Genomic DNA, 144,179 nt, shown 5'->3' on the forward strand with positions numbered 1-144,179 from the left:
CGTAAATAAGGAGAATTGGATTTTACTGTAAAATAATATCATTATATTATTGTTGAAAATTATTTTTAAAATTGAAATTGTACATATTGTGATATAAATGGTAGCCAAGTGATATTTGACTAGAGTGCCAAGTCCACTTAATGGGGAAATAATGGTCTCTTCTACAAATAGTGCTGGGGAAACTGGATATCCAGTTTGTGGAAAAAGGAAAGTGCATGCCTACCTCACACAATGTAGTAGTTTGATATTATTGATGAATTCCAAACAAAAATATTGAATTATGTTTGTAAACTGGTCTTTTCCTCTGGGCATATGAGATTATATTGGATTCAGAGGTTTACTTGTTCAAGTAATCAGTAGGGTGTTGAGTACCCGCCCCTTGGTGGGTGGGGACTCACAGATAAAAGGCATGGCAAAGAACAGAGTTGGGGTTTTTGATTTTGGAGTTTTGATCTTGGAGTTTGATGCTGAAGCCTGAAGCTGGAGCCCTGGGGAGAGAGACAGAGCCATTCACCTGATAGTCCACAGCTGACCTTGTGGAGCTAGGCAAAGCCTAGAAAGCCTCATAGTCTACAGCTGACCTTGTGGAGAAAACAGAGGAGTTGAGTCCAGAGGAACCCAAAAGCCTGAATCCTCATAGAAGTTGACAGCCATCTTGCTCAACACGTGAAAATAGACTTTGGTGAGGGAAGTAACTTATGCTTAATGGCCTGGTATCTGTAAGCTCCTACCCCAAATAAATCCCCTTTATAAAAAACAATAAATTTCAGGTATTTTGCATCAGAACCCCTTTGGCTGACTAATACACACCGTACACATAATTAACTCAAAATGGACCAAAGACCTAAATACAAGAGCGAAAATCTATAAACTATAAATCTCCGAGAAGAAAACACAGTGAAGAATCTTCAGGAACGTATGTTAAGCAATAGTTCCTTAGACTTTACCATCAAAGCACAAGCAACAACAGAAAAAACTAGATACATGGGACATTATCAAAGTTAAAATCTTTTGTTCATCAAAGGACTTCATCAAAAAAGTAAAAGACAACCTAGAGAATGGCAGAAAATATTTAGAAACGCATAACTTATAAGAGTTTAATATCCTGAAAATATACAGAGTTCCTACAAACCAACAACAAGAAGACAAACAACCCATTTTAAAAATGGACAAAAATCTGATTAGACTTTTTTAAAGAAGACAAGCAAATGGCAAGCAAGAACATGAAAAAGATGCCCAACATCCTTAGCCATTAAGGAAACACAAATCAGAATCTCAAGATACCATTTCACACCCATGAAAATGGTTATTATTTTAAAAAGTGGAAAATAGGTGTGGGAGAGGTTTGGAGAAATAAGAAAGCTCTTTTTTTTTTTTGGTAGTAGAAATGTAAAATGGTGCAGATGCTGTGGAAAAATGTGGTGGTTCTGTAGAAAGTTAAATACAGAATTAGTATATGACCTGGCAATCCCACTTCTAGGTATCTACCCAAAAGAATTGAAAGCATATAGGTTATCAAGGGTTAGGGCAGGATCAGGGAATATGAGTTAATGTTTAAAATGTACAGCGTTTCTATTTGGAATGAAGAGAAAATTTTGGTAATTGATGTCAGTGATGGCAGCACAACATTGTGAATATAATTAACACCAGTAAATTACATATTTCAATAGGAAATTTGGGGGTATATATGTTACTAGAATACATGTTTTTAAAAATCCATAGGACTGTATGGTGCAAACAGTGAACTATGTACTATATACTGTAATTAATCATACAATTATAATAATTTTGTTTTGTAAATTGTAAAAAATTTACCACACTAATGCACATGTTAATAATAGAGAAAACTGTGTGTGTGAAGGCAGGTATATGGGAACTATATTTCTTGTTGACTTCTGTAAATCTACAACTTCTTTAATAAAAATTAATTAAAATAAAAAGAACAAAATATGTAAACTCAGCCTTCAGGTAGTTGAATAACCCTTTCAGTGGAGTCCTCCAAACCCAAGTAAATGATCATTTGTCAGGGATATTGAGGAAGGTTCTTATGTACATACCTAGAAACCATTCCACACCTTTGATTTTATGGTCTTAAGAACTTAACCAAGATGATAAAATAACTGTGCCTAAACCAGTCATCCCTGGGCAGCAAGGAAAGGAGAAATATCTGCAAAAATAGAGTGAAAACTCCTTGCTGGCCACATCTGAACATACCTCTTGGTGCAATCCTAGCCTTCCTTCCCTCCAGTAGGTGACCTGAAGCCCTCCCTCACCTCTGCAATAGTATCAGCAGGCTTACAGACTAAAACATGCCCAATTTGTAATCTCCTAATTCCAATTTTGTCCTAAAATATAAAATATATGTCCTAAAATATAACACATCATTTAACCATATCTAATATACAATAAATAAATTAAACAGTAAAAAAATAGGGATTGACCATTTTTATTATGCCATCCATCTGTTCTTTTTCTTTGCCGTGGTGCCATGTCTCCCTAGTTTGTAAATCAGATTTAGTTTTCCTACAAGTTTTTAGAGCAAAGTAAAAATATTTTTCTTTGCCGAAATCACTATACTGTTGTTCATTTTTCTAACACGTGAGACCAGCACTTAAATCATAGACATGCCTAGTCTATGATCTAATTCTCCAGTTATATAGCAGGGCTTGGAGAATTATGTTTTTATGGGATGTATCAAAAAAGTCTTCCCACCAGCTTGACCTCTGCCACCCCCATTCCCATTCAAAAAGTTTTTGACATGGTTTCTTTTCCAATAGCACTTTAGTATAAATATAGAGCACTTGGCAATCTTATTTTGTCAAATAGGAAAATGCTGAATAGATTTTATCAGAAGAGAGAGTTAAAAATATCATAAAACACCTAATTGCACCTTGCTTTTTAGACACAATTGTGTACTTGTGGGTATGCTATGGATGGGGGGCAGGATATAGTGTCTGGGTGGTAGTCATTTCTGCTACCTGAATATTTCTCCCAAGGTCAATGAGATATAAGAAATTTGGTACAAGTGTTCAGTTCTCTATACTTGTTCTGGTCTCTACCTATCACTTAGACATGTAAATTTGCTAATCAGATTGGTTAAATATAAGTGATTGAAAAACTAATGGGAGGGCTTACTGTATTATAAAAAGTCAGAAAATAAAGCCTTGCTTATTCTGCCCCTTCTTGAACTATTGCACTGAAAATGACTTTTAAGCTTCTGACAAGCCTTCAACCTTAAATTTCCAGTTCTTTCACAGTGATGAGATTAATAAATCAGACAGTGCAGTCATCTGCACATCAAAAGGACGTGGGTGTTGGAAGTTCTGTTGCCCTTCCAGTCCTAAGTCAGGTTCTCTAATTCAGTTTATTTTATTTTTTTCTTCCCCTTCCTCCCCCTGCCCTGCTATTTTTACTGTCTGTGTCCATTTGCTGTGTGATCTTCTGTATCTATTTCTCTTTTTGTCTTCTCTTCTCATCTTTATCCTCTAGGATTCACCAGGATTTGATCCTGGAGACACCTGATGTGGAGAGAGGTTCCCTGTCAAATGTGCCACCTCAGTTCCTGGTCTCTGCTGTGCTTCACCTTGACTCTCCCCTTCCTCTCTTTAGTTGCGTCATCATATTTCTGCATGACTCACTTGTATGGTCACTGACTCACAGTGCAGGCTCTTGGCTTGCTACATGGGCATTCAGCTCACCACATGGGCATTGGCTCATCAGATGGGCACTCACTTGGGCACTTGGCTCACTATATGGAAGCTCATGCAGGTAATTGGCTCACCATGTCAGCACTTCGCTTGCCACGTGGGCAGCCACATGGGCATTCAGCTTGCCACGCAGGCACTGGCTTGCCACACAGGCACTTTCTCTTGTTCACCACCCCAGGGTTCGAACCCAGGTCCTCCTATATGGTAGGCAGATGCCTTACCACTTGAACCACATCTGCTCCCCTCTAATTCAGTTTTATCTGAGAAGCCCTCAACCTGAAGAGCAGAGGGGGTTGGTGGTGGACAATGTAAGAGATGCTGGTCCAAATATTAATAAGAAATAATTCATTTACTGTTTGAGTTAGGATCAAGTGCATGAAGCCTATCATTACATCTTCTGTAGGGTTTTCTGCTCAGAGAGATCAATACATGAAAAGAAAGGCCAAATCTCTACTATTATTTGATGTTGTAATTCCAACATATGCAGTTGCTTTCTTTTTCCTTCCCCAGTTGCACCCAAAGTCAATCAATTTAAGTCCATTGCGTATCCTATTGAGGCTAAATATTCTTTTCTGGCACACTTAATTATTTCCACCTTTGAATCAAGCTTACATTTTTTAAAACCTTTATTTCTTATGCCTAGTATCTGTACTATTTTTATGTTTCCCTATCCAAAACCTTCTGCAATAAAATATGTGTGTACTTGTACATACTTCATTTTATATGTAAAAATATATACTGTCTAGTGATGGCAATTGGTTAACGACAACAGCAACAAAAAGCTGAAAATTACCTGTACTGGCAGTCAGCACCACCATAAGTTAACCCAAAATATTTATTCATCAGCAAATAAATTGGGTGTGCAAAAAGCAATAGTAAAATAGGAAAGTATAAAGAATGAGCAGCACTTGTTTTATTTTGAAGTCAAATGGCTGAAAAATCAATAACTTAAAATGCAAAAAATCTATTCCTGCCTTCTGTAGACCTCAGTTGTATTGCCATAGATTCATGAACCATATGCACATATATATTTCCTCAATCAACAAATGCTAATATTACTATGATTAGTCTTTTAAATGGTTTATAAATGGTTTAAGGTTTCCAGCATTTAGCATTATATATCACAGTGTTTTTCACAGTGTGCCTGGGACCAATAGCACCCTGGAAACTTTTTATAATGCAAATTCTCTTGTCTCATTATAGATCTATATTTTAAATTCAGAGACTCTGTGGGAGAGGCCCAGCAGTTTGTGCTTTAACAAGGCCACGAAATGATTCTAATGGACACTAATGTTCAAGAACCATGGATATATCAAATATTTAAATGAAGCATTCCTTTTCCATCAAGGCTAATTTTAGAAACTTATTCTAATGGCACAATTATGGATTATAGAAATTTCTAAAGATTTATACAATAGGATATTCATCATAGAACTGTTAGTAATTGCATTAAATTGGAAAACAATGACTGTTCTATATAAAGTATAACGAATGGGGAATATTAATGATTTGTTATTTTAAAAAGGAGTTCTTAAATAGTAATCCTAAATTTATCCAGTTTTTCTTCAAACATAAAGATGTAAAACAAAGGTCAAGTCTATTAATCAAAATAAACTATGTTTAGAGCTTACCTATTCATGGGATTATGAAGGTCGACAATTTTCTTCTCTATAAGGCTTTTTTGTTAAGAGTTCTATAAATTACATACATATATGTCTGTATACGCTTATATAAACATATGTTATGTACATATATACAGGCATACACACATACAGATATTTATACATGTTTGTTTTCCATTGCAAGGTTTGGGAAAACCTTCTTAAATAATTTTCCTTGGCTTTGATTGAATAGGTACCTCCAAAAGCCTTTTTCCTAGTTCTAAAAGAGTGACGATATTTTCACTTAATATGAACATAAAATTAAAGTGCACTACTTTTTCGGGTACTAAATGTGCCATTATTTTATATTTGACCCTATATTTACTAGAGAAAAATTTTATTAGCATACATACAATCAAGTACATATAGAATATAGGAATTCTGTCAGTATTGCTCCTTATGAAACATAAAATTATGCTTTATAAATAAAATGTGCATCCAAGAAAGCAGATGTTAAATACAATAAGTACCTGAATTTTATTATTTATTTATTTTTGTCTAGTAAGCCTGTTTTCATGAAAATAATGCTAATTTGACAACTAAAATTCCTGTGGTCCCCTCCTGCAGAGTTTCTTTGGTTTCCTTTCATTTAAGCACTTTATGAGAGAAAAATAGATTTGTTAGTATATGGTAATTAGGCTTTGAGGTTGTCACTTCACATTTATGAACATAATTTAATTGTCATATTTTTGGATACTTTCAACTATAAATCTATCAGTCTGCTTTTAGTACAATGGAAGAATTTTTGGAATATGGAATGCCCTTTTGAATGCCATTTTGTTTCTTTTCTTTTTTTTTTTTTTTTTGAGGTACTGGGGGCCAGGGATTGATTGAATACAGGACCTTGTATGTGGGAAGCAGGTACTCAACCACTGAGCCAAATCAGCTTCCCTGAGTTGTCTTTTGTTGTTGTTGTTGTTTTCCAGGAGGCACCAGGAACTGCACCTAGGATCTCCCATGTTGGAGGTGGGCACTCAACTGCTTGAGCCACATCCACTCCCCTAGTTCACTTTCATGAAAAATTACAGCCCAGGATTTTGGGTTTTACAATTGTTGAATGCATTATAAGACAGGAAAATATGGTCCATATATGTGACTTTAAATCAATGGGTGTCTTGCAGGTTCCTTACAACCAGCAAATTTTGTTTCTAGGTGCCAGGTATATAGATCTGTGCTTTTAGAACAAAGAAAAGCAAGATGCTATTTCCATAATGTTAAGTAAAAATGGCTTCCCAGAGGGATAATAATGCTTAATGCTTCCAAAACAAAGAAAATAGTTAACATTCAGATGATTATTTGACATATTTTACCTCTACACTTAATCATCAGATTAGATATTCTCCAGCCATTACAAGAACAAGGTCAAAATGTTCTTTTCTTTTTCTTTTTTTTTTTTTAGGAGGAACCAGGTGCAAAGCAGGCATTCAATCACTGAGTTACACCCTCTCTGATCAAATATTCTTTTGATATCCAAAATTACTTGACAGATTTCATACATGATCATTGGAAAACCAGTCATTAGTTTCTGGCATTTTGGTTTATTTTGAAACAAGAAAGTGTTTCCTTATATTAGATATCTAAAAGACTGTTCAAAATAAATAAAGACAGAAGAAATATGGTCTATTATAATCATTTAATTGATGTCCAGCACTCTAAGAAGACTAAAATAACAGTGTGGAGTTATGTTTAGTGGAGCAATTATTTCATTTTACAATAAATTATGATTTGAGAGAGCATTCAGATTAGCCCCTTTACCAAGGGATATAGGATACTAGAAATTGTTTAGAGTGACCAACCATTTTGGTCTTCCTGGAAATGAGGGATTTCCCCGGATGTGGGCCTTTCCGTGCTAAAGCTCTTACATTCCTTAAAAAAGCAAGATTATGGTCACCCTGACATAGATGGAGATGGGGCTTAGTATTAAGATTATACCACAAATTCCAACCCTCAGGAACATGACTACTCCAAAACTTAAGGAGAATGAGAAATCCGGTTTTAGGAATGTTGGCCAGAAATACCAAGAAGAGAATGTAGAACTAGCAAATGTGGTGAGTGAGAGGGGAGGCTTTATTGAACAGTGTTAAGAGTTCAGTCAAGATGCAACTGGGAGGAGGGAGAAAGATTTATTGGGAATAAGTGTTAGGAGGTCCTGAGTATCAGCAGCCCTTGGTAATGTTCCTCTATGTTCTTACTGATGGGTAGAAACAACAGGTGTTCCCAAAGGGCTGCAGGGTTAAAGTTTTTTATTCAGTTTTATAATGTAAAGGATATGAATCCTGTTTCCATTCCTTAACTTTGTTGTCTTAAATCACCCATACCTGAAAATGTAATTGTTACCTTCTGTAATATGCTGATAAGTAGAGCCTACTTCAAGGGGGAAAAAAATATTCACACATTCCAATTATTATGATATTTAAGGGAACATTTTAACCTATTTTCAAAGGTTTACTTGCTGCAAATATGAGGCTGATTTTAATTCCCCTCATTATTATAGTCTAGTGTTCATATACTAATCCTTAATATATTACCATGAAATTATAAAAAGAATATCATAACAATTTTGTGTTTATTCTAAATATGATAGTTAAGCCGTTGGCATTAATGCAGCTGAAGTTTTATTATTTTTCTTCCCAGGAAGAATGGAAATGAGTTTACTTAATGCAAGATGATGGTTTCATATAACTGTTAGGATTAGGCCATGTTGAAAATAAGAAATCTTAATCGAAAAAATATTGTTAAATTTTTATTCTGATGAAATATATAGACTTCAATAATAAGATTGGAACAGCTGGTCTGATTTAGTCTTTTGTGAAAATTAATTGATAGAATGCTACATTCAGTAATCATCCTCTCCAGACCCCACTCAAATTTGTAATGTGCACGCTCTCTGACTATTCCATCTGGAATCTCATATAGAGACTTTCTGTAATTAAACTTGTTTAGCCTTTTTATTGGAGAATCTTAAAGTATATTATGAATAATTTGCCTACAAATGTCTACTTAGAGAGCCATTCAAATATACAGACAAACCGAAACTTATCACATGCTATCACATCTCAGAAAATAACTTTTCTTTATTCATTGGTAAAATAAAAAAGACCACTTGACTTTAAGTGATTCATAGACTTTGAAATTGGAAATATCTGGGTTTGAATCCTGCCTCCACCCTTAATGATGAGACCTTAGATGGCTCTTTGATTCTTCCTCTGGTAAATAAGGAAGAATCAAAGATATTTACCATGTAGCTGGGCATTTGGCAAAATATTCTAACAAAGTCCAAGACCCTTCCATCAAGTGCATTCTTTCAAATTGAATTGTGTAAAGATGCCTAATAACATTTTTTCAACTGACAAAAATACTGTCTTGCAGTTTCTACCTTGTAGTCTTTCTAAAATACAGAATACCTACAGCTAAGATAGTTTTAGAACAGATGGTGATAAGATGGGGTGGGGTTATTAAATACCTTATATTTCAATGTCAAAACTGAAATTTAGAATGAGACAGGAGACTTCTGGGACTATGGAAGATTACTGACGTACAGGGCTCAGTTTTCTCCCAGAAAAATAGCGAGAGAATAGGCAGAAAACTATCCAGAACAACAGTTCCAGGGTTCAGGAGACCAGGGGAAGACTGAGACTCAAAAGAGAGGGGCAAAGAAAAGGAGACTCAACAGGGAGTATCTGTGAGTAACTTGGGCTGCTGCAGTTGCAACACCCAAGCCAAATCTCAGAGCAGACAGTGTCAGGTTCTCTTCCCCTGCCAGCAGCTATGTACTGAAAGGGCCATAAGAGTCCACTTCCTCAGGAAAGGGGAGAGAGAAGGCTACTGACTACAGCTGATCCAGCTTTTGATGAGTGAATTTGGTCTGCTGTACCCTACTGTTCCCACCATTACCAGCTGGTCATGGCAACATCATTGTCTTTACCTGGGAGCCAGTCCAGAGCTAAAGATAGCCTACCTTCTCAAACACCCTCTTTACTGATTGGCTGCTGCACAGAGGGAAGTGGAAATCTCTTTCCTCCATGGGGAAAGGGAGGGTGTGGCAAAAGGAAGAGAGTGACTTCTAATCAGTAAGTTTGAATTGGAAGGCTTGGCTCTAAATAGCTCACCCTAAGGGGGAAGTCATTTGTTCTGTACCACCTGCCCAGGTGGGGTTCCAGTGAACACATTCTCCCCTAGGGTTTGAGCAGAAAGGTTTGTTAAAGAGCACCATCTTCTGGCAGCCAAGGAAAGTACACCTCAAGGGGGAAATAAATGAAAGAGGCTTTCTGGTGCTTTCACTGTCCCCCTCCCCAAGATCTTTGGAAACTAATATGTATCCCATTAGTGGATCCCTGGCCCTGTTTTGAGAAGTTAAACAGGGACAATCCTAAAGACCTAGAAAAAGTTGAATGAAAACTCAATAGTCATAACACAAAATCACTCAACACTATGTCCCTAGCCGAGAGAGAAACTTGTCATGAGCATAAACTCACCATCATACACAGATGCCTAGACATTACCAAAAAATTATAAGACATACCAAGGAAAAGGAAGATATGGCCCAGAGAAAGGAATAAACCAAAATGTCAGACAAGATGCAAGATTTGTAGCAACTAATCAATGATATTCATACAAATCTCCCAAATCAATTCAAGGAGCTGAAGCAAAATATGGCTAAAAAGATAAAGGACACTAAGAAGACATTGGCTGAGCACAAAGAAGAATTTGAGCACTTAAATAGAAAAATAACAGAGCTGATGGGAATGAAAGACACAATGGATGAGATTAAAAATACTTTAGAGGCCTACAACAACAGATTTAAAATGGCAGAAGAAAGAATCAGTGAATTAGAAGACAGAACAGATGAAACTAAAAACAGAAGAACAGATAGAGAAAAGAATGGAAAAACTACATATCTGATAATGGATTAATATCTATGATATGGAAAGAAATCCTAAAACTCAATGAAAAAAAGCCAAGTGACCCAATTTAAAAAATGTGCAAAGGCTTGAATAGACATTTTTCTAAAGAGTAAATACAAATGTAAAAAACAAACAAACACACACATGAAGATGTTCAGCATCACTAGTTATTAGGAAAATGCAAATCAAAACTACAATGAGATAAAACTACAATATCATTTCACACCTATTGGAATGGCCACTATTTAAAAAAAAAAAACAGAAAAAATATAAATGTTGGAGAGGATGTGGGGAATAGGAATGCTTATTCACTGTTGGTGGGAATGTAGATGACTGGCTGCTCCTAAGGAAGTTAAAAATAGGTTTGGCATGTGACCCAGCAAACCACTACTAGGTGTACACCTCGAAAAACTGAGAGCTGTGACAAGAACAGACATCTGCACACAAATATTCATGGTGACATTATTACTAATTGCCAAAAAAGGGAAACAGCCTAGCTGTCCATCAACAAATGAATGGATAAACAAATTGTGATATATACATACAATGCAATATTATTCAGGTATAAGAAGATATGAAGCCATGAAGCATATAACAATATGGATGAACCTGGAGAACATGACATTATGTTAAGTGAAGCAAGCCAGACACAAAAAGACAAATACATATGATTTAACTATTATAAACTAAATATAATGAGCAAACTCATGGAGTGAAGAGCTAGAATATAGGTCACTGTAAGATAAAATGAGGATAGAAAATGGAAAACTGAGGCCTAATCTGTGCAGAATTGATAAAAAGTTTGTAAATATTTGGAAATGGATAGAAATGTCAAAAGCACATTATAGTGTTTTTAATTAGCAGCACTAGTATTTGCCTATGATAATGGTAGAAAGAGAAAGCCTAAGATTGTGTATTTCAGAAGAAGGAAAGCTAAAAACTCAAACATGAGATTGCATAGCAGAGAAGATCCGCATGTATAAAAATAGTATGGTTCCTAGTGCATGTATAAGAACGACGTTTTCTGAAAGAGAACAACTATACAGTAATGTTACAAGATGTTAGTGATAGGGTGATATCTGGGTAAAAATATAACCAAAGCAAATTAAGAACTGTAGGGTAATATATTAATATTCTTCCATCAATGGTAAAAAAGGAGGTATGCTAAGTGAGAGAAACTGGACAAAAGTACTGCATTTTATTTGACTTCACCTATTAAAAAATGTAAATCCATTCAATCCTATAAAAATGTAATTCCAAATAAATTTATAAAGATGGAAATAAATTAACAGTTATTTCTTGCAGGGGAAGGATAGAGGATTGAGAGGAGACTACTAAGGGGTAGGAGACTTCTTTTGGAGTAACGAAAATGCTCTAACATTGCTTACAGTGATGAACGCATGACTGTGTGATTATACCAAATGCAATTGATTGTATACTTTAGATAGATTATAAGGTTTATAAATATATTTCAGTAAAATTGATTAACAAGTGAGTGAGGTGGGCTGTATGTTTAACTTTAGAAAAATATTCATTGATATATTCTTTTTTTTTCGAAGTCAATGTTTTGTCATCCCCTATAGAATTCTTCTAAATTCTCTCATATGTAAGTTTAAGTTATAAAACCATAACCTTTTAAAACTTTTTATTTTAAAAAGATGTATAGTCCATGTTTATAATGTGATTAATCATGTCTGTGTCATTGTAAAGCTAAAACAAAAGAAAAACAGTTGTCAAGGTTATTTGAGAGCTGAGGCCTTTATAAACTAGCAGAAGGAATCCTAAAGTGAGTTTAATGGATTAAGGAATACAATGGTGCTTTTTAGGCACACGAGGCTGATGCTTCCAGGTTCACTGTGTGTTATAGACGGCTCCAGCCTAGCCACAATGAGTATGGTCGATGTTAACTCAGTTATGAATAATTCTGAAACCTCCATGTAAGCCTTTTTAAGTCCAATAGACAAATTTGAGAATCAGATAAACCTTCTTTCCCCACAAAATTGTGCATTTTTGCACTTCTCAAAGGAAATAGTTCCCATAATTTTAGGCTGTTTGGGTACATCCATTCCATTCACTTCATAACATTCTTAATCACACACGAGAAAGCTCTAATTTACTAGCTCTATTCTTTGTCCTGCTGTCAGATTTGTCTTTCAGAATTAAAAATCTGACCATGCCACTCAGCTGTTAAAACCTTACATTGCCTAGGTCTGCAAATCCCAAGTCCAAACATGTTTCCACTCTTTTTGATGCTCTGACTCCCTACCTCCCTTGCATTATCCCACCTTTCCCTCTGAGACAAAGACTGCTATGTGCTCATCAAGCACATGTTTCTGTACACACAGTTGATGAAAGTGTCCATTCTCCCCTGAAGTGGTGCATGCCCTTTACCCCTTCCATGTGAGTGTTGAGAAGGACTCCAAGTTCTAGGGGATAGCAGAGCCACACAATGGTAAGACACACAGAAAAGTATGCTGACAAGGCAGATTCATTGGGCCTTGACACGAATGACAAATATAGCCCACTGTTCAAGTCACTGGAATTTTCGTTTGTTTTGACTGTAGCTTTCTCCAGTATACTTTCTCTTTCACTGTAAGACCTTGTGGCAGTTTGAAGCTATGTGTACCCCAGAAAATCCTGTTCTTAAAGCTAATTCATTCCTGTGCATATATGTCTATTATGGGTGGGATCTTATGATTCCATTACTTCAGTTAAGGGCATTTGATTAGATTGTATTACCCAGGGTGGGTCTTAATCCTCTTAGTGGAGTCTTATTTAAAAGGAGAAACACAAAGCTGCACAGACAGAAAGAATCCTCCAGAAGTTGAAAACAATGAACCCAGTAGAGAGAAAAGCCATAGACAGAGTAGCCCGAAGCTGAAAGCAATGAGGCCTGAAGGAGAAGACAGAGACTGAGACCAGCAATTTCCATTGTGCCCTGGCATGTGAGAGGAATCCAGGACCACCAGGAGCTCATCCTCAAGAGAAAGAGTTTCCTGATGAGGACTTGGGTAAAATACTTTCACAGCCTCAGAACTGAAGCTTTTGCCCTAATAAATCCCCACTGATTTATTAATTTATTAATAATTTATTAATTAAAAGCCAACCCATTTCTTGTATATTGCTGCCAGCAGCTTTTAGCAAACTAAACCAGACCTATTTATTCTAAACCATTGTAGGTTCCCTGAAGTCTTACAAGGTTACATATCTTTATGTTGTTCCTTTTCCTGGTGTGTCTTTTATACCTTAATTGACTTTTAGTCACTTATTTATCTTATTCTTCATGATGTAGATTAAGCATTTCCTCCTGGATAAAGACATCCCTTATTACTGGCAACTTTACCTTCTTTCTTTTTTACTCAACCGGAACTACAGGTGGCTGTGTTTGTGACTTTTAAACCTGGAGTCTGACAAACATAAGTTTAAATTCTGGCTCTCAAATTTATAGTTGTGTGACTGGAGCAAATTTCTTGTCAACCTTGCTTGATCTGTTTCTTTATCTATTAAATGGGTATGATAGTAGATCTGGCTTAAAACAGAGTCATACTCATAGTTAATTAATTGACTATTTATTTTATTAATTCAGTTATTAATTGCCACTACCACCCAGTATTATATATACCTCTATCTTAGTTTCAACACATTATATTGCAAACTCACAGCTTAGAAGAATTGGTGTTGTCAAGAGCCTTGGTATCTGTTAGGTTGTTGTATCCATCCATTAGCTGTGAGATATTTGAAAGTCACTTGAACTCTCATAGTCTTCATCTGGAAATGAAGAAACAGAAACTCAAAATCCAATATTTATGTAATTGTGTGTGGGGGGGATCTCTTAGTTTCCTATTGCTCTTGTAAAAAATTACCATAAGCAGTGGCTTAAAACAATACAGATTTATTATCTTACAGTTCTGGAGGTCAAAAGTCTGAAATGGATCTATTGGACTAACATAAAGATATGAGCATGGCTGTGTTCCTTTTATAGGCTCTAGGGAAGAACCATCCCCTGACGTTTCCTGCTTCTAGAGCTGCCTACATTCCTTGGTTGATGGCCCCCTTCCATGATCAAAGCCAGCAATCCCATCACAAATCTCCTTACATATGAAAGGGAAAGGAACTTGGTGTGAACATCAGGCCCACTTGAATAATCCAAAATAATCTTCCTGTCTTAGAATCCTTAATTTCAGCACTTTTGCACAGTCAATTTTTGTCCTGAAAGGTAACATAGCCACAGGTTCTTGGGATACAGGCATTGACTTATTTGTGAGAGCTTTATTTTACCTATCCTGAGCTGGGGGCAGGAGTGAAATATTAGCCGCTGTATCCAGCATCATCAAGATGTAATTAATTTTATATTAGTAATTTCTATTAATGAAGGTCAGTGAAAAGTCTCACTTACCTTTGCTTCATCCTGCCTGGCATGATATTGGCACTTAAGCACTCCATGAATACTTGCTGAAAGAATGGATGAATGATTGATTTGGAAGTGTGAGCTTATTTCTTGTCCCTTGCACATATGCCTACCCAGATTAAACTAGAATCCTCAGTTAAGATCCAGTTCAGATTTAGAAATAATTATCAAATAGCAAAAGGTTATTTTGTTATCCAAGGCAGATCATTTGTTTCGAAATTTTATATGAAATTCTAGATTTCTAAATACATAGCATAACATTTCTAAATTACAAATATCACATATTTTAATTTTAATATCTGTCAAATGAGAAGTTAAAACATTCAGACTTATTAAATGTAGATGTTAAATTTCCAAAGATTTATCCATTCAACAATAAACTATAAATCAGGGTCAAAAATAATTCAAAAATTAAAAAGGAAAATTATTTAATATTCACCTGAACAGCTTTGAAAAACTTGAATTAATAAATAACTTGAAAATAGTATTTATCTTGCCTGATCTATGTGGTACAGCTGGAGTAGAATAGGTTTCTGAAGCAATTGTGGAGCCAAAATGTGTCATTATAATGACTAGTTAGTTGGATGCAAGCTTTAAAAAATCTCTTAGTCAATGCCAATATGCTGCATAATGAAAATATTTTTAAAGTAAAAGGCTAAATTTTGCTCTAGTGATGTTTCTAATATTGCCCATGAAAAGAAAGGATTTTATGTATTCTAATTTTCAAGATGAAAAAAAATGAAAAATAAAATGTATATTAAAATTTCCATTGCTAGAAACTCTTTCAAGATGACTAACATGGTCTATGAAGAATTAGTTTCTCACCTTTTTATCTTTTTCACTGAGCACTTACTGAGAATTTACTCTAAACTCTGTAGAGTGGTAGATGGAGAAGAAAAGAAAGAGAAAGAGAGAAAGAGGGGAAGAATAAAGGAAAGAAGGAGAGAGGGAAGAAGGGAGGGAGGGAGGGAGGGAGGGAAGGAAGGAAGGAAGGATGGAAGGAAGGAAGGAAGGAAGGAAATGGTGAAAAAGAAAGACAAAGAACCAGCACCAGCTCTATCCTCAGGTTATTACTGTATGTAATTGGGGAACTAGTAAGTGGCCAGAGACCATTTTCAAGCTCCATGTATTGGCATGGTTGGAGCTGGGGTAGAAAGTGATGTATGTCACAGGTAAAATGTGTATACTGCCATGCACATTATCTATAACTATATATACATCCTCATATAAAGAACAAAATTATGTAAATACATATAAATATAATGAACAACATTAAAAAAAAACAAAAAGCATCTTTTAGTTATCCAGCGTTTTTCTGGGCATGAGAGGTAAACATTCCAATCCTTGCCCTCAATTTTTTATTTCTAATTATTTCCTAATGAAGTAAAATTCACAAACATTTTATCTACAAAATTTACGAGTTTGATAAATACCAATACTCAAGTAACCAGCACTCCAATTGATTTATGGAACCTTTCCATTATACCATTGTTTCCTTTTGCCCACTTTCAGTCAGTTGCCACGTCCTTCTCCACTATACAAACAAAAGAAACCAGTTTTGACTTAAGTCACCACAGATTAGTTTTGCCTGTTCTTAAATTTCATATATAAAATAATATATAATCTTTTGTGTCTGGCTTGTTCACATTAAAATAATGTTTTAGAGATTCATCCAGGTTACTTCCCATATGAATAGTTCTTTCTTTTTTTTTTTTAATGCCAAGTAATATTCCACTGAATGGATAAAGTACATTTTGTTTATCCATTCACCTATAGGCGGACAGTTAAGTCACCCCTTTTCACTGTTATATACTTTCTTCCATAAATATTTTTGTTGACGTATGTTCTCATTTCTTTGGAACAAATGCTGAGGAGTTGGGTCATAGGCTGCATGCATGTTTAACTTTATAAAAGACTGCCAACCACTTTGAGTAAAAGAGCACTAACACTTTTTGAGCACTTCCTATGTGCTAGGCACAAACTTAGTCATTTTACATAAACTATTTCATTCAAACTCTTAACTAGATTTTATTTTTACCGCTGTTTTATAAATGTATAAATTGAAATTTAGATAGGTTAAGATGCAAGCCCAAGATTACCCTGTTAATGATTGCTGTAGGTATTTGAAGCCATGTTGTCTCACATAGGGATTGGAGAATGGGCCGTACAAAAACAAAACAGAACAAAAACAAGCTGTCCTTGTCCCAGAAACGTTTATGAAACTCAAGAGTTTCATTTAGGACTGATTTGTCCTAATTGTGCTAAGTTGTTCTTAGTAAAGAACCTCTGTGGGTCAGAGCAAGGTTTATCTTTATATCTAGAGAAGTTTCCATTTCTTCCACATTACCCTTGACAAGTAGCATGCTGAAGCTAAACGAGTAGATGCCACAGCGTTATTTTATTCCAGAGCCAATATGCAGTTCATCAGTCTCTCTTCTGTTTATTTTTCACAGCCCAGCACACAGAACCACTACCCCACAATTAACCTGTCTGGAGTAGGCTTCTAATTAATATCTACAGAAGTTGAAGGTAACCTTTGAGTATTCTCCATCAGGGGTTGAGTTAAGCATACATTTACATGTAAACGGTCTACTTTTATTCTTCTCCACTTCCTAATGCAATATTCTGTACTGCATGGCTGTGTTCCATACATATTTTGAATCTGAAAATGCTTGTAATGAATGGTAAAAACTAAAGGACATACACACTTTAAAAAAAATAGCTCTTGGATGAGGTTCTGCTTCATATAACATATATAAACTTTGAAGACATCATGTTGAGGGAAATAAATCAGACACAAAAGGACATATATTTTATGCTCTCACTGCTATGAAATTATTAGAATAAATAAACTCATAGAGTCAGAATTTAGAATATAGGTTTCTAGGAGATAGAATGGAGATAGGGAATAGGGAGTGAAGGCTAAAAATGTACAGAGTTACTATTTGGGATGATGGTAAAGTTTTGGTAACGGATGGTGGTGATGGTAGCACACCATTGTAAACATAATTAACAGTGCTATGTTATGTATTTCAATGTGATTAAAAAGGGATTTTTTAGGCTATACACTTTTATACTTTTAAATAGAATTTTTAAAATCCATGGAACTATACAACACAAACAGTGAACCCTGTGTTAAAGCATGGACTATAGTCAATAGTCCAATTATAAAAATGTACTTTCTTCAATTGTAACAAATGTACCACACCAATGCAACGTGTTAATAATAGGGTGGTATATGGGAACCCATAACTTCTATAACAAAATAAAGATAGAGACTTAAGAGACATAAAATGATGATGATGATGGTAATAATAATAATAATAAGATGGTGCATGTATTGGGAAAAAATTACATTTCTACTTCTCCAGTATTCCAAACAATGCCTAGCAAAGTCTTATGCTCATATTATAGAATAATACAATTTTGATTAAATTAATGAAATACCCAAGAAGCCCATCTAGTGTGTCCCCTTGATCACCCATTTACCAACCAATATTTTAATGACTAAATTTCTTTTCTTGTTACTTTGATCCTGGAAATGAGTTGTCCTAAGTGTCTGAAACATGTTTAGTTGGCTTAGTTGCAAAGCATTGCAAATTCACATAATTACTTTCTTACCCAGATCAGTTTCTTGAGAATTTGAATAGGGCGAGATTTCCAGAGATTTGGTATGAAGGTCACCATGCTCCTTCAATCAGTTTTTCCTTTCTTTTTTTCAGCTGACATATTTTTAAACCTCTCTTTATTCCCCCTTGGTGCTTACATTTCTTTCCTCTCCACACCTTTCTCACATTTCCCTCTTCATTGCTTTCTGAGATTACCTTTTGATCTCCAGGAATTGTACAGCAACACAATTTTACACGGCAATTCCCCCCACTTCAAATGTTCTGAACCATTGTCCATACAAATACCCTCACACCCGTCAGACCACACATCCTGTGTTGCACGCAGAGAATAGGTCTATAGCAGCTCAAGCTGACATCTCTTTGGAGGCAGTCGGCTTTCACAGCCAGTCTCTAGGGAGGTTTTGAAAAATGCAGATAACACTGCTGGGGCTTTGGTATTCTGCCTCCGGTTCCTCACACATCTTTCCTGTTTTTCTACAAAATATAATTTCAACACCAAGGACTTCTCTTAAGTTTCTCTTTTGCTTGGCCTCACATCACATCACCATCTAATCTAGTCCAGAGATTTTTCATTAAGTTTCATTACAGGACGTTAGAACTCTGGTTGCATTACTGTGCTCTCCACGGAGACTTCACTGACAAGATTTTCAAGAAATTAAATGATCTGAAGTGCAGCATTGATGACACCCTTTACAATGTCAGTTTTTTAAGCCAAATAAAACTGCAGAAGTCATGTTTGGAAATGTAAGCCTGTTAACAGATCCAAAGACCTATTAAAATAACAATATGATAATTACAATAGTAACAAGAACAAAATATACATATTTGTATTCATTCCTTCAGTAAGTATTTTTATATACTTGTCATACACCAGAACTTGTACAAGACACTGTTATAAATGGAAAGTAAAATAAAATAAAATTTTTGTACATCTTTGATCACTAGATCTACAATGATGAACAGATAGTTGATGATATTTGTTAAAATTCTCTATAAAAATTTATGTATTTTACTTCACAAAGATAGGTAGATGTTTTTGTCTCAGGAATGGTGCATTATTAACATGAGTAGAATTTCAGTAACTGTATCCCCTTCACCAACACCATCTCTCCCCCATGTCTTCTTTCAGACAAGTCTGAGAATATTTTCATATCCAAAGACCATTTATCCAATTCTAAAAGAAATGCTGACTAATGGAAAATTGTAGTAAAGTTTTCCTGAGTGAAAGAGGAGTGATATTACACATCATACATAAAGCAAACTCCCTAAACAATCTACCATTTTATTATCTGTTTTATTACCTTAAACTGCCTATGCTTTGCTCTCTTTGTCTCTCCTGCTTTGTCTATCTCCTCAATCCCTAAACCTCTGCCTCCAAGTCATTCTTTTCCTGCCCCTTTTCTCCTGCCTTATTCAACATTTTTTAGAGATCCACCACTGGGTCATGGGAATTTCCTTCCTGTTTAAGGTAGCATGTTCCTAGCCCCATATGGTCCTTCCCACTCAGCACAACAGAGCACCTTCCTTGTGCTCCAGCATTCTCAGAAGTAAATCAAGAGAATGGATTCCTTTACCTTTTTTTTTCTCTCATAATAATTCCTTTCATCATTTCCATTATATTTAATGAAATTGTATCTGCAAGTCCACAGAATCCTCTGAATAACTTTTGGTGGCAGCATAGTTTTTAAAATCATAGTAAAATGGGATAGTAAATGAGAAATCTCTGTGCCCATTTGTCCAGGTTTAGCTAATAATTTCCTGGTGAGACCATCTCTTTAGGAATATGATAGTAGATAAACAAAAATTTCTAGATTGGAATTATTTAGTGTTTTCAGTCATGAATGCTAATAAAGTACTTTAAAATGCATTCCTGATAAATAAGAAATTGACGTTTTAGATAATAAAATATCACCCCAGGAAGTGAACAGTGATGACAAAAAATACATTTTTGTGAATTTCAATGTTTGAAAATACCTTTTTCCCACTATTTCAAAAGCAAGAGTCCAGATTTTTTTTCTATTTATTCTAAAGTAATCTTCACAATTCCTGAGGTAGTTAAAAAACTTTACTATATTCTGCTGCTAAGATAACTTGTACTAAATTGAACATTGTAATCTAATATAACAAAGTTATTTTTATTTCCCTAAAGACATGCCTTTCTCATTTCTTAAGACATGTTTTGGGATTTAAGAAACTTCGTGTATGGATATAAACAAGATGGTTCCGTTGGACTGTAAAGTGAAAAATAAAAAATTAAAATAAAAAAATAAAAATAAATCCCTGTAAATAACTCTAACCCAAGCTGTGTGGTATTCTTTTTTCACAGCTGGAATACTAGCTTTTATTATAGCTCAACTGGCATTGCAAATTAAAATTCATCTCTGTTTGTTAAACTGCTACTTAAAATGGCTTCCACCAACTGTTACAGTTGAATATTATGTTGTCATTTATGCATTTACTGGGAATGGTTCAATAGCATGAATGTTTAAAAACAAGTACACAGAAAGTACTTTTTTTCCCCTATTGGTTTTCAATAGTTTACTAACTGAATTATGTTTTGAGTTCTTGGTCAAACTTGGCTTAATTTTCACTGGTGATAAGGCAGCTGTTGCCTGAATTAATTAAATGGTCTTTATAGGTACATTATAGCTGTAGCTCCTGATTACAGCCAAACAGCTCTGCTCTGTTATTACTTCACTGTTACATTACCCTGCAGACTTGCCACTTACAGAAACCAAGGGGTTCTTCAAGTGACAATTCAACCCCTACACGCAATAATGAGACATAATTGACATTAAAAAATGGACACTTTCCTTTTTCTTTGTGTGTTTAATATTATTTTTGTTGAGCACAAAAGCTGCAGATTATTTTGAATGAATTACATGTCTGGCATTTGATAGTTCACTAGGCTTCAACCATTTATATTTTATGTATTAATGGAATAAAATAAAGAAATTCACTCTCAGTGCCATACTACGTCTGCAAAGCAAATCAGCATATCATTCCTTTCTTTAATACTGATAATCCTAATAACCTCCTTTAGGAAACATTTACTGGTAAACTAACTTATACCCTCATCTGGTACCTACTCTATATCCTATGAATTGTCCTGTTGTTATTCTTACTTTTTTGTCCATATATCCGCCACAGAGGTAAGATCATGGAAAACATCCAACTTTCCATTATACCCAAAATGTCTAAAATAACTTCCCCTATTCAATAATGGAACTGGTAGTTGAAATATCAAAGCAAAGCAAAATCTTTATGGCTTGTGTATACCACAGAGAAAAACAGTGGGAAAAAAATGCCATTGAATTCCTCTAATACTCCCTGTTCTAACCCAAATCTTGAAGTCATAGTCCAAGTTTTTTTTATCATAATTCCCTCTTAAATTGTCTGCTTTTCCTAAAAGAATAGAATTGTCTAGAAGATAATTTATTTAAAAACAGAGGTAACTTCATGCTCATTTTTTCTTGTATTGTACATTAACATCAAATTAAAAACAATAGCCTATTATTATTCCTAGATTGAGTGAAAGGGTTTAGGTTCAAAGACATAAGGTCACATTTTGCTTCAAAAAATAAAACTGTGGTTACAATTAACCATTAGTTTTGCAGGGTCATCAAAATTACAATTCATCTACTATTTTATAGACCAAAGAAAATCTGCTTTATTATGTAAATTGTTTCTTAAAGGATCATATTCTTCATAAACACTTAACACTGTGAAGGATACATGTCTGATGTCTAACTCATTCTCAAGTGTTTTATCCTAGAATACAATAAAAAAGATGACAATAAAAAAGGAGAAACATTTGTGATGATTTTATAGCCACTGGTAAGAAAAATGTTAAACTTTTTTCCTTTAATATCCCACTAGACAACTTACTTTTATAGGCATTCATCCATTTAGTTATCTTAATCATATCATATATCATGAATTCCAAGTAAAATGTGCATTTCATGTCCTTAGTAAAGTGCCATCTGGCTGACAACTTGCTTGATACTTAGTGCTCAGACACTGAATAATTTTGATGTGTTGTATTTGTCATATTGCTAAAACTTAGGGAAACTGAGGAATATGAGTGTTACAACAAACAGAACTTTATGAACAAATAGCTACTATGAAGAATTTTTCGTGACTTGGGAACCAGGATATTTGATAAATTCTAGAATGGGCCTTGCAATAATTGCCAAAGAGTGCTTATATAAATAAAACTATTACTTAGAAAAGAACAGTTCACATTGATTGTATTTCAGTTTTAAAAGAGTAGCAGGTATTTTTCCTAAGCTTTGGACAAATGAATTTTTCAGCATTAATACTTTTCTACTGGTAGGTAAATACTTTTCCATCCATCATAGCTCATTTAATAAAAACAAAAAAGTGGCAGTTTTACTGCTTACCAACTGGGAAATAGTGCATACAATATGGAAGATTTTTTTTAAAAAAACAAATAAAGCATTTTGAAGAGTTTGCTGCAACTTTGTAACTTCATAATGTCAGATAATCATGTCATATTTGAAGGTTAAAAAGAAAGAACATTCTGTAGTTGGGACAAAGGGAAAATTATTGCTTTATTAAGGAATATAATAAATGTAGTTTGAATTCTAGGTGGAATTTCTATACAATTATCTTTGGGGTATATTAGATAAGCACCTTCAAGTGTCTCCTTTGAAGTATCATCTCTAATCTTGGTATGAATTCCTAACAAGATTTTCACATCATTTTTTTTTTTAACTGAAGGAAACTGTGTGTCTACATGGAGATATCCATGTGTAACACAAAAATATCTTTCTCTAGGAAACTGTCAAATATGATGGTAAGATGGCATGATTCTAGAGTGGACATGCCACAGTTATTAGTTGTGGGGTCAGCGGCAATAAGCTGGATTGGGAGAATAAACAGTTTTACTTTAAAATAAAAGTGTGACACTGCATTCCTGTTTAAGATTCTTCCATGATCCCCACACCTTTTCTGATATTTTGATATTTTTCCCCTGACTGTATCATATACCATCCCACCCATTCACTAACACAAAAAATACTTATTGAGTTGTTTGCTGTGGTAGTACTATCCTTAATGGAGTTTAGAGTGGTGATTTGATTACTAATACAAATCAATGGATCTTTAAAAATTACAGTGAGATTTTGAAGGAAAGTAAGATAGGCCTGATGAAAGTGGAGTGTTGCTCTATCTGAATTAAGATCAGGAATAGGTCAGGTTTGGCTTACGTATGGAAGAGCGGTAAAAATTGGTTTCTACAGCTTATGCTCTATATAAATGATAGCCACTTATGTAGTTAGCATAAGTGAGCAATGGGTTTTTTAATTTTATTTAAATTTAATTAATTTAAACTGTAATTTAAACAGGCATATGTGGACCATGCAATTTTAGAAACACTGAATGCGTATCTTGTCCCTTACTTACGGTGCTCTTCTACTTCTTGGCATTGCACATACCATCCCTTTTCCCCCAAATATAAATTTGTTTGGCTAAAAATATCTAAGAAACTATTGATACAAAGGAAGGGAAGTAAGTCACAAATCCTGGTTTAAGACCATGTGAGACTTTCCATCTTACCATTTAAATAGATATCTTAATTGCAATCTTGAAAGAGAGACAGAGACTGAGAGAGAGAAAGGAAGTAACTGAGGAAGGGAGGGGGACAAAAGAAGCTCTGACTCTTTCAAATTATCTCCTGACAGTTTATAAAACTTTACTTCCCACTCTGGGTAGAGAACTGGGATATAGACAGTTTATCTAATTTATCTCTTCTCTAAACGTTAAAAATTTAACATAGAAATGAAGTCAGAGGGTACAAAGGCAATGGCACTGATAAATGATGAATTTCAAGCATCTCTCCAGTAAAAGCCTTGCTAATACAGAGTTCTTCTAATGCCACCTTGAACAGGGAGGGGGATTTCACTGCAAATGTTTTAGATTACCGTAACTCTTATCTAAATGCACAGTGATTTTAAGAGTCATACTTCTTCACTTTCTGAGGTGTGACTTATTGTCTAAATCAAAGCCAGACTAGTGGCTGCATCATAACAGCAAACAAATATTTCTACAAACTATAAACACGTAAAATGAGAAAACCATTATTATTACTCAGCAATAAGACATCAAAGGATAAAGATAAAAGTTAGCTCAGAGATAATCTTTAATGCACATTAAGTTGGTTGTAACACTAGCATCTGCTCTTTCTGTTTTTCAAATAAGCAAATATCAGAGGCCCAGGGTTGTTTCAAAATGTGTTAAATAAGTGGTATAAGGGGCCAGTAATATTGTTTTGTTCTGAAAGGAGATGGGGATAACAAGGCTAATAAAGTCACAATCCATCCTTGCCTGGGAAGACCCATAATATTAGTTTATATACCTATTTATTAAGTATCAATTATATTAACTATTATAAATTATGTATGTAATAAACTATTAATTGATGTATTAAGGTCGGTGGTGAATACAGAGTGTGCAGGGCTAAGTATAACATTCCCTTTCCTGATGAAACTCAGAATCTGGCATAGAAGAAAGACTCACACATGTGAAGTGTCAAATGACAGCCTTAGACATGGGAACATTTAGAGGTACAGAGGACAGTCTCTTGCAATAAACCATGTAGCAGAGATGCTACTAACAAAGGGCGTACCTGAAAAGGGATAATGTACTGCATAATTATGCAAAGGCAGGGAGGAAATACATGTATTGTTTGATTTAGACCCCAGTGAACTGTTTGTTATGGCTGTAGAAAATGGAGATAGAAGGAGAAAGAGAGGAACTTGGATATCTTGGCAAGAAGTAGATAATGAAAATCCCGCTAAGTGACATTAAGGAGTGCAATGATTATCCTGAAGGCCTTAGGTAGTGGAAGTATGTATTTTTGACAGCATAGCAGCTTTTCTTTTGGGACACTATTTGTCTTCCATTCCAAGGGATGTTGGTTAACACCATCAGTCATGAGCCATGAGAATTTTAAACATTTACATTTGGTGATAATATGGAACCTGTCAGTAGAAGCCAACAGTTAGCTTGCTATACGAGCTTGTTTTAAATATTTGACTACTACCAAGATATTTAGTAACTCCGGGAAATATAATTGTCAGATTTGCAAACAAAAGGTATGCAAATGCAAACAATGAAATACTTCTTGGTAGTGCTTTAGGAGATAGAAATAAAGCACTTCTCGAAATTGCTGGGGATGAAGCAAATAGCTTTGCTTCCAAGGAAGTCACAGTTTCACTGACAAGTTGACATTTAGTGTGATTTTGATGGAGGGCTGATCTATATATATATATTCAAAGTTGAGGGGAAGATATTCCAAAGAAGCATCACACACAAAGGCATCTAAGTCATAACAGAGACTGGCATTTAGAGAACAATTCATTCTGCCAGAACTTTGATTTTGTAAAGAAATGTTGAAGATGAGAAGAGTACCGCTAGGTTGTACAGAACTTTGTATTTCCATCACAACAGCCCATATGTTATTCTATAAGAAGGGGGAGACTACAGAAATGTTTATAAAAAGGAATGACATATATATTAATAGATTCGTGTTTTCCAAAAGTAACTGTTGTCAAATTATGGGAATTGATTGCAGTAAAAAGTAATAGTCAATGGGGATATAATTTTGATACTAAAAATGAAATATAATGAGGAACTGATCTACTAGTTATTTAAACTTTTTTTTCCTTTGTCTCATAAAAATCACTTGGACTAACATTTAGCAATACTAACATTTAGACCTCACACAGAAATTCTAAATAAGTTCAATGCCATAGATTAATTCTCAGTCACTGAAGAACTCCTTGGTTTCTATAAGCAGCAAATATTCAGTGTAATCTAAGAAAGAATTAATAGAGAATAGTTGTTTGGTTATAAACATGAGATTTTTTTTATTTTTAAAAAAGGAAAAAAAATACATAAACTAAGAAAAATTCATATTCCAAAGTCAGCAGAGAAAAGAAAACAAACACAGGCAAGGAAAAGAAGCAAAGAAAGCATTTTAAAAATTATATAACGTAAGATGTAAGGAGTTGTACTGTCCCAAGCAGTTGTCAGATTAAGAGGCCCACGTCCTGTTCCCTCCTCCTCATTGCCTTCATTAGCTATCATGATTTCTTCTGCAGGTTTTATTCGACCTTCAACACCTCCAAACCTCATACTCTCTCAGGTCCATGGTCCCTCTTAGAAGAGCTGCTCTTTCCCAGTAATCTTAAACGGGTTCTGGCCCTGTCCCTTGTTGTTCTGTGTCTCATGTTCATACATTAATAAATCACTAAGGAGCAGGGGGTGAAAGGTGATTAGCTAAAGTTACTCAGGGCTCACAACAGGGGCAGAGGGTAGGGTAAACCCCCATCACTACTTCTACCACCATCGCTACCAACAACAACTGCCAGTCTGCTATGACAAATACCACAATGGGTTGGCTTAATAATACAAATTTATTGGCTCCCAATTTTGGAGGCTAGAAGGCTTGCTTTCTCCCTGGGTCAGTAGCATTGTGGTTAGCTGGCAATCTTTGGATTCCTTGGCTTCCCAGACACATGGCAAAGTCCTCTCTTTCTCCTGGGGGTTCCTTCTGACTTGCTACTACCAGCTCCTCCTTGTGGCTTTCTCTGGAATTTCTCCTGCTTATAAAGGACTCCAGTAATCAGATGAAGGCCCACCCTCATTCAGCTGGGCCACATTCTAACTAATTCAATAGATCCCATTTACAATTGGCTCACACTCACAGGAATGCAGGGTAAGACCAAGAACAAGTGCTTTTTAGGGGTACATAATTCAACCTACTATGGAGATTAAGCAGCTAGATATAACAAAAACATCAACTTCATTGGGTAGTAATATCATGCTCACATCTCATTGTTTAGAGAATATAACTTCCCTGCCTTTTTTAAAATCAGGATATTGCTTTCCAGTCTCCAGTTGCCCTGTTAGGCTCCCATTCTCTATTATTCTTCAAAGATCAGTGGTTTGGCAATATAATTTCCTACTTATTTCAGTACCCTGGGAAGTCATAAATCTTGGCTGGGGTCCTTGAACTCATTTAAGACCTCTATTTTGGTGTCATTATTATGTATACACACATCTGACTGTGAGATGCATTAAATATAACTACTCATTTCCATAATCATTCAAAGTTTTCCATTGTAGTAAAAAAGACTCAGTGATTTTTTTTCAAACTTCTCTTGGTGCTTTGTCCATGGAAGAATGGTGTTTAAAGGGCAGCCTTAGATAATTCACATAGCTAAAGGTCATTAAGTGGAAAAGGAAGAATGATAGAGTTGCTCATAATAGAAGGCAAATGATATTGTTGGGCTATTTTACTTTAAAGAAATTGAATAAGGAATAGGAATAAAGAAGATCTAATTGAAAAAAGTATATGTATACAGTGTGTGTGAATATATATATATACACTGTAAATATTGGCATATTGTAGAGTTATTAAAAAGTAAAAAACATTATAAAGAAGAATATATACATATACATATAGTCGTGGACAAATATTGACTAGCAATGTACTAAAATTGCAATGAAATTATATGGCACATATATTTTCTCTTTATCCTTTCCTTTATTTTCCAAATTTACAATTTTTCTATGCTAAACCCATATTGCCACAATGTCAAAGGAAGTTAAATATCTCTTTGGTTATTTACTCTCCTCCATCCCCCCACCAAAATTTTTTAACATTTTATTGTCTACCTATAGGCTTTACTTTTAAAAAATTCACAAGATTTTGAAGGTATATCTGAAGTCAGGGTTAACCCAGAAAAAAAGTAAAGAGTATACAATAGTATCCTCTGGTTTACAAAGTCCTGTGGTCCAGGAACCTCAACTATATGGGACAGATCTGTGGAGCAAGGGGTAAATTACAAGGCAAAAACATGAAGTATGATGTTATACATAAATAATGCATTTCAAAATTTTATTTGCTTTTGAAAAATTGTCATATGATTTATTTTCCTTGCACTAGCCTTAATAATGTTGTCTTATTTTTAAGTTACCAACCAAAAAATCATCCAAATGTAGCAGACAAACCAATTCTAAACAAGAGGAACAGTCTTTTCATTTAATTCTATAATAAGCCTGATGTTTTGTGTGGTTGACTTTGTCAATGTCAGCTTTTCTTAAACAGAAAGACGGAAAAGCTGGAAATGATTCTCTCTCTCTCTCTTTCCCCCTCCCTCTCCCTCTCTCGCTCTCTTGCCCTCTCACTTGCCCAATTCCTCCTCTTATGCAGTTCAACGCATTCACCACTTTTTTATCTACCAATGTTTCTCAACCTTTTCTTCACATTATCAGTTCCCTAACATATGTTCTATAGATTTTTTCCTAATTTCCCCCCAATGAAATTTTAGTTCCACAAATATACTATTTTCTGTTAATTTACTGTATACATGTGTGTATCTTTGCTTTATAAATAACAAGAGTGAAATGTTTACTCCCCTGAGAGTCAGCTTTCACAATTTTGGAGGTAACACAACCCCTGTTGAGAATGCATGTATTAGACTGCTTTGTCAAAGGAGGCCACTGGTGTTGGGCAACATGCAATTCTTCATTGCATAGGAGTAGCTTATAAATTTAAGAACTTTTATCTTATTTGGCTCCCATCTATTATATAGGGCTAGCATGTCTAGTCATTGTGATAACAAAAATTGCTTCCTAAGAGAAAATACAAAATTTCCTTAGAGAAGAATTAAAATAAATATGTAGAAACTGCCCATCCATGAGGGAGGCAGGGTTTAATCAACCACATCCCACTCACACAGAAACACACACTTCAGGGTGGACTGAATTTATGACTGACTTACAAAGAACAGTATAGGGAAGGAGAAAATAGTGGAGAAACAACAGCTAGTACAGTAGAGAAACCTGGCAAACATTACCTTAACCTGGTGATGAAGTTTAACATCCCACTCATTCCATGATATGATGTGATGAGAAGGGCACTTCACCTCTGAGATTATTTCCAAAAACGAATAAGCACAGTGTAATCATGAGAAAATTATTAGACATACTCAAACTGAGGGACATTCTGCAAAACACATAATCAGTAGTACCAAAACTATCAAGGATTAAAATAAAAAAGGAAAAACTGAGTAACTTCACAGACGAGAAAACACTCAAGATGGATGACAGTTTAATGCAATTGGTGTTGTAATTTAGATCCTGGACATAAAGAAGTAATCGATGGAAAAACTGATGACATATAAATAAAATCTGGAATTTTGTTAATAGTCATATACCAATAGTAAGGTAATTAGTATGCTAACAATAACAAAGTGTGTGAGGAGTAAATGGAACTCTCTGAACTAAATTTGCAAATTTTTTGTAAATCTAAAATCATTCCAAAATAAAAAAGTACATTTAAAAATGCCCCCCAGACACACAACACACTTCACACACAGACACACACACACACTTCACACACAGACACACTCACACTTCCAGCCTGCCGTACTTTGAGAAATAGTGTTCTTGATTGAGAAGATGGTTGCACTGATTTTTTTTTTTTTGGAGAAATTGTGGGTTTACAGAACAGTCATACAAAAAATACAGGATTCCCATATACTGCCCCACCACCAACTTCTGGAATTGGTATGGAACATTTCTTACAATTGTTAATAGCATGTTTTTATAATTATACTGTTTTTAAACAGTAGTTATCTTTCTTACAACTGATGAAAAATTATTAAAATAGTACTATTAGCTATCCATAGTTTACATTAGGTGTATTTTTCCAATATATCACCCTGTTATTAACACTTTGTATTAGTGTTGTACATTTGTTACAATCCATGAAAGAACATTCATATACTTACACTATTAACAGTAGTCCATAATCTCTAATAAGGTTCAGTGTTAGAAAGTCCAGTGCTTCATCTTTTAATTTTTATTCCAGTAACAGAAATGACCTCAAGTTTCTGCTTTTAACTGCATTCACCCATATAATTCAGTGTTGTTAATTATACTCAAAATATTGTGCTGCCACTATCACCATCCATTTCCAAACCTTTCAATCAAGCTAAATAAAAATTCTGCAAAAACTAAGCATCAACTCCTCATTCCCTAAACCCTGGTAAACCATAATGTGAATCTATGAAATGCTTATGATAATTAGTTCATATCAGGTGAAATCATACAATATTTGTCCTTTGGGTCTGGCTTATTTTCCTCGGCATAATGTCCTCAAGGTTCATCTATGCTGCTGCATGCATCAAGACTTCATTCCTTTTTGCAGCTGAATAATATTCCAGCATATGTATACACCATGTTCTGTTTATCCATTCATCAACTATTGGACATTTGGATTGCTTCCATCTTTTGGCAATTGTGAATAATGTCACTATGAACATGAAGGTGCAGATAGATACCTGTTTGAGTCTTTCCTTTCCATTCTTCTGATTATATACCTAGCAGTAGGCTTCCTCAGTCATATAGTAATTCTGTACTTAGCTTTCTGAGGAGCCACCAAACAGTATTCCACAGAGGTTGCACCATTTTACATTCCCACCAGCAATGAATGAACGTTCTTATTTCTCCACATCCTTTCCACCTCTCCTTTTTTTAAAGATTTATTTATTTATTTATTTCTCTCCCCTTCCCCTCCCACCCGCCCCAGTTGTCTGTTCTCTGTGTCTATTTGCTGCGTCTTCTTCTTTGTCCGCTTCTGTTGTTGTCAGCAGCACAGGAATCTGTGTTTCTTTTTGTTGCATCATCTTGTTGTGTCACTCTCCGTGTGTGTAGTGCCATTCCTGGGCAGGCTGCACTTTCTTTCACACTGGGTGGCTCTCCTTAGGGAGCGCACTCCTTGCATGTGAGGCTCCCCTACACGGGGGACACTCTTGTGCGCATGGGCTAGCTCCACACGGGTCAAGGAGGCCCGGGGTTTGAACTGCAGACCTCCCATGTGGTAGATGAATGCCCTAACCACTGGGCCAAGTCCACTTCCTTCCTTTCCACCTCTTATACTTTTTCTATTTTTATTTTTTTAAGTAACCATTCTAATGGATATGAAGTGATACCTTATTGTGGTTTTGATTTACATTTCCCTAACAGCTAGTGATGTTGAGCACATTTTCATATGGTTTCTAGTCATTTGTATAACGTCTTTGGAGAAATGTCTATTTAAGTCTCTTGCCAATTTTTTAATTGGGTTGTTGGTCTTTTTATTGTCAAGTTGTAGGATTTCTTTATATATTCTGGACATTAAACTCTTATTATCAGATATATGGTTCCAAATGCTTTCTCCCATTGAGTAGGGTTTATTGTTGTTTGACTTTGTGTTAAGGCTCTTCTTTGATGCTTGTTCCAACTTACTACACACTTTAGAATAGCCTGAGTTTAACATCAGATTTTCTCATCTCTTCTTCACTTGGTTTTTGTCCTGGATATGTGGTTCAATTTTTAAGACTGTACTTTTTGTTTAATTCTTTCACTGCCAAGAGAAAACTTCCTTTCCTCTATTCCTTCTCCAAGAATCTTGGTCTGTTCTGTTTGGGTTTTGTTTTTTTTTTTAATTCCCCCCTCCACCCAGAGATGGCTCATTCATCTATTTGCTCATTGTTTTTGCTTGTTTTTTATGCTTGTTGTCTGCTCATTGATTTTGCTTGTTGTCTGCTCATTGTCGACTCATTGTCTTGCTCATTGTTTTTCCTCGTTGTCTGCTTGTTGTCTTTGTTCATTGTCTGCCTGTTCTTTTTGCTCAATGCCTGCTTATTGTCTGCTTGTTGCTTGTTTGTCTTCTTTAGGATGCACCAGGATCTGAAACCCGGGCCTCCCATGTGGGAGGTATGCTCCCAACCACTTGAGTTACATCCACTCCTGTTCTGTTTGCTTTTGTGCAGAATTTTCTTCTCAATTCCCATGATTTGTTTAAATTCTCTCTCTCACTCAGTGCTTCATTTTCCTTACACTTTTCAGTTTTAGGACACTTCAGTCTTTATGACAGTTCAGTTTAACTCCCTTTTAATTTTAATTTATTTTCTCTTAGTTTGACTTTTCTTCCTCTGGTTTCTTCCCCCAGTAGGTTATCTTGCCCTAAAGAGCCAGACAGGGTCAAACTAGAAAGATGGGTCACTTCTGAAAAGTCTGTTTTTCATTTTAGAAATCCAGAGCACAGCAACCGGCTTGAATGAGTGTAGCTCTCAGCTGCCATTCTACTGCAGTTTCACTCTCTCCCCTCCCCTCCAGTGTATGCACCACTCTTCACTGGCTAATATTACATTAAACTTCTAAAACATGTCACTTTCCTGCCAAAAATCATTAAATTACTATCTCCCTGGAACATTTATCACATAAAACCTTCATTACATGGCTTTAGAGGATCTTTTCAAACTCATCTCCCTCTACTTCACCTCGGGTGCCCTTCACTTCCTTCACTGCTTCTGCATTTCCCAAGTGCCTCTGTTGTTTCATGCTTCTGTACCTTCACACCAGCTAATATCATGATAGTACACATGATTTAGAAATGGATTACAATGAAGATTTGTCTGAGTTTAAGAAAGATTAAATGGACCAAGGAGAATGGCTGTTTGCATTCATTTTTGTTATTCTCTACTATCTGCAATAGTCATCCTTTCCGACAGAATCTTTTGATCAAAGATCTAGTCACGTATATTATTGCCTGCTTGAAAAATGGTCTGTGGTGCCCCAGGAATGAACTAGAGATGAAGAGGCCCATAGTACATGCAGTATCAGACTTTACAATTCTATAGCTCACTGTATTTGTAGAAAAATTTGACAGATGGCTCTCAGAAGCAAGACATTTATTTTAAGCATTTGATTGTTATGATAATGATAGCAGGATAATGATGAGTATGTGTTTAACCTCTGAGTAGATTGAAGCTAAAATATAACTTGCATGAGAAAAACCAGAAGGGTTTTGTTTGTTTAATGGGTATTATTTAGCAAGATGTATAAGTTTATTACCATGCATCTTCTTTGATCCATAAAGAATCTGAATCTTTATACTCAATGAAAGATTCACAATAAAAGAGTAGCAAAACAGGATTATTGGCTGGTCATAATTTATTTAAGTAGAATTTCAGTATAGGTCCTACAACTTCAATAAACAAAGCTCTTATACTCTCATCCTATAATTCCCCCAAATAATCTTATTTAAATAAATACCTAGGTATAGAATAATAAATGTTCATAGAATGGGAATTGTGATTTGCAAAAGCTATGATAAATTTTTATGAAATATTGAAACAAATTATGAAATACCTATATAATTATCCTTCTCAAAAGTCAATTGTGTACAATTATTGAGTATAGACATTTAGCTATGGAGAACTCCTTTTCCAGGATACTGAAAAACAAAAGGCAAAGAAGACAATAAAGGGTGAGTGTAAGCTGACTTGAAACAAAGATGTGGTATCATTAAGTAAAGAGTTTGGTTTCAGAGGCACTGGAAGTCCAATAATTTTAACTTTTAGGTAAAATATTAGGATTTGTTTATAACTTTTTTTCTTGGGTGGTTATTCAAATTACAAGTTTAAAAACAGACAAACAAGTAAACAATTAAGTAACTAAAAACAGTAAAGCTCCAGCTGTCTACAAAAACAGTAAAATTCATATCTCCCAGTATAAATAAATTCATCCTTCCTGTTATAGATAAGAATCAACTCTGCACAGGCAGTATCACCCAAATCTTAGAACCCTATCAGAGACCAATGAATAAGAAAAGCCATTAAGAATATACTGTAACTATTATTTCTCTATGTATCTTCCTTGCATCTATTAAGATTCTATATCCTTGGCTGAAGTAGCCAGGAACTTTCAGCTCTGCCCGTCTGTAATAAGAAATGCCACAATAGCAGAGAAATGGGGAAAAAGGAAACTAATGGCAGAATTATCTCAGCAGGAATTGCTTTAATTGGAAAAATAAGAACTAAAATTGTATTAACAGAAAGAGTTCCTCTTTTAGTAACGTCAGAGCATCTTGTATTAGGACTCATCATCTGATAGATAATAACTATAAAATCTAACCAACAAAAAATTATTTGACTGCACTGGAGAAAGAGGAAAAGTGAGTAGAAACTGGAAGAAAGAAGAGAATTACACTGAGTTACTTTTTTTTGTATAGGGCCTGAGTGCATGCTTAGTAAACCCAGGACTGTGTGCATAGAAATCAAGAAGAAATCCATAGCCTGTCTTGAGGAATGAAAGTTTGAGTATAGAACTACCAGAGTGACTGGGAGATGAGTGGGGAAATCCCGAATGGAGGGACTGGCAGAAGGAGGATAATCAAAATCTGCTTAATGACTCCATCAAACTAAGCCCTAGAATACATACTTATCATGGATGATGCCATGTTTTCCAGTTAGGACAGCACCTGGGAGGCTGGGAGAAAAATACTCAGCAAAAATTTCACTTCAGGGAAAAGTGAAGAGTTTGAATTTGCGTCCAACCATGTTAATTGACTGTGAGAAAAAAAAGCCAAGATTTTTTCAGAAAGAGAGAATAGAATCTGAAGTCGCTCTAGCACATGTCACCTACAAAGTCCAAAAAAAAAAAAAAATACAAAACTTGCACAGAAACAGAAAAAATGTAAATAAACAGATGGGGAATAACAGGAAAAAAAAGAAATAATTAAAAATGTGCTAAATGGCCATACTAGAACTATAAAATATATCTGAATATATATTAAAATCTCTGCATGGCCTTAAGAGCAGATTTAAGATAATACAATAAAGGGTAAATTAACCTTAAGATAGATCAAAACAAATGCAAATTGTCCTATCTACAGAACAAGAGAAAATCTATCTTATTAAAAAATCAGCAAAGTCTCAGGAACCATAAGAACATATGAATTAATCTAAAATACACATAACTGAAGTTGGAAAAGGAAAGGAGAGAAAGAATGGGGTTGAAAAATATTTAAAGAGATATTATTTTAAAATTTCTCAAATTAGGTGAAGAACATTAACTTAAAAAAACCTCATCAAACATTAAGTAAGATAAAAACAAATACAATTATTGATCCAGAATTATTTTTAAAAATCTAAAACATGTTTGGAGAAATTTGAATGGGGAGAATTATTAAATAATATAGGCAAATTATTAATAATTTTCTTACCTGCGATTTTGGCACTGTGCTTGTATAATATGTATAATATTTATCTCCTAAGAATATCTTTGTTCTTAGGAGATATATACTAAACTTTTCAGGAGTGAGAGACCTTTATATAGGAGACAGAAACATACCCAACAAATTTTCCACAGATTTCAAAAATTATTGAAAATTTATTCATAAATTAAGGTGTTTCCTTTTTGTAAATATGAAATACTGTGCGATTTTTACACTAAAGAGCTCATACACCAAAAGGACAAAAGGCAATTTAAAAACCTTTCACATTTAAAAAAGCCCAGCATAAATGAATTGTGAAATAGTTGAATAATTGTTTTTGGCATCAACTGGGAGCCAAAATTTTGAAATTTCTGTAACTTTTGTTTCCATGGGGTTGCAGGCAACTTTTGTAGAGGAAAATAGGAGGAATTAGGCCAAACTTTGAAATGAATTATAGAAGAAAAGAACGATATAAGTATATGTCTAAAAATTCTTGCAAGAAATTCCCTTTGCTATGAAGTTCACAGCCTCAGTGTTCATAAAGCATAGATGTAATTAATAATAACTGCCAGTAAATTTGCTGCTTAAAGCAAAATGAGCAAGTTTGTTTCTAGAGAAGAATTTTAGGAGACATCAAATGAAAACAAAAAAGTCAGGTGCCCCTACTATAAACCTTGAGGACTTTGAAAAGAAAGAGAAAGTTTGCATTATCAAGCCCTGGGGTGGATACACCACACAGCAACCCCCAGTGAGTCATGCCCTTGTATATTGTACTTCCCTTGAGTGTGGACTGAACCTGTGGCTTGCTTCTAACCAATAGTAGGTGACCAATATGATGGGATGTCCCTTGATTCAGTTACATTATTTAAGATTCTATTTTAGCAGACTGGAGAGAGGCAGTACCCTGGTGGCCTTGAAAATCACACAGCCAGGTTGTGAACAGCCTAAGGAGGGAGCCAGATGGCAGGAAAATGCAATGGTTGCTTGCAGCAGCCCCTGGCCAACAGCCAGCTGTCATACAGCTGCAAGGATATGAATTCTGTCAAAGGAAAGCCAAGTGAGCTTGGAAATGAATCTTTCCCCGGCGAGCCTTGAGATGAGAATACAGTCCAACTCACATCTTAGTTGCCTCCTTGCGAGACACTGAGCAGAAAACCCCATCAAGCCCTGCCCAGAGCTCTGACCCTTGGAAACATTTTGATAGCAGACATGTTTTGTTAAGCTGCTAAATTTTGAGTAATTTGTTACTTAGCACTAAAAGTCCAATAAAATTTCTAAGTGGATGGGAATTCTTGGATTTCAAGCTATATGTAAGAAATGCTGAAGAGGTAGGCGATTGTTGAGTGACTGCCTGTATTAACCAGGATTTTCTCCCTGAAGGAGGTAAGCCTCCTATACTGGGTAAAACAGATCCAAGAGAAGTCAGAGAGATTGAAGGTAGATCTCTCCAATTTGTTTTTTCAGAAATGGGATGTAAGAGATCTAAAATATTGTCTTGTTAGCAGAACTTTCTTTGGGGGAACTGATCTGATGCTCTATTTTAGTCAAGGTACTTGGGAGGAGCTGATGGTGGCCAGTTGGGTTTACTACAGCTAGAATGCCCTACGAGGTCTTATTTTACTTGTTATTATTGTTGTTGTTGTTAATTTTCTGTTAGAAATATAAAGAAAATAATTTTGTCTGTCTTTGAGATCCAGTGCTAGGATGTGGTTTGCTAAAGGTTACCAGAAGCTGCCATGTAAATATTCTGAGAATATAGCTAAGCACCCAAGATCCAGGGGCTAAGTTCTGGGGACATATGTTGCCCTAGCTGTCTGCATGACTGCAACCACGTAAATCCCAGTTTTGTAATTCCATTTGTACTTGGCTAGTTTTAGTTGATCTTTTGGTTTTCATCCCTAACTAAGATGACCATATAATTCATCATTCAATACAGAACACCTTTGAAAGTGTGAAAAAGTAGAAGTTATAAATTGGGAAAACTGGAACATATTGTCTCTCTATGACTAGGCTATATTCCAGGTAAGAATGGATAGAATATAAATAAAAGAAACTAAGAAGCATATAATTTTAATGAATTAAAAGGCAATGTATTCTCACCTGAGTATAAAGCTTGATAGAAGGCTCCAAAAGATAATTAGAAGAGGAGAAACAGGGGAATAAGTGGTGCATCTTTGAAAACACTCTAGGATACTCTCAATTAATAAAAACACAATAAAAAATTACTATTATAATAAAAAATGCTGATATGTAACCAGTTACTATGAAGTAGATAAAGTGAAGAAAGAAACCAAATGTTGAGGAAGTGGAAGAATGAATGTAAGTGAGAAGCCCAAGAGAGATGGAGGAAGCTCAGTCTGCTCTAGGCCCATCAGTATTAGGACCATCCCACACAGGGCTTTCAAAGACCATTCATGAAATAAGAGAGAGAAGCCCCTTTGTTAAAGTGGAGAATCAGAGAAAGACATAAGATATTCAGGAGAACATTGCTCTATTTCTGAAAGAGGTACTCAGGATGATTTGGAAAGTCCATCAACATTAATTACATCCAAAGATTCCTCCAGTAGTTAATAAAACCAACAAAAGAGACTACAGTGCCATTATTTATGCCTGAAAAGGAAATTGACGAGATGAAGACCATCACTTATTTTTGCCCATAGAGGGGAATCTAGAAGAAAAAAAATCCCTGGGGAAATGAAAGGGTAGTCATGCAAAGGTCAATCAATATAATTAGCATGGGGAAGCAGATTTGGGTCAATGGATAGAGCATCTGCTTACCACATGGGAGGTCCAGGGTTCAAACCCAGGGCTCCCTGACCCACATGCAGTGCTGATGCGCGCAAGGAGTGCTGTGCCACTCAGGGGTGTCCCCCGCATAGGGGAGCCACACACGCAGCCCCATAAGGAGAGCTGCCCAGTGCGAAAAAAGTGCAGCCTGCCCAGGAGTGGCACCGCACACACAGAGAGCTGATGTAGCAAGATGATGCAACAAAAAGAGACACAGGTTCCCAGTGCTGTTGACAAGAATATAAGGGGACACAGAAGAACACAGTGAATGGACACAGAGAGCAGACAACTGGAGAGGGGTGGGAAGGGAAGGGGAGAGAAATAAATAAAAAAGAAATCTTTAAAAAAAAAATATATATATATATATAATTAGGATGTTTGGGCATGGGCTCAGATTTTTGGCATAAAGACTTTGGGAGAGAGTGTGGTAAATCTTATTTCAGAGCCTGAGCACAGCCTCACTAATATGATGTAAGGTTTATGAAATAAATATAAAGCTACATACCATGGGATGACATGATCAAAATTATAGTGCAGAATATAGATGGCAATTTACATAATAAAACATGAAAGGGAAAACATTAGGAAGACAGGCAAAAACAAGTCATAACCTGAATAGTAAATACAAATATAAAATATTTATTAGTACAAACCTGATATTTTAATATAAGCTGGTAATTGAATTTACCTCCTTTTCCCTCCCTCTCTCTCATTTCTAGCTGTGACTTTGAAGAAGTAACCTTCCCTGTGCTTCAATTTACTTATCAATTTTTTGATAAAGATTGTTTTAAAAATTAACAAAGAAATTCATGTTGAACAACTTAGTACAGGGCATAGAAGATCACATCAACTAATTAAAGGATTATTTTTGGTAATGTTATTTTTTTCATTTTTACAAAATTTATTGAAGTATATCATTCATACATAAACATACATAAACAATAAATGTATAGTAACAGCTGTGAACTTACAAAACAAACATATCTAACATCATATAGGACTCTTTGTTCCTTATCCTACCACTAATCCCTTACATTGATATTAAAGATTTTTAACTAGTGATTAACAAGCATTGTCAAAATATTGCTACTAATCAAAGTATTTTCTCCAACCCACCCTATTATTATTATTATCTTTATATCATTTATATATGAGCATACATAAACAATAGATGTATAGTAAAAGTTGTGAACTTACAAAGCAAACATACATAACATCATACAGGGGTGTCATATATCAAGATCCCTCCACCACTACCTTACATTGTCGTGAGACATTTGTTATGAATTATGAAAGAATATTGTCAAAATCTTACTATTAATTAGTCCTTATTTTACATTTGATGTATTTTACCCCCTACCAACCCTATTATTATTTTTTAAATATACTTTTTATGACAGAAGTTGTATAATTATAAAAGAATCATACAAATGTGCAGAATTCACAAACAACACCCCTCTCTCAACACACCACACCATATCTATGTCCTTCAATAGGGTTGGGAAATTTTCTACCATTATTTCTTCAAATATACTTTTTGCTGCTTTTCCCTACTCTTCTCATTCTGGAACAACCATGACACATAAATTTGCACATCTTTTGCTGTCATTTATATCCCTGAGACCTTGTTCAATTTTTTTTCCATTCTTTTCTTCATCTGTCCTTTTGTATATTCACTTTCAGAGGCCATTTCTTCAAGCTTATCAATCCTTTCTTCTGCCTCCTCAATTCTGCTATTGCATGATTCCATTTGTTTTTTTTTTATTTCATTTATTGCACCTTTCAGTTCCATAAGATCTGCAATTTTTCTATGTAAGCTTTCAAATTCTTTGTGCTCATCCAATGTCTTCTTGATATCCTTAATCTCTTTAGTTATGTAATTTAAACTTATTAAGGAGATTTGTTTGAACATTTATGATTAGTTGTCTCAACCCCTTTATGTCATCTGGAAGCTTATCTTGTTCCTTTAACTGGGCCATATCTTCCTGCTTCTTGGTATGGATTGTAATTTTTAGTTGGTGTCTTAGCATCTGACTTAATAGAGTATTTATTCTGGGTGCAGGTTTTCTCTCTAGTTTTGGGGTTGCTGCCCTTTCTCCCTTGGTGGTTGTGTAGTAGGAGCCAAGGAAAGAGTTGGTGCTATAAGCTGTGGAGCTTCAAGCTGCCCTTATTGCCTCAGGGACTAATGAAGCTTCTCTCAACTTTCTCCTTTGCCAGGGGTAGGGACAGAGTCACCGCTCTGTGAATAATCCAAGTTGTGCAGGGCTAGACTGTCATTGCCCAGAGAGACTAATGAAGCTTCCTGCCCCTTTCTCCCCTGCCTGAGGCAGGGATGGATCTGCAGGTGTGGGCAGCAATCTATACAATGTGAGTTCAAGATTGACTGCAGTTGCCCCGATAGACTTCCAATTATTTGGTCTGTGCCAGTCAAATGTACCTGTAGTTACCTGAATAGGCTGGTGCAGGACCTGTCAGCCTCCTGCCTGCCAGAGGTGGGGCTGAAGCCTCGACTAGGGCTGCAGGCCAATCTGGGTGAAAGAAGCCAGTTCCTACTGTCATTGCCATCACTGTGATTTTCAGTAAACTGGGCTTCTTCTCATGCTGGAGGCAGAGTCAAAATGGTGGCTACCAGCCTCTTTCTAACCTGGGCAGGTTCACACTTTAGCTTTTCTTAGGGTTATACCTTAGCCAGCCGACTCTACTAATCAGTAGCTGAAATCAGTGGCCAACTATCTCTTCCTCCCTTGTTTTTTGGAAATAGAGTTTCAAATTCGAGCCACAGAATAGCTCCTGGGGTGGCTTATGCTGTCAAAGTAGGGCAATCACCAGCCTCTGCAGCTTGACTGGTAATTTCCTGCAGAGGCTGGCACAGGTCCTCCAGCTTCCTCCCTGCTGGAGGTGGGGCGGGGCTCTAGGATAGTGCTCCAATCTGATCTGGATGGAAAGAAGCCAGTCTCTACCAGCATTGTGATTTTCAGTCTGTCCCACTTCCCCCCATGCCAGGCTCAGAGTTAAAATGGCAACTACCAGCTTCATTCTGACTTAGATAGGCTCAGATTTTAGTTGTTCTCAGGATTATACTTTAGCCCATTGAATTTACTCATCAGTAGCTGAATTTGGTGCCCTACCATCTCTTCCTCCCCCATTATTGGGAAGTGGAACTTTCAATTCCATTCATGGAACAGCTCCTGAGGTGGCTTGTGTCCCCAGTGGAGGATGGGCACTGGACTCGGTGGCATGGAGTGCTCTACTTACAGATTTTCTCTGTAGATGGGCAGTCTCCTCCTTCCATTCCTTCAAGGATGTTGCAGGATGATCCCCTGGTCTCCTGGAACCCCCGAATTGGTATTTCAGCTAGCTCCAGATAGCCTTGGGTGTTTACTAACTGTCCTGTAGCAGGAGCCAACTCTAGGATCTCATTACTCTGCTGCCATCTTGCTAGTTGTGGTTATGTTATTTTTGGTAGCATCATCATCATTGTCATCATCAGAATCATCATAGTCATGGTCAGCAACATTAGCAGCAGCATTGTTTACAAAGGAGAGAACATACCCAACTAGCTTACTGTAAAAACAAGAATGTCTTTATGAATTTATCACCAGTATTTACTAAAGGTCTACTACATACAATACATTTCCTGTGTGCAAAACACAGAAGCAAGCATGGTTGGGGTAAAGAGGATGATTAATGTTTTAGTTTCTCAGCTGCTAAAACCAATACCGTATAATGCGTTGGCTTAACAACAGGAATTTATTGGCTGGAAGTCTTCCTTTTGGGTGTTGGAGCTCCTTAGTTTTTCCATAATATGATAATGCACATGACTATGTCTTCTCCTTTCTCTTCCAGGTTCCATTGACTTAGAGCTTATTGCTTCACCAGTGGCTTCTTTCTCCATGACTGTCACTCTGTTTATAAATGACTTCAGTAATCTTGATTAAGCTCTAACTTGATTCAGTTGGGCCATACCTTAACCAAAGTAACCATTTTGAAGAGATCTCATTCAAAATGAATCCACACCCACTGGAATGCAGACCAAGACCAAGAACTTGTCCATCCTAGGGTACTGTATTAGTTTACCAAAGGGATGCTGATACAAAGTACCAGAAATCTGTTGGCTTTTATAATGAGGTTTTATTTGGGGTAAAATCTTACAGTTCCAAAGCCATAAAAAGTCCAACTGAAGGCACCATAAGAGGTTCTTTCTCACCAAAGTCATTTACCACCTTTTGAAACAAGATGGCCACCAATCTTTGGCTGGTGTCTGTCTTTCTCTCCAGGCTCACCCTTTCCTTATGAGATCCATGGGTCCAGCCTTTTGCAGCTTCACGCTTAAGCAATCTTGTAGTCCTCTTTCTCCTGGCACAGGACTTGTTTCTTTCCAGGCCTCCTATATCAGTCTCAGCTGGTCTGTGCTCTTCCCAATTTCAGATGCTAGTTGTCAGGATAATGGCTTATCTCTCCCTGGGACCTCAGCAGTTTGAACCTTCTCCTTTCTGTCATGTAGCAGGATCAGAAATGACAAAACTCTTTCTTCCCATGTGTGTCTCAGTGAATGTCTGCTTATATCAGGGTATGGAGACTCAACCTGAGTCAAGCCCACTGATGTAGTTGAATCAAAATCCTTAAATCAGTCTTAACAAGTAATCTAATCAAAGGTCCCTCAACTGAATTTAATGCAATCAAAGGGTATCACACCCAGAGGAATAGAGGAGTTCACAAACATAATATTTTTCTTTTTGGGATTCATAAAATAATCTCAAACTGCCACAGGTACACAGTTCAATCTATCACAATCCACCCCCTGGATGCCAAAAAAAGACATTCTGTTCTTCCCACATGAAAAATACATTCAGTCCAACACAACACCTCAAAGCCTTAAGTCATGTAGTAACAATGCTAAATACAAGGTCTCATTAAAATCAGGTATGAGTTTGGTCCAACCTAGGGCAAAATTCCTCTGTATGAAAGACCTGTGAAACCTAGAAAACAAAATATCTGCTTTGAATATACAATGGAGGGGAAAGCTTATGATAAACATTCCCATTACAGAAGGGAAATGCAAGGAGGAAAACAGGGGTGACAGGTCCCAAACAAGTCTAAAACCCAGCAGGGCTAACTCCATTAGATTTCAAAATCTGAGAGTCATCTATGGTTTGTTGTGCTTTGTTTTTGTTTTGATTTAATATATATCACATATATATACACACACATTTTAAGTGATACTTAGATTACACAAAATATTACCCAAAAAATATATAAGGGATTCCTCTCTTCCGACCCTCCCCCACATTAACTTCTTTCATTAGTGTGGCATATTCATTGCAATTGATGAACACATTTGGAACATTGCCACTAAGCATGGATTATAGTTTGCATTGTAGTTTACACTCTCTCCCATTCAATTCTGTAGGTCATGGCAGAATATCTGTCATTGCAATGACATTCAGGAAAATTCCATTTCCTGAAAATGCCCCCATATTACACCTCTTTTTCCCTCTCCCTGTCCTCAGCATTTAACTGACCACTGTCTCCACATCAGTGATGTAATTTCTTCCATTGCTAGAATCACATTAAGTCTATAGGAGACTACCAGTAAGTCTACTCCAGTTCATATCTTATTCTCCCATCCTGAGGATTCTGGGATGGTGATACCCACTCCACCTCTAATTGATAGGGGGCCTTGATACCATATGGCTGATGGACGGGACTCTCTTGCTTGCAGTTGTAGACTCTTTCAGGTCCTTGGTATTGTGGTTGTCCATCCTCACTTCCTTTTTAGCTATCTTTGGTGAGCCAAATGAACTGGAGGGTAGGTGTTGCAACTCTGCTGAGGCTCAGCGCCCAGCTGGCACATGGATAGCCCAAAGATTCAAGTCTTTTGCACACACACCTACCAACTCCTGTTCCAGCTATAGATTCAATTAGAAGGGACAGAAGAGGCACATATAGAGCTGTCACAACTGAGTCCAACTCTGTCATACTGGGGACCACATACTCCAAAGTAGGGCCCACTGGAAAGGCACCAGACTCCAGAGCTATCTACCATGACTGAAGGACCTTGGAGTCTCCAGAGACCTCCAGAGCCCCACTTGGGGTAGTATCTACTTTGGCAGTCTATGAGATTCTGTGGAGACATGCGTAAGTGTTACCTCTGGGATGATCTCCTGACTCACTTTGAAGTCTCTTAGCCATATAAACTAATTTGTCTTTACCTTTTTTCAGTTGCATTGTTATTTGGTGCTTGGTAGTTAACCCTCAGTGCTAGGGAGGCTCATCCCAGGAGTCATGTCCCATGCTAGGGGTAGGTAATACATTTATATGCCGAGTTTGGCTTAGAGAGAGGCCACATTTGAACAACAAGGAGGCTCTCAAGAGGTAACTCTTAGGCACCCTACAGCATGAGGCTAACTTTTGCAATTTCAAGAGCTACCCAGGATAGGAATTCAATATTCTTTTAGTTGTGTGAATCTCTATCCACTGTGACAATGCCCCTTGAACATTTGAACACTTTTATATACCTTATATGTATGCCCAGGTGAACTTCCTCCCATGTATCCCCCATCATTTTCACCCCACACCAATGATCCTACCCTGCCACAATTGTAACCCTTCTGGGGTCCAAAATTTCTTTAAAAATGAAGCCAAACTATCACTAAATACAATTAATAGGAAAATGAAATAATAATGATAGGTTCAAACATAAGAAATAAAATGTATAATTTAGAAAAACTAAACTAAACTAAAATTTAAAAATTGAGATATTAAAAAAATAATGAAAAATATTTAAAAAAATTTTTTCACCTTTTGTCTTTTATCACCATAAGATCGGTTGTCCTTTATGTACAGTGATATTTTATTCCATATATTCCTTCAGTGTCTTACTTTTTTTTCATTTTGTCTTCAAAGACATTTTAGGTCACAGTAAAATCATATCTAGAACACAGGGGTAAGAGTCATCTATGGTTTGATGTTTTGTTCTCCAGGCCTGATGGAGTAGCAGCTCCACTGCTCAAGCACCTGTGTGGTGCCCATGATTTCCCTGAACACTAGGGTGTAAGTCTCATACTCTCCGATGATGGCCAAGCTTTCCATGACTGCCAGGATACAGGACACATCATCTTTGAGAACTGGGGTGGTGGCACTCTCCCTGAAAAATGAGGTTCAAGAACTGTCCCTCCAAGAGCTGAGGCAAATGATCTGTGCCCTCTATACACAGAAACAGACCTGACTTTTCCTGACCCACACTTTATACTCACATGGGTGGGCCTGCTGTCTTGACCCAAGGAGACCTTTTCATTTTAGACCTTCACAACCATGGTTCTGCCCTTAGAAACATTCTCCCTTCAATTGGTCCCTTCTGTATCCCTTTCAGTCCAATAAGAGAGTGGTTATGTGCACACAAATTTTGCAAATATCTTGTTGGCTTTGTGTGTAGTTCAAGTGGGTCTGAACCTTTAGACAATAGAACTTTCCCTGGATCCTTCATAGATAACTGCATTTCCAATCCTGACTTCCACTGAAATGACTGACTTAACCTATGTTCAGCCACACCCTTTTGTGAAAACAGTTGCTCAGATGAATCTTCACATGCAACCCTGTCCTCTGGTGACTCACATCGTGAAAGCACAGAGAGGTCACTGATCTCCCTAGAGTCACTCTGGCCCTAGTCTCAGAGCATGCAACTTGGATAGGCTGAGAAATTTCCAAATTGTTAATTGCAGGTTCTTTTGTGCTTAAGAGTTTAAGTCTCAGCTCATTCCTTTCCTCTTGCATTTTACTGTAAGCTACAAGGAGAAATCAGGCTGCAACTTCTACGCTTGCTAGAAAATCTCCTCAGCTAAATATCCAAGTTAATCAATTTCAATTTAAGACTTCCATCCAACATCAGAACATAATTTTGCCACCTTATATCTTCCAATAACAAATTCATCATTTCCTTCTAAGGTCTCATCAGTAGTACATTTAATATCCTTATTTCTACCAATAGTCTCTACTGCAATGTAAGCTTTTTCTATCCAGCAGCTCATAATTATTCTAGCCTCTATTACCCAATTCCAAAATTGTTTCCATATTTTAAGTATTGGTCATAGCAACACCCCATTTCTGTAACCAAAAATTATTGTAGTTTTTTAGCTGCTAAAACAAATACAAGGAAATGGGTTGGTGATTTGGCTTAGCAACAGGAATGTATTGGCTCACCGTTTTAGAGGCTAGATGACTTGCTTCCTCCAGTAATCATTATCCTCAGTCTGGCAGCCATCTTTAAGGCTCCTTGGCTTTTCTATCACATTGCAATGCACATGGCCATATCTTTCCCTTCCCCTTAAGGTTCCATTGACTTCTAGTTTCTTCTTTTCCAATGGCTTCTTTCTCCATATGACTCTTATGCTGTTTATAAAGGATTTCAATAACCTGGATTAAAGCCCAATCTGATCTAGTTGGGCCATAACTTAACTGAAGTAACCTTCTTGAAGAAATCTTATTTGCAATGTGTCCACACCCACCAAAATGAGACCAAGACCAAGAACATGCCCATACACAATTCAATCCACCACAATCAGTTACACCCAACTAATGAATGATGACAAGGGCCCAAATACAGAGGGTCTCTTAACTATGGTTGCTGAAGTTCTCAACAACTCTTTAAGGAATAAACATTAGTAACATAGCAGCATTTGGACTTTGTTATTTCCATATAACATGGTCAAAACTATGTAGAGTATTTGCCCATTCTCAATTAATCAGCAAACTACCCTTCTTTCCAAATGCTGATATCTGCCTAAGGCATAGTTCTTCATCTGAAAGACACACAGTAGTCACTCAAAAATTTCTTGATCATTCAACCCTATTTAGAGTGGAATGGAATTGAGGGTAAGAACAGGAGTTATAATTACTGAACTTCTAATAAGTTTCAGATATTTATAATGTGATTAATGTTTATCATTTTATTCAATCATTACAGTACTTGGAAGTGGAAATTAGTATCCCTCTTTTACAGATGAGGAAACCAGAAATCAGAGTGGTTCAGGAACTTGTCCAAGAACATATCTTGTAAGCAAAAGAATGAGAGGAAATCCTGGTCTGTAGGACTCATAGTATGTCTCTTTTTCTGTCTAGCACAATGCCTCCCTAACATTTAGGGGATGCCATGATTTTGAACCATTATGCAGAATTACTGAGCCATGTTGGTTCACTTGATGCAACATAATTAGCAATAGAGATTAACTAATCAAAGGACTAATGATAACCTAATTGGTGCAGTATTTTATTGCTTACAAAGCACTTTCAGATAATTATATAATTTGATTCTTATAGTGATTTGATTCTTACTTTACAGGTGAAGAAATGTGGCTCAAAGAAATTGATTGACTTGCACCCAAATCATAAAACCTCTAAAGAGGTAAAATAAGAGAGTGAATGAAATCTGCCTCAAAATGTTATGCTTTCCAAATACAACAGGCCACATCTTCCAAAACAGTAAGATGATCAAGGGCAAAGTTCTGTTGTTTCCCTTTTCAGAAACAACATGTGATATATAGCTTTAGTGGATAATTGCCCTTTCATCTGTAATCTTATATCCTAGTTGTGATTCTGGTGTCTTCTCCATGGAAAATATTTTTGAAATGCTATTGCATTGCTCTGGGAATACAAATTTAGGTCTGACTTGTTTCATGTCTTATACATCTGGGAAAATATTTGTGATCTCAAAGAAAACACTGAAAGTATTTTCTGCTCTCAAAATTTTCTGTCCTCAACTCCTATCCATATGTCCTACAACATGCCATAAAAGAAAACTTTTTGTTTTTATTAAAATGGCTTTCATTTTAGCTTATCAAGGAATTTTTCTTTATATATTCTCCACATGTTATAGTAGCTCCTTCTGTTCATTAGCACAGTCCAAACAAAATCTGCAAAAAACTAAGTGATTTTATACAAGTTTGATTTCCAAGACTTGTTTAAAATATTTGACATAATGTTAAAGTAATAGTTAAGAACTGCTAAGAGAGTCTGTGAGAGTATTAAATAATTTTTAAAAAATAAAGCACCAGGCATAAGTGAGACCACATCTGCTCAATACCTACTTCCTAGTCTTATTTACCCATCAAAATAAAATTTTCAAGTTGTGAACTTGAATTATGATAGCAGATAAGTTATAGCTGAGCAAAATAAGATTTCTTATCCTCATTTTTAAATAACAATAATATAAAAACAAATCAAAAACTATCATTTACCCTAAATTTATCTCTAAATTTTATTTTAGAGCTCTAATACGTTTGTTACTTGTTTGTAATTCAAACCATTTGCAAGAAGACATGTCCTAGTACTTTGCTCTCCCTAAGAGTAACAGATATCAGAATAGTTGAAATAGGATGGTTTTTAGATTTGGGATTTAGACTCTGATATATCAAACAAACTAGGGGTACTTGGCAAACATTTCCGAACCTCAGTTACTTATATAAAAGTGGAGATAACTGCACCTTCCTTATACCATTGTTGTAAAGATTAGATGTAATAAGTGGTAGCTATGGTAGTTACGGTTATCCACTAGCATACTCTTTCATTATGTGGGGTTGTCAAAGAGCATCTCTTTGGCAGCATATATAATAACAAAGGATTAGTACTACAATTTACAAAGAATAGCTACAGATATATATTATTAAAAAGACAACTGATTTTTTTATATGTACAATATATATGGCTAGGCATTTAACAGAAGAGAAAAAATGTGTATACATATATTCACTCAAAGTATTGATAATCAACGAAATGCAAATTAAAATCATGATGAGGGAATTTTTGTTTGAAGTTAGCTAATTTGATACATGCTTGAAGTTCTTTTCTTCCTCAAAGACTTCTACAGTATCAATAAAGGGACAAAAAAAAACAACAACAACAAAGAAGGCATAAACTCACAGGGACAAAGAAAACAGGTGAAGACACCAAATGGTTTACTACAAATGGAGAGGGGTGGTGATTGGTAAAAGCTTGCTTTTTAAATAAGAGCTCTCCCCAACCCTTTCTCTAATAGCTCTCAGGTTTCATTGCCAAGCTGGTGATTTTAAGTGCCTTCTCTGGAATCTGCCCGGCACAAGTGAAAAAGCTAAAACTACATACAACAGACATTTCCCAATGAAATGGACCAATTACAACATCCACAGTGTGTCCTACCTTAAATAAGCCCCTCCCAGAGTATCCCATCAACTTTTTTAATGCCCTACTCTTAATATGAGAAAAAGCCAATAATAACCAGACAATAGTGAATATTCTCTACCATGTGAGACACAAAACAAAACAAGTAAAGCAGATAAAGATAGATAAGATAGAGGGCAAAACAGGAAAAGCAACTAGGAAGAAAAAAAATAGAAGAAAATTTAGATATGACTATCATCTGTATCTTCAGAGAGAGAAAAATAGAGACTGAATTTCACATTTACTAAATTGGCAAAATATACAAAATATGCAATGATGATCAAATGTTGAGGATTTAGGAAAAGAGCAGCTTTGCACACTGCTAGGAGGAGCATAAATTAGCATAATTTCATTGGAAAACAATTTAACATTACCTGGTAAAGATACATTTCAGGTCTATAGGCCAGCAATTCTATCCCTGTGTATACACACTAGAGAAACACTTGTTCATATACACAATGTATGTAGACAAATGTTATGGTAGTATTCTTTGCAACAGTAAATGACTGAGAACCACTCAAATGTACATTGACAATAAAACATAATTAAATGCAGTATATTTATACAACAGTACTCTAAACAGCAGCAAAAATTAATAACCCTACAGGTTTCAACATGTATGAATTTCAAAAGCATAATGTTAAGCAAATACATGCAGAAAGATACATAAAATATAGTCAAAACTAATCAACACAGAGTTGAGTTATCTATATATAAATGGTAAAAGTATAAAGGAAAGCAAGTAAATGGCTAAGCACAAACTAAAGATCATGGTTCCCTCTGCTGTGGAGGGAGGAAAAAGTAAAGATATCAAAGGAATTGGCTTCAATTTCTGAAGCTAGAGGTGATTCTTCCCACCATAATAGGTTGAAAGTGTCCTGACAGCTCACTACTTGACCAACATATGTCAATATTGGTAGAGAAAGCAAATAAATGAAGAGCAATTTCAAAGTTGTGCTTAGAGCCAGGCGTGCGTGCACACACACACACACACACACACACATTTCTCTAGAGTCCATGTGCAGAGAAAATTAAAAAATGAAGTGGAGGCAGAAGACATGCTATACCCATTTTTCTTTATGTTACTGATAACAGGAGTAAAGACTTTGAGGTCAGAAAAATCTGTAATCAAACCCTGGGTCTGCCACATAACAACTCTGTCAATTTGGGCAAACTCAAATTTACAAACTTCTCTAAGCCTTAGTTTCTTCATCTATGGGATGGAATCATAAAATGCATTCTAAGGGATTACTGTGAATATTCAAGGTAATGGGTAAAAAAAATTTGTAGCAAGGTACTTCATCTAAAACAGAGCTTAAATCAGGATGGGTTATTATTAGAATAAAATGTATGGCGCTCTCATCCAACAGTGGCAGTTCAGCCATTCTTATCAAATATTTTTCTTGTCTTTTTAATCTCTCCAGATCATTTCGTCTGCATGGAACCCACTTAACTGTGAAAGTCAAGCTTCTGTTACCCATAAAGAAAATTAATAGGCAGAGAGCACCCCTAACAGAGCTATGGCTTTATAAGTCTCGATTCTAATTCTGAATATTAATATTTTACAGTGAGTTTAAAGGCTTTTCCTTTTACTATTTGCTAAATGGCCCTCAATTCTGTATATCTATTTTAGGATGACTAGATGTTCAAAGTGTGATTTGAAGGTCTAATAACTGATTACTTAGAAAGGAAGCACATCAAAAAGAAAGAGAAAGATGAACTGGATTGTACAAACAAAAGCACTCCAAGAGCAAAGATCGCTCTGCTGTACCAGATCAAAATATGTCTTGCAAGCATTCAGTTCTACTTGAAATTGTCAGGGTAAAATGTGCCTGCATTTTATAGCCTTTAAACTGTATCCAGATGACATTTTGAGAAATCAGAATCATCTGTGGTAACAAGTCATTTGGTTTCTGGTGGGTGTTGGGTCTTCTTTTCCGCATTCAGCAGTCAGATATCTGCAGATGGTGGCAAAGTTATACACCACAAAACAGAATGGAAAAACATTTGGGCTATAATTCAATCCACATTTAATGGTTCCTGGAGCAATTAGGCCAGGTGACAACCAATTTATCAAAGGATAAAATTTGGTCCCATTCTTTCTTAGCCCAAGAGTTCTAGACAAACTTGAATTTGAGCTTAAGCAAGAGATCAACAAAGTCTCTCTTTAAGCATTAGACATCAGGGATCTTTTTTTTTTTTTTTTTTTTGCTGTTGTTGTTGTTTTATTGGAAGTCTTTTGAAACACTGACTTTCTTTGAATCTTTGCTGATGAAAGCCCTGTATTCACCCAGACATCATTAGCTTCATTCACTAAAGGTGTTTCTGGCTCCTGTAGAAAGGATAATATAAATAGTGAAAGCAAACATTTATTGAATACTTACATTTTGTGAGGAAAAGTGTGAAAGCTTTACATTGATTACTACATCCAATGCCTACAACCCCATGGAGAAAGTATTAAACACTTCATCATAGGACAATTGAGGCAGAGAGCAACAATGAAAAGACTTGCTCAATCCCACAAAGCCAGTGTGACTGAATCACTATGAGTCCATCAAAATCCAGTTTCTTTTTTTGGTGTTGAGTACAAGACTATTTTCAACTTTCCTGCAATTAACTTCTGGCCAATGGAATGCGAGCAGAATTGGCATGAGATCTTTCAGGTCAACAAGTGAAGAAGTCAGTGCTCTTCCATATGAGCCCTTTCTTGATCAGTGGCTGAATAGAGAAACCACCAAAACCATCAGGGACTTGTAGGGCCACAAAATGTTAAGAGCCTGGGTCATGGATTGATTGAGGAAGGCACCATTTCCACCCTACAAACTCCCTTAGCCACTCATCAAACTTAAAGTAAGAAATCAATTTTTAAAATGTCAATTGCTTAGCAGAATCTCATTTGTCAGTTACTAGCTATAACGTTTATGTAAATGCTTGCTGTTGCCATGGACATAACCAAGTGTTGAACTCAAATTGGGTGATTCTGAAGACCAAGAGGTGAACCACTATACTGCACTATACTTCTATGTCTGATAAATAAATTCCCTTACTAGAATTCTGAATACCTGCCTCCATTCCACCTTATTTCACAATTTTTAGTTATGATGGTGATTGGAAGATCAATTACTAATTTACCCTGACCATATCTACAATAAGGGAAACAGGAACTTAACTATTTGTGGCATTTGCTTTGAGACTTGGTACTTTGAGATCAATGGCTTAGACAACCTGACAAATCTTTTAAGGTTTATGCACATTCCCCAAAAAAATGCATATAAATATAATATTTTGCATAAATTTACAAGGTCCATAAAAACAGCCTTAGGATTCCTGACAAGGTGATTTCATATAATTCACACAGAAAGTTTGCCTGGTAGCTGTTTCATTATTCTCATTTTACAGATAATAAAACATAAGACATAAGTGTTAGGCTTAGACATTTGGTCAGTGGCAAATTCAGGATCTAAATTCAAGACAATATTACTCAACGGTTCATGTCCTTTCAACTACTTTACGCTGCCTCAACGCTGTGGGATATAGAAACATTGCTCAGTTTATCACAACAACTAACACAAAATCATTTTAAACAAAATTTTGATAAATATGCCATCCTTTACTATTCAAAGTATCAATTATTCATGCAATTGTGCAAAGTCAGTGGGTATGTGTATGAGAAAGACTAATAGAAATATTGTGTTTGAGAGGCCGAAATAGAATTAAAAAGAAAAACTGGAAAAGCTAATATAAAATAGTGTCATGTGCATATTCTTAAAGCTCAGCCATCCTCAAGCAATTTGGAATTACTGAAAGGTGCCCTGACTCTGATGCCTTGTTGCATTTATCAAGAAGTTTCTTTTGCCTGGAATTCTGTTCTCTCTTTACCTTTCTATATACCACCATCTTGCTTAATACTTTCTCTGACTAATTACTACTCTCTCCCCCCCAAAACAGAATAAAATGAATAAACAAACCAAAAGAACCCACAGTTATCTTCATTTGTGTGGGAATGAGGACAGTAGGAAGAGACCAAAGTATTTGTGTGATGGTTGCACAACCTTGTGAGTAATCTAAAAGCTTCTGAACTGTACACTTTAAAAGGGTGAATTTTATGGTATGTGAATTATATCTCCATAAGCAAACCAACAAACATAGGTTTAGTATCAGGCAGAACTGAATTCAATTCCTTTCCCACCAAGTGCCATCTGGGTGAGCTTGAGGAACTTACTTAAATTTGGTAAACTGCAATTAAGTAATCTGTGATATGGGAATAATTATACCTGCCTTTTAAAGTTTTAAAGATTAAATAAGATGATCTGGGTAACATTAATATAGCCTGTGCCTACTAATGAGAGAATAAGCATAGCCCAACAAAAATAAAATTTAGAAAACCTTTATACATATGCTAAAAGTCAAAATATTAAATTACAAAAATATTCTGAATGCTTATACCCTTAACATCATATCCCTTTGATCTTCTGAAGGAATCCTGTTTCTCTCTTTCCTTTCTAATCTGTATCTGATACTCTTTTCTAGAGGTATATTTTATAATATTTATATTCATTTTCACTCCCCTTGCTGTCAAAATGTTTACTAAGATTGCTTTTCAAATTGGTAGTGTAAACTGTTCACTTGTGATTACAAGGACTTTCCTCCCATTTGAATTTCAGAAGAATTTTGAAAAATTAGAGGAGAGGTATTTGGGCTTACCTTCCTACATAAAAGAGAACTTAGAAAATTAACATATTAAGAACTGGGATTGTAATGGTCCCTGGCCGATGATATAGCCCTCTCACTTCTTATTGCTGGTAGACATTTTAGTAAATGGCACAAGACATATTAAAAATACATGTCTTGGGAAATGGATTTGGCCCAATGGATAGGGCATCTGCCTACCACACGGGAGGTCCAAGTTTCAAACCCAGGCCTCCTGACCTGTGTGATGAGCTGGCTCACGGGCAGTGCTGATGCACGTAAGGAGTGCCCATGCCACTCAGGGGTGTCCCCCGTGTAGGGGAGCCCCACGCACAAGGAGTGCACCCCATAAGGAGAGCCACCCAGTGCAAAAAAAGTGCACCTGCCCAGGAATGGCACCGCACACACAGAGAGATGACACAGCAAGATGACGCAACAAAACGAGACAAAGATTCCGGATGCCACTGACAAGAATACAAGTGGACACAGAAGAACACACAGCAAATGGACACAGAAAGCAGGCAACTGGGGGGGGTGGGGGGGTGAGGAGAGGAGAGAAATAAATAAAAAAAATAAATCTTAAAAAAAAAAAAATATATATATATATATATATATATATATATATATATATATATATATATCTTATTTCAAGGGTCCTACAATAAGGGCTTACACAATTAACACGCTTCCCGAGCTCAAGTCAGCCTCTGTCCGGCTTCCCAAATTGACCATCCACCCTCTGGATGTCCCTCTTCAAAGTTAACTGCACACCACAGAATGGCATTTTCTCAGTTCCTGGAGATGGTACCTTCTTTCCCACCTTGGAGTCCTTCCCTCTGCTTCCTTTTCTTTTGCTTGGAATCTCTTCTCCCAGTTCTTCACATGAATGGATTTTCTCATTTTTTAAAGATCTCAGTTAAAATACTGCTTTCTCAAAGAAGCCTTTCTTGTCCTTCCTATCAAAAAGTATGAAATCTACATATGCCACCAAATTATTCCCTATCACAGTATCTTGTTTCTGATCATCACACATCCTTCTATAGCAGTTATTTATTTTTTTAATTATTGCACTGATTGTCACTCCCCTACAATAGATTATTACCTCAAGGAGTCCCTTATTCACTTTTGAATACCCACCCCAAGAACAGCTCGAAACAAAGAATAGGTACACAATATTTCCTGAATGCCTAAAAAGTGATACCTCTTCCCCAATCCAGGGATTTGGGGAAATCTCTAATGATGATAGACAGAGCAGACCCTCTCATTTGCATCTTTCCTGAATGGCTTCAACACACCTCATATGGATGCTTCTAAGAATTGGGATAATGAAATGAGCCTGGTGGGTTTCAGACTAATAAGAACACTGCACCAAACTAGGAGGAATAGACCTCACCAACATTCTAAATTGCTTTTCCTCCCTCCTCAGGAGCAGCCGAGCCGGGAACTTGCAGAAGGGCAGATGGCATCACTCTGCCATACTCTGGAGGTGCCTGCCTCAGTTCTTTGTGAAGAACATCTGCTTCTCTCCTCTCCTCACCACAGCAATCCTTCCCCTGCTGAGAGAAGGGCACCAAGAGCTCTGACCTCCACTGGAGCATGAGGTTCTTTCTGCTAATTCAGAGAGATGTCACAGAGAGCTGTCAGACAACAGATTAGTTAGAACCCAGTTGGTACACACACCCTGTGGCAAAGCACCAATGACAAGCTGTTGCTGGACCAGCAACTCATCTCTATTTCTATATCTATTTTTTTTCAAAAAAGCAAAAAGAACAGCCTGTGTCTTTGTCTCTGTGTCTTAATTAACTATGTCAGAGACACATAGTGGGGAGAGCAGAATCTTTGAATTGTGAAGACATGGCTTTGAATTCAGACTTCTCCATTTATTGACACTCAGCTAAGATTTTCTCAATTGTCTCTGTCTCATAGGCAGTTTCCTTCCAATGTAATATGAATAATTAGGTCTGTATCATAGGCTGCTATGAGAATTCATCTTTCTCTTTTGACATCTCTCATTATTCTACTAGGAGAATATTTATTCTGGCTGTACACCACTTCTCTTAAAATACCCGTAGACCACCTGTGTCAGAATCACTCAGGGATTCTAATATGTACCAAAGCTTGTTCTAAACTTTTCAATGACATCAAAATCCAGATTGTACCAGCTTGGCCACAGGTGAGAGATACTTCTTCCCAAATCTTAAGAGTTATGTTCTTTAAATCCTCATGTAGATTAATTTATGGTAAAAAAATTTCAGGTTGTTGCATATTTTCTTAAAATATGCCTGGTGATATGTGTGGCGAGTAACCTATACGTTTTTACAGGTATTTGGTATGAACATAAAATTATTTCATATGGATCACACATATGAAATATAATGATGGGTATAGTATTGTACACTTCTTGAGACAACATAAATGTGGTATTCTTATTATCTATTTATCATTAATTGTCTTTCATGTACTCAGAAATCTCGCTTTCCTACATTTTTCTAAATAACATGGGTAAGTCCATCTGACTTTGTAGCAAATTATCAGCACATTATGAGGTTTCTCTGTCCATGTTTAAATATGATTCTTATTTTACAACTAGGAGCATTTAATCAATGTTAATTAGCAATTACATGTATTCAAACTAATATTTATGTGCTTGCAGAAAGGGTACAGCACAGAATTTATGGTTCCCTTTCATAGGTGCCCAGGGAGCTTATAGCTGGGAGAAATCACCATTCATTCCAGCATCTGGTCTAATCCAATATCTATATATACAGGATTAGTTGACAGGCAGGTTGTTGGTAACCAATAGATTTATAGCAGGTCAGTAGGACTGTAAAACTGAAGTCTTGGGTTTGAAGCTAGGTCTAGAGCAGGGGAGCAATGCTGGAGGAGGAGGAGGAAGGGAGAGGTAAAAGATAAAAAGCAGAAGCAGCTACTATCCTGTACTGAGAGAGTCTACAACTGCAAGCAGGAGAATCCCATTCATCAGCCATGAGGAATCTAAGCCCCCTCTTGATTTAGAGGTGGGGTGGGCATCACCATCCCAGGGCCCTCAGGATGGAAGAATAAAATATGGATTAAAGTGGGCTTACTGGTATTCTATAGAATCATTGCGATTCTAGCAATGGGAGAAACTGTATCATTGATGTGGAGACAGTGGTCATGGGAGTTGCCAAGGGCAGGGAGAGGGAAGGAAGAAGAGGTGTAATATGGGGACATTTTCAGGAATTGGAGTTGTCCTGAATGATATTGCAGGGACAGACGCAGGACATCATATATCCTGCTATAACCCACTAAATGGACTAGGAAAGAGTATAAACTACAATGTAAACTATAATCCATGCTGTGTAGCAGTGCTCCAAAATGTATTCACCAAATGCAATGAATGTGCCACACTGATGAAAGAGGTTGATGTGGGAGGAGTTGAGAGGGGGAGTGGGTATATTGGGAACTCTTATATTTTTTTATGTAACATTTTGTGTCATCTATGTATCTTGAAAAAAAAAGATAATAAAAAATTTAAAAAAATAAGCACATGGGAGATGTACTATTAGCAAGTCTTTTTTATACAGAAGAGGAATGTGGGTCTTAGGTTACATGGCTCATTAACTGAATTAGGGAGAAGAGCAAGGAGAAAATGTTTTTTTTGTTTGTTTGTTTTCTTTTTGTTTTCACCTACAAAGCAAACCCATCTTACTGTAATAAACCCAAATGCATCTCAACTTTAACAAAGGGAGGGGGAAAATATCTCTGCAGGGACTGAGATCTAAGTTGACTATTCTTATAAAACCAAACTTAATATCTCAGCAAAGGGCAAATGTTTCAGAGTCAACAGCTAAGAGTGACTTTACAAATGTCCCCCAAGGAGGAAAATAGCTGTGTAACTTAAAAACACTATTCAGATAGCTGTACAATAAAAAAGATAAACCAGAATTTCTTTAGAGGACACTGCTGCTTTAAGACAAAAACAAGAGACAAAAGCAAACAAACAAACACCGCTTTGTTTTAAAGTAACAAGTGTTAGAAGCTGAACAAAAATAAAGGAAAGAGGAAAGAATGTGATTTGCAGATAGGATATGTACTATATTTCATCAATTCACACTTTAATATTTCTGAAATCAGAATGAGTCACATGGTTTCTCAGTAAGACCCCAACTGTCTGATTCCAATGTTAAGAATATTTTCCCCACTTTATCTGTAGTTGCCATTACCTGCATATGTGCTTTCTCGGTAGTTACTACTGGAGGCAAAACTGTATAAAAGTAACCCCTAGGAACATTTTCAGGACTGGGAGTCGTCCTGAATGATGTTGCAGGGACAGATGTAGGACATTATATTTCCCGCCATAACCGACTGAATGGACTGGGAGAGAGTGTAAAGTATAATTTAAACTATAATCCATGCTATGTAGCAGTGCTCCGAAATGTATTCATCAATTGAAATTAGTGTACCACACTAATGAAAGAAGTTGTTGATGTGGGAAAAGTGGGGCGTGTGGGGACTTGTGGCATATGGGAACATTTTGTGTGATCTATGTATCTTTTAAAAATAAATAAAAAATATATTTTTAAAAGAGCAACCCCTAATATTTAAGGCAACAAACCATTTAATAGCCATTTGAGAGAAGAATATGAATCTGAGTTGTCTGAAAACATCCCAATGTTATTTTCTAGTAAGATCAAGAAAGTGCTAGAGAAAAAAGAAAAGCAAAATTGGTGTCAGCAGCTTAGAAGCAAATCTCAGAGTTAACAGTAGAACCCGCATTTAGAAAATGCAACATTATCAGCACTTTTGATGGCACAGAGGATGATACTGAGTGATAAAACATGAGCATCAATAACCCTGAATAAATTTTTTAAAAAGCTTCTGCAGTGTTGGACTCTGAATGTTAAAAACACTTTAGAAGTACTTTAATTCTAGTGCATTTCACACACACACAAACACACAGGTACAGAGAAAGAGATGATAAAAAAATTTAAGTCTACAAAAGTTTAAAAGACCTTTTAAAAATAAGTTTTAAAATTTACTTTAAGTATTAAGAAAGCATTCTGTGAGAGTATAAGTAGCAGGATATTTCTTTATATTGGCACATAAAATAGTGGTGCATCTTGCAATTGATATCTTAAATTTAGTGAAAAATAGTAGTTAAAAACTGAGAATATCGTTATACTCTCAAAGTATTCTTTATATGACAATGGTGACTCATTCATTCACATACGCAACTTCATTATCAAGATATTTGAATGTGCTGTATCCTGGGATATAAGTGATTGAAATTACTATTTCACAATTCAAAGAATATTCCATTACAAAGGAATGTGTTAGAGTTAACTTAAAGAAATAATGAAAAAATTTCAAAAGCCCACCATTAACAGGAGACACAGGCAGTTAGGAGCGTCACTTGAAACTAAGGGCTATTGCGGAGGCAGTTATAAGGCACAAACCATAGTTGTCTTTTCCTAGAGATTTATGGGACACTTTGTGGAAGCAATAGTGTCTGAGTAGTGTCTTAAAAGATAGATAGGAGTTTCAAGTTCATCTCAAATAGAATAAGATAGGGAAGGCCATTCCAGGCAGAGAAAACTACATGGACCAAGGAAAAAGGGTACAACGCAGCTTCTGAAAAGAGTGCAAAAGGGAAGGGGACAGAAAAATGGAGGTGGAGCAGGATTCCAGGAGTCAAATCAACTCTCAATTCTCAACTTTTCTGATTAAAAATAAAAAAGCTTATGTTTTTATATTATAATGAAATATAGAAAGTAAAAGAAATAAAGATGAAAGAAAATAAAGTGAAATTACCACAAAAATTTTAAAAAGAATAATCTTTTAAAACCCTGGGTTTCTAGGTATCACTTTAATAAGCATTTCCTTATCGCGCCTTCTTAATAGAAAGTTAAATGCTTTAAGCCATGTCATTAACCTTTAGTGATCCCTTCGATAAACCAAATTTGATATAACACTAAGACCAAAGGAAGGTCTAATACTTTGGCCTGTATCCCTGGCACAGTATCTTTATAATCTCTAATTTCTCCATGTTATAAAAAAAAAAGTCAAAATATTAACCCCACATAATAGCTCCCAATTACAAAGCATCTATTTTGTCCCAGGAATAGCCAAGTATTTTTAAAATATAAATACATACAAGGAGCTTTAAAGAAACATATTCACACGTCCATTTAAATGATTATGAAATGTAGCTCCAGAGGGGTTTGACCAAATTTACCTCACTACAAAGCAGCAAAGCTACTTCAGTCAACATCTCAGTTTTCACCATTCATTCTTTTCTTCATTCATTTAAATATGTGTTGAGTAATTGGTCTGTACTAACCTTTTATATATATATATATATATAGAGAGAGAGAGAGAGAGAGAGACATATATATCAGTATTACAAGTTATACCTTTAACACAAGATAACTGCAAGAACAAAAAATCTGTTTTGGTCTGTAATTATACTCCCTCATTTTTTTTTACTAATTACTTTTGATAAATTATTTAAAACATTTTTAATGTATCTGGGATAATATAAATGATTTTTCCCTAATTTCCTTGATTAATGCAAGATTTGCCATTTCCCCATGATCACAACCCTGAATTCCCTTGGTTAGTTTTCTGTATGTGTGCGTTGTACATGAGCATTTGATCTAGAGAAGTGGGGAGGGGGGCGAGTTGAAGACAAATATTATTTATTTTATAATCCGTCTTCAGTAATGACAAAAAATATACTCCAGGGAGTGTTGACTTATATCAAAGTTAGAAACAATGTCATATTTGTCATAACCAGGTGATACTCCTCTTTGATTGAGAGCTCAGAAAACAATGAACAATTGCACCTATAACTTCTTTGGAAATAAATTGTTGATCCTTGCAAGGGGGTACCTTTACTGTAAAATAGAGACTCATTGAAAGCTGTGGTTAAATTTAAAAGAAAAAGAAATTATCTGTGACATATGCGTTCTTGTCCTTGATATTGTTATTGACTTTTGTCCAAACATATTTAACTTACCTTGGAGTCAATACAGTTATTTATTTTATCATCTGTTCTACAAATTTGGAGGCCTGCACATTTCAATTTATTTCTCCACTTATTTCCTTTCCTTTATATCCTAACTTACTTGAAGGCAAGGACCATTTCTGATTAACTCTTTGTTTCCCTATACCCTAACATTCTGCCAAGCATGTACAAGCCTATTGATAATTGTTTGAATTGGTGAAAAAGAAAAAAAGAAGAAAGAAATGAGTGAGTGAGGAAATAAGTAAAGCAGTGAATGACTGGATGGATAAATGTCCTTGACAACCTGAAAGGATCATAGTATTATTATTGCCCATTTTACAAACAAAGAGTTTGTATGTTAGAAAAGCTGTGATAAAATATTACACACAATCATTATTATTACTGAGTAATTATGGAGAGGCATTATGTTAAGTTTTCATATATGAGAGTCTCAAGAGAGCACCTATCAACCTCTTGAAAGCCACATAAGATGGGCTTACATTTTGGTCCATAAACTTTATTGTACAAACTGGGACACATACAAAAATGAAAGAGGACACAGTCAGTAATTTGTCAGGACTACAGAAGTTAGCCATGATTGTCCCAGGAAAACCAGGACATACGGCATCTTTTTTAAGTTTCTATTTCATGTATAGAAATTGCCAAAGGCCTTTCTATGATTCATTGGAACACCCATGTTTATGTCTGCCTCTGTGCTCCAGCCTTCTCCTTCTATATGAGGAAGGAGTTAAGTATAAATTCTGGGCAAATGTAGCAAGAAATAAAGTCTGCACAAATCATCAGCAAATCAGACTGAGTAGTGATTTGGTGATATATTTGAAAAAGGAATTTCAGCAAAGCACAACTAAGAAGCTTTGGATTGAACATGAAGCATTGAAGACTTAAAAAAGCAAATTTATGCTTTCCCATACAGATCGAACCTCACAGAAACTTTTACCTTCTGTTCTTCTCTCTCCCCTTCCCCATTCCCTTTCATCCCTACAGAAGTAAAAGCAACCACCACCTTTTTTTTTTTCCCTGCTGCTTTCAGTTTTACAGTCCTTCCATTACCTATATTCATGAAACATCTTCATGATCTCACCTTCTATTCCAAAGATAATAACAAATAGTTCTTGCCTCTAAAATCCAATTCTTCCCCTTCTGGAAATAAAGTAGGGTCAGTATTACATATCAGCAGGACTGAATGTATTTGTGACAGTACCTTGTAAGTACCTGCCTCTTCTAACCTAATACATAGGTTGCCTGCATGCCCCAGCTTAGTCCTTGCTTAGGATTCTAGTAGCATACCTGAGGGTCTATTTCTTCAATTCCTTATATTTTCATATTTTAGGAATGGGTCTTTTATCTCCAGTGTGCATTCTGGAGAAACATGCTCTCCATGACATTTACCTTCACTCTGATCCTACAGTTCAATTGTGAAACTGTGCTTTAGATCATCTCTTGGAACTTGTCTGGAACTGTTCTTGATTTGCTAGTGTCTTGTGGGATTTGCACATTAATTGTTGCTACCCCTTTCTGAATTATTAATTTCTTTCTTGCAAGTGATAGTAAATCAAACCTAACCTGTCTTTAAAGAAAAAAAAAAAGGCAAAACAAAAACATACTGGTAAATGCCTTTTTTTTCCTTAAGTTTTAGGGTTTAAAAGTTCAAGGTTAGGCTGGGTTCTGGTACCTGAGTGATAGCATTAAGGACTGATCTATATCCATATTTGGTTCATTCTCCTCTCTTGCTTGTGTTAACTTCATTCCTGGGCTCCAAATGATGTTAAGATGGTGTGACACTTTGAAATATCGATGAATTCCAAAAAGAAATACTGATTATGTTTTTAAGCTGTTCTGTTCCTCTGGGTTAGTGATACCCTTAGATTGTATTGATTTCAGTGGTTTCACTTTTTACTTGATTATATTATGACTAGGGCTTTGATTGGGCCATGTCAGTAGGAGGTTGAGCCCTGGCCCTCTTGGTGGGTGGGGACTCACAGAGAAAACTACATGGTAGAGGAGTTAGTTGGAGTTTTTTGATATTGGAGCCCTGGGAAATAAACACACAGAGAAGCATATATGTGAGGAAGGAGAAAAGGCTCCATTAGACACTGCAGAGGCCTCAGGAAGAAAGACGAGTATTTTAGACTGATGGTCTACAGCTGGCCTTGTGGAGAGAGCAGAGCAGCTGAGCCCAGAGAGAACAAGCCCCAGGAGAGAGACGACACTTGTCTTAGACTGTGGCTGAGATTGGAAGAAGCAGGGACCACAGAGCCTTAAGAGGAAAAGGAAGCCTGAACCCTTGCAACCATCAGCAGCCATCAGTTGCCATTTTGCTCCAACACATGACTTTGGTGAAGGAAGTAACTTACACTTTATGACCTGGTAACTGTAAGCTTCTACCCCAAATATATACCCTTTATAAGAGCCAACATATTTCTGGTATTTTGCATTAACACTCCTTTGACTGACTAATGCAGATTACAGCAGCATGATTTTTGAATTCTCACAAATACAAGTTCCACTAAGAAAGAAATCCTCTCTTTATAAAATATACTTTAAAAAAAAATTTAAGGTACTTAGATTATGTAAATGTTGCATAAAGAATATAGGGATTCTCATATGCTCCACTCACTCCCACTCCCACACATTCCCACATTAACAACATCCTGCAGTAGTGTGGTACATTTGTTACAATTGATGAACACATATTAGAGCATTGCCACTAAGTGTGGATTATAGTTCACATTATAGTTTAAACTTTCTTCCACAAAAATTTTCTAAATTATGACAAGATATATAATGACCTCTATCTGTCATTGCAACATTATTCTGGGCAATTCCAATGACCCAAAAATGACCTCATATTACACCTATTTTTCCTTCTCCCTCACATCATAACCTCCAGTGGCCACTGCCTCCACATTAATAATTAAAGTTCTTCTATTTGAATTTCAATAAGTCTACAGTGGAAAAACAGTAAGTCTTCCCTACTCCATTGTACATTCCTCAATCCTGAGGTTTCTGGAATGATGATACCCACTCCAACTTTAATTGAAAGGGGGCTTAGGTCCCATGGGGTAGATGGATGGGACTTTCTTACTTGCAGTTATAGACTTTCTCTCTTCCTTGGGGTGGTTGTTGTCATCATCAACTCCTTGTTAGTTGTCCTGGGTGAGTCCAATGACCTGGAGAGTAGGTGATACAACTCTTTTAAGATTCAGGGCCCAAGTTGCACATTGAAAGCCCAAAGATTTAAGTCTCTTGTACATAAACCTATCAACTCTAGTACTAACTCTAGGTTCAAATAGAAGGACACAAGAGCTATTTGTAGGGAAACCATAACTGAATCCAACTCTGTCACACTGGGAAGCATAAATTCCAAAGTAGGGTCCAATGACAGGGCCCCAAACTCTAAGCTGTTAGCCCTGCCTATAGTGTCTAGACTTCTCCAGAGTCCTTAGGAGTCCTGCTATTTGAGGCAATATTTACTTTGGCAGTCAATGAGATCCTGCTGAGAAGTGTATAAGCGTAACCTCTGGAGTGACCTCCCTACTCACTTTGAAGCCTCTTATCCATATAAACTCATTTGTCTTTACCTGTTCCCCCTTTTGGTCAAGGTCTTTTTCCAGTAGCATTGCTAATTGGTGCTTGGTAGTAATCCCTCGGTGCCAGGGAAGGCTTACCCCCAGGAGTCATGTCCCAAACAGGGGGTGGGGGGGATTAATACATTTATATGCTGAGTTTGGTTTAGAGAGAGGCCACATTTGAGCAACAAGGAGACTCTTAGGTAACTCTTAGGTAGGCAACCTATGATACTAGACTAAGTTTCAATTTCAAAAGAAAAGGTTCATAATAACAGTTGTCAATATTAAGGGCCCATCAATGGTCCAGCCTCCACATTTTTGAAATAATAAAAAAAAAATTTTTTTAATTGGCATTATATCTTTCATCACTGTAATATCTGTTGTCTTGTGTATATGGTGACATTTTCTTCCATTTATTCCCCCAGTGTCTATACTGGGAATGTTCTTTGGCAAATATGGCAGTGGAGGAATACTTGTTTAGGGTGTTGGATATGGGGGGGGGGGGAGGCATGTAGAAAAGAGCACACTTGGGGCAGGCTCTTAGGGAGAATGTGAGTGCATTGTATCAGTGGTGGAGACCCACACAATGAACAGAAAGGTGTTGGACTCCCATCTTGGGAAGTCCTGCTATGTTTTCAAATAGAGGGGCAGGAGTCTCTCAAGAGCACAGGCAGTGCCTAATAGGGGAGGACAGGTCAATATGTCAAGCCCTCAATGTTGCAAGGAACTATGAACCTTGTTCTTCAAGGAGTGAAGCTTAGTGGTTGCCATGGGTCCTGACAGGAGGGGGAGGGCAGAATAGAATAAATAGAACATAGGGCATTTTGGGGGCATTGGAATTGTCCTACATGGACTGGAAATGGTGGATACAGGCCATGATAAATTTCATCAAAATTTATAAAAGTGTATGATCCAAAATGTAAACTATAATTTAAATCATTGATCATGGTTAGTAGCAATGCTTCAATATTTGTACATCAGTTGTAACAAATGTACCATCCACATATAAAATGTTATTAATAAGGGAAAGGGGAAAGGGGAAAGGGGGGAAGGATGTTGGGTATATGGGAATCCCCTATATTCTGTAAGCAACTCTTCTGTAACCTAAAGCTTCTTTAAAATAAAAGAAATCTTCTTTTATATTAATGTCTTCAAATGCCATGGGTTTCTGTCTGATTTTATTGGCTTAGGTTATTTGTATACTGACCCAAATTTCTGTGATCAGCAGGATTTGAGTCTCTGCTATACCTGACCTGGGTCACATGTTCCAAGCCTGTGCTCCACCCAACTGACATAGAAGGGGTATGGGAAATTGTGGGTCTTTATATGATAATCAGTGACTCATCAGAATAAGGAAAGAGAAGGTGGAAGACACATAGCAAATGTCTTTTACACACTCATTTTGAAATTACTTTATTCAATTCCCATTTTTTCACATCCCTAGTAATATCTTTTCCCTCTAGATTGCAACTCCTCTTTCCTTCCACCAAGCCATAAGGCCATGGCTCCAAAGTCATTCATCCCAACTCCTGTGGAAAAGCTGTGGCTAGAATACAAAACAGATGACTCAGTTTAGCCTCTCCCACCACCCCTTCCCATAACATGCACAAACAATGCAGCAGCACATGAAGAATTTTGCAAGATGTTCACCAACAATACGTTATAAAGTAGGCACTCAATAAATATTTGTTGATAGATTTTAAGTCCCATTAAACTGCTTTCTCAAGTGGCCCCTTTGGCCCAGTTAATAAGTTTGGAAGAAGAGAAAAATCCACAGAGCAATGCTGGAAAAAATAAACTGATTTTGTAAATAGCTTAATCTATAATCTTAAAGATATATATTATTTGAACAGGTACTCGAGATGGTTTATCATTCCCATCTTGTCTCTTTAGCATCAATAAGGGATGTGGTGGGAAAAAGAACAGAATCTGCCACTAAATAGTCTAGCGACAAAACACTAAGACTTACTAAAAAAGCTAAGAATGTCAATTGTTTCCTGTTTTTTAAGATCTTTTGGCTGAGCAATTTGTTTTTGTAAAGAATGAGAGGTAGTTTTCTAAATTTTTGGTGAATAGAGGCACATGTAAATAAAAACATAGGTGCTGGCAATCAGGATTGGGATGCAACACAATGAAGTTACATTTGAGTTCAGATAGAAGTGTGTTTATTTGATTACTATTGACGGTATGACCTCAGGAGTTTATTTTCCCTCTGTGAGCCTCAGATTCATCATTAATAAAAGGGGGTAAATCATAGCTTCTTGCCACTATTATTATGAGGATTACATGCAGTTATAATGACTCCTTATGTTTTTCTTTTTTAATTTATGTAGGTTAACATTGTTAAAAACACAGACTTGGCTCTTGGTTTCCTGGCTATAAGTCTCAGCTTCACCTCTTACAAGCTGTGTGACCTTTGGGAAGTCATTTAAGACATGCATACAATTTATTTCTATTTGTGTAAAAAAATGTATATATACACATAAGTACATGCTTAATACATATTTAAAAGGAGGCACAAGGACCTGTAAAATGTTACAGCCTTTAGAGAGGGTAAAATTTTTGAAAAGCTGACATGTAAAATATTTAAAGAAATCAATTTAACACTATCAATAAAATAACAACAAAAAGTCAATAGACTGAAAACTTGATAATGAATCCTTGGGAGATTTAAAAGTCTATTTTCCTATGTTTTTTTGTTCATAGAAGTGAAAGACAGAATTGGGTTATTTGCTATAACCTTGGATAAGGTACATATCTCTTATTTCTCAGTTTCTTTATCTGGAAAATGAGACTAACAATAATATCTGTACCTTGAAGTTATTTTAAAGAGGTAATGAGAAAATCCATTTAATATCTTAGTACAATGACCAATAAGCATCAAAATTACTATTTTATTGACATCTATCCTTATAGTCAAGAGGCCAAGATCATAAATGGGTCTTGGTCTTTCTAAGAATGCCAGCTATCTCTTCTCCCACTCTGCCTTGCAATTTACTCAAGAAGGTATAAGTAGAATTGTTCTTAATGAACATTTGTGGCCAGTCATCTCCTCAAAGTCTAACTGACGTTTCTGTCTCAGGCTAGAATTTTCTGCCCCATCAGCATTTAGACCTTCCTAACTCTCAGTGACTATTTAGAGGAGAAATAGTAACAGGCTTATTTTGAAGTGTTCCTTTCAAAAGGACTCCTGCAGGAAAGCAATTTTTCTTTGGCCATGGATACTGTCAAAACCTTCCAGAAGCTCATGTGACAGAACCTCTGCAAAGCACTCATGCCTGCTGAGTGTATGTTACTGTGAAATATTGTAGAACATGTACTTTCTTTCCCTCTAGAATAGTGTCCCTTGCCTTTCTATGATTGCTCCTTTTTTCCTCTCATTTCCTATCGTGACAGCTAGGAGGAAGAGTGGTAAAATAGTGTCATCTCTAGTCACCCCTTGTTAAACACTGCTTACTCCTGCCACATGTCAGAATAACCCGAGGCACAGGTAGCAAATGTGGTTATCAAAACCACAAAGCAAATGTTCCTCTGTTTTTAAAACACTGTAACCACAAGAATAGTTATTATCATCACTCTCCTTGGTGAATATCTTCCCAGGTAAGTAAATAATTTTGAAAATACTACTTGGAGGAGAAAGCATGATAAAGTAAAAAAGCTATTTACTGAAGACAGAAGTTATTGCTCACAGTGAAGTTTACAATATGAAATCTGAATTAGACTTTGGACTCAGTTCTTATGACCTTGCTATAATTAATAATCACAAGTGGTCCTTTGTTTTATAGCCATCTAAAATCAACAAGTTTCTTGCCCAGACAGAGATTTTATTTTCCATAAAGGAATATCTCTTAATCCACTCAGTTTAATACATCCTTTTCCATATTTCATATCAACCTTTGATTTGGTAGAAAATATGTACAGGCTTGGGAATCAGAAAAACTGGCTTGAGGGTTAATGTTGAAGATTGTGGTTTATATCAGCTCAGATCAATTCCCCAAATCCTAAAAGGGTTTTATACCCAAGCAAATTTTGTACAAATGCTTATTAAAGGAGGAGGTTTAGCAGGGTACTGAAGCAACGACAATTAAAGGCAGGTCTGACTTGTCCCCAGTCCCTTCCAAAGAAATCTTAGGAAGGTCTCTGAGAAAAACAGTCTGAAAGCACTGACCCCATTAATTTCAATACCCCTTGTGGTGAATGGAAAATGGCTTCCCCATAAAAACATCCATGTCCTGAGGCGGAGGACTTGGCCCAGTGGTTAGGGCGTCCACCTACCACATGGAAGATCCACAGTTCAAACCCCAGGCCTCCTTGACCCATGTGGAGCTGGCCAGTGCCCAGTGCCGATGCGCGCACAAGGAGTGCCCTGCCACACAGGGGTGTCCCCTGTGTAGGGGAGCCGCACGCGCAAGGAGTGAGCCCCATAAGGAGAGCTGCCCAGTGCGAAAGAAAGTGCAGCCTGCCCAGGAATGGCGCACCGCCCACACGGAGAGCTGACACAACATGATGACACAACCAAAAGAAACACAGATTCCCGTGCCGCTGACAACAACAGAAGCGGACAAAGAAGATGCAGCAAATAGACACAGAGAACAGAGAACAGACAACCGGGGTGGGGGAGAAGGGGAGAGAAATAAATAAATCTTAAAAAAAAAAAAAAGCATCCATGTCCTAATCCTAGATGCTGTAAATATTACTTTATTTGGGAAACTGGGCTTTGCAGAAAGGAAAAGGTAAGAATTTTGAGATGAGCAGATAAACCAAGATTATCAGGGAGAACCTAAAATGTCATCAAAAGTATCTTTATAAGAGAGAGCCAGGGTGTTCACATAGAGGAGGCGAAGACTCACACACAGAGGAAAAGGCCATGTGAAGATGGAGACAGAGTGATGTGGGGCCAAGGGCCAAGGAATGCCAGCAGCCACTAGAATCTAGAAGAGGCAAAAAACACATTCTCCCCTAGAGCCTCCAGGGTCAGTGTGGCCCTGCTGACTCCTTGATTTTGGACAACTGCCCTTAAGCACTGTGAGAAAATTAATTTCCTGTTGTGTTCAGCACCAAGTTTGTGGTGATCTATTTTAGCAACCACAAGAAACTAATGCACCTTTATTTTGCATTTTGGAACTGGAAGCCATTAGAGGAATGGAATACCTCCTGGGGTCATTTAGTGAAGAAGTTACACATCTGGGAATGGATTCTCAGTCCAGTGCACTTTCCACTTCACTACACTGAGGTATATAATCTTTCTAGTGCATTGCCATCACCCCAACTCCCTTCACCCTAACCTTCCCTTTGACTTGGCCCCCAAAGCCTGTTCCATTTTGATTCAGCACCCTCCTTACCTCCTTAAAAGCTAGTTGTTCTCTTTTCAATATTATAGGTACTACAAGTTACTTTTTATATGTTAAAAACTATTCAAATACTAGATGAATACAGGAGCTAAATAACTTAAGTGGGAAAATGAACTGGAGAAAGCATTTTCTCTCTAAAATAGTAGATTTTTAACCTTGGGTGTATATTAAAATCACCAGGATATCTTTCAATGGACCAGAACCCAGACCAATGAAGTAAAATCTCTGGGGTGTGGCTCAGGGATCAATATTTTTCAAACCTCTGTGGGTGATTCCAATGCACAACATAGAATAAGAATGCTACTCCACAGCCTGCCATCATGAATAAATACAGGTCAAACCTAATTTTTCCAGATCTTCTAAAAGTTCAATGAAACAGAAATACATATACTTTTATGTTAAGTCTCCATATTTTAAAATGTCAACAAAATTCACATGTTAAAAATAGTTGCTGGTGAAAGAAACATTTCTGCATGCCAGATTCAGTCTATAAGCATCATTTTTTTTTTTAAGATTTATTTTTATTTATTTAATTCCGCTCCCCTCCACTGGTTGTCTGTTTTCTGTGTCTTTTTGCTGCGTCTTGTTTTTTGTCCGCTTCTGTAGTCGTCAGCGGCACGGGAAGTGTGGGCGGCACCATTCCTCAGCAGGCTGCTCCCTCCTTCGCGCTGGGCGGCTCTCCTTATGGGTGCACTCCTTGCGCGTGGGGCTCCCCGACGCGGGGGACACCCCTGTGTGGCACAGCACTCCTTGCGTGCATCAGCACTGCGCATGGGCCAGCTCCACGCGGGTCAAGGAGGCCCGGGGCTTAAGCATCATTTTATAACCACTCAGATGCATTTACTTGGGTTTGTCTATTAAATTTCTTCTTTCTACTAACACGTTGTGTACAATGCTTCTTTCTGAGATGAACTTAGACAAAAAATCAACATTTAAGTAAGAACCAGTTTCCATAAGTATAGAAACCAGTTTCTTCTCTTTCCAAAAAGGAATCCATGAGTTAAGGCTCTAAGCTATTTGGTGATTACATTCTAGATTAATCTTACCATAATGAAAAATTTAAATAATTGTACTTTTTGAGGAAATTTTTTTGAATCCTCAGTCTATGAAACAGAATTCATAAGATTGTCACTCTCTTTATCTGTCCCAATGTTTGAAAATTAATGGCATTACTGGAAGATGCCATGCCAGAAAACAGATTAAGTATTTTTAAAATAGTTAATCCTTTTGGCATCAATTCTTTTTTGGGACAGTCTTGATTGAAATCTTTACCCTGCTTTATTACAAGTTGCTAAATCATGAGAGTCAAAAAATATAAAAGTTGAGCTATATCATATTTAAAAGCTAGAAGACCATGGCAAAGATTTATGGGTGGAATTATATATATTTAGTCAATATGCAAAATTTTACTCATTTGTAAATTTTGCTTCCAAATGATTTTAGCAAATGAAATGAGCCAAAGGGAAGACTTTCCCCCAAAATAATACAGAGAAAATTCTATAAAAATCAAACTCCAATATTTGAACTCAAGACAGGTGACATACTGATTGAAAGGATTTTTTATTATCTACATTGATATCAATAATTCAAGTATGGGTTTAACTAGATTTGTTAATATGTAATTCTAAAAGTCACCAGAGAGACTCAAATCATACTATTACTAAATATATTAAAATGAATGACACAGTCTGATATTAAAAGTTTCTCAGCATTTTTTATTATTTTAAGGCATAGCAGTTTGATATAATTGGTGAATTCCAAAAAGAAATATTGGATTATGCTTGTAATCTGATATGCACCTGGACATGATTGAGTTATGATTAGGGCATTGAGTTCTCATCCCTTGGTGGGTGGGGACTCACAGATAAAAGGCATGGCGAAGAACAGAGTTTAGGGCTTTTAATGTTGGGGTTTTGATTTTGGAGTTTGATGCTGAAGATTTGAATTGGAGCCCTAGGAAGTCAGCATGCAGAGGAAAGAGAAGCCAGCTCCAGAAAGGAAGGAACCTTGAAGCCAGAGTAAAAGTAAGCCCAGGAACGTAGGAACCCAGGAAGCCTGAACCCTCACAGACGTCGGCAGCCATCTTGCTCCAAATAGACTTTGTGAGAGAAGGAACTTATGCTTTACGGCCTGGTACCACAAATAAATACCCTTTATAAAAACCTACCAATTTCTGGTATTTTGCATCAGCACCCCTTTAGCTGACTAATGCATAAGGATACTTAAATTATTCTTGAAATAATTTTTATAGAACAATTTCTCTATTAGAGAATCATTACAGCATATACGCTCTACCCATATTAACCACTCAAGAAATATTTGTTGAATAAATAATTGGCAAAGTGGAAGGCTTGAGTTTACCAAACATAACTGAGTCATTCCCATATTTTGCACTAGATTTTCCTCTTAGAATTGTATTGTGGTTCTTTCCTGAAAATAGTTTTGTCTTCAACCCTCATTGAGCATTTGAACAATAACAAAATCTGAATTATTATTGTCTTACTATTACTTTTCTCAGAGAACAGAGAACAAATTACATTATAACTATTAAGAAAAGAATTTGTCACATTGAAAAAAAAAACTGGTTTAAAAATTGTTGGGGGAAGCAGATTTGGCCTAGTGGTTAGGTCATCCGTCTACCACATGGGAGGTCTGTGGTTCAAACCCGGGGCTTCCTTGACCCATGTGGAGCTGGCCCATGTGCAGTGCTGATGCGTGCAAGGAGTGCCCTGCCAGGCGGTGGTGTCCCAGCGTAGGGGAGCCCCACACCCAAGGAGTGCTCCCCGTGAGAAGAGCCGCCCAGCTCAAAAGAAAGTGCAGCCTGACCAGGAATGGTGACGCATACACGGAGAACTGATGCAGCAAGATGACACAACAAAAAGAAACACAGATTCCCATGCCACTGACAACAACAGAAGCGGGCAAAGAAGAACACACAGCAAATAGACACAGAGAACAGACAACTCGGGGGGGGGGGGGGAGAAATAAATAAAATAAAATAAAATAAAAAATAAAATATTGTTGGGATGGCTGAAGATATGGATTCATAGCTGAGCTTCCAGTAATGACTCCCAAAGCAGTGATGCAGATTGAGGCTGCAAAAAGAGCTGCGACCCCTGACAAAAACAAGTAGCTGCAGAATCAGGAAGTTACCTGCTGAATTGCTGACGTGGCTACTGGCGCCAAAACACACTGCCTCCTAGACCACAATCTGTAACAGAAAATAATGAATATCCTGTTTCAGCCCATCGGATTTAGTTCCACACCCAAATTCAATTCCAGTTTATTTGACTGGCAGAACTTCAATCACTGTCTTCCAGGGATTCTGGGAAATGTAGTTTTTAACTTTTGATCCTCTGCATGCTTGAAGAAGGATGGAATGCAATTTGAACAAGAAAATTCTCAGCCTCCATAATGCTATCTGAAGGAGAAAAAAATTAACTGTGCTTGTACAGCCTTTTCCGTACTAGCCTGGAAGAGAGCCGCAAGAATTGTAATTGAATTTGGAGGTTAAATTCTCATCATAAAAACTCTTTGGGATAAACAGAAAATGGATTTTAACTGGACTGAGACTGGTATACACAATGGGAAAAACAAAAGAGCATGAATGAGCATTGAGGGTCTGTAATATATAAGCTTTACATAACAGTCTTATTTAATTTGTATAATATCTATATGAGATGAGAATAGCTCATTCTCCCCATTAGAGAGATGGGAAAGCTGAGGCTTGGTCAAGTGACACAATCTCTCAACATTCAAAACACTGTTTGATTTCTAAGTCCCTGCTTATTCCACTTTACTATATCTCAGTCTCTTGATACTGTGGGACCTTAGCTCATCTATTTTGGTGAAGTTATAAACAGTCTGGGTGTGACACACTGACATTTATTTCATTCTTGCCTGGCTCAGTAGCAGAAGCTAAGGTTGTGTGCAGTACAATCTGCCCTTTTGCAAAACCACTGAACACAACCAATGAAAATAGAAATATATATGTACTCCCAAATTCTCACAAGGGACTCTTCAGAAAGATAAATTTCTCATGAAATAATTTCACTTTTTCTGGAAATATTAATAGTTGAAAAGCAAAGCTGAAAATGACAAAAGTTAAAGTGGAGATACCTGAAAACCCAAGTGAGAAGAGGTTTGCCCAAGGACTTGGAAAATAGGAAGTATATTAGAAGAAACGATGTGAAAAACTGTCAAGAAATATCCAACACCTGAGTAACAATTTCAGGCATATAGCTGTGTGCACCTGGATTTGTAAATGTAGGTTAGGGATAATAACAAGAGACTTTACTCCAAGAAGACCCTTTTAGGACCTGAGCATTACCAAGGAGGAAGAATCTTTGGGGATTAAAGAAAAATGTAACCTTCAACATTAAAGCTGAGAGAGTCTCTTTGAAAAATGGTTTCATTGTGTCAAATTAGTTAAGAAAATGATGCTTACTTCTTGAAGAGTTGCTATACACACCCCCCACCCCCCAGGACTTCCTGGATCTTTTAAAATGGAAATGCTTACATATATTTAACAAATTCCTCCCCAAATCTATAGACCAGAGATCTATGAATATGTGTTAATATATGAATCTATACCTATATTTGCATAATACTTATTTATATTCCGCAAAGATGATGAAGGCCCTGCAAAGATAAATTTGGATCTGACCCAAATCCCAACTCCACCATTTAACAGAAGATTTTAGATACAGTGGATAAGACTGCTTTACAGAGGAAGAATTGCAGAAAGCACACAGAAGTAAAAATCTCAGTCCCAGCTAAGGCCAGGTAGAAAGCAATCATAAATACCTAGCAGGAAAGTATAATTTTCGGTATCCTTTGAAAGAAATACAATAGTTTGATACTTATTCTCCAGACTTAAACCCTCAATAAAAGCACTTAGAAAAGCACTCAGACCTATTGAAATTTCAAAATGCATGATAACCATCTGCCAGTCATAAAATGTCTGTTCTTCCTTCCCCATAAGATTGGCAAGGTAAATTGATGAAAAATTAATATCAACATTTTAAAAAAAAATCTATGCATGGGACTTAGGGATCCAAAAAATAATATTTTTGAATTCATGAAATTATGCATGTGTTGAGGTTTCACTTAATTGTGGTAAATGTATGTGGAAATAATAATGTTATTTTAAAATGCAACATACAAATAGAACCAAATAAAAGGTTTAGTGTCTAAAATACAAGTTCACTATATTTTTACCATTAAAATCACCCAACTTTTAAGAAACCATTGTCAGAAGATGAAATTTTTCAAAGCACCTCTTTCCAAAATATTAATTTATGTTTTGTTTGTCAAAATCTACAGTCCATACTTATTTCAAGTCCTTATATATATATTAGTTTTTGTAACTGCTATTAATATTTCCTTTCACATGTGCTCTCAGTATTTTCCCCTCCCATTGCACAAAATAGCTGGACTTATCTCTCTGCCTCAAGTCCTCAGTTCATCTCAGTGTTCTGGGAGATAAGATTAGAGGCCTTGATCCTCCTGCTGTTAGAACAAGACCTCAATCTCTCACTGTCTCTATTTAATCAGGTCCCTATTTTAGCTGCCACAAAGCTGTCAACAAAAGAAAATAAGCTATCCCACATCAAGGGGTTAAATTGGATTTCACAGTGTGCAAAGGCTCTTCTGAGCAAAATTCAACCTGCACTCTCCATCAGGCAAATTACTTCTGACTTTTAATTTATTTCTCTAGGAAATGGAAAGGCATGGCATAACCAAAGTCAACAAGGAATAAAGTACAAGGTGTAATCAGATGCTCACCAATCACAGGCCTCCTTCCTTGTCAGCTTTAATAGGTTCTCAGAGCATACAATCTATAGAATGCATGAAATATCCTCTGTTCTGAGTTTTATTTTGGACTTGTCTAGGTAATGGCCTCTATAAGTGACAACTGATGTTTTCTTGATTCAACAGTACCTGGAAGATGTGTATGTTGGTGTTTGAGAGTTTGCAAAATAAGACCTGTAACTGAACTGGACTCTTGGCTTCCTAGTTTATAATCCTCAATTGGGAAAGAAATCTGATTCTGATGACAACAAAATCTGCATGGTAAGATTATAGGTGTCAAGTATAGGGGTACATGTTGAAAACAAAGGAAAACATATATTTTTAGTTGAAGCTATGGTTTTTGACCAAACCAATTTAACAGCAAATCATTAAATAAGTTTAATAATACATTTAATACATCTTTTCTTCCAAAATTTAGTTGAATATGAAATTTTCTATGAATTATTTTCACAAAATCTATTTTAAGGGATGGGTAAATTATATGAAATTCATAGCTTCAGGTACACTTTATTATGGGGAAAATGGAAGACATTTTTGTCTAAAAGATTAAAAGTAAAAAATTGTTTTTAAGACACAAATTAAGGAATGCCTCTTCAATGACAGAGAAAGATGATGGAAATTTTCATTTTCATGATAAATTAAGAGTCAGTGATCTGCTGGTAGATTTTTCAGTTCTAATATCATTTAACCTTTAATTCAAACTACCTTCAAAACAATGCTATATGTCCCCCAAAGAATTCAGCTTCTCTTCCACTATAAAAGATTGTTGATTAATTTCATATTTATATTAAGAAATTTTTGACTAGTGAATAGAAAGGCATTCATTAGGTATTAGATGAGGAGAGGATGATTGGGCAGGAATAATCTTTTTCAGCTGTATATAAATAAAATATTTTGACCTGACATCTTATAAATGACTTGAAAATATTTTTTTATTTCTCAATCCCTGTAATGCTTTCACTCTAATGGTCATTTAAATCAACTTTGTCAAACCAATTGTAAAGTATGGATTTCTGAAGAACATGTATTTAGAGTAAGAGTCTGAAAGTATAATAAGGGGGAAGCAGACTTGGCCCAGTGGCTAGGGCATCCGTCTACCACATGGGAGGTCTGCAGTTCAAACCCCGGGCCTCCTTGACCCCTGTGGAGCTGGCCCATGTTCAGTGCTGATGCCCGGAAGGAGTGCCTTGCCACTCAGGGGTGTCCCCACGTAGGGGAGTCCCATGTGCAAGGAGTGCACCCCATAAGGAGAGCTGCCCAGCACAAAAGAAAGTGCAGCCTGCCCAAGAATGGCACCACACACATGGAGAGCTGACACAACAAGATGATGCAACAAAAAGAAACATATATTCCTGTGCTGCTGACAACAACAGAAGCAGACAAAGAACACACAGCAAAATGGACACAGAGAACAGACAACTGGGGCTGGGGGAGAAAGGGGAGAGAAATGAATAAATAAATCTTTAAAGAGAAAAAGTATAATAAGGAAGGAAATATTCATTGTTATACATAAGTACTTGCTAGGATCATTGAGCCCCAAATCATTGTGCCATATAATTGTTAGTAACTTGTATTTTAAGCAGTGGGCTCTTTTAAAATGGAAATGTATAATAGTTCCTAAAAGGACTTTCAAAGATAGAGCAAAAATAATTTTCTCATGGAAGAAAGGAATACATGGCCCTCTTACCTCACTAGCTCCCTGGGGATGAAAAGTGAGAGATCAAGGAACACAATCCAAAACAAAAATTATACTAAGAATGAGCAGGGCACCCATGGATAAAAAAAAAAATTTGTAAATCTCACTTTCTCCCCATGAAATTTAGGTCCACTAGTATGTTTCCCCTATTACCAACCCTCCTCCAACCTAACATCCCATGACCCAGACTCATATCAATGTTGCTGACCTATCTAGAATAGTTCTCTACCCCAGATAGGAATCAAGGGTAAGGCTGAAAGAATGTGGGAGTTGTGACATGGATTTTAAGTCCCTTGGATGGCTGTGATCACTGAAATACAGTATTAAATGAGAAAAAAAAAATAGATGAAGAATTGAAGCTTGATGATGCCAACATTTGGAAGTGTGGAAGATGGAGTCCAAAGAATAACAGTCAGAAAGGAAGAAGTCAGAAAAATATGGTGTAAAAAATTAGAAGGAAATACAGTATTTTTCAAAGAAAGGGTAGGTCAACTTTGGAATGTAGGGTTGTTAAAAAGATGAAATCAAGTATTTAGCACTTAGCATAGTATGTAACACATAAAAGCACTAAAACATGATATACACTACTATTTTAAAATTCTAAAACACGTGTTGTACCAAAGTAAACCAGGGAGGACCTCAGACAAATAAAATAGCAAAATTAAGTAAACAAACCTTGAGGAGTAGACCAGGTATCTGGTCATGTAGAATTCATGAATCACTGTAAGCATGATCCTAAAAGAACACTCAACTTCCACTGTAGGGCAACAGATCAAACCAGATTGATTTACAAAGATGTGAGGTTTATTTATGGAACAGTGTCCCTCTTTTAAAATATAAACAAATCAGCATGCCCCATCTATTTTGTTACATTTGTTTATGAATAATTTCCTGTCCAAGTATATAGTAAGAAGCATCTATCTGTACAGATACCATTTTGCATAAACAAATGTATGGCATTATATCAAGAAATTTTGAAAGATACAATTGAAGAGGGAAAAACAAAATTGAAAAGATCTCAGAAGTACAACCAAAAATGGAAAAATGTCAATACTTAAAGAAAGGCCTCTGTAGGATGAATTAAAGTATAGATTACAATTATATCATGATAATCATTTGTTTCATTCCCTTTCCATTTTTACAGTTCTTGTCAGTCAATTGAATATCAGAAAATATGTTTGCCTGTCGAAAATGAAAACTATAAAGTTTAATATGTACCCCATCATACAGATTCTCTTTTAGCCAAACAATTTGTTTTTGTGAAAATCAATGACCATGGGGGATATATATTGATAAGAGACTAACTTTTCATTTTATGTGGTACTAATTATTAATACTCATAACAAAAAAAAAATCAGCACTGTAGAATCTGAAAAACTGTATTTCTAATGGAGACAATTCAACCCACCAGAAGTATATCAAGTTAGAAAAGTCAGAATTCTATGAACAAGATTCTCTCTCTCTCTCTCTCTCTGTCTCATTATTTCATGGAAGTAATTCTCTCACATACTGGAATAGGGTTTTTTGGATTATTAAAAGGCAATGGAACATAATGATTCACAATAAAATATCAGAGCCAGACTGTCTGCCATTACTATTTTCAGTAGTGTGAACATCAATAAAATCCTTAACCTCTTGTGTGTCAGGTTACTTAATTTGAAAATGGGAAATATTTCTTTATCTTATTTTTGTGAGAATTAAATTAGTTCATACATGTAAAGTACTGTCCTAGTTTAAGTCTTTTGTGGACCCCAGAAAATTATGTTCTTAAGTTAACATATTCCTGTGTGTGTACGCCTATTGTATATTCAATTAAGGGGCCTTTTGATTAGATCAGTTTTGATTAGATTGCTTCCGTTAAGAGCCTTTGATTAGATTGCAGGATCTAGATGGGTTCTAATCCTTTTACTGGAATACTATATAAGCAAAGGAGAGGTCAGAGAGAGAGAGAACTGCCATTTTTTCCCTGCCATATGAGAGAGGACTCTTGGATCTCCTACAGCTGCAGAAAGACAAAGAAACCCTAAGAGACTGGGAGGCCAGAGGCTGGAATCAGCAGAGCCATCAAAGCTGAAGAGATGAGCCATATGCCTGATCACCCACAGCTGAGCTGGGGGAGGAAGTGAACCTGGAGGAGAGGGCAGAGCTGGCCATCATTTTGCCTTGCAAGTGGCTGGAGTCCAGGATCACCAGCAGCTGACCTTAGACAGCATCTCTGATGCCTTGATTTGGACATTTTCACAGTCTCAGAACTGTGAGGTTTTAACCTAATAAATTCCAGTTACAAAAGCCAACCCTTTTCTGGTATTTTGCTTGGACAGCATTTAGCAAACTAAAACAAGTACTTACAGCAGTGTTTGGTGTATTGGAGGTCTCAGTAGATGGTAGTTGTTACACCTGTGCATGTTGCTGTTACTGTTGGTGCTGTGTTTTTGTTGTTGCTCCTACTAGGCTTCCAAAATCCACTCGCATTCTATTTCCTGACAACCATTGGTCCACACCTCTACCACACTCAGTCCATGATGTTTGGTGGCTCCCTGCCACCCTAACTAACTTCTTCACCTAGGAATGAATCACAGCTCAGATGATAGACAGTCAGTGAATTTCTTCATCTAGGAGTGACTTCTGTAACTCAGGTGTCAGGCAATCCATATATTCAATCCTTTTACTACAGTGATTGATTCAGAGAAGAGTATGCGTGACAAATCAAGATAATTGGACATGGTCAGAGCTAACTTAGGGTGCTTTTCCTTTTTTTTACAAAAAAGAGAAAGAAAATTTTTATTTCAGTTGCAAAAACATAGTCTACTAAATAGAGGGTTAGAGAGAAATTAGAAAGATATAGGGCTGCCCCATAAATGCATAAAAAATAGAACATTAAAAATAATACCAACAAGATTTCAGAACAAATCATCACAATTAGTTTTTTCTTCATCAATTCATTCAGTTGTACATAATTAATTCCTGTTTTGCTGGATCTTTGTGATCACTAGATACATTAAAAAGTTCAGGGCCTTTGAACTCATCTTGAAAAGACTACAATTTCCAAAATACATTTATATTAATAACCTCTTATTTAAACAAAATTTGTTGAGGGGAGGATGAGCTTTACTGTTTTTTTAGAGATGTTCTAGGTTAACAGGAAAGCATGCAAAAAATTGCAGTGTTCCCATATACACCTCCTATAACATTATTAATATATTGAATTAGTGTGGTACTGTTTTTGTCTGCTATGCTACCAAAATGCAATATACCAGAAATGGGTTGACTTTTATAATGAAGATTTGTTAGTTTACAAGCTTATAGCTTCTTCCTGAAGAACAGCTGATGGCGATTTTGGACTTCTCTTTCACATGGCAAGGCACATGGCAGCACCTGCTAGTCTTGTCCTTTTCTTCTGTGTTTTGTTTCTTTGGCAGCTTGAGATTATTGTAGGAATCCCAAAAAGAGAAAGATTATATTTATAAGCTAATCTGTTCTTCTGGGCATGATAACCTTCGATTGCATTAAATTCAGCTGAGGTGTCTTTGATTAAATTACTTATTAATATTAGGGCTTTTTTGATTCGACCATATTAGTAAGATGTGACTCAGGTAGAGTCCCTGCCTCCTTGGTGGGTCTGATATAAACAGATACTTCACATGGACAAACAGACACAAGAAAACACACGAGAGGAGAGAACTTTGCCATATTGATGCTTCCCTGTGACAGAAAGAAGGCTCAAACTGCTAAAGCCCAGGGAAGAGAAAGATCATTTGCCTAATAGCTTACAGCTAACCTTGTGAGCCAAGACTAATATAGCTATGCCAGCCTGAAACTGAGACTGGGAAGAAGCTGGGCCTTCCTCAAAAGGAAGAGGAAACCCAACAGGCTGAAACCTGGCAGAGATCACCTGTCATCTTGTTTCATAATTTGTTTATCCTAATTATTTTGGTGCAAAAGAACTTCTTATGGTACCTTGAGTTGGAATTTCCATGGCCTTGGAACTGTAAGCTTTTACCCCAAATAAATACCCTTTATAAAAGCCAACAGATTTCTGGTGCTTGCTTCAGCACCCCTTTAGCAGACTGACACAGAAACTGGTACCAAGAGAGTGGGGTCATGCAACTGTAATTACCAAAGATGCTAGAATGGTTTTATAAATGAGTAAGGATATTTTGTGGAAGAATTGGGAGATGCCTCCAAAGATAGATTTCTTTGGAGAGACTGTTGGTTGGAATATGGACAACAAAGAGACTTTTTAATCCACACCCCCCCCCTCCTTGTCACTTGCTTGCTTCTGTTCTCTGTGTCCATTCACTGTGCATTCTTCTGTGTCTGCTTGTCTCCCTTTGTTGCATCATCTTGTTGCACTGGCTCTCCACAGGCTTGGGCTGTCAGTTCACCTCAGGCATGGGCCAGCAGTTCTCCTTAGGAGCAGACCAGCTTGCCTTCACAAGGAGGCCTTGGGACGTGAACCCAGTGCCTCCCATGTGGAAGATGGGAGCCCAATCAATTGAGCCACAGCCACTTCCCAACAAAGAGACTTTTGATGAGGCCTTAGATGGAAATGATTAAACTATTATTGGAAACTGGAGGAAGGGTCCTACATGTTTTAGAGTTGCAGAGAACTTAGTAAGATTGACTCCTAATGTTATATGGAAGGCAGGATTTGAAAATGATGAGGTTGGACATTTAGCCAAGGTTTCCAAAGTAAATGTGGAAAAAGTGGCCTAGCTTCTCCTTGCAGCGTATAGCAAAATGTGAGAGGAAAGATAAGCTGAGAACTGACTTAGTGGGCACAAAGAAACCTGAGGCTGATTCTGGAAATTCCAAGCTTCTGGGAACTATGCCCCCAGAAGATATTGCCCCACTTGAGATATTAGCTAAACTTGGAACTTGTAAGTCAGGAGTGAAAATGCAGTTATCCAGAAAAGACTTGTGGAACTTACTCTTTGATGGATTGGACCCCTGCTTCCTGCATGCCAAACCAACCAGCTTTTTGTGAGCTCTGTATGAACAAAACCACCGTCTGCCTGGACTAAAAGGGACAGGGATAGGGGAGATGGAAGGGAAAAGAGTCTTTAGAGGAAAGCCATGGAAACAGGCCTGGAATTAAAACATCTTCTTAGGTCAAGAGAGGGCCCTCACTCATGTGTATGGAGAGGGTGAATTTGCCCTGGCATTTGAAAAAGGTGGATGTTCCAGCCTGCTGTTCAGGGACAGTTTGGCCACCCCAGGCTAGAGAGAGGGTGGAGCACAACCCCAGCGGTTGGGGAGAGTGAGGTCACCACCCCATTACTCTGAGGTGGAGGAGTTGCTAGTCACCATAGGGTAGGGAGGGCCAGGTGGCCACCTTACCTTTTGAGGATTTGGACCTGTATGCCAAAGTTTAGGGGGAATGTGCCTCCATCTCACTGTACTAAGGGGGTTGAGACTGTACCCCCAGAGACTGGGGAAAGTGTGGACATCACCCCAGCGTTCTTAGAGGGTAAAGCCTGGAACTCGGTTGCCACCCAGATGCTTGATGAAGGTGGAAGCAAAAAAATGGCCACTGGGCAAGCCCGTGGAAAGAGTGGGCCCCCATGAGGCCCCAAGGACAAGAAACATCATTTTAAGAATGACTCTCAGAATATGAAATCTAACAGAATATGCCCTGTGGGTATTCAGAACTTCTGGGGACCCATGATGTATGTTTCCCTCCCAAATTCTTATGGTAATGTAAGTATTAATATTTATCTATGTTTATGCCTCATTTATATATTGGAAGCAGATAATTTGCTTTGTAGGTTATACAAGTCTACAATCAGAGGGAAGTTTGTCCCAAGATAACCTGCATTCCTATAACGGATTTTGATGTGAATTTACACTTAGCATTGCTACTGAAATGATTCAAGGTTTTTTGGAATATTTTAATGCCTTTTTGGGATTTAAAGTGTGCAATTTGAGGTTATTTTATAAATCCCCAAAGAAGAAAGATTATGTTTGTAAGCTAATCTATTTATCTGGGTGTGATAATCTTTGATTACATTAGATTCAGCTGAGGTGTCCCTGATTAAATTACCTATTAAGAATAGGGCTTTTTTGATTTGACCACATTAGTAAGCGTGACTCAGGTAGAGTCCCCACCTTCTTGGTGGGTCTGATATAAACATACAGTAACATGGGCAAACAGACACAGGAAGACACATGAGAGGAGAAAACGTCATTTTTGATCCTGCCCTGTGGCAGAAAGGAGAAGGTTCAACAGCTAAAGCCCCAGGGAGAGATGGACCAATTGCCTGATTGCTTACAGCTGATCTTGGGAAGAGAGCCAAGGCTGCTATAGGAAGCCCTGAGAAACAAGACCTATGCCAGTTTATAGCAGAGATTGGAAAGAAGCTGGGCCCAGGGAGCCTCAAGTGGAAGAGGAAGCCCAGATGGGAAGGCTGAAACCCAGCAGAGACCACCTGCCATCTTGCTTTAACATGTTGTAGCTGACTTTGGTGATAAAGTACCTCATATGGTACCTTGAATTGGACTTTCCATAGCCTTGGGACTGTGAACTTATACCCCAAATAAATAGCCTTTATAAAAGCCAACAGATGTCTGATGCTTTGCATTGGCACCTCTTTGGCAGACTAACACAGGTGCTATCAACTTCTGACTTCAATGGTTTCCTCTCTGCTTCTAGGGTTCTCTCTCTCTTTTCACATTCATCCTGTTTATAAAGAACTCCAGTAAGAGGATTCAGACCCATGCTGGGCCATACCTTAACTGAGGTTACCTAATCAAAGAGTCCTACCCTCAATAGGTTCACAAAGCACAGGAATGGACATTTTTAAGAACATAATTTTCTGGAATATACACAGTCTCAAACTACCACACATATCTTCGTTACAACTGATAAAGAATATAATTGTTGTATTAACTAAAATCCATAGTTTATATTAGACTTCACTGTGTTGTAAATTCCTATGGTTGTTTTTTAATTTATTTAAATCTTAGTATGTATTCTAGTAACATATATACAACCTAAAATTTCCCTTTTAATGACATTCAAATATGTAATAGAGTAATATTAATTATATTCACAATGTTATGCTACTATCACCACCATCCATTACTAAAAATGTTCCATCACCCCAAACAAAAATTCTGTATTAATAAAGATTAACTCCCCATTCCCTACTCCTATCCTGACCTCAGGTAACCTGTATTCTTGTTTCTGACTCTATGAATTTGTTTATTCTATTATTTTTTATCAATGAGATCATACAATATTTGTCCTTTTGTCATAGGCTTATTTTGTTCAATAAAATATCTTCAAGTTTCATCCATGTTGTTTCATGTATCAGAACTTCATTCTTTTTCATAGCTGAATAATATTCCATTGAATGCAAGTACTACACTTTGTTCATCTATTCATTTGTCGCTGAGAACTAAGATTGCTTCCATCTTTTGGTTATTGTGAATAATGCTGCTATGAATATTGGTGTCCAGATATATATTTTGCTCTTTCCCCCTGGGGCTGAATCTAAGAGGATGTAAGAGTTATAGGCAGTTACTCTTAGTCCTGTGCTATGCCTGTGATTTAAATGACCAAAGAAAAGCAAAGAAAAATAAGAGAGGCCCAAACAAGTATTGATGTTATCATTAGAGCCTCCAATCCAGTCATGATTGAAGCATTCAAATTCCTGGTCTTGTCAGTTACTTTGTCCAGCAAATCTCCCTTTTGTTTAATCTCTTTTGCATAAGGTTTTTATTTTATCTCACTTGTGAACAAAAACCATAATCCATCCCATCTACTTTTCTCATATGAAGAATAGAAAATATATTCCCTATCTATTTTCTTCTTTGCCTGTTTCCTGGTTGCAGAAATTGACAACAATTCTCAGATTTCTCCCCAAGAAGCATTACCTCATAGACCAGTTTAATTTCACTTGGTTTCAATAGACAGAAGAATTTTACTCTGATCCTGAGACTAGTGTTGGATTGGACCATAGTCCAGTCCATAGAATGCCACCTCTCTATTCTTTTAAATCTAGGTAGGAAAATGTAAGTTAGAACACCTTGCAAGTAAAGTGTGATGGAGAAGAAATTGTTGGCCATAAAAGTTACAACTAGCCCAGTGAATACATTTTCCTGTCTTTCATTAGCAAACTACCAAAGCTCGAAAAGTGAACCTTAATATACCAAATAATATTGATATACAAGCCCATAAAATTATTCTTCCCTACTCCCTCAGATTTTGTGTACAATTAATAAGCAAACAACAGTAACATTTTAAAAAATAGCTCCTTATAGGAATAGAGATAAATATTGATGATACAAGAATTGAAAGGATACCAAGTATCTGAACAAACCTCTTTCCATCTTCCTCTTTACCAGCCATTCAAGAAATATTTGCTTTTCCCTTAAAGCCCCTTCAGTTCTTTGTGCAGTGATCTACCTCTATTTTTACCAGGTTTATAGATAAGCCTTTTCACTTTAAATCTGTTCATCTTGTTTGTGATCCAGAATACAGAAAGCAATTGCACTAAGTCCTTAACTTAAGAATGTTTGCATACAAATGGTGCCTTCCAGGCCTGATTTACATTCCCAGAGCAGGGTTTGTTTGTTTTTTTTTCCTGGGAAATTCACTTTCCTGAGACTTGCACATAGGTGTCAATTTTATCAAGGTGAATCCATTAGTCTCCTTCATTTCCCAATTACTCAAGGCTTTATCAACTAGAAGGGGTTTAGCTTGCCTGAAGAATAAGCAATCCATCCATTTCTCTAGATATGGTATATTTTCTCTCTGGATCTAGCAGGATAATCACAAAGCCAGGTGCTTGGGCCATAATCTTTCAGCTTTTGGTAGAATTGCTTCGACTGAATTGGGCTTTGATGTCCTATGGACTTGCATTAAATGACATAATAAAATGTAATCTAGGAAAATTTAGCCCTTGCTGGCATTCAAGCCTGAGCAAATTTGTAACCAATGTGTCTTCCATAAAAGGTTTCCAACCAGTGTCCATGGCATACTGGTAGGCAGGGAGTAGGTTTTAAGTGTGCCAAACTATTGGTTCACTAGTCCTCAAGGAAGTAAGTCTTCCTCCTTTTTAAGAGCAACCTCATCTGTTTGTACTGTGCACCTTAAAACTATGGCACTTTCTTTTTGCTCCATGATGTGAAAAAGGCGGAGAGCACTGCCTCTGGGATACCATATCAACCCTATCAGTTGATTTCCTGAGTAACTTCTTTAACTTCCCTGTTATATGGAATAGAATTTTATTGCTGGCCTAGTTGTTTTCCATTGGCTCCTTGGAATTTCAAAGTTAGACTTAATATTGGCAACCCAGCATGATAGATGTACAGTACCTTAAAGCACATGGTTTCAGGTTTGACTTTAAGCCTACATTTGTTTTATAACTTTATATTTATTTTACCTTCACAGCAACTTTATCCTCTTTATGCATATATCTTTGTGGGTTGTGTCTGTACATTTACCTTTTCTTTTCTTGCTGCTTTATGATGTGTAGTTATCTTAGTCACCATAAATCTGTATGAGATCAAGGTGAAATGGGGAATAATACAAATACAAACGAATAAGATAGTTACATACATATATAAATGCACCATAATTCATGACATGAAATAGTCTCAATTTCATCTCAAGTCAATTTAACATATAGAAAATTTCTAAATAATTTTTTAAATACAGGCAGTGAAAACAGTGTTTCTAATAATGAAACAAGAGAAACATATAAAAAAAATCAACTTTGGAATTTTCTAACACAAGAACAAAGAACACTTCTATTGTTAAGTTCTGCTGAGTTAATCAAACGTTAACATCACTGCCAAGAAGGGACATTAAAGGAAATTTTAAAAATGTTCTTATTAGGCAAGATTTCAGTGTTCACTCTGGGAACACAGTTACCGACTTTACTTTCTGAAAAGTGGAGGGGACTCACATTGGTTGAGGAAAAACAATGAATGTGAACTTTATTTGCCTCCCATTAACTTCATTTCTAACAGATTTGTTAAGTACTCTTACTCACATTTTGCAAATAAAGCGACTGAGACTCACCGAATTTAAGTATATTGTTCAAGAAAACAGTTTGTAAGTGGCACAGCCAGGATTCTGTCTGTCACCATAGGCAGCATAATTTCCATTATTAGGAGTTGTTTATAATAACCCAGGACAAATCTGGCCAAACAGAAAGCACTTGACAAGCTTTTGTGGCTTCACACTGACCACTTCTGTTTGGAGAAAATCAGCATGCCAATTGTCCAACATATAACATCCATGATACATCCTTTAAGTCCTGATCAAATAGAATAATAGAACAGAAGTGGTAATAGCAAGGATGTTGAAGAAAAGGTAAAGTGAATGTCTGGGAAAGGCTCTGAAGTGGTTTGAAGTGTATGTACCCAAGAAAACCATGTTTTTTAAAGATAATCCATTCCTATAGGTGTAAATGGATTGTATGTAGGACCTTTTGATTAGGTTGCTTAATTTAAGGCCTAGTCCAGGGTGGGTCTTAATCTTCTTATTGGAGTCTTTTATAAGAGAATGAAATTCAGACAGAGAAAGAATGTCATGAAAGCAAGAAACTGAAAGTGAGGAAACCTGGAAGAAAAGGGAAAGACCAGAAGATACCACATATGCCTTGCCATGTGACAGAAGAGTCCAGGATTATTGGCATCCCATATTCAGTGAAAAAGCATGGCATGATGATGCCTTGACTGGGACTTTTCTAAGCTTTGAAACTCTAAGCTTGGAAGCTAATAAATTCCCACTGTTAAAAGCTAACCCAGAAGTCAACAGCAAGATGGTGGCAGAGTAAGAAGAAGCTCCTAGAGTCATCTCCTGATACAGGGCAGTTAGTAAGCACCCAGAGCTCTCTGGAGCTAGCTGAAATACCTTTTTGGGGGCTTCAAGAGGCCAGAAAGGCATGTGCAACATCCTTGAAGGAATGGAAGAAAGAGGCTGACCATCTGCAGAGAAGACTCATAAGTAGAGTGCTCCACATCCCAGAGGCCAATGCCCATCCTTCACCGGAAGCACAGGCCACCTTTGGAGCTGTTCTGATTGAAAGCTCCACTTCCCAAAAATGGGGGAGGAAGAGACAGTTGGGCACCAACTGCAGCTATTGATGCATAAAATTCAGTAGGTTAAAGTATAATCCTGAGAACAGCTAAAGTTTGAGCCTGCCCAAGTTAGAAAGAGGCCGGGAGCTACCATCTTAACTCTGCATTTGGCACAAGCAGAAGTGGGGCAAACTGAAAATCCCAGTGCTGTTGGGACCAGCTTCTTTCCATCCAGGTCAGATTGCAGGTCTAGCCTAAGACCCAGTGCCACCTCCAACAGGGAGGAAGCTGCAGGAACCTGTGCCAGCCTCTACAGGAAATTGCCAGCCAAGCCATGGAGGTGATGCAAGCCACCCCAAGAGCTATTCTGTACCAGAATTGGAAGCTCCATTTCCCAAAAACAGGGGAAGAGAAGATGGTTGGCTGCTGATTTCGGTTACTGATTGGTAGACTCGGATGGCTAAGGAATAACCCTAAGAACAGCTGGGGTGTGAATTTATCCAAGTTGGAAAAAGGCCAGTGGCTGCCATTTTGACTCCACCCCCAGCCTGAGAGGAAGCTGGCCTGACCAATATCACAGTGACAGTAAGAACTGGTTTCTCTCACCTGGATCAGCCTGCAGCCCTAGCCTAGACTTCAGTCCCACCTCCAGCAGGGAGGAGGCCGGCTAGCTCAGCATCAGTCTATCAGGAAACTGAGGGTGCCTTTGTCTGACACAAACTGAATAATTAAAAGTCTACTGGGACAACTGCGGTCATCTTGGACCTGCACTGCATAGATTGCTACCCACACCTGCAGCAACTCCATCCATGCCCCAGGTAGGGGAGAAACGGCCATGAAGCTTCATCAGTCTCTCTGGGCAACTACAGTCTAGGCCTGTATGACTTGGATTATTCCATACAACTGTGACTCTGTCCTTACCTCTGGGAAAGAAGAAAATTAGGAGAAGCTTCATCTGTCCCTGCAGCAATGAGGGCAGCACCAATCAAATCCTTGGCTCCTATTGCACATCCAGCAAGGGAGAAAGGGCAGGTAGCCCTAAACTAAAGGGAAAAACCGCACCCAGAATAAATACTCTAGTAATCCAAATGCTAAAATACCAACCAAAAATTACAATCCACACTAAGAAACAGGAAGCTATGGCCCAGTTAAAGGAACAAAATAAGGCTCCCGATGACATAAAGGAGGCAGAAGAAAGGATTGATAAGCTTGAAGAAATGACCTCTGAAAGTGAACATACAAAAGAATAGATGAAGAAACAGACACTCACATGTATGGTCAAATGAATTTTGACTAGCCTGGCAAACCCACACAGCTCGGGCAGAACAGTCCATTCAGCAAAATGGTACTGAAAGAACTGGATATCTATGGCCAAAAGAAGGAAAGAGGGCCTCTATCTTACACCTTATCCAAAAATTAACTCAAAATGGATCAAAAACCTAAAAATAAAAGCAAAAACCATAAAACTTGTAGAAGAAATTGGGGAAAATATCTTCAAGATATGGTGGTAGGTGGTGGATTCTTAATGGAGATTAGAGGAGGACTGAAATGGACTAGTAACATTTAATGTATGTAGAAGTTTTAACTAGCCTTACTGTAAAAGTGTGGAAATGTATAGAATGGATGATAAAAATAGTAATAGCTAGTTTATACATAGGGATGTGGATGAAAATGGTAGTCTAAGGATGTAAATGTCAATTGACAGAATGCTAGAGAATAATCTAGGAATTAAATAGCACAGTGACGGAAAGAGGTGGATGAGAATTGTGGTTTTCGGTACAGATGCAAGAGTGTTCTTTGTGAGCTAGAGCAAATGTGTATCACTATTGCAGGGTGTTGGGAATGCACAGGAAAAATACAACTGGAATGACCTATGGACTGTGGTTAGGAGTAATAATATAATATTCTTGCATCTATGCCAAAGATGTACTATGTTGATAATGGGGCAGTATGGAAAATGTGAGCCAAATGTGTACTATGGATATGGTATCAATCAGATCTGTAACAAATGTTCCACTACAATGTGGTGTGTTGATAGAGGGATGTGTCTTGGGAATTCTGTATATATGCATGATTGTTTTATAAGTTTACAACTTCTGCCATAAAAATATATTTAAAAATTAATAATGTATGTTGGGGGAAAAACCAAATGTAAGTCAAGGACTATAATTAATAGTTAGATTTTGACAATATTCTTTCATAATTTGTAACAATTATCTCATGACAATGCAAGATTTTGGTGGAGGGTTAATGTATGAGACCCCTGTATGATGTTATGCATGTTTGTTTGTAAGGTCACAACTTTTACTATACACTTAATTGTTTATGTATGTTCAAATATAAATGACATAAAGATAATAATGATAGGGAGGGTTGGGGGAAAACACTTTGGTTAGTAGTAATATTTTGACAATGCTCTCTAACCATTAGTTAAAAAGGTTTAAGAACAATGTAAGGTGTTTATAGTAAGGTGAGTTATGAGAGTCCTGTATGAGGTGATATATGTTTGTTATGTAAGTTCACAACTATTACTATACATTTATTTTTCATGTATATTTGTGTGTGGGTGATATATTTCAATAAATTAATATTTTAAAAAAAGCTAACTCATTTTATGATATCTGCTTTTGGCAGCCTAGCAAGGTAAAACAGGCACAAACCTTGCTTTCCACCCATTCCCAGAAATAGTTTAGAAGCCCTACTAGGAATGCTCTGTCATACTTTATGATCTTTGTACATGTTCTTCTCTCTGTCAGGATTAACTTTACCCAATCCCATTGGCCTGGTAATTATTCCATTCTCTATTTCCCTATACTTATTCATTCAACTGTTGTTAATTGGCGATTTCCTATGTGCTAGGTGGTCCCTTAAGTGCTAGAAATTCAGGAATGAGCAAGATGTGGTTTTCACCATCATAGTGCTTATAATTTTGTGGAGAAATACATTTATTTGGGCACACATGTTTGCCATCATGATCCTTTATACATTTTACTGTCATTGAACTACATTATGGTAGTTATTTTTTCATAAGAATTTCTTATGTGGATAGTGCTAATTCCTGGGGATAATCAATGTGAAAGGCAAAAGCTCAGTCCTTGAGATATTCAAGTGCTTGGGTTATAAAATGCTTAATGCAGGTTGACAGTATGAATCAATGAGTGAATAAATGAACATTTGGCTGGCCAACTAGATATTTTTGGAAAGTTAAAGAAGAAAAAGTTCAGATAGTGGTGTGGTGACCTATTGCACCTGGAAATAGGAGGAAAGGCTTCCAAATAAACATGTATGTAGTTATCCAAAATTGAATGCTAAATATTTTTCTGGGAAAAGGGTGATAAATCTTATTGGAAAGTGGAGCAAAATCTCTCACATGGAAAGACCACATTGATAGGGGTAGGTCAGAAGATAAATTCCTTTACAATTTTAATTTATGCAGTGATTGACGATCATTTTGATTTTCTGTGAAACTAGGAGAAAAACATATCAGAAGCTATTCTGTACAGATAAAGAAACTGGCTTTTGAAAATGAGCTTTCACCTATAGAGTAGGCTGCAGAAGCAGACAAACCTCTAGGTATGGGTGTAAAGTTTGAGAATAACTGTGAAAATGGGTGCTGAAATGCAGGTTACCAGGGCTCCCCCAGAGATTCAGCTTTAGTAGATCTTCTGTAGTATTTTGCCATATTCTGACGCAAGTGCTTGATGGTGCAAATTTTGGGAAGCATTTTTTCACGCAGGTGCATCCTATGATTAGACTGTTGGACATTCCTGAGACTCTTAAACCCAAGCAATAAGAAAAAAGATGCATTTCAAGAAATATTTTTCTCTTTTCAATCTTGGGAAAGATCTGCAAAGCTTATTCCCTGAATAGCTGATGAAGCCTTTATACTAAAGTCTCCCTGCGGCAGAGCTATCAACTCCAGGGCAGGACTCAGCTTTCAAGTGTTAATGATCATCAGTCCCTTTTTACCCAGAAGGGTGTGGCAAGCCCCTGCATACTCTTTGGGACTAGAAACTGAATGCTCTGGTGTGTGCCTGACATTCTGGGAACTGTCAGACAGCAAGGCCTTTCTTCTAGGGTTTAGGTTTGCCTTTTTTTCAAAATCACTCTTTCAACTATTGGCTGCATCTAATCCAAAGCTCAGTGTTTCAATTTTTCTCCCCAGAAAGAGAGTTTGTAGATTTGTCTGGGGTACGAGTAGAAGACAGAAGGCTTGGAGTCTGGTGTACCTGAGTTCAAACAAGGGTCTGCCAATCACTAGGTGCCTAACAAATGTTACATAATACCTCCAAACTTCCTCATCTGTGAAATGGGGATAATAAATCTGACATTGCAGGGTTAATTCATTTAATCTACAGATTTATCTTGAGAAACAATAGGGGGCCAAGCAACCTGCTAACAACTGAATAAATAATGAATAAACACTCAGGATGTTTGATGTTTGGAACTTAAATGTGAAGCAAAGAGGGTGCAGTGAAAGATAACAGGCAGTGGACTTGGCACAGTGGTTAGGGCGTCTGTCTACCACATGGGAGGTCCGCAGTTCAAACCCCGGGCCTCCTTGACCAGTGTGGAGCTGGCCCATGCGCAGTGCTGATGCGCGCAAGGAATGCTGTGCCATGCAGGGGTGTTCCCCACGTAGGGGAGCCCCACGCACAAGAAGTGCGCCCGATAGGGAGAGCCGCCCAGCGTGAAAGAAAGTGCGGCCTGCCCAGAAATGGCGCCGCACACATGGAGAGCTGACAAAACAAGATGACGCAACAAAAAAGAGACACAGATTCCTGTGCCGCTGACAACAACAGAAACGAACAAAGAAGACGCAGCAAATAGATACAGAGAACAGATAACTGGGTTGGGGCGGAAGGGGAGAGAAATAAATAAATAAATAAATCTTAAAAAAAGGAAAGATAATAAAGTGAAAGGGGAAGATGTGATTACCTAAGAATAATGAAAGCATCTCCTTGGGGAGGAACATATTTAAGCTGGGGGAAGTTCAGCAAATAGGAAAAACTTGAGTAACATCCTAAGTTAAGGGAAACTTCACTAGTGAGAGAAACTGAGACAAAGTCAATGGCATTGGGAAAAGCAGCATGAGATGTTTGCAGAGGCGAGTAGGGGCCAAATCCAGCATAATCTGAAAACCCAGAGACAGGACTCTGAATTTTGTTCTAAATGTATTGCAAAGTATTGAGGGTCAATACTTGGCATGTTCCAATTATGAGAATTATATATGATATCTCAGTTTCTGGTACATAGTAGTTATTCTAAAAATAATAGCTCTTAGGGAGTCATGTTCACAATGGAACACCTTTAGTTTCTGAGCATGACAGAATAATATAATTTTATTGGTTAAGGAGATGATCAGTTATTGATTGCCACAAAAACTGCCAATCTGTACAATCCCAAGTTATTGCACTGGTGAACTGAGAATAACATTTTTAGCAAACACTGAGAAAAGGTTAAAAGGCAAATTTTCCCACAAAGCAATGGAAAAATGTGTCCAATAAGCAATGAGAGAAATAAAATATTTTTTGATCAAGAAGTTTTTATATTCACAATCAGATTATACCCTATAAGGAACAGAAATTTCCTAAGTACCTTCTCTATAGATGTAGTGGTAGACATTATTAATCCATCGCTTGCCAATAAAGAAGCTGTCATTAAGAGTGGTTAAGTAACTTTTCCAAAGACATCCAGCTAGTTAATGAAGGCAGTGGAAAGGCAACTCAATATGCATGACTGTTTCACTTATAGTATATACCCCTGTAAACTCCTAAAATATAAAACTCTGTAGTTCTCTTTGGAAATAGAAAACAGCATAAGTAGTCAAGGGATAAAGGTATCACTAGAAAAGGAAATGTAAAGTTAAAGCTATTAATTATTAATGGAAGATTAAAAGATGACAAAATTGAAATATTGAATATTTCTGTTGGGTCTAAAGACATCAGAAGGGAAAAGAACTTGAAACCTCATGGTGTTACAGCAGAGATAAGTCAGGTGATCACAGTATTGAAGGCTAGGATGTGAGAAAACTCTGAAAAGGAAGATTTATTTCAACTGGCCGGGCCCAGTGGACTCTTGTCCAAAAAGCCGAGTCTGGAATAGGATTTTTGGGTCCCTTTTGTGCAAAGGATGTAGGAGTGGGGAGTCAAATGGTACTTTTATGCAAATAGGACTTTCTTTGTTAGTTTCTTTGAGTTTCAAGTGTTTGTCAGAGTACCAGATAGGTTTTGAATTAACATATCTGCCGCATTCCAGGTAAACTTGAATTAACATATCCCTCACATTCCAGGTAAGCTTGAATTAACATATCCCCCACATTCCGTCTGTATGTAAGTTCGAATACACACCCAGTATGCATCTTCCCTATAGAGCCTATATCACTTAATTGGCTTTCTGGGAACTTGGCATACTTGAATATAGAATAAGATAAGTTACAATTCATGCTCAGGCCATGTTACTTGCCCCCTTTGATGCCTGCTTAGGGTTGTTAAGCTTCTGCATCACTATTGTCAGAGTCTCTCTGGACTGACTGGTATGTATAAAGAGCCATGAGATGGACAGCTGTCTGTGTCTTTACTATGCCATTTATTAGGGCACATATTCCTGCTTATGATGAAAGGGAAGAGGCAAGGAAACATAGTGCCTCCTCCTATGAGGAAGGCAATTACTCCCACCAGAAACTTGAAATTGTCTGCTATTGACTGCCAGTTTCCAAAGGGATTACTTAAATTCCAAACATTCCAGGTCTGTAGTGGACCATGAGCAATTTTTATCATTTGTTTATAATTTCATCAATAACCATTCCAGTACTGTCTAGTTCAAGGCAGCAATTAGAGAGATTGAATTTTCTGCAAACTCCCCCTTCAACTGCCAGGAGATAGTCTAGGGTGAGAAGGTTTTGATAGATAGTGTTTCTGAATTTAGTTTGCTGTTGGCCTAGTAAGTGTAGAGCATGGGCAGTTTCATTAGTTATTATTTCTACCATGGCTTGTAAGTGGATGATTTGGTTTAGAAAGTAGATAGGGGTTCAATAACCCCACATGCCATCCTCCACCCAAGTTGCTGGCCCATAGTACTGGATTATATGCTCAGGGGGCCATTCTTCATCTCCAGGTAATGACAACCCTTTTTTCTCTTATGTTTTGATATACTGGTTGGCTCAGCTCTTTCCCTTCTGCTAAGGGAATGAGGAAGAAGGTTTCCCACAAACCCAGTACAGACCCTTTGGGGCAGTAAAGGGGCCCTTTGCACTGGAGTTCCATACTATGATTGATTTGGGGAAAGTACAATTTATGAGCATGAGGTCAGATTCATTCCATGTTCCCCAAGGCTCCATTGTATTGGTGGTGTGATTTTGGAATCTTCCCCCCATACGTGTTAGGTTTCCAACAGATATAGAGGAGTTTAGGCATACCCTTGAAGCATAATATTTTCTTATGACAGAAGTTTGCAAGGGCCACATACCATCTCAGGGGATGGCTGGGAGGCCAGTTTCATTATATGGTTGGCTGTAATTGTATTCTCTAGTTTCCCAGGGCCATTGGTCTCCCATATCAGTACCTCCACATACATAGCATGAGGAGACATTTAAGGTGTCCCTACCACCTCAGCTAGGCTTATAAAGAGGTTTTTTGCTACTTGTGGAATGGAAAAGGGTCTTTCAATTTCTTTGTAGAAGTGGAACACAGAGTGGGCTTTGCTTATAGGCTCCTGGGTCTACTCCTTTACCAACATTGAGGAGGCCCATTTGGACTCCCTGGGTGTGCCAGGATTCAGGGTTAAGGATGGTGAGGTTTAAGGGCTTACAATGACCATATGGACAGTTAGTCAGGGCTGTTCCTTTGGTGAGGATGGCTGTTTGTCTAGTTGTGTCTGTGTCCCAGGTGGCCCATGTAACACAGGACCCATAGGGGCAGTAGTATGCACCTATGTATTTGCACCAGAAGCCTACCCCACCTTGGGCTGCACTTTTCATTTCTAGAGCACACGAATACTTATTGTTATGAGTATATTCCTGCTCACAGTTGAGCCCTCCACAGTCAGTGTTCCATGGTATCCCAGAGTCTATAACCTGACATGCGTCAAATAGGAGGGACATTAATTGGTTCCAGCTAGTGACTGGGGTTGAGTTAAATAGCTCCCCATCTTGGTTAAATGCTCTTATTTCCCATTTATGGGATACTGTTGGAGACTTGAGTAATGGGTTATTTGGGCATATGTTACAGACACTATAGGAGATTCCCTGAAACTGGCAGTTGTAATGTCATGATATATTAATATGATATTGACATGGGACCTAGTTCGCACTTCTTGGATACATGGCTTATACTCTGTGGTGCCAACCTCGGGAGGGTCAGGGCTAGGAGTAGGGAAAATAACTGAAGGGACGTTGTAACTTGGGTTAAACCAGATTCCTACTCTTTGGCTATGCTTAGACCAATCAGCTTTTAGGGTGTGATTGGAGCAGTGCTTGGTGTTCCATCCTCAACCTTCAGCCATGTGTGGACCAGTCAGATTCTGGATTGTGACTGGAGAAGGGTTCGGCATTTTGTTCTTTCTCAGGATGAGTTTGGTTGAGTTGTGGGTATCTGGAATACAGGATTCTGGGGCAGCTCGCTTGACCCAGCTATGGTGTATCCATGGGGTAATTTCAACTACTTTAACTGCAGTGGGGTGGATAGAATGACAAAACAGTGTCCTTGCCATTGAGGGGTTAGTGGAACTGATTTCCAGTCTTTGATCCAGCCTGCATCTCCCAGCTTGTATGGGTATTTGGAGCTTTTTAAGCTAATGGGGGCCCTTTCTTGGACCCAGTGGTGCAGATTTTGTAGGGTTTTTCCTAAGCTAATCATTTGCTGAGCTATTGATAAGTTTCCTCTTTTTCTGAGATCCCCTTCTAAATCGTGGATTAAGGGGAGGCCTCCCAAAGAGGATTTCATAAGGGGTTAGGCTTAGCTTTTAGCTTGGTCTGTCTCAAACTTGGAGGAGGGCACTTGGGAGTACTTGCACCCATGTTAGCCTAGTTTCTTGGCAAATCTTAGCAATGTAAGTCTTTATTGTATGGTTTTTTCACTCTACTTTCACTGAGCTTTGAGAACACTAAGCAGTGTGTAGTTTCCATCAGATGCGCAGTGCTTTGGCAATCTTTTGAGTGATTTTGGAGACCAAGGTGGGTCCATTGTCAGAGCCATTTGAGAGGGGTAGCTCACATTGAGGAATGATTTCCCTGAGCAGAACTTTGCTCACTTCTTCAGCCTTTTTGGTCCTAGTGGGGAAGGCTTCCACCCAGCCAGAAAAGGTGCAAATGAGGATAAGGAGGTTTTTGTAGCCTTCGGATCTTGGCATTTCAGTGAAATCAACTACTAGATCTCTGAGAGGAATATTACCAATTCACTGGACTCCTGGGGCTACTGTGGGTCCCTGGCAAGGGCTATTCTTTGCACATAACACACACCACTAGCATATGGCATCGGTGATAGCAGCTAGATTTGGGATGTAGAAGAATCTTTCTAAAAAAAAAAAAAGTATCTTTCTAACACTTCTTTAAGATGGGTTTTTCCCAATTGTGCGCTTTCATGATAGTCCTGAATTATGGTTGTGACTAATATTCAAGCCATGACTATTCTGTGATTTGGCAATATTCACCACCCATTTACTCCTTGTGTCCCGTTCTCAGAGAGTATCTACTCTCTCGGCTTGAGTATATTGCAGCTTCCGGTGATTCAGAGGCTGCAGGACGAGAACAGGCATTGAATACTGGAGTTTCTGATAATTAAGAGGTTGGAGAATGAGGGTAGTGGCCAGGTTTTTAGACAGGGATCCCTCCCATGCTGCTCTGTTTGCTTCGGTGTCTGCCTTCTGATTTCCTTGAGCAACGGGGCTGTGGTTTGTCTGGTGTCCCTTGCAATGCATCATGGCCACTTTGATGGGTTCCCAAACTGCTTCTAGTAGTTCCAGAATCTGTGTGCCATAATTAATGTCCTTCCCTTCCAAGTTAATGAGCACTTTTTGTTTGTGTAAGTCTCCATGCACATGCAGGATAAGGAAGGCATATTTGGAGTCTGTGTAGATGTTAACCTTGGCCCCAGACAGAAGTTGTAGGGTTCAGGTGAGGGCAATGAGTTCAGCTTTTTGTGCTAATGTGTTATCTGGGAGGCACTGGCCCTTCATTGTGGTTTCAGAGGTCACCACAGTGCATCCCACTTGCTGGTCACTACCCTGAACACAGCTACTCCCATCCATGAAGAAGTCCATGTCAGGATTTGGTAGTGGTTGGTCTTGGAAGACTTGCCTGCTGGAATACACCTCTTGCAATGTCTCCAGGCAGTTATGGGTTGGAACCTCTGGCTCAATGTGTAGCAGGGTAGCAGGATTCAGGGTTTTTATGAGTTCCAGCTGGACAGATGGATTTTCACATAATAGGTTTTGATATTTAACCAGGCAATCATTAGTAAGCCAGTGGGATCCTTTGGCTTCTAAGATTGTGATTACTGCATGTGGAACCCAAACAATCATAGGCTGCCCAAGAGTTAATTTTATGTCTTTTAGTGTTAGTATTGCTGCAGCTGCTACAGCTTTCAGGCATGAGGGCCATCCCAGGGTTATAGTGTCCAGTTGTTTTGACAGGTAGGCTACAGGTTTTTGCCAGGAACCCAGGTACTGAGTGAATACTCCTACTGTGATACCTTGGTGATTATGGATGTAGATAGAACAGTTTACTGAGATCTGGAAGCCCAAGGCTCAGTGCTTCCATCAGAGCCTGCTTGAGAGCACTGAAAGCATCTTTCTGTGGGCTTTTCCAGAGCAGGGGATCACAATCTCCCCACTTTGTGGCTTCATACTAAGGGCGCATGAAATTGAGGATCCAACTGTGGCAGAATGCAGTCATTCTGAGGAATTCTCACAACTTTCAGCAAGTGCTGGACTCAGGGAGGCTACAGATTGCTTCTTTTCTTTCAGTTCTAATTCACAGAGCCCCTGTGCCATTTTATAACCTAGATATTTGACATGAGGTAGGCAGATTTTGGCTTTTCTTTTGGACATCCAATAACCTTTTTGTTGCAGATGTTTTAAGAGGGCATGGGTTCCACTAGCACTTTCTTGGTAGGTGGGACTTCCAAGGATGAGGTCATCTATATATTGGAGGAGAAAACAATTATGACTTTCTGGCTTAAAAGATCTGAGATCACTGGCCAGGGCTTGTCCAAAAATAGTGGGCACATTTTTGAGTCCCTGAGGGAGCTGTGTCCAGGTTAGCTGTTGTTCTTTGCTGGAGCTTGGATAGTCCCACATAAAGGTGAAAATTGGTTGACTGTTGACTCTGGGGTGCTATCCAAATGCAGAGGAAGGCATCTTTAAGACCTAGGTATGAAAAGTAGACTACTGATGAGGGTATCAAGCTGAGGAGAGTGTAAGTGTTGGGGACAGCTGGGTGTAGGGTCACTACTGCTGAGTTGACTGCTTGCAAGTCCTGGACTGGGTGGCAAACCCCATGAGCCTTTTTAACTGGGAAGAATAGGGTATTCCATGGAGGCTGGCATGGCTTTAGTATACCTTCATTCAACAATCTCTGAATATGTAGCTGGACTTTTTCTTGCACTTCATGTGGAACTGGATATTGCTTTATGTTCACTGGGCTAGCTATGGGCTTTATTTCAACAACAATTGGAGGAATGTCATGTGCCATCCCCGTTGGGTTGCCCTCTGCCCATACTTTGGGTACATCTTTGAAGGGGAGCTGTGCGGCTGTAGATTGGCCAGCTTTGCAGAGGGAGGGTTAGCGCTATTTTCAGAGGGTTTGGTGGTTCCATTGTTAATGTGGGTTGCCCCATGTCACCAAAGGTAATCTGAGCCTCTAGTTTAGACATCAGGTCCCAGTCCAGGAGGGGGACTGGGCATTCTGGGAGATACAGGAACTTGTGAGTGATTTATTTAACCCCAATGTTACAGGTCCTGGCTTGGAGGTAGGGCCGCTGGATGCTTTTACCAGTTGCCCCTATGATATTGCCTTTTCTTTTTGACAGTGGCCTGATTGGCCTGGTCATTACAGAGCCTTGAGCCCCAGTTTTGACCAACATATATATCGTGCAGCCCGCAATTTGGACTCTGACTGCAGGCTTCATGGCCAAGAGAATAAGAGCCTGGTCTGCCCTAATAATCCTCATCACAGCCCTCTATTTCCACAAGTCCAATGAGCTGATTTGCAGGTTTTCCTTCTGATTTTTTGTGAACCCAGGGTTTAGTTTGCAACACTCTGCCTATTCTACTGGCTAATGCTTTGGCTGCTTTCTTGGGGGCAATGAGGTCTAGTGGCCTGTTGGGGTGCTACTTCTTCCAATGCCCTTCCGCCTGGCAGGACATGCACTGATTTCACCACAGAGTTGAGCCTCCCCTCCTTGGGGCAGGAGCTTCCCAGTGTACTTTCCTTGACACAGAATTGCTTCTTTTGACTATTGCTGCTGCAAGAAGGTCTGTTTTCTTTTTCATTCTCTGGTTTTCCTCTCTCCTGGTTTCTACAGTGTGGTTGACATAAATCTTGGTGGCTACCTCCCTGAGCTGGGAAATATTCATACCAGCAAACCCATCTAACTTCTGTAGCGTTCTTCAGATGTCAGCCTGTGATTGGGCAACAAATGCTGCATTGAATATTGTTTGGCTTTCAGGAGTGTCTGGGTTAAACAGCATGTATGCACAAAATGCCTAGCACAGTCTCTTATAGAATTGAGCCCAACTTTCATAGAGAGTCTGTAGGACTTGGGTGGTCTTTGCCATGTTTACTGCCTTTCAGCTCCCAGCTCTGAACCCTTCAACTAAGGCCCTATGGAAAGTTTCTAGTTAGTTGAGCCTAGTTTTGTCTTTGGGATCCCATTGAGGGTCCTTGTCTGGGAACTGTGTGTGGGCATATTGGTCACTGTCCAGGGTCCCCTCAGGTGGGTGCTCTTTGAGCCAGGTTAGAGCCCCTTGTGTGACTCACATTCTCTCCTTGAAGTTGAATAAGGTCATGAAGAGTTGTTTATAGTCAGCCCAGGTGGGTTTGTGGGACTGTATGATGGACCGGAAGAGGTCCATCATAGAATGAGGCTTCTCCTAGTATAGTGGTGTGTAACTTTTCCTGTTCAAGAGGTTGGTGGTAGTGAAGGGTTGGTACATGAATGTTCAGTTTCCTCCTTGAATCTGGCCATCTGCATCATAATAAATTGGAGTTCAGGCTTCATGGAGAGGTAGCTGTAAGGCAGCCCTTCTTCCTGCTCCACCTGTCCCCAGGGCTCCCTGTGGTCTGAGTTGTCATCTTTCAGGGACTCCTTCCTGACTGATGGTCAGCACTATGCTGCCAGGGGCCAAGATTGGTGGAGATAGCAGTTGTGGAGGTGAAGAGGCTGCATCGTTTGGATAAACTGGCTGTGGAAATAGCTGTGGGGGTGGCCATGACAATGGCTGCATCGTGTTGCTTGGAGAAGGTGCAATCACATGCACACAAGCACCCAACCGCTCTCCTTCCTTTCCTTTCTCAGACCTAAAGAAGATGGCTTCCTCCCTTCTCCTCAGAAGTACTAGGGTCTTCTTCAAAAGCTGATCAGGCTCCCCTCCTTGCTTTTCAGAATTAAGCTTTTCCTGCACTATGCGTCCAGGGGTTTTACCTGTCTGGCATGCAGAGCTCCTTGCTTTGTTCTCAGGGTCTCTTTTGAACCCTCCACTGCCTCCAGTTTCTCTGGGAGGGCTCCAGTGGAGTCTACAACCTCTTTCTGAACTAAGGGGAGTCCAGTGGTGCCCAGGGCTAGGGTTTGCCTAGACCCTCCCAGCCTTCTCGGAGGCATCTGAGAGGGGCAATCAATTGTTGCCACATCTGGCTTTCTCAGCAAATCCTGGACGAGCCCTTAGAAATGTTGCAGCAGGGACAACTCAGGTAATCGTGGTATTGAAGGCCAGGATGCTTCCTGAGAAGGAAGATTTATTTTGACCAACCACACCTGGAGGACTCCTGTCCAAAAAGCTGATCCCAGAATAGGATTTTTGGGTCCCTTTTATACAGAGGCTGTAGGAGTGGGGAGTCAAATGGTACTTTTATGTAAAAAGGACTTTCTTTGTTAGTTTCTTCAAGGTTTAAGTGTTTTTCTAAGTACCAGATAGGTTTTGAATTAACATATCCCCCACATTCCAGGTAAGCTTGAATGAACATATTTCCCACATTCCAAGTATGTTTGAATTAACATATCCCTCAAATTCAGTCTGGATGTAAGTTCTAATACACATTTGGTCTGCATCCTCCCTATAGAGCCTATATCACTTAACTGGCTTTCTGGGAACTTGGCATACTTGGATATAGAATAAGATAAGTTTGAATTCATGCACAGGCCATATTAATGGGACTGGATTAAGCCAAATCACATGTCTTTTAATAGAAGCATGAACTAAACATGTTTAAAAATTGGTAAGGTCATTCAGCATCTGAAGTAAAATGGAAAGACACTTTGTCCCTTCAAAGAACATGCAAACCAACTCTGTGGTTTAGTTTGGGTTTCTGGATTTAACAAGTCAATCTTAGTTTGTTAGTAACCACACTCTACTAATATACTGTGAAACAATTTAGAAATATAGTACAAACTAAAATGTCACAGGAGATAGTTGAGTGGAATGAAGAGGACAATTGCTCTTTAATCAGAAGTCCTAGCTCTGCCATATACACAGCTTAAGTACCTGTTCAACTGAAAACTGGCCAGCTTCACTTTCCACCACATTGCCCTCATTAGAAATGTGAATAATAATCACTTTCATGAGGTAATGAACATGAAATTACTATTGACAACTTATAGAAGTAAATCACTTTTTAAAAACAACTCAATAAAAGGGGATATAAAAGGTCATATGGAATATAAATGTCAACAATAAATTAAGTAGATACAATCACATATTCTTCCTTCATATAACCATTTCTTTTCAAATTATTTGTTTCTTGTTATTTTTTTTCCTTCAATTTTTCTTTTCTTTGAATTGCAGACTGATGTCTTTCTTTGTGGAAGCCAGTAGATGGCTCTCTGGTGTACAGCCACCAAATGTAACCAAAGACTTCCTCTTAATTCATTCTGAAAATGTATAATTATCTCAAGCAAGGACATCTTGAAAGCTTGTATAAAACCCTTATCACTGCCCACCTCCAAGCCCATGAGTGTACTAACCACAATGCTGAAAAAAGCATTAGGAGTTTAATTTCTTCTCAAAATTCCAAGTCAATAAAAAATAATGGATTTCTCACATTTCTGACAGTTTCGCAAGGGAAAGTGTTCTTTTTTTGTTGTTTTTCCCCCTCCCCATAGTAAGCAGTATTCATTAGAACAAGCAAGTAACAACAAGCAAGTTAAAACAAGAAATAAGCATGAATAATTTTAAGTGGTCTAAAATGGCAGACTTTTTGTCTTTAGATGACCAGTATTAACATGTTAAACGATACAAATGTTTAGTGCTTATTTATTTCAACTCAATATTATCTTTTCTACATCTCATTTTAGAAATCCGAAAGCAACTTTGTGCCAAACTCTACTGAAGTCATTGTCACATACATTAAGCCAAATTCCCATCTACCTCATAGATTAACATGTGGCTTCTGTTAAATAATTATTATCTTCAGGTTTCATAGGTATTTCATGTCATGCTTACTATTCAGTTGAATACATTATACTCAAAATTGAGCTTGTGGTTTATTAATCTGGGAGAGAAGTTTATGATACCCTATCATGGATCTCTGAATTTAAACCACAAACCATAAATGTTTGAATAAAAGTTGCTAAGAAGACCTTTATGTACTTAACACTTAAACATAACTAGATAACAATTTATCTTCAGCTACACATTTGCTTTCACCAAAGGAACGCTAAGTTTTCTATAAACACGGTTTATTAGCAATGAAGTCTTACAATTTGGAGTGTTACTCAAGGCTGATAACTAAATGAATTAATTATTTAATGTGGCTTTAAAGTTATTTGTGACTTGATGCTCCACAATCCCACAAATTTTAACATCAAAAGCTAGATGGTGAAAATAAAAAATAATTTTTTAAACACTCACAGTAACCTAAATTTGAAATGGAACAAGTTGTTTGTGCATGACCCTCTGTAAAGAAAGAAAGTCAACCAGCCTGGGTTTTAAGAGATAGAAACCCTTTGAGAAAAGAAAAAGAAAAGGAAAGGGAAATATCTAAAGACACTGGATTTCTATCTAGTTGATCCAGAGCCATGTTATTGAAAAGGTATCCCATGTTGCTTCCCACCCACTAGTTCCTTTGCTCAGAACTATTGGACAATTTTGATACACTGAACTATTACCCATTTTTTCCTTCTAATCAAGACAGATAAGAGTTATACTTATGGCAATGCATGTCTGTAAACTCAGCCTAAATTGCAGACCAAAGCCTGCAATTGCAGACCTGTTCCTATGGCTATGATGATAAAAAAGTTAAAAATTTAAAAATTTATAAAAAAGCATTTTAAAACCAACTTAAATCACTAGTGCCTCATAAATTTGTTAAGACTGTTAGGTTGATTTAGTTAGGTTGAATTTAGACTTATTTGGATTAAAGTTATATGAACCAAAGAACAGAAGATAGGAATATATAACAAGATTTTCCCGACAATGCTCCGTCACACACACACACACACACACACACACACACACACATTCCCACACATATACACATATATACACATATACACACACAGACTAACCTCTCTTTGTTCTGGCAGTTTAATTTATTTTCACTTGTCTTGAGGGATTTCTAGCACTCAACTCAACTGTTATCATGTACTGATCTTTCCAAAATCTAAAATGCAAATGAAATCCAATTGACTATAAAAAAGGGAAAGATTATCTGTGCCTGACAAGCTACACACAGTTCCTTGCACTTTTCCACTATTCTTCATTATGTACTATTGTTCATGTGGATGTAGAGGCTGTATAAGCCTCTGTTGGTCTGTCCCCTACCCCCCACTGTCCCTTGTCGATTTGCTGCCTTCACGCTGTGCTAAATCATTGAGTTCTTCTCCAAGCAACACCTTTCATTGATCATACCAGAGGAGCAGCTTCTGAAAATGTTGATTCAACTCAGTGGGGAAGATAGGTCCCATGCAACTGAAAGAGCCTGGCAGAGACTCTTGAAAACACCACACATACTAGTTCTCATTGGCACTAAAAGTAATCACCACCTCTCTCCCCTTTGCCTTGTAAGAAAACTTCTGCCAAGTCCACAAGCGATCCCAACTCGACATAAAGAAGGGCAACTAGAAAAGCAGTTGAATGATACTGCATGAAACACCTGCTTATTTCTGCCCTTGCACTATTCACGTTCTCCCAAGAGAATCTAACATCCAGCTGCTCTCAGTGTTGTCATGCTTTGCTTGGATTGTAAACCTGGAGAATTGAGATTAATGAAAAGTACTTTTGCCACTAAAAATACCTTTCCCAAAGCAGTGATTTCCTAACCCACAACTGTTTAGAATGGCATCGTTTAACAATGTTTGTAAGTCATAAAACATGCATTGGGCTGATGTATGAGTTTGTATCTTTGGAGGAACTAGAATTGCAAACAAACAAAAAAAAAAACTACGGGAGCGAGAAAAGAAAAACGTTTTAACAGATGTGTTCACTACTAAATAGAACACACAACATGTGCTGCAAAATAAAAGAACCATTTGGCAACATAAAATATCTTGGCATCTGTGTGAGATTTGTAACCACAGTAAAAATATTGATACGGGTCATAAAATTCAAGTTTTTTTTATTCTTGTGCTTCTGGGTGACTCTGCTTTGAAAGACTTTTGCACTGCAGAATTGTTCTTGTTCATCAAAGACATTTTATGACAAGTCTGCTTTATGACATTGCACGATTGGCTCGTTTACAAAAAGTAGATGTGAAAAATGAAAACATTTATTAATCCCAAAGCAAGGCATAAACTTGACATCTTAAATGAAAAGAGAAGAAACTACACAGCTTGGACTCATTGATAGGATGATGTACTTACAGGAATATGATCAGAGAAATGTCACTGAAACCTGAGCTGAGTTTCTTAGGATTCTATATATTCTTGGAATTTAATATTAATCTTAGTTATGAGAAAAAGTCATGGATAGGCTAGTTCTCAGAAGAACAATCCTGATAAAAGGTGCTGTATGTAAAAGTAAATAATATTTTAAAACATATAATTATCATATAAATACATTATCACCTAAATTGTATGATATATAACGTTTTTAAAATGTTATTAAATATAAAATATCTGTGGTATTTTTAACTTAAATAAGAACTACAGTATTATAAAATATACTATATTATATATGGAAGTAAATAATATAGCAAATGCACATACTTCATGAAAACAAGATAGTACAGTAAATGCAAAAAATTTTTTCCATTCTGCTCACAAACAACTACTACCTTAAACTCTTAACTGTTTCTTCTGGTAGTTATCTCTACATTTTAAAAAATCTGATCTTGCTGCTATTTCCTATCTTATTGATTTTAGACATGGTTGAATTTCTAATATTAAAAATGAATATTTAGTGTTCTTGCATGAACCCCCACTGTATTTACATCAAAATTATGAGTTAAATAATAAACAGTTATATTTACATTTTAAAGTACATTATGCATAAGGTAGTAATAAAATAATCATAGTATAATGTTTGCTCAGAATGAACAAAGTATTGCTACTTCCTAAAGTTTGTAATTTGATTTGCACCTTTCATTATTTCATTCTAAAATCCACAGGAAATGCAAAAACACATGGCAACTTTTATCAGTTAATTTATTAAAAGCTCTCTCCTCGCCCACCTCCAGAAAATTCCCATCTAAATCCTAGTTCCAAGATGTGCTTCTTGAAGCCTCCTGTAAGGCTTTTTGTGTGTACTGTAAGGGTTTTTTCTGAGCCTCTGTATAACCATCATCTTAAAATTTATCTTCTCCAATTTTTGGTAGTTCCCTTCACTTTTCTTATGTGTTGCAGCTTCTATTCCTAAATCTTTTGTCTTCCCGGTTTTGGTTAACTCCTTTCTTTCTTTGGAACACATTTTCTATTATCTTCTTGAGAAATGGTTTCTAAGAGGCAATTTCATTTTGAGATCTTGCGTATCTAAATACATCTGCATTTCACAGTTTGACTGGGCATTGAAGTAAAGTTTGAAAATCAATCTCCCTACCATCAGCATTTTGAGAACATGGCAATGTCCATTTCTGAGTAATGTCATTACTTAGTGCTTCCTAAAGCTTTTAAAGATTTTTTCCTAAGGTGTGTTAAAATTTCATGATGGCACATCTTGTGGCAGTGTTAGCAGAAAACTCTGGGTTCTGGGCTTCTAAGGTCTTGGCTTATGCCACATAAAAGTGTTTAAGGACATGCCATAGTGTAGGCAAGGGAGTAAAGAGTTTATTAAGAAATGAGAAAAGCATACACAGTCCTAGACATGGACTGTGGGTGTGTTAGAAGATGAGTCCTGCACATGGAGCCCCTAGTTAGGCCTTCTTTAAGACTTTTACTCTTCCCCTTTCATAATGTTGGGGAGGGGCCTCAGCTGTTTGCTGTTCTGATTGGTTGCCCCTCCTATTATCTCTCAGGGGGTCGAAGGTGAGGCCTCTTGTTTAAAGATATCTGGGCTTCCTCTTGATCCTGGAAAGAGTTCCAAATGGGATCTTGTGGCCAGGTCTTGCGGGATTTTTGCACCAGGCTTCCCCTCAGGAGTTTTCTGGGCTGGATCTCATAGCCATGTGGTCTACTGATCATGAGGTCTGCTGGCCCCCAGCCACTTGCCCTCTTTCACTATACTAACCTCCCTCAATCTCAGCAGGAGTATTTTATCATTCATTGTGTTGGTTCATGTGGGCTGCTTTAATATGGAAAAATGTGTCCTAACTTCAAGAATATTTTCTTGTCTTCAGAACTTTTGCAGAAATTCTGGAAAAACAGAAGAGAGAAAAGGGACTCTGGGATTTTATAAATTAGATACTGGATCTTCTGGATTAATCTTCTAATTTGCTTATTGCTTCTTTTTGACTTTCCATCTCTCTTGCTTCCTGAGATATTATCTTAATTCTATCTTGCAACACTTTTTTGTATTCTGAGTATTTCTGCTGTTTTATTTTTAATTTCTAAGAGCTCTTCTTTGTTGTTTTGTTTTCTGATTCCTCCTTTTTCAGAGAATTATCTTCTTAAATCATGCCTGCTATAACTTCTCTTAGCTCTCTGAAGATATTGTCAGATTTTCTAAAGTTCCCACGTTCTCTTAATTATCTCTTTTCCCTCTCAGTTCCTTTCTGTTGTTGTTATTTGTTTAGTCCCTTTTCATATAAAACACTTTCCTCATATACAGGGCAACCAGAGGCCTTCTGTTCCTATATCCCCCCCCCCCCCCCCTTTATTAAAGAAGTTGTGGGTTTACAGAACAATCATGCACAAAATTCAGAATCCCCATATACCAGCCACCATCAACAGCTAGTATTGGTGTGGAATATTTGATGATAGCACATTTTTATAATTGTAGTATTAATTAAAGTCCATGGTTTAAGTTAGGTTTCACCTAGATCTGGCTTATTTAATGCAGCATGATGTCCTCAAGGTTCATCCATGTCTTCACCGTGAAGAGCCCCACATCAACCACATTTAGATCACATTAATCAATTGTTTGAATCAAAAGATGCCATCATATTCTGAGAATTAAACTAGAAAATTGTACACAGAATTAAAGAGGTAGAAGTAGACTTAAAGTTTCCCTACAAAGGTATGACCAAGTAATTTAGACTAAGTAGTCTAAGATGACCTATTTGTGGTCTCAGGGAGGCAGAACTAAAGTGCAATTGAAACTTAGTAAGTGTACTTCTAAACAATTGCATTAAACACTGTCTGGAGAATAACAATGTGAACAAAAGAGGGGGTTCTCTTGATGAAACACAGATAAGGAAAACCCAGGGAGCAGTACATTGGCAGGAGTTGACTACTCTAGATTACCAAAGTGTTAAATTGTTAGGATGGATATAAGGGCATGAAGGGAATTTTGCCTGTAAGATTAATAAGCTCATGCTAAGATCTCAAAATTTGGCAGTATTACACCAGAAATCGTTCTCTGAAATTCACCTCCTATTCAGAGATGTCTCTATAATTATTCTGCTATAACCATGATGGCCCCAGGGAGCACTAGTCACATTTGATCATCTGCCCAGATGTGGCCAGCAGCCTTTCCCTTGATTTTTCTGTCATACAGCTGACACCAGAGCAGAATTTTAAACAAGATCATAGTAAATAGTCTGAGGAATTTTTTTAAAATGTTGGTAAAATAATACAAATTATATTCAACTGGATTTTTTGGCTTATTATTTTCAGGGGACTTAGATTTTGCTATAGGATTATTTCTGTCCCCTTTGCCAAACAAGCAGAGACCAAATTCTGAAGGATCAAGTGAGGAATAATGGATGTGCCCATGTTCAGGCTTTACAAGGAGCTCCTCTCAGCCTCTTAGATTCCTTATTTGTAGCATCTACTGGATGACTGACACAAGTAACATATACACCCTTTTGCTGGATCTTTATTCATGAGGGTTTGTCCTTTTTCTGTGGTACCAAATGGAAAGTCTTATCTGAAAACATAGTAGGAATCCAAACTAAAAAATTATATATACAAAGTAGCACAGAAATGCCTTCTTTATAGGAAATAAGCAAAACAACTCAAATATTTAAAGGCACCTGTACTACCACTCACATTCTCATTGAGTGATCATAATAAATAACCTTTGATTTAACAGGCATATATGTTACATTTGTACTACAAAAGGAACAGCAACAATCCTCCAAGTGCAATGGCAAAGACCAGAAAAGAAGGAAGGTCCAACAATGAGCCCTTGATACTAATGACTATGCCTGTAAACCTGAGCACCTGAAATAAGAATAAAGCCTAGAGCTGCAGGGTGCCTAAGAGTTACCTCCTGAGGGCCTCTGTGTTGCTCAAATGTAGCCAGTCTCGAAGTCAAACTCAGCATGTAAATGTATTGCCTTCCCCCCAGCGTGGGACAGGACTCTCAGGGATGAGCCTCCCTGGCACTGAGGGATTACTACCAAGTACCAGCTGATGATGTAACTAGAAAATGACCTTGAATAAAAGGGTCAACATGGACCAGCAGATTATCTCAGTCTACATATAATACCAGGAGTTAAAAATGCTTTTTGACCTGAATAAAACGGGGAAATGGAAAGGACAAATGAGTTTCTATGGCTATGAGTCTCCAAAAAGAGCTGGGAGGTTATCCGAAGGGTTGCCCTTATGCACACCTCAGCAGAGTCCCAGAGACAGATAAAGTAGATACAACCCCAGGTATTGGTTCTTCTGAGGGCTACAGAGACCCACAGGTTCTATGGTCATGGCAGATGGAGTTCAGTGTCATGTCATTTGGCCCTACTTTGGAGTTTGTGTTTCTGTGTGATGGAGCTGGACTCAGATGTGATCTTTGCCCACAAGTCTCTCCTGTTACTTTTACCGGAACTGTAGTTGGTGCTGGGGTTTAATGTATACCCAGGGGACCTGAATCTCTGGACTGACCATGTGATAGCCAGGCCCTGAGCCTCAACAGACTTGCAACTCCTACACTCTGGTTTATTGGACTTACCCCACTCGTCTAACATGGAGGTGAAGAAAGCCAACCACCACACCATGGAGCCAAGAGTGCCTGCAATTGAAAGCAGGAGAATTTGCATCCAGCATCCATGTAGAATCTAAGCCCCCTCTTGATAGAGATGTGGAGTGGACACAACCATTCTAAGTTCCACAGGATGGAGGAATAGAGTATGGATTAGAATGGACTTACTGATATTCTATTCACAAACTATTGTGATTAGTAATCGAAGAAAATGTGGCATTGGTGTGGAGAAAGTGGTCATGGTGGCTGCTGGGGGTAGGGAGTGGGAGGAAGAGATGTGATGTAGGGGCATTTTCGGGGGTTGGAGTTGTCCTGGGTGGTGCTGCATGGACAGTTACCGGACATTGTATGTCCTCCCATGGCCCACTGGGTGGACTGTGGAAGAGTGTGGGCTATGGTGTGGGCCATTGACCATGAGGTGCAGCGGTACTCAGAGATGTATTCACCAAATGCAGTGAATGTCTCATAATGATGGAGGAGGTTGTTGTTATGGGGGGAGGAGTGGGGGGAGGGAAGTGGGGGGTACATGGGGACCTCATATTTTTTAATGTAACATTAAAAAATCAAATAAAGACAAAAAAGTTTTAAAAAAAGAGAATTGAGTTTTCTACATACATCTTACCACAGTGAGAGGCAATACTGATAATATCTTGATAAGCAAGAGGCTAATAAACAAGATAGTTTAATTTTTCATTTCTTTACAAGCTGATTTTATTCTTACTTATATTTTGGATTGTGCTGTAGTCTTTTAAGATGTTTAGTGAGAGTTAACCTCCGGATTCCTATCAATCTAGAAAACAGATTGTTTCCTATTCCTGCCAAACTGATAACTAAATCTCAGGTCATTGTGATTGATACGAGATGATGCTACCCTAGAAATTTTCTTGTAATGCAGGAAATTTGTCTTCCTTAGTGATAGTGGTAACCTGTCAACCTCCCACATCACACTATATCCAAAGGAAAGATGACACAGTAGAAACCACCAAGACAATGAGTAAGAAAATACCAGCATCACTCTAGATTAAGTGAGGAGCTATATTATTTTCAGAAAATTAAGGGAATTAAACAAAAAGCTGGTGCTACTATAGAAAAATGAGGTCAGAAAACTGTTTTTATTACAGATATTAAGGAAGGAATTTTTTTCCAAAATTGCTGTCTCTGTGTTTGCTGTATGACAAGTGTTGGCTCAAATACCCTCAAGTCCTTTTACCGGCAGAGCAGGAGGTGTGTTGTAAAAAGCAGTATAATCTCTGCCTATCAAAAACCATACCCAAGCCACTCACTAATCTCCCAAAGCCTGGGAACTCCCAGTGAAGCTGAAAGAGCCATGTATTTTAAATTGTTGTTAAATTCAGGACTGTCCTACTTTTGTCTCCAAGGCTTATTCTCTCTTAAGGATCCTCTAAATCTGACAGTAGCTTGACAATTAGTACAGTCTGTGATATGTGGACACCTGTCCATTAGGAATTGGACTGGAACCATCTATTCACTTTACCGAGGTTACAGAATAGGAAGTGACTAATATAGAGTAATGACTTCCAGTCATTACAGCTCAGGGTCAGTTTTAGGTTAGTGATGACGAACTAAAAAGGCTTGAGTCTCTTTACAAACCCCGGCAAAATGGAGAACCAAGTTAAGTCTATAACAACAAATGAGGGCACAAAGAGTTTGTCTGCACCAGGCTTTCATTGTCGATGTATACGAGTCTCACTGATGTCTTGAAAACTATAGATATTCGTCTAAGGAAAGATTTGGGGTCACGTTTCCCATGAAAAGTAGCTACTTCATAGTACATGCCATAGTATTTAGTGTTTTGAAAAATTATTTGATTCATACTTTTGATTTGGAGCTTTTCCGTATTATTGCCTTTTGTGTGTGTGTTTACTTTTCAATTTATAGGAAGATCTATGAGTTTTAACGCTTGCTTAGATCCACATAACCATCACCATAATCAAAGAATCCCCCTGTGTATTCAGATGCTCTCCTCACCCCCAAACTCTGGCAGAACACTTACCTTTTCTCTGGTCATATGGTTTTGCCTTTTCCTAAATAGATTCAGTAAGTTATGTAACCTTTTGAGATTCACCCGTGCTGTTTCTGTTTGTGTACCAATAGTTCTTCCTTTCTATTCCATGGAGGAACCACAGTTTGTTAATTCATGCATCTACTGAAAGACATTTTGGGTTGATTCCAATTTTTGCAGTTATGAATAACACTGCTATACACACACACACGAGAGAGAGAAAGGGAGAAAGAGAAAGGGAGAGAGAGAGAGAGTTAGTTTTCATTTTTCTTGGGTGAGATCCTAAGAGTGAGATTGAGATTGCTGGGGCATTTTCTAAGCGTATGTTTAACTTTTAGCTGTTAAATACTTTCTTTATCCACAGATAAGCAGATGGATAGATTCTGATTATAACTGTACATAATTACTATATTGACATTTTATGATTAAGTATTATGTTCCAAGCAGTGCTAGACACGGAGGACCCGGAGATGAACAATGCACTGAGTAGCAAATGAATGAACGAATGCATGAATGTAATTAGGGATAGACATGTGCTGGGTGCTGTACTTTGGTCAGGCTGTGCTAGGTGGGAGGACAGAATAGTTAGCATATTAGGCAGAGTCCCCGAGCTCAAAGACTTTATAACCTGTGGACAAAATGAATTTTTGACTTAAGTATTATGAAGAATCACTCTACGGCGCCGGCGCAGTGACTGCCCCTCCCGCTCGGGGTTTCCTGAGAGAGGAGGGGCATGCTTTGGGTGAAGTGGAAGTACTTCTTCCCTTGGCTGAGAAAGGAGACTGCAGAGCGTTTTTGTGCGGAGGTGGCAGTCTGCTCTATCCTCAACGCTTGTTCATTCCTCCTTGCAAGTCTTACTGCGAAGCTCTCGTATCTCCGTATCTCCGGTGCCTGCTTCCTAGGGCAGTACCTAGAGCACAGTGTGGTTGCAGCTGTGGGATCAGGCACCCCGTGAGGCCAGGGCAGGGCAGCACCATCTTTGAAGTAACTTTGCAGACTGGAAGGGGTACAGTGCTCCTTCCCTCTAATGCTGCTGAGTGGGTGGTGGGCTGATGACTCCTGATCATCCTGACTGGTCCTGACATCCTGACTGGTCCTGACTCCTGACTGGTGGAGTAAGAAGGCTGACAGAACCCGGCCCCTCAATGGTAAATTGGCATTTAATAAAGAAGATGAAGCCACCTATAAGCCAAGAGGAATGGAAAGTAAAATTCCAAAAATATCAGCAATTTCCAGAATTTAAAATCATGAACCATGATATGACATTGGCAGAATTCAAGTTCATTTGGTACATGGTGTACTCACACCAAATCTGGGGGCTCCTGGTAAGCCTCCCCTACGTCCTACCTGCTGCCTCCTTTTGGCTGGTTCAGCCGGGTGTGAAAGATGTGTTCTTGCCCTCTGTGGCTTAGTCTACTTCCAAAAGCTTTGGATTGCATGAATGTTACATTGAGGATATGGGGAATTTCCATGTTCCCCACCCCTCCCCTTCACACACTTTCCCCTATTAATGGCATCTTTCATTGGTGTGGTGCATATGTTGCAGCTGAAGAGCACTTGTTGAGGCATTGCTACTGTCCATGGTCTTTAGTCTGCATTATAGTTTGCACTTGGAGTTGCACTATTTTGCAGGTTTTGATGGTTGTGTGGTGGCATCCCAAGCAGAGGGAGAAGCATGTAGAAAGAATGGGACATGAGATTATTGTGTTCCAGAAATTCAGCATACACATGTGAATAGAAGAGTATCAGGAGATGGCAGGAAGAGAATGATAACAGAACTTTGTAGACCTGGCTTGGATTTTAGACCACATCTTCAGGCAATATGAAGTCATTGGCAGTTTTTATTTCAGTTTTTATTGACATGATCAAAAATGTATTTACAAAGGTTCCTCTGTTTGTTGGATACTAAACTAAATGGAGGCAAAAAAAATGAGAAGGAAGATAATTAAGATATTTAAATATCTAAATAAGATAGGAGGATGACTTAGAATAGCATGGTGGAAGGGAAATAGAGAGATGAGGATGAGATGAGAAATATTTGGATCCTGAATCAATAAAATTAAAGTCATGAGATAAGGGATAGAGGTATACCAAAGAAAACTTTCAGATTTCTAGGATCAGCAATTAGGCAAGTAAAAGCGCCTTTTACTGATTAAGGACCACTGGTGGGCATTCAGTTTTGGGGTGAGGGTTGCATCAGGAGTTCTATTTGTGACATCCTGAGTTTTAAGTGTCTGTTAGATATTCAAATGATTATATCAAGGTAACCATTCAATGTACAATTCTAGCACCAGAAGAAGTATTTGGACTAGATGTATAAATCTTTGAGTCATCGGCATATAGATGGCAATTTAACTTAGAGAGTGAATTAAATTATCTAAGCAAGAATTGTAGAATTAGGAGAGCTAAAATTAAGTCCTGCACACCATCATTGAAAAGTCAGACAAGAGAGGAGATGCTGAGAAAGGAGACTGAAGGAATCTGACGTTTTGTGTGCGTGTGTAGATACAACCCCAAGATTGGGGTTGGGATGGGGACTGATGGCAGAAATTGAATGCAGAGGAAAAACACTAAAACAAAGGGTAAAGTTACAAAAATATGGATGTATTGAAAGGAAAACGTGAAAGTTTGGTTGGGATCAGATCAAGGAAAGCCTTGACTCAAACATTTGGTTTTTTGTCTAATATTGTCAAAGAAAATCACTTTAGAAAAGTGTATGTAATGGGCAGCCCTGTTATCAAATTCTGGGTGGGTGGGGGGTTAATTCACACTTTATTTCAATACTGTACTAGTAGTAGTACTTAATCCTACTATAGATACTCTATTTAGGATCATATATCCCATTTTCCTCCTATGCAAATGGGTGATTTCTATTATTCACAATGAAATAGACAGGATAAATAATAGCGTAAATATGACTTTTTGTCTCCTAATTGTACTAACATTTTCTTGAAAAGCAGTCTTGAGTAAAAACCAGTTAAAAAATCTTTTTAAAAACAAATGTTGCAATCAACTGGCAGTTTAATTTTCAGCAGTAACACATGCGTTCTAATTCCCCAAGGTGTGGTTTTCCTATTCCACTGAGACAGTATAGACCACTTTGGAAATCAGTCAAGAGCTGAAATTGACTCAGTACCCAGCACAGTGACCGGAGACATTAGCTACTGTGACAACCTAATTGTAATTTAATTCCAGTAATATACGCAGTTAGTACTGAGCACAATTTAGGGTTCCCTGCTTAGAGTTTCAGGAAAGCCATGCTGTTATCGTAATGAACCCACAGCCTTGCTGCTCCAGTTTTAGTCCTCAGTTTTATTACTCAAGATGAGTTCCTCGGTTGTTTCTAAAACTTTTCCAAGAGAAAGAAATGGTAATGACTCAGCATACCATTATCACGTCACTTAGGAATACACCATACATGTTAGCTATTGCTAGCTATTTCATACTCCATACTATGCTTTTTGCATAGATTATATAATTCAATCTGCTCACCAACCAATGGTAGGCACTACTATGTATTCTGAGTTTAAACAATTTGATCATAGTCATACAACTAGTTAGTGGAGGTAGCAGGATCCAGTCCTAAATCAGTTGGAACCCAGAGCTTATATTATTGTCAATCTCCTATGTTATTACTTCTACCAGCAGTTTTATGGCATTTATCTTCTCAAGAGGAGCATTATTTTTTTTTCAGAAGTCCTGCTTTTGTCAGGTACTCGGCAATCTCACTAAATCATCAATTTTTTAAAAAAATTTTGTTTTTAACTCATCAACTTTTTAATGAAGAAGAGAAAAAATAAGGAAAAAGGAAAGAATGACAGGAAAAGAAATGAAGGAAATAGGGAAGGAGGGAGGGTGGGAGGGCCATTGCAACAAAAATGGAATGGCTGAGCTTATGGTGAGAAATCCTTACCAAAAAATGAATGTTAAAAAAAAAGATAAACAAAAAGGATGTGAGACAGGCACTTTCATTAATTTGATTATAGATTTTTCTAATTACTAGAAATTTGGTGGTGACATTTCTTTTAAATACCTGCGGTCTTAAAATAACTGATTTGGACTGAATCTGGCATATTTTTCTAGTGTAAGAGGCTGTATGATGTGAAATAAACAGTACAGGTGTTCATAGCTGACATGGTCAGGTTTGAATTTTTGTTTTGTCAGTTCTTTGCTATTTGATCTTCCATGAACTGGTGAGGATTATAACTTACAAAGTTTTGATGGGCATTCTCAAATAAGATAGATGAATTGGGTTTTTTACCCTGGGATATCCCCAGATAATTTTTCCATCTTTGCTCATATGGGGCCAAATGGAATAGCCTCCCCCAGCATAACAAGGACTAGATATGACTATGTCATTATCACCATACATTTGGAAATTAAACTCAGAGAGGTAGGTGCTATGACCACCTTTTCATAGATATAGAATCTGAGACTCTTCTTCACACAGAGGACTCAAAATATTAAGCAAAAATAAAATAATGGTGAATATTTATCATGCACTTGTATTGGACAAATCGTCTTGTCTTCATCATCTCATAAAATTGAACTTATGGGGTTACTGTAGGGTTTGATTATTTTTCCCACTTTATGGAAGTGAAGATTGAGTATTAGAGAAGTTAATAAACTTGCTCAGGGACAAAGCTGGCAAGATATAAAGCAGGAACTTGAATTTGTGGCATTTTGACTATAATATGCCATCCTCTTGTCCAGTATGGAATGTCTTCTCTTGTATCCAAATGTGGCCAGAGACTTAAGAAATTCACCAACAGAGACACATCCACAACTTTATTTCATGTTTTCCCCTGATGTTCATCTTCATCTCTGGCCATCTCTGTGTATATTTAAGGGTATTTATTCGAAAACTTATTTTTTATCTTTTGCTATGTAACGAATTATCTGAAAACATTGTGGCTTAAAATAAAATAATCTTGTATTACTTCATAGTTTCTATAGGTTGGGAATTTGGAAATGGCTTAATGGGTAGATCTGGCTAAGGATCTTTACTGAAGTTGTAGCCAAGGTGTTGACTGGAGCTTCTGTCATCTGAGAATTTAAAGGAAGCTGATGGATCTCCTTCCAAGGTGGCTCATTCATATGGTTGACAAGCCAGGGCTTATTGTTGGATGCTTAAGTGTCCTCATGACTGCTCTAGAGTGAGCAGTCTAAGAGAGGGTCTGGTAGAAGCTACAATAACGTATATTTTTTTTGTAATTTGAGAAGTTGTGAGTTAACAAAACAATCATTCATACCATACAGGATTCCCAAACATCACCCTTCCACCAACACCTTTTGTTGTTATGACACATTTGTTACAAATGATGAAAGAACATTATCTTAATATTACTGCTATTTATAATCCATAACTTTATATTTTTCCCATAAACCATCCTATTATTAACACTATATATTGGTATTGTATATTTAATATAGTTCATAAGAGAATATTTTCCTATTTGTACTGTTAATCACAGTACAGCATTTGCCATGGGGTTCACTGTGTTATATGGTCCCCACCATTATACAATGCATACAAAGTGTATACTCACTGGCTCTCAGTTTCATCACAGAGTCATCAGCTCTGTCCATTTCAGAATGTTTTCATTATTCCAAAAGGAAAATTCCCACACTTCCTTATACCTACCCTCATTTTGGACCCTTAGCAAAGAGTGCCTATCTTTGCAATCTGTCAGATAGTCTATAAGAACTCAGAGAAGAAAATCAAGACAAATGAAGTAAATTGTGTTTATTAATACCTATCTCCTAAGATGGTTGGGTCAATTAAGCAATATCAAATCAGAAAACCACATGCATAGAAAACAGAAGCTTTTCAGATCAGTAAACTAGTTTTGCCTACAACTCTTAAGCATTCTATATTTACACAGCGCTTTTATTTACTTTATCTCATTTGACCCTCCTAAGACTCAGGTACAATGGAGAACATGTTTCATTGTCATATTCAATTTAGGAATGAGAATAATAAAGTTCAGAAAAGAGAAGCAATTTATAACCTATTCAAGTTCTGTTAGGGGTTGTGCAAATTTTGGCAGACATCCTCTGTCTCCAAGGCTATGTGCCTCTCCATGGTCTATTAGGTTTTTAGCTCTTTTTAGTTGAACAGACCATTGTCCAAATAAAAGTATAGTTTGGATTACAAACCAAAAACTTGTGGCTTCTCTGTTGTCCAGTCCCCTGCCCGTTCATTTCCTTCTCCAGTATGGACCCCAAAGGGTTCCATTAAATTCCTAAAGCACTCCTGGGTCCATCTTGAAACACTTTACTCCATCATGCTCAAGAAACTTCTCTGGCAGGAATCCTGTCATCTTATAGCACAGTCTAAAGTAGCTCAGCAGCTCAGGATGAAAAACACAATCACTTCCATCCATCACTAGTGAAAGGCAGGGAAACAATTAGATGAGTGTCCTGAGCAACTCGGTCTCCACCAACTTGCTATATTTGGTGTTATTACTAATGGAAGAAGAGGAGAGTAAATGCCCTTCCGTGTATAATATCAACTGTATGAGTCTTGATGGATAACTGTAGCTTTTATGAAGTTTATGGATTAGCCATCAGGGAAAGCCACCACTGTGCTAGCAGACAAGTTTTCAATGCCACTCTGGATAGCTGGGCACTAAGATAAGTAAGGCAAACACCTGTGCTCAAGGGAGGAGCTGCAGTTGATCTTTAATGCTCAGGTCAGAGGAGACCTTCATTTCAAAGGATGAAGAATGAGATTCTACAGCATTTATGGTTTCCCTTTGCCGGGTACTTTCTATCTGTTATTGCAGGCAGGGCCTTCATTGATCTTTTCTCCCAGCTATTATTTATTCTCTCCCTTTAGCTTCAAAGAGGGAGGAAGATGAAGGGTCCAGGTACTTTGTCATTTCCCAATACATCTGAACAGTGCAGCACTTTCTAAACTAGAAGGCCAATAGTTATTTCCCCCCATGTTGCCCGTTACATTTTGCGACCTCTGGGAATGCTGCCCTTTGAGGAGAGAGATTGGGGAGGGTTGGAATTGGGAATGTATCTGAAGCTGTTTTTGTTATTTTTCCATACCCTATAGGGTGTGTACTCTCCAACAATGAACTACTTACAGCTCCCCAAAATACAGCATGCTCTTTCACCTCCATGCCTATTCCCCTCACCATTTCTCTTAGTCTCTCTCTCCTTTCTCTGCCCAATTTCTTCAATAGATGGAAGGAGCATGTTTGTAGCAGAGCAATTAAAGCTGAAAAGCCTTTGGCATCAGAATGGCTCATGTTCTAATCCTAGGTCTATCAATTTTCAGCTGTGTGACCTGGAGGACATTTCACAACCTCCCTGTGTCTCATTACTCCTTCAAAAAGTAACAGAACTCACTTCATAGGATTGCTGTGAGAGAAAAGATAATGCATGTAAGGCACTTAGTAAGTCAGTAATGAGTAATAATTATTATTGGATTTTATTTAAATATGATTAATAATAACAACAACTGAAGGCTTATATTATTTCCTCCAAGTTACCTTCCCTTATCTATAATAATCTAGTTTAAATATCTTTCTCTGGGTCCAGATGGTAGACTGTGCTTACCTTCACCATAGAATTATGGTTGTTATTTTATACATCTTTCTTCCTTTAGCCTTTAAGCATTTAGAGGAAAAGTTATTGTAGCTAATTTTGTGCGCATGCTAAATAACTAACATAGTGTCCACAACAGAAAAAATGCTTAGCAATATTGTTTTCTTTGCTTTCTTCCAAAATATCTATCATTTCTGTAAACATTTAATAACTTAATTGCTCCCAGTGTAGAGATACTAGAGATATAGATATGTAATAGACATGGCCTTAGGAATTAATTGTCCAGAAAGAGAAACAGATTTGTAAACTGATAGCTTCAATACAATGTACTGCATTCTATGATAGATAGATGCCCATGAAGCTATGAGAATATAAAGAAAACTCTAATGCAGGTGAGAAGGAGGAGGTAGGAAGAAAGAATTATGAAGTCCACCCAGTGGAGATGATACTCAAATTGCATCTTGGTAGATATTCGGTAGGTAAAGGGAATGAGGAAAGGACTGAGACTTACAGGCAGAGAGAATAGCCTCTGCAAAGAGAATGGAAGAATAAAATGGTGTATTGAATTTAGGGCATATCACATAGTTCAATCTCTCTGGATCATAAATATCAAGGCAATGGCAGAAGACAGATCACAGAGGACCTTGCATATCATGATGGCAAAATGCCAAAAGTCTGTGAAGTACAATGAGGTACATTTTTTAAAAAACTTAGCCCATTGTCTTGACTAGTTATTTAATATAAAAGGATGACCTATGTATTAAAATCCTCCCTCTAAAGTAGATTGTATTCAACTGGAAAAGCAATTGAAGTGTTGGTATTCAAAATGCAGTTCCCATCATGAAACGCCTTACAGGTCTGAACCACAAAGCAAAGGAAATAACAAAGAGCATGGATAGCAAATCGCCTCAGTAGGCAGAGAAAATGGAGCATGAAGTTGGAATTGTTGCTAACCTGTCACAAAGTACATGACTAGGAAGAAAACTTACCTATGGTGAGGTTACAGGAGAATGTCAGCACATAGTAATGAAAATGAAACTGGCATGGTCAGACCAGGTATCCCCATGAACTCATAATTACAAAAGTGTGAACTCCACAGTCTTCTTTGTTTAATGTGAGGCATTCATCTATAATTAGAGATGTGAACTGAATCCTCAGATCTAATTGTTTTGATGGATATACCTAGAGTAAGATTTTCTTTCCCATTGCCTCTTCCTAAAATATCTATTATGAGGCTATTAATGAGGATTAAAGAGACAATTTTTGAATTCATGTTTCTCTGCTTGAAACTGCATTCTAAGTTTTAAAACTCTGTTCTGAAGCATCAATAAATACTTTAACTTCATGACTTTTTCTAAGCAGGCACCGGATACCAAAAGACATTGGAAAGAGTAAAAGCAAAAAATTAGTTATTTAGCATACCAGACTTGCTAGCTATTTTTATAATTTCAAATTTCAGCCAATATTGGGTGACCAACTATAATATGCCAGACACTTTGCTATACACAATTTTATTCCATCTCAATTTAAGTCCACGGTAAAGTTATGACTTAAATCTCAGTATACCCAAGCATCCTGAAGTCCAGAGAAGTTAAGTAACTTGTACATGCCGCAAAGCTAGCTAGAGGCAAATCCGGTCTCTTTGAGTTGTGTGTTTCCCATTACATGTCATTTGATGTTACTGTGATAGATCCAGGAGGCAGAATTGGGACAAGATGAGACTTACAAGAATTTATCTCCTAAGGAGAGCTGTGCCAACAACATTTCTCCCAATAAAGGGACTTTAACATAACTGCCAATTATCATGCAAGTCTGAGTATAAACCATACTTTAGGGCTGAGAATCACTGAGCCACTTAAGCCACCTCATCTTTCACCTGAACCACTGCAATTGTATGTAATTAAGTCCCTTGCATTCACTCTTGCTCTCCCATCCCAATCTATTCTCCCCACAGAAGCCACAGTGACCTCCTGAAAATGTAAAACTAACCATACCAAAGATTCCTCAACATTTTTGCTGTTAAACATTCATTGCCCCCTTGTAATTCTCAGTCTAAGCACCAAAATCGTTTTTTAGTATGGCTCATGAGTCCCTGCTACAATCTGGCAGCTGTCTCCCTCTTATCATTTGTGTGCCAGCCCAGATGGCCTTTCAGTTTTCTTGATATACTGTGTTTCCTCCTGCCAGCAGGTCATTGGGAATGGCTTTTCCTCTTTCTGGAAACTTAACAACTATTCCATATTCAGATCTTAGTTAACTTGTCCCCCTCTCAGAGAAACCTTTCCTGACCTCTCAGTCTAGAGCAGACCTTTTGATATTTGCTTTCATTGACTCAGTTTCCTTTTCTTCATCTGAGTTTTTAAGTATATTCTTAAAAGTGTCGAGTGTGATTGATGGGATTCTCCAATCAGCCTAAGAGTCCATATAGCAGGCACATCTCTATCTTGTTTACCACTACGTCTCATGCCTATCAGAAAATTTAGCACATATATTGAATGAATGAATGAATGAATGAATGAATGAAGTCAAAATCTATGCCTGAAAATGGGGAATTAGACCAAATTCTTTGGAATTAGGTCTTAGTTGAATCATCCCTGGCACTTACTAGCTGCATGCCCCTGTATGCCAGTGTTTATGAATTTATTTCATTCAACAAATATTCATTGAGCCACAACTTTGTCTAGGTACAGAGCCAAACAGTAAAGGCATAACAAGGATCAAGAGAGATACAGTTTCTGATTCATGGTATTTACATTGTGGGGATTGCAGTTTTTCTTATTTTTAGTAATTGAAGTTTTTATTGAGATAACTGTAGCTATACATAGAGTTGGATGCACAGAGATTCTGTATACACTTTATCCACTTTCCCCCACTAGTAACATCTCAAAAAATGATGGTGCGTTGTCACAATCATAATATTGACATTGATACTGGGTTGCAAGTTTTAAACAAATAATTACAAGTGCAATGAGTGTTAAGAAAATGGATGCTCTGAAATTGAAAGAATTCCAGAAAAGCAGGATCAGAGACATTAAAATGAAGAGAAACAAATTAGTGAGTCTGGAGAGGTAGGCATATGCTAGTTCATGGAGGATCTTGTAAGGCATATGTAGGATTTGGGATTATGCCCAATACGCAATGGAGAACCATTGTGATTTTAACCAAGAGAGAGAGAATTGCAGAAGGATAAATAAGACAAGACTTCAAGAACAGCACAATAGAACCCTCCACTTTCACTTTCATAGAATTAAGGTTTTTCTTCTATAAGAAGACCTGCCTAACAAGAAATAGGAAACTCCAGTAATCAAGCTTCAACCTTTAAGGAACATATTGAGTAAATTTTCAGGTATTTCCTATTATTCACCACTCCTTGAGCCCCAGTCTTCTTATCCCAATAAAGCAAATCCTACCGTATTGTCTAGGATATGTGAGTGCTAGTTTAGGATAGTCTATAGAATAAATGGTAAGAGTGAGGGACATGCTTGACCCTAGGACCCCTCCTTCATGTTTGATAGGAAAATATTAAGAAGCAGTGATGTAGAAATTAAGCCCTTTGGAAGAAGGAAAAAAAATTACTGTTTTACATTTTTGAATATTTTATTTAAAAAGTGAATTTAGAATATTATTCAGCAATTTAAAAATGAGACACTAATACGTGCTACATCATGGATGAACTTCAAAAGATATAATATGAAAAGTCAAACATAAAAGTGCACATATCATATGATTCCATTTATATTATATGTTCTGAAGAGGCAAATAAAATATTTTGAAATAGAATGTAGACTATTGGTTGCTTGTGGATGGAGGTGGAATGGAGATTAACTATAAATGGGCATGAGGGGTCTTATTAGAAAGATTAAAATCTAAAACTAGACTATGGTGTTGGTTGATCAATGGAGTTGTACACTTAAAATCAGTTAATTTTGTAGAAAATAAATTTTACCTCAATAAACTTGTTTAAAACATAAAGGTGCAATGGACACAACCAATCCAGTGTCCACATAGAAGAGGTGGCATTGGATTGGGAAAAGTGGACATAATGGACAAAGGGTATGGGGAAAGGCAGGAAGAGATGAGAGGTGGAGGCGTCTTCGGGACATGGAGCTGTCCTGGATGGTGCTTCAGAGGTAATCACCGGACATTGTAAATCCTCACAGGGCCTACATGATGGAATAGAGGAGAGTATGGGCCATGATGTGAACCAATGTATATGAGGTGCAGAGGTGCCCAAAGATGTACTTACCAAATCCAATGGATGTGTCATGATGATGGGAACGAGTGTTGTTGGGGGGGGGGAGAGGGGGGGGTGGGGGGGTGGGGTTGAATGGGACCTCACATATATATTTTTAATGTAATATTATTACAAAGTCAATAAAAAATAAAAAAATTAAAAAAATAAATAAATAAATAAAATGTTTCAAAGAGAGAAGAAACAAAAAAAAAAAAATTGAAATTTTACCTGTGTAAAATGTAAGTAAAAAAATTCAGGAGATTTTTTTTTTTTTGATGAGAAAAGCATTATCTGTTTTGCATTCTTAAATAAATAAGAGATGACATGATTGTTTCTGCTCTCCTTAAGGTATATCCAACTCCATTTTTTCTCCTGGATGAAATAATTTGTTTGTTCTCTTTATTCTATAAGATGTGGCTACCTTGTTTGAGCTGCTTTTCTTAGGCAATTTTCTGACCATGGGTTTTCTGTTGTTTGTCCATTGACTTTTTAATTCCTGAGTTCTTGACAATGGGAAGTCAATACGTGCTAGTGGTTTAAAAATATCCAATGAGACAAACATGAAGTCTTTGTTTGCTGAGTGTGAGTGAAATCTGATAGAAGTGGGTATGTGATTAGTATTGTTGCCACAAAATAGGACTAAGTGATTTTCATTGTACTTTATCCCAGAAGTGATCAAGGCAGAGCTTTCACGGCCTCCATTTCCATTTCTCAGACATAGATGAGCAAGTAGGCACAAGGGCATCATGATAAATCTCTCATATCCCCTAAAGAGCTCTTATAGCAATTTTAAACCACAGATGCTATGCCCTTTCCAAATAAGGGTAAGAGGAACATTAAGAGGAATAGCAGCAACCTGTAAACCAGTAGTTCTCAAAGTGGGATCCCCAGATGAGTAGTATCATCATTACCTGGGAACATATTAAAAGTGCATACTTGTTAGTTACACACCAAACTTACTGAATCAGAATTTCTGGGGGAGGGGCCAAGAAATTTGCCTATTAAGAAGCCCTCCAGGTGATTCTGGTCTATGCGAAAGTTTGAAAACTACTGCTGTGAACAAAAGAGTACAAGTCTGGCATTAGGCAGACCTGGGTATGAATTTTGATGCTGAACTAGTTAGCTTTGTGTATAATATATTTAACCTCCCTGACTCGCTATTTCTCCATAGGTTAAAAGACAAGGATAAAATCTGTATTAATTACCTATTACTGTTGTACGATATTACTAAAAATTTAGCAGACCAAAACAATACAGATTTATTATCTGACAGTTTCCGTAGGTCAGAAGTCCAAGCACAATGTGGCTCACTGGTTTCTCTGCTTAGGGTCTCACAAAGCCAATATCAAGGTATCTTCCAGCTAGAAACTTATCTGGAAGCTCTGAAGGAAGAACACTCTTTCAAGTTCTTTCAGGTTGTTTGCAGAATTCAATTTCTTTAGTTTGTGGGACTGGGGTTTCTGGCTTGCTCCATTTTCAATAACAGCTATGGAACATCAAATCCTTCTCATGCTTTGAATCTCTGACTTCTTCTGCCTATCTCTTCCTGTTGCCAGCCAGAGATAGTTGTCTGCTCTTAAGGATTCATATGATTTCACTGGGCTCACACAGATAATCCAGAAGAATATCCCCAAATATAGATCAATTGATTAGTAACTAATTGCATTGGCAAAATCTCTTTGCTGTGAAGTGAGTAGGGAGGCCATTCCAGAGATTATACTTATGCACGTCTCAGGAGTATCTCACTGACTGCCACAGTGAACTGTGCCTTAAGCAGTGGGGCTCCTGAGGGCTCTAGAGACGTCTAGACACTATAGGCAGGTTAGATAATCTCAGGAATTCAGCACCCTATCATTAGCCCTTACATATGCTCCCCAATGTAACAGAGTTAGACTCATTCATTTATAATTTCCCCACTCATGGCTTTTCTGTCCCTTTTTTTTTGAACCTATCACTCTACAGGCTAACTATATGTACCAGAGACCTAAATATTCTGGTTTTTCATATGCCGGCTGAGCCTTGAATCTCAGCATGGTTGCAGCCAACACTCACTCTCCAGTTCATTGGACCCTCACAGAACAACTAACAAAATGATGATGATGGACAATGCCCAACCCCAAAAACAAAGAGTATCTACAGCTGCAAGCAAGACTGTTCCATCCTTCTGCTCCATGGAATCTAAGCCCCATCTCAATCAGAAAGAGTGGGCACCACCATTCAAAAATCCTTAAGATTGAGGAGTGAACAAATATAAGATGGGAATGCAACTATGGACTGAAGTAGACTTCTTATTATTCTAGCAATGGAAGATCTTGTATCATTGATATAAAGGCAGTGGTCACCAGAGGTTCTGAGGGAAAGAAGGAAGAATAGCTATAACATGGAGGCATTTTGGGGACACTGGAATTGTTCTGAACTACATTGTAATGAAAAATAGAGGCCATTATACATTTTGTCAAAATCTATATAAAAATATGCATGTGAAGTGTAAACTATAATGTAAACTATTGACCATAGTAAGTAGCAACGCTTCAATATGTGTTCATCTATTGTAACAAATGTACCACACTAATCAAAGATGTTGCTAATGGGGAAAAGTGGAGGAGGGGAGAGGTGGGATATATGGGAATTGGCCTATACTTTAGATGTATCATTTATGTAATCTAAAGCTTCATTAAAAATAAAATAAAAAATATGTATCTTTGCTGTGTGAGATAACACATAAGCAAGGTAACTCATCACATTGTCAGTGTGGAACTTATTGGGGGTCCTAATTCTGCCTACCACAGAACCCAACTTATATGTGCTAAAAGAAAAGTAGAAGATACATAAAGATACCAGAAAAGTCTGGGTTGGGTAAACTCATTAAGAACTAACTTTTGAAATTCCTTGAGAAAAGCAGTGATAAGCAGAGACCATTTTTCTTAAGGAGTTACAAACGAAACCTCTCCAGTGACTACTATGATTCACCTAGTCCTCAGAGTTCTAGAACCATGTCTTTCTAAGGGAAGATTAATGTGTGGGATTAGTACTGGAATCAATTTGACTGGGTAAAAGATAGTGCCATAGCAAAAAAGTAAGATGTGTTGTTAGGTTGGAGACGAATTCCATAGGATGCCATCAGTGGGTCTAAATGGTCTAGACTCAACGCTCTCAGGTTTTAAGGTTAGAACCTCACTGTTACCTATGAGAGGTGGTTTTTCTTGGAGGTCCATGTTTTACATTACCCAATCTCAAATAAAACTTGGTTCTACCTAAAGAACATTTTATTAACATGGAAGTAATTTACTCTGTAGACTTTTTTTTTAACACTTTCAAATATATCTAAGTAATGCAATGTACACCTATTGATAAAACAACCAAAATAAAATATAGGAAGGACATATAATAAAGTACAAAATTGTATGTCCTTTCATAAACCACCATGTATATGTACCCATTTCCCAGAGGGAAACATTTTTTTTTTTTTAAACTATTTCTTCTGGTGAAAGTCAGATACTCTCATTAGTTGAAAGGTTATTTCTTTTCTGGAGTAATGGTAGAGCTACATGTCCAAAGTCCTTTTAAGATTCCAGGCAAACCATTTTTCTTTTATCTCTGTTTGTCATTACCCTCCATCTGCTTTAGACATATTTATGTTTATGCTACCAATAAAATAAGGGGGTATCTTTAGTCTTCTCCCTAATACAAAACCATAAAATTGTTAATTGTCTCCAAATTTCATTATAGGATGGATTTCTTTTGAAAAGCTGTATAAAGGTTATAACACTTTCACAATCATGCATGTTTTATGCAATAAAATTACAAATGTATGTCTTTATAACACACATATACACATATCAATGAAAAATATAATCAGCTTCAGGCAAATGTTAAAGAAAATCTTTTTCTTGGAGTTATATCATTTTCCTAATATTCTACCACAATATGCTCTGATGTGTGATTTGAGAATTTGCATCCCTCTTTTGACTGGCTCTATGGAATTGTTACAGTTTTACTAGATATCTATTAAGAATTTACTGTATGCTTGAACCTCTCTAAGCATAAGGATACAGCCATGTATGCTAGACAGAATTCCTGCCATCACAATCTTTATATTCCATACTGAGAGAGATCCCCTGTGGTGGGAAATAAACAGACAAACTCTTTTGGAATTTCCTGTGCCTCAGTCTTGCATCCAATTGGAGACTTGCCATCTGTCATTGGGTTCCCACAGGCAAAGTAATTAATCAATCTGGCATTTAAACCTCTAACTGGAATGATCCTGGACTATTTCCATCTTTCAGGTAAGCATCTCACAAATAGGAAATAAAATTATATTTCATAATCTGACTGACTGTAGACCAGATCCAGCCCACAGACATATTTTGCATGGTCCATACAGTGTATTTTTAAAAATTTGAATTTGTGGTCAAGATTTGCAAACTGAGAAACTTCACATGAAAATCTGAATTTCCAGCTTTTCCTGGGTAAGCTGAAAGTCTGACACCCCTGGGTCCAGATTCCAGGTTGGCAAAATTTAGCTGATGTTAAAAGCTATCACCCTCCTTAGCTGTGGGTCAGTGACTATGGCTGATGCTACTGGTCCCCTAGGGCCCTTAGCATTTCCCTGTCCAATGACTTCACTTCCAAACCCCGGGGACCTGAGTTTCTTTGTTCAAGGGCTATCTCTGGCCCCTGGAGCCTGCTCTGCTCACAAGCAAATCAGAAGAGCCAGAGAATTTAAGCACTACCTCCCCTAACAGCCCTCACCCAATAGCAGGTAGAATTTGATATACACGTAACCCAGCTCCCCTTTTCTGGACGTAAGAAGTCTGACAAGCACCTGGGTTGCCAGGAGGGAGTTCCAGCAGCTCCTGGTGATAACTCTCTACCTAATGTACCCAATGTTGCTGCCTGCCTTCCCTTCCCTGTCCTGCTCCTCAAGTCCCTCCCACCATTTCCCAGGATCAACCTCCAAGAGACTACATGTGTTCAAATATATATATATATTTCAAACAGGTCCAATAGTACTTTAGAAAGAGTATGGATAAGTAAAAACAATTAATCTAAGAATAGCCTTATGTCAAAAACCTGAAGAATATATAAGGACTGTGAAAACCATCTATTTTAACAGCAACTGACACCAATTGACATTGAAGACATTAAAGGTTACCACCAAAGAAGGCCTGTAGAGCACAAATTTACTTACAGTCATCTCCTATAATTTAAAGGCATTGTTAGCAGAAGGTAAGATATATACAAGTCTGGCTTTGGCATGGATGTTGCTGACACAATGGAGCCACCTCAGGTAGGTTGCATTTGGCATGAAAGAACTTTCTTCTTTCTACTCTGTTCAAAAAAAGGCCATTTTAAGGGGTTGTATAATTTGCAATCTGGGTCTGTATTTTTTCCAATTCCTTGGGTACTGTTGATGGATCTGTGACAATCATTATAGTCAATTACACAGTTGTATTCACATTGCTAGATTTGTTTCAAATGATGAGTATCTTGATATGGAAGAAACCATGAACTGGAAAACAAGAAACCCTGCTCTCCTAAGTCCTAGACAGGCAGGCCTTGGATCAGAGTAGTTGGGGATCCTGTTTCTTAGCTTGTACTCCCTTCCCTTAATTGAATGAAAGTATCATTTTATAGAAGAAGAATGATATTACTAAAGACCTGACAGATAGGAGAAACTTGGGACTTGATATTAGATGGCCATGGCTCTCTGAACACACCTACACCTTGCATCAAAAGAATGGAGAAAGATCCTTTTGTCAATGATCGACTTTTACTACAGATGAACCTTATTTCTCATATGCATCAAATCATCCATAATTGCAATGTACACTAACAAAGCTTATTTATTGACCCTAGTGATTATTTTTTCCAGAATACTTAGATGGCCAAGATGGCAAATGTGGGGACCTGATCCTGTGAAATGAAGAAAAGGCACTATTAGCTTTTCAGAAATAGGAAAGTACAAATCCTTCTTTTACTTTCTGTCCTCTTTTCAAGCTTGCTTTTAATATCAGAGAAGCATCCCATCAGGGCTCGAGTTTCATATTGGTGATTGCATAGTTATATTGCATGCTTTGCTGTTTCTTGATTATAATTGAGTCACTTACACAAATCTGAGCAAAGGCAGGAAATCAACCATTTGTGATGAATAATTCCTGCAAATTGGAAGCAAGACTACATTTTACAAATGCAGATTAGGTAATAGTTCGGATTTGCAAGAAGAACCCTACAGGTAGATATATTATATGATCTCACTCACTAACACATTCATTATACACAGTTAGGGTGACTGCTTGCCTAAATATATCTGGGACAGTCTTGGATTACACCTGTTGTCCTATTATCCTATTTAGTATTTGTCCTAGACAAAGGTATCAGTTGAGATGATAAATAGTCATCCTATACCCAGTATATATAAATATATGTAGCTCTTAAAAGGCCATGCAGCCTTTAAGAAATTTCATAGGTTTGAGAGTCAGGCAGTTCTGAGTTTAAATCTCAGCCCTGATACTCATTAGCTGTGAATTAATTGACAGTTTTAACCTCTCTGGGCTTCTGTTTCTGTGTAAGTACAGTGAATGTGAAATAGCTGGCCCTGACTTCCATATTAAGGTTGTTGTGAAGATTAATTAAATCCTTCATGCATTGCAAATGCCTGAAATATTACCTGTTACATATAGTTTTCAATGAAATGTGGATTAACTTACACAAAATCACACACGCACACACTTGCACATATATACACCTAGTTTGGGGATTTTTTTTTTTAATACATCTACTTTTCAAATAAACAATTCCTGCCTCCTCCCCTAATACCTATGAAATTTGTAATATAAGCTAGTTTTATAAGTAGAAAATGGTACATGTAAATAATCAAAAATGGACAATGGTCTCAGCATTTTCAACAAACCAGTACAAAGAAACTTGTTGCCTTGCAAGTTTATCCTAATAAACTCTATCTCCTCATAATTCCAGCTTTGCTATTTATTTCCTTTTCCCTCCTTCCCCTCCTCCCCCCCCCCCCCCCCCTTTTCCATGAGCCTTGAAGGAAGCAAAGCATGACTGCTTTCCCATATCCCTTTGGATGGCAGGAGCTCTTACAATTAGAAATGTTCCCAACCCTCACAGTGACAGCTTGAGCAAACCCCCCAGAGAGCAGGATATGGATTCTTGTGCCTTTAACTTTCTCTTTTAATGAAAAACAGAACTCAGCTTCAATGAAGGGAGACTTGCAGAGATTTATTGGGCTTCAGAACCTAAATCCATTAGCCCATTGATGCTCCATCCTCCTCAGCAAGTTTGTCCTCCTTTTACCCTGAGAAAGCAGTAGCCTATGACTGTTTTTCATCTGAATTCAACCTTTCAATTGTTGGGCACAATTGTATTCAAATAATCTGAATATATATTCAGTTAAATATCAAGTTGTACACTCTGCATTTTCTTCTAATTTAAAGAAAGAATGCAACTTGAAAGATCCTTCAATGATAGGCATTTTATAATTTTCTATGACTACTTCATCTAGATAAATAATATATATTTCAGGGGTATGAGCCTATTGCTCAAATTTTTATGTACATGCTCTAAAGAGTCTTCTACATAGCTTTAGTTACTTTTCTCCGTATTCTTTGGAGTATGTATGTAAAAAATTGCAATAGGCTCACATTTCTTTTTCTTGTCCCTCTTCTCCATGTTACTCAATGAGTTTCCATTTCCTGAGTTAGAGTAGGCTGTCAGATAAACATGTATGGGCTGAAGGACATGCTCAAATAAATAACAGAAAAAAATAAAGAAGGTCATTTCATTTGGAATAAAAGAGTTTCAAAACAGATGAAGTTTTAATGTTTCCCTTCTCTTTATATACAAACTTGAATATATGCTATAATCATGAATTTTCCAATTCAAAATATAACAATGTAAAAATCAAGTGAATGTGTCAACTTAATATAATCAAAACAAAAGAATTCTCATATGAAAAAATGCACCAATTTAGACTTTCTTTCTCTTTCTCTGTCTCTCTGTCAATGCACACACACAAATGACAAACATTTTACGTATAATGTATATGTATATATTATAATATATAATATATGTATATATATTATATATGTAAATAAATAAATAGGACTATGTATATAACCAAAATATATTTTTCTTCTTTTGGATGTGATCAGGCTGAGTTTTTTGTATATTTGCTTTTGGTTACTTGAGAGCATTTGTTTCATAGTATCTTGCTAGAATCATAGTTCTCCAAAGAATGTAGACATGGATAGAGAGTAAAATGATTGTGATCTTAAATAGTCCTTCAGTGATTATGAAAACGCCTCATTCCTCAGTAACTTTTCCAGTAATATGAACACTATAAATTATTGTCTTTTCCCTATGTCTCTTTCCTATATGATGGTTAATTTTATGTGCCTTGGTTTGGTTATGGTGTCCAGGTGTTTGGTCAGATAAGTCTAGATGTTGCTGTGAAAATATTTTTCAGAGGTGATTACCATCACAATTGGTTCGCTTTAAGTAAAGGAGATTACCCTTGAGGGTGTGGGTGGCCCTCATCCTATAAGTTGAAGGTTTTGAGAGCAAAATTTGAGGTTTCCTGAGGATAAAGAAATTCTTCCTCAAGGCTGCAGCATCAACTCCTGCTGGGCTTTCAGCCTGCCAGATTGCCCTAGAGATTTAGGACTTGCCAGCCAATCAAATGAGCCAATTCCTTAAAATACATCTTTTCATATATATTTCATCTCCTATTGGTTCTGTTTCTCTGAAGAACTCTGACTGAAACATCGCTGTTCAAAAAATGATCAGATTTTCAAGGAGGAAGACAACACTATGTCTCTTTCAAGGAAATGTTCTGATAGAAATTACTTCCTTAACATCAATTAAACCCCTTAATGGGGTGAGGGTATAGGGAAATACTTAACTGTAAGTAATATTCTATTTTACTGACAAGGCTTGGAGATATGAAAGTGAACTGGTTGAAGATTACATTTGGTAAATGGAATAGTTTCTACTTCTGTATTTAAATATTTCAAAATATTTAGACCAACCTACATTAGAAGTTGGTTTAACAGCATACTTTCTGGAATTATAATTATGGAATTATATTCTTTCCTCTTTTTCCTTCTATTCCCATTCTCATGTATGAGAATATTATTGAGCTAGATGCAGGAAATCATGATGTTTAGATTTTTAAAGAGTTGTCAGTGTTACCCTAAATACAGTATCCCTCATCTTGCTTTCCCATCTTCTAATCTACATGAATTATCAGAAAATTGGAGATTATAAACAGCCTCATGTACAAGAAGTCAAATGGAAGAACACTTCATGAGTTGTTTATCCTACAGAAATATTGTTTCATAAGTGAACAGTGGACAAAGACCAAGCATCAGATAAGAGAGGGAATAAAATGTTAAGACAACAAAAATAAGACTGGCTAAGAGCCTAGATTTAATGACTTTCAATTGTAGTTCTGCCATTTCCTAGTAAAGTAGCTTTGGATAATTTAATAAATATTCAACACTTTCATTTCCTAATCTATAAAATGGGACCAATAATGCTAGCTAATATATAGGATTACTTCATGTAATATAAAAGGTAATATTCATAAAAAGTGAATGACATATATATGACACTCATTAATTAATATAGTACCTATGTTTTGTGCCCCACTGTAACATTAAGTTTCTGCTAGAAGGAGTAGTCAGATACCTGCTCCAATTCTCATGAGGGCTCAAGGTCTTCTTATATAAATACCAGTCCTCACTGGACTCTAAATCCCATTAAGCCTCAGCCCTTGGTCCCAAACATTTATGAACCACATAAAATCCAAGTTTTATTATATGAAGCAATATGAAGTGCCTGTAACACTTGTAGTTTACCAGCACAGATAGCTATGCAATATTCTTTGTCCTTTAAAAAGCTCTCATTCTCTAATAAACTCAGTCTTTGAGAGCCTGAGTGATTCAACTCTTGAGTTCAAATGCCATCATTTACCAAACTTTCAATTTGGCTTGAAAAAAAGTTGCATAGGAAGGTTTAAGCTAATCTAATAGGCCTTAGACATATCAGGGTATTCTGGATATCAAAGGCCATCATGGTATTGAGGGACTCATTCCTACGAGGTAAAGAAAAAAAGTAAAAGCTTGATTATGAAAGTAAAGTTGAACAGGAGAATATATGCAAAAATCCCAACCATGCCAGCTAGTTGATATGACATAACATTTTTTAATACCTTTTAGTAAGACCATAGGATGTGGAAACTGCCTTCAAGATGAATAGGCTTTCAGACATTGAATTAGAATAGCATTACCTTTGATCACAAATCTAATATTGAGCACCTATAACATAAAACATGATTTCACAAAACATGTATTTCGATATTTGAGGTCAGGGGACCACATCATTCACCTTTATATCCCACAGCATTTGGCTCAGTTGTGTCATACCTCTTTCATTTGCCTCAACAGGTCTATTCTCCACTTCTCTCCTCTCTGTTCCCTGCCCTGGGAGGTTGGCCTTCATGGATCACATCAACAGTTCCCCTTGCTCTCTGCTTCCTATCAAGTTTGACCAATAAGGATGCCCATTAGCAAGCAAAAGAGGTATGAAGAACAGTAAGAATAGGATATTTAATCCCCAGGTTTCTACTTTATGAGATCTCTTTGCGCTGATTATATCCCTTGACCCACAATTACTGCTTTCAAAGGAACATCCTCTAAACCAGTACTTCTCAAACATTGACACACATACAAATTACATTGGGAGGCTGCCAAAACACAGTTCTGATTCTGTAGAACTGTAATGGGGCCTGAGATTCTTCATTTTCATTAAGATCCCATGAGATACTAATATTGTTATTATGTGGACCATCTTCTGATTGGCAAGTCTCTATAACATGGTCACCTTCTGATTTCTGATTTTTTCCTTTTCTAAATCCCTTCATGCTCATAGAAGGTAACATCACATTTGCTATTAACTCATGGGGTTTGCACTTTCCCTTGTGGTCTCCTACAACACACCCACCCTTTTTCAAATATTTCCTTTGAAAATAAAAACCAGTCTTCCTCAATTAGTTGGTTGGAACCACCATTTAATAAACCAATGCATGACATAGAGCAGGAATTCAATAAATGTTTAATGATATCAAACTCTTGGTAATTCAATTAAATTGTGCAGGTGGAGCTTTTCCATAAAATCTTCTATATAATGAATGTGTCAAATGAACCATAGTATATAATATAAAGGCATAAAATAAATGACTTGGCTTTTAATAGTTTAAGGTAAGTGGAGACTTCAAAACTAAGTATCTTCTCTTATCTCCTCATATTTAATATAATGGCAAGTATACTGATCCTTAAGTAAAGGAAGCAGTTCCATAATTGAAACATTTTAATTTAGAGAGAATTTGACATTTTCCCTGTAAATCAAATGGTAGCAAGTTCACACCAGTTGGTGTGGGACTAGCAATTTGGGAAACAATGCTACACTCAAGAAAGTAGTCATTATGAAACTTATATATAATATTCAAAAATAGTTGAACTATAACATATGCTATCTAAGGGAATTCTTCTTTCCTTCAGAATATGTATTTAATTAACATTAACATTTTTGAAATTTAGAAAGGCTAAACACATTGAAAGGCATATGTACTTATTAAGAAAGCTTATGCATCCAAATTAGTTTTATTACTAGCAAATGTCCACCAATGAGTTTGTTATGGAAAGTCAGAACAGAAAGGCAGCTGAGTTTATTCAACAAGTTCACTGAAATTTTATCATGTAACTATTATCTGTCAAACTTGTAACAAATTCTGAGTCTGGCTTAAATTTCATATGGTTGCTCATGAGAAATAGATCAGCTAACCTGGATTTGAGTCCTGGCTTTATCATATAAGAACTGAGTAACACTGGGAAAACACAGTGAAGTTGTTGAAAGTATTAAAAGAGTCAGTGTGTATGAAACACCTTGTAATGACAAAGTATGGGGCTCAAATTGAGAGATTTTATAAACATGTAATATGAATAAGATGTTTTATGGATATGTCAGAGAGAACTACAATTAAAATGGAAGTTCACAGAAATTTATATAATTACATATATATATATATTTTTTATTGACTCCTGCTTCTTGCTTTCTTTCATAGAAAAAAGGAGACAAAGAAAAATGGCTTATAGGATGTATGCCCTTTTATGCTCTCTTCAGAACCTGTTCCACCCAGTTTGGGGGCAACTAAAAGATATTTAGAGAAAAGCTTAAGGGGCAACTTGAACTCAAACACATTTTCCTGGTACACCATGGAGTACTATCTTCCTCGCTTCCTGCTGACCCCACAGCAAGGAAAATAATATAATATTTAGGAAATTCTGCATATAATTTATTCTATTAAAGAATAATGAATACAAAGAGAAAACATCCAGAAGAAAGTGAATAAGAGAAGAGGGAATCCATTTGAAGAAGAATGAGGGATGCCCATCATTGAGCTTTGTTGACACATGGATAATTTGGAGCCATGCTACCTGGTTATATCCATTCCCCTGTGGCTGTAGCTGCCATGATTGTACTAAAATTTTTGTGAGCTTGGGTTTCTCATGGCAGGCTGGTGTGTGAAAAGCCATGGAGACTGTCCATTCAATGGAGGCTGTGGTAGTTTTAATTATATACCCCAACAAACACATTTTTAATCTTAATCCTTGTTCCTGTGTATATGAATCCATTGTAAATAGGTGTTATTTGCAGATAAGATGTGGTTTTATTCCTTATTACTGGAGACCTTATAAAGTAAAAGCCCACAAGGAAAAGTCAGAAGTCAAAAGTCAGTGGAAACTGTAAGAGCAATGAGAAAAGAGAGGACACTGTCATGTGACATAAAGAAAAGATACAAGTCAAGGAATCCCAAAGATTGCAGCAAGTCAGCACCAGAACACAACCAATTCCCAGAGGAAGCAAGCCTTATAGCGTCTGAATTCATAAGACAATAAATTCCCATTGCTTAAGCCAATCCATTATATGGTATATGTGATAGAAGCTCAGGCAAACTGAGAAGGTGACCTAGTCAACTCATTCCACTGGTTACTAGTGCCTGTACCCCATGGATTGAGAGCCACAGATAGAGAAAATCCCCTCCAAGAGCAATATAAGATAAGGCTATCAGATAAATAAATGTAGACTCTTAAGAGGCAAGGAAAATTTAGCAATGTGCTTTAAGAAAGGAACAAAATATGACTATTAACTAGGTATAGTAAAGGTGCGGTAACTTAGGTCAGTTTCCAAAGAAGTAGAGCTGGAAGAGAGGATTCTTGTGAAAATGATTTATTGAAGGAGGAACCTCAGAGAAACTAAAAGGAAGTGAGTATGCCGGACAGAATGGGGAAGAAGCTAAGTAAATATAAAGTGTCAGCTTGAATTTAGGCAGCCTGATTTCATGGCTAGCTGTGAAGCCTAAATGGCCCCACAATTTTGAATTACCTAGAGTTAAAGTGCTTGAGTTTTTCTACAGTATCAGTCTGAGAAATACAACCTCTTGGTTATTTCCTGACGATGCGGCTACAAGAGCAATTCTCTGAAGGCAAGTAGCAGCTGGAGCATGAGTATGGTTGCCTAAAGTGAAAGAGTTCTCTATGTATGAGACAAACCTTACATCATTAGATCTACTTGCTTCTTCCATTAAACTTTTTCCTTCCAGGTTGTACCTCTCCAGGATTCTGGATGGTCACAATCTAATGGAAGATTTATAAGAGGAAGTTTAGTGGAACAAACTCTATCTTCTGCTCTTGCAGTGGTCCCAAAGCCATAACGGATACACCATCTTTCTTTTCTACCACCTGTTCTCCTTACCCCTCCCCACTGGCTAAGGCTTATACTGGTCTAGGTGCCTTTCAAAGTGGAGTACAAGACTCCCATACTTATGGTGACTTAAGTTCTGATTTCCATGACCTTATCAAGCTGTACTTACCCATTTAAAACTGGGCTTGGAAATAAGATATGCCCAGTAGATAACCCACCTGATTTATGTGGCCATATGATTACCTAAAATATTGTAACTACTTTCTTTGACTGCTGGGTTTCTAACCCAAAGTGGTCAGGGGGTGCACACGATATTGAGTTGAATGGGACTCTTACTATGTGTTTTGTTAGGAAGATTTCTTTTCTGGAAACCTGGACCCCTAAACCCACAGAGTCTATAGCTGGGGAACAGGAAACCCTAATACCTCAACTGAGCAATGGAAGTCACTCCTACTCTCAAACCCATTCCCCATACCCATGTATTCTACCTATAGAGACACAGCACTACACAATGGCTGTACTTTTAAGATATATATTGCTTCCTGAAATATGCAGCACCTCCAAGTTGATGCCTCAGCTGTACTTCTTAGATGCTATCCCACTATTCTTGCAGGGCAGCAAATTCTGGATGGAGTCATTTCAATAGGACAAGCGGATTTCAAAGTCATGTTATTAAGGCCGCTCTTGTTTGCCTCAAAGTAGTCCCTTGGTTCAAATCAATCTTAGGAAGTATCCCATGTCAGTAAGTCAGACATGCTGAATCTTTGGGTTGTGGCCCTGGCTTAGGTCCTGAGAGCAGGAAAGAGAAGTTCATAGGGATATTGTGTTCAGACCTTTCAGGGTGAGTTATTGCCCCACCTAGGATAGAATGAGTGTACAGTATAATAAACTTTCCATCAGTTGGCTGGTGTTCTTGAAGTATGGTACTATAACCAGAGTACAGTATATTAGATTGAACCTTCAGTAGCAGCAAAGGCTAAGCCTTGAGGAGAGGAAACCATGGTATCAGCTTAATTCAGACATTCATTGGTCAAAGGCAGTTCTATGCCACCATGGAAAGTCCATTCATAACCCCATTATACAAGCACTGGGGATAAAGGGTTGCTGATATCTCGTATGTCAATCATCCTATTTTTGTTTAGTGCCCCTTCTGTAGTAGGTGCTCTCTGGAGGACATTTAACGTACAAAATTCCTACATTCTGTGAAACTTCTGTAGGCTTATCCATGTACCTCTTCTATCAACACCTTGTTCCAATCTTCTAATCTACAGCAACAATTGATACATCTATGATATATAGCAACTGGGGTACCCTAAATAGAGCAAAGGAAACCTATAAGAATAGTTAAAACTTCCATAAGAAGCAAGAGAGAAGAAGTAGTAGCATCAGTCTCTAAAAATTTAGGCACTAGCATTTTTTTAAGTTTATTAATAATAATCATTTATACAGGTGTTTAAACCTTCTGGGAGATAGTAAGAACTGATTTAGTGAAAACTTATTCTGCAACTGGGATTGGACTGGAAGACAGGGAGACAAGTTTGGGGGAGAAGGGGATGCAAATGTTCCAGCTCTGATATAGGATAGAAGTCTGTGAAAATGAGAAGGTGATGAATTTGAGACATTAAGACAAGGTTAAGACAAGAATTTGATGACTAATCGGGGTGTAAAATTTGGTGAAATTTATTTTTAAAAAGTCCAGGGAATTTAGGTGCATTATCTGGTCTCTTAGAACAACAGGATAATTTTTTATTCAACACATTAACAGCATCTAACAGAAGAATATAGATGGTGCTCAGACCTGTTATTTAAAAGACCTTTCTTTCTATAATTATCACACTATGTATATTCCATAATAATATTCTTGATAATTGGTACAGTATTGTTGCATTAGTTTTTGAAATGTGTTCTTTAGCTTCAAATATACTGAACCACAGCTTCAGCTGCTTTAATATTTTCTCCCCTTCTGGAAGTTAATAATGCTCCTGAAAAAGCAATTAAACTAAAAAATAAAGCTTCTTTTTGAAGAATAAGCAGCTTGCAACCTGGTATAATGCTGAGATGGCACGAATAACACAGTACTTATGATCTAAGAGAGAAAATGAAAAGTCTTTATTATTTCCCCAAATGCAACAACCAAGGCCTAAAGAAATACTATGACCATTTATTGCATTAGATAACATGCATTTTTGTAAATGAAATGCTTACTTCTGAGCATTATATCCTCCACTTTAGTGATTTGGCTAAATAGTTAATTTGATCTCCAAATATAAAGAGCTCTAATGTCATTTTAAGACTCAGAAGCCAAGTGGAAAGGTGAGAGGGAAACAGAACTGAGCAGAACCAAAGAGTAAGCCTCTCCTTGGAAGAGCATGAAGGGGACATGAATACTCATTGATTTCACCCAGAGAAAACCTTCTTGGCATTTCAAGATATGGCTTTTGTACGAAAGCATTCTTTCTAATCCCAGAACTGCTTTCCAGAAAATTAAGACAGAAAGTTTATTTCGATAAAACAAAAGTGAAACTAGGCTTTTAACTGAAGAATGTAAGTCTTGCTATTCTGTTAGTCTCAAGAAATATGACCCACCCAAGTTACTGGCACACTCTTGGCAGATGTAGCATAGAGAAAAGCATTTCTGAGGTTCCTTATACCTCAGAAACAAGTATGTCTTTGTTCAATTTGACTCTTGAATTGGCAACTACTATTCAAGAAAGAAATTCCACAGTTAAAATGGAAGCCTTATTAAACAAAGAACATACTTAATATAATGCCAACATAACCCCAAGGGTACAAGCACAAGATAGTCACTCTGCTCACCTTTTCTTTTTTAAAAAATATTTTTATTAGAGATATCATGGGTTTACAGACAAAACATGCATAAAACACAGGATTCGCATACACCAATACCTTGCATTGTGTGAAAATTTGTTATATTTGATATAATTTTTTGTAACTGTACTGATTTTCTTACAGTAGTTACCTTTGCTACAACTGGTGAAAAATTATTAAAATAGTCCTATTTACTGTCACCCATTAGGTATTTTCTCCATATTCCCACTATTATTAACACCATGTATTAGTGCCATACATTTGTTATAATTCGTGAAAGAACATTCTTGTACTCGCACTATAAACTATAGTCCATTATTCACAAAAGGGTTTACTGTGCTATACAGTCCAATGCTTTAGCTTTTAATTTTTATTCTATTTACACATATGACCTAAAGTTTCTCCCTTTTAACCACATTCAGGTATATAATTTAGTGCTGTGTATTATACTCACAATAATGTGCTACCATCACCACCCTCCGTTTCCAAACCTTTACGACCAATCTAAATGTAAATCCTATACAAATTAAGCATCAATTCTCATTCCTTAAACCCAGACTACCCCATTAACCTACATTCTATATTCTAAGTCTGAGTTTGCTTACTATAATTATTTCATATCAGTGAGATCATAAAATATTTGTCCTTTTGTGTCTGGATTATTTCACTCAACATAACATCTGCATGGTTCATTCATGTTGTTTCATGCATCAGAACTTCATTCCTTTATCCAGCTGAAAAATATTCCATTGTATGTATATACTACATTTGTTTGTCCATTCATCAATTGATGGACACTTGAGTTGTTTTCATCTTTCGGCAATTGCAAATAATGCTGTTATGAACATTGGGGTGCAAATATCTGTTTGGGTCCCAACTTTCAATTTTTCTGGGTGTATACCTAGTGGCAAGATTGTTGGGTCATATGGTATTTCTATACCTAACCAAACTGTTTTCCACAATGGCTGAACCATTTTACATTTTCACGAGCAATGAAGGAGTGTTACCATTTCTCCATATCCTCTCCAATATTTGTAATTTTATTTGCTTTAATAGTGGCTATTCCAGTGGGTATGAAATGATATCTAATTATGATTTTGATTAACATTTCCCTAATAGCCAGTGATGGTGAGCATCACTTGTATATCTTCATTGGAGAATTGTCTTTTTAAGTCTTTTACGCATTTTTTTAAACTGGTTGTCTTTCTAATGTTTATTTGTAGACTTTATATACTCTGGATAGTAAACCCTTATTGGATGTGTGGTTTCCAAATATTTTCTCCCCTTGAGTAGGTCATCTTTTCATTTGTAACAATGAAATGTTGTTAATGTACAAAAGTTTCTAATTTTGAGAGGTCCCATTTATCTGTTTTTTCCTTTATTACTTATGCTTTGGATGTAAAGTCTAAGACACATTGCCTAAATAAAGATCCTGAAAACATTTCCCTACATTTTCTTCTAGGAGTTTTATAGACCTCACCTTTATTTTTGGGTCTTTGATACATTTTGTGTGAATTTTTGTATATGGTATGAGATTGGGATCTTCGTTCATTCTTTTGCATATGGATATCCAAATTTCCTAGCACCATTTGTGGAAGAAACTATTCTTTCTCAGTTAAGTGGACTTGGCAAACTTGTCAAAAATCAACTGGTCATAGATGTGAGGGCCTTTCCATGTTGATGACATTTCCTTCTATTCTTATTTTTCTAAATGTTTTTAATCAAGAAAGGATACTGGGTTTTTTCAAATGCCTTTTCTGCATCAGTGGAGATTATCACATTTTATCAATGTAGTATATAATATTAATGGATTTTCCTATGTTGAGCCACCCTTGCATACCTGAGATAAAACCTACTTTATCATGGTGTATATAATTCTTTTAATGTGCTTTTGGATTCAATTTGCAAGTATTCTATTGAGGATTTTTGCATCTATATTCATACAAAAAATTTGTATCCCTTATCTTTGATTTTTTGGAAGAGTTTGAGTATGATTTATATTAATTCTTTCTGGAATGATTAGTAAAATTCATTTGTAAAACCATCTGGTCCAGTGTTTTTCTTTGTTGAGAAGTTTCCAATGACCGATTCATTCTCTTTGCTTGTAATTGGTCTACTGAGGTCTCCTTTTTCTTCTTGGGTCAATGTAGATAGTTTGTGTGTCTAGGAATTTGTGCATTTCATCTAAGCTATTTAATTATTGGCATAAGTTTTTCATATTATCTACTTATAGTCCTTTTTTTTTCATTGTCAGTAGTGGCTGCTTAGAGAGCAGAAGCTATGGTATTACCATGAGAAAATTGGAAAGATCAATAAGCCCCCACACCCAAGGTATAATTCTTTAGGCCTATTGTGCCAAGGTGGCATTAAAGATTTATTTTATTTCTGTAAATTTCCTTTGTTTTAATCTCTAAATTTCCTAGAGACAGTATATGTTGTTCATGTGTTTCTAAGAATTTGTTCAGATTTCATCTAGGTTTTCTAAGTTGTTGGCATAAAATTGCTTATAGTATCCCACAAAGATCTTTTTTTATTTTTGTGGAGTCAGAAGTAATGTC

The 144,179-nt window shown here is 37.2% G+C and overlaps 1 pseudogene; it reads left to right on the forward strand.

Moving 5' to 3' along the window:
* The first annotated feature begins 7,323 nt into the window (after positions 1 to 7,323).
* Positions 7,324 to 114,654, forward strand: LOC111761762 (heme A synthase COX15 pseudogene; annotated as a pseudogene).
* Positions 114,655 to 144,179: the final 29,525 nt, after the last annotated feature.

Source organism: Dasypus novemcinctus, chromosome 18 (assembly GCF_030445035.2).
Source record: "Dasypus novemcinctus isolate mDasNov1 chromosome 18, mDasNov1.1.hap2, whole genome shotgun sequence".
In the NCBI taxonomy this organism is placed as follows: domain Eukaryota; kingdom Metazoa; phylum Chordata; class Mammalia; order Cingulata; family Dasypodidae; genus Dasypus; species Dasypus novemcinctus.